The following is a 128,237-nucleotide window of genomic DNA, read 5'->3' on the forward strand; positions in this document are numbered from 1 at the left end:
ACTGAAGAAAAAAAACTGGACTGTCCTTTTATTTGAGATAACTTTATACAGCAATCCAGCATTCATTCAACAAGTGAAAATATTTATATAGATATTGCTGATACATGAGCTCAATGCTATGCGTAAAAGAATAGAGTGGCGTTATCAGTGCTGAATAAAGTGCCTCACATAGACCGTCACAGGCAAACTCACTTTGATCCTCTATGCAGGTTTGAGCTCAACATTTATTTTCTGTTTGACGTCACTTCCATGGCTTCATCTACACTCTAACGTTACAAACAGGTCTCAGATATGATAAGCTGATTTAAGACTTTATCTGAGAACAGTTTGTCAGTGTCACTCTTTGTGGAGCACTGATGTTTTTAGTTCTTCCACCAACCCGTAAATTTGTAGCATTTGATGTTTTGCTCTGTACACACTGTTACATTAACAGCCATATGCTGGACCATGTAGTCATGTGACTTTGATTAAACTGATGACTCAAACCAAGAGGAAGAAAAAAAAAAAAATGATGTCAAGCTTTATTGTGTCTATGAAGAAACCTCGAGTGCTCAGTAAAACCGCAAATATCATGAAACTCTCCAGCATGGACATAGAGCTCACACCTCACTGGTTAAAGTAGCACTGATGTGCCATTCATTCGATAACCATGCACTGACAACAACTATTAGAGACAACTCAGTGAGCAAAGTGATGCAATCGTTTCAAAATTAAAAATAATAGATTTCACAGTATTATCATTATTGTGGTAAATGTGAATAGTCAGTATATAAAGACAACCAGCCAGTGTATCAATATTGGGGGCACAGCAAAACACAACAAAAATGTTAATTGTGATATTAAAAAAGCGCACTGTCAGTATCACATGATATCATCAATAATTGTGAGCCTGACAGATTTTAACAAGCTGATAATACTCGGGAGTAGCACAAATATGTAAGTGAAATAACTACACAAAACCAAGATTAGGGAAATCTCATTGTGTTTTGTGCCTGGGGAAAAAAAAACGTATACATATCAGCCTATATATTGGGGTATCAGATTTTGTTATCAATATTGATATTGGTAATAAAAGTCCTAAAAATTGGTCGTCTCTGACCACTTCTATGCACTTGTAATTTTACTTTTTTGTGCTTTGTCTCGTCTCGTCTTTGATAAAGTTATAGAAAAGTGCCATTCATATTGACATTGCAGATTAAAACTTTATAATAGATATCACAAGATTATTAATGGTTAAAATCTGTTAAAGTATATCAGGAAAATCAGTAGATATATCAATATTTGGGGTCACGACAGCATCAGTGAATGGATGATAATTGGGATATTTAAAAACAAGATCTTAATATTTTATGAGCAATAACATTTGTTTAAAAGAATTGTAATTCATGTCTTTGTTTGCTGTTGTGTAGTTATGGGTTCTCACCACTTCCATGTACTTGTAATTTGAGTTTAATAGCCTCACTTTTAATAGCTAACAGTTTAATAGCTTACCAAAAATACAGCACGCACTAGATAAAGCTATAGAAGAATTTTGCTACCAGCATTGATGCAGGTTTTTTTTTTTTTTTCAATTTTCAATTTTCAAAGACATTTCCCCAAAAAGCACTTCAGTGTTTGGTTTATTGGAGCTTTGTGGACAGTTTCATAGATTTTTGAAGCAATATCAATCAGTACTTCACTAATTAAAATCAGTTTCCAGCCCTTTAAAAAAAAAAAAAAAGCTACTGATTTTTTTTTTCTTTTCACTGTAGGTGATTCATTTTTGTGTCATTCAGCATGTGCTGTCACTGGGGGAATCAGCCATTTAGGGATTTATTTATTTTTTTTTAATAATAGTGTTCAGCATATTATCAAATTAAAGAAAAAGAAAGCTCAACCCTTGTCTGAAAAATGTGTGTAAATCTTGGTTGTGTATGATTATTTTTCTTCAATAAAGGTTTATGTTGATTTTTTTTTTTTTTGTTGTGGTGCTGTTTTTAGTTTTCTCTGCAAACATTTTTCATGTACAGTGCCTTGTATGTTCAAGAAATTGAACTATATCCAAATATGTTTAGTTGGTTTATAATCACTTAAACTAGTGGCCTATAAGGAAGTGGAGGATGAGGCTCGGGGTGTTCATTTACATGCAGTCTGCATCTTCACAGATGTCACGAGTCCTCCACACTGTATGTTTAAGGTTAAAAGTTTTATCAAGATTGTGTAAGAAGATGGAAGTTCCCAGGTGAACGTGAAGATGGAAGTGCTGAAATCTCTTAGGCCTGTGTTCTTTCTAATGGCCAGCGGGGAAGGATGGAAATGGTTTAAACCATTTAACCCTTCAAGTCATTTTAGTTAAGGCCTCAGCAAACACTGGTGAGCTTTTGTCTTCCTGAATACAACGTGACACAGTATTCAGTTTTACTTTTAGCCATGTACATTTTGGACAAGGTGACTTACAAGTATTGTAAAATCAAAAAAAAGTCATTTGTTCACATTTTTGAAATGATACTTGACATCCTGACTTATCAATCGGGAAATATTAGTTACACTAAAAACATAGTGGGCTACAAATAGAAGTCAAAATACCATAATGAATGTTTTAGGACAAAAAACTGAAAGTTTTAGGTCACAGTTTAGGATTTTTAACTTCTTTTTCTTTTTTCCCAAAACAAAGCAGCCAAGAAGGGAGACGTATCAGAACACCAGGTACTGTTCAATGCCAGGCTAATAACGTCCAGTGAAAGCATGGTGGGTTAATACCAGCAGTTGTGGTGTGTCGCCTTGAGGCGACTGTTGTTGTGATTTGGCGCTATATAAATAAAATGGAATTGAATTAGAACAGTGTGCTGGTACATTAATTGATTCTTAGACCAGTTAATAGATACTGTATAACATACTATAGATCCATAGCAGTATCATGCAAGATGATCACCTCACTGTCCCATCTGCTCACTGTACAAGTTTTCCAATCTCATTTATACTAATTTTATACTGGCTAGGAGTTGGGAAGTAATTCTGATCATTTATGTAACATCTTATTATTTATTGTTGAAGTCAACTGAATAAGTCCACAGAGAGAAGTAAATGTCATCAAGCGCACAAGCCACCTGATTGCAGACTGTAAACAAAGAATCTGCTACAATGGATTTCATCGATCTCCTACCTGGAAAATCCAATTTTAGCCTCCGACTAATTGCATTTCTGCAGTGAAGCAAAGTAGTAGCATGATGCCATTGATTTTCCTCTAAGCAAAAAATGAATCCAAAAATTCAGAAGTCATTGATGAAAATCTGCTTCACCTGAGACTGTGATATGGTTAGTGTTTTTAAAAGTAAATTTAACTGTCTTTCAACAGTTTTGTTATTTTTTCAAAATGTCTTTTATTATAGACCTCTCTCTTGCCAGGTGTGAATGCCCTCCTCTTTAATGTTGTTACTAAAAATACTGGGTAGAAACACCCAGTATGTCAACTGCCCTTCCACACCCTTTTAGCTAGTTTTCCTTCCTCCTTACTGTTAGTTAACCCTGGCAATGTTAGAAGCAACGCTGGGACACTGCTCACACACGTCTGTCACAGAGATATTGCTGGATACAGATTAGTCAAGGTAAGTCCTTAGATTATTCAATTGGTTTCTTATCTCAACCACAAAATTAGTGTCTGAATTTATCATTTCATTTGAATTTATTTACATGTTTGTAATAAATTAGGAACAATATATGGAAATTTGGTTACAAGTGAAGGTTTTGGTATTTGTGTTGTGCTGTGAGCTGTTTTCACACAATCACATTTAGATACAAACTTGCAACAAATGGTTAATGTGGGAGATAAGAGCAGATAACAATGATTAACAGGAGTCTGAATAGAGCACAGGTGTCCATTGTGACTTAAGGGTCAGTGTTGTCACATCAAACAAAAATGTACTGTAAACAGTAACTGTCTATAGCAGTATTATGTCTCAGACATTTAAGCCCATTAGTGAGACTAATCTAAAGTGTCATTTTGTTTTGTTTTTTTAATAAATGTGACAAACTCTGACAGAGGAAGATTATCAGTAAGGATGACTAGCGCCTGTGTGAACTGCCTGAAATCTCTGGTGACAGCTCTGCACTTCCTCTGCTGGGTAGGTACGGTGGGGTAAGAGACCCACGCAGACTACACAAAACATGGGTTGTCTTGTAACTGTGCATTACCAGTTTCAGTCAGATGACATAGCACACTTACAGTATATATACACATTTATACATACACATTATGGTAAATAGTTATAGATAGATAGTAGTTGCCTACCTTGTCCAACTAAATGGGGGAGCGTTGTGTCAGGAAGGGCATTTGCAGTAAAATCTGTGCCACATCAACATGCATATCCATCTGCTGTGACCAGCCCTTGGGAAATAAGGGAGCAGCTTTAACTACCTTCTACTTGTAAATGTGGTGCCACAGTTCCTGAACACTGAGCATTCATTTGCAATTGTTATCAGTCAGCATCACCATTTCATTTCCACAGGCATGCACTTGATTACATTTGACCACAAGAGGGTGTTAAAGTACCATTTTACGCTCCGATCCAACTCTCAAAATTTCTACTTGTGATGGACATAGAGTGGTCCCTCGTTTATCGCGAAAGTTATGTTCTAAAAATAACCCGCGATGGGTGAAAGTATCTAACTTTATTTATTTATTTTTTTACAATTATTATAGATGTTTTATGGCTGTAAAACCCCTTACTACACACTTTATACACTTTTCTCCGGCAGGCTCGAACATTTCCACACTTTTCTCTATAGTAAAGCGCTATACAAATGCAGGCCATTTACCATTTACCATTTATGTGCAATGTTAATCTAAACAAAAACTAAACAAACAAAAAAAAAAGTAGAAGTAAAAATACATTTTTCTCGGCTATGCAAAGACATATAAATTAGTATACTGAATACAAGCAGCTTAAATTGTACAGTGTCAAATATCTCCTTAGCTACTTCCATAAATCAGTTGTTAGTCTTCTTATTCGTCTTTACAACATGTTCAGTGTTTTATGGTGGGTCTCGGGACCCTCTCCTAGAAAACTTTGGGCACCAAACACAGCATTTCATGTCTTGTAAATTTTTATGCACCATTTTGTTTAGTTTATAATGGAAATGACTTTCTGTATATAAAGCAAATCAAAAATAAGGCTCTAGGCAACAATTCATAAATAAATAGAAATAAATACAATGCTGTGAAAAGTGTATCATTATCCTAGTTGCACATATAGTGTTTACTTCATTCTAGATGTGTCAGTGTGTCACAAGTTGACGATTCTGTCTAACATCAGATGTCTGCTGTTTTTATTTGGGAGAGTAAATGTACGCAATTTCTCTGCTCACAAATTAAAATCTAAACTTTCTTGATTTTGGGTGTAAATTCAGTTTTAGTCCATATAGGCTAACCCACATAGACTCAAATTCAGAATAATAATGTGACGTGTCTCTTGTCCTATTTATGTGTGTTTTTGTGTTCGTTTGCTATGGTGAAGCTAAGCAATGCCTTTGTGGTGGCCTTTGGTGAATTCATGATGATACACTCCAGGTTTGCCTCTCTAGTCACCACCTTCTGGCCAATCTACCCTGCCAACACTCTGGTGGTCACTGGTACCATCGCCACCTGTGTGTGCTACTTGGGAGTGGTTGGAGGCATGAGGGAGAGCCGCTGCATGCTCATAAGCGTGAGTATGAAGCAGTGACTCAATTTCACCCAGAGATTTTTAATGAGTTACTATAAAATAATAATAAATTAGCATAACTATGCTTTTAATGAGCTTTGCATTTAGTTTGAATGAATGCAAATACAGTACACTGAAATTAGCTGAGAAGATGCAAATGTAGTCATGTGGTGTCCCATTTTCACCCACACAGTTTTATGTCCTGCTGTCCTTCCTAATATCTGTGGAGCTGGCCATGGCCTGTGTGTTTTTTGTCTACAACAGAGAGGTAGGACAGTCACTATCTACATGCATATGTGTATACATATAGCAGGTTATTTAAAGGTTTCTATTAGAAGTACACCAATCATTTTTTTCCAGTTGTGATACCAAAACCAGAAAAAAAGAATCCAAATCCAAATCCAATTTATTTATATAGCACATTTAAAAACAAAAGGTTTGTCCAAAGTGCTGTTCAGAAACAAAAGGGTAAAACACAAGATAAAACCACTGACACTCACATAAAAACATAATAAAACACATAAAAAAACATATCAACTCACGCCAGTCTGAACGCTATCGAAAAAAGGTGTGTTTTCAAAAGCGTTTTAAAAACAGGAAACGAAGATGCCTGTCTAATATTTAAAGGCAACGTATTCTAAAGTTTGGGGGCGATAATTGAAAAGACTCGTTCTCCTCTACGTTTGAGCCTTGATTTTGGGACAACCAACAGCAGCTGGTCAGCTGATCTGAGGGTCCGTGAAGGAATATAAGGCTGAAGTAAAGGTATGGGGGAGCGAGACCATTATGCATTTATAAACCAGGACTTTGAAATTAATTCTGTCATGAACAGGAAGCCAATGAAGAGAAGACAGGATAGGTGTTACATGTTCATGCCTGTGGGTACTTGTCAAGAGGCAGGCAGCAGCATTTTGAACGAGCTGAAGACGAGCAAGAGATCCTTGGCTGACTCCAACATAAAGTGCATTACAGTAGTCAAGCCGTGTTGAAATAAAGGAATGTATTACCTTCTCCATGTCACGTCTTGACAAAACTGGCTTCAGCTTTGCTATTTGCCTCAGCTGGAAAAAGCTTTTTTGCAACACCGAACTAATATGTTTGTTCAATCTAAAATCTGAGTCCATAATGACTCCCAAGTTTGTCACATGCTGCTTGATAAAAGACCCTAGCCAACCACAATTTACGAGCGGGTTGCATGAAATATTATTAGGTCTAAATACAATCACCTCCGTTTTACTCTCATTGAAACTCAAAAAGTTCAGAGCCATCCAAGTTTTGACATCTTCAAGGCAGTTCAAAAGGATTTGGATGGAGCCTCGGCCATTTGGTGCTAAAGGCAAATAAATTTGGCAGTCGTCAGCGTAGCAGTGAAAGGATATTTCGTGTTTTCTAAAAATAGACCCCAAAGGGAGCAGGTATAATGAAAAAAGAAGAGGGCCAAGGATTGAGCCCTGGGGCACCCCACAAGAAAGGGGGGCTGAAGTGGACTCAAAATTTTCAACTTTAACACTAAACGTTCTGCCACTCAAATATGAACGCAGCCAATCCAGTGCTGCACCTTTGATGCCAACCAGGTGTTCCAAACGAGAGATAAGAATATTGTGGTCAACAGTGTCAAACGCTGCAGTAAGATCTAAAAGCACAAGTATCATGGAACTTCCACAATCAGTAGCTAAAAAGATATCGTTAAAAACACGTAAAAGTGCTGTTTCAGTGGAGTGTAGATGTTTAAAACCAGACTGAAAAAGTTCCATGATACCATTAGCATCTAAAAACGTATTCAGTTGGGTAAAAACTATTTTTTCCAATAACTTTGAAAGGAATGGAAGTCTTGAAATAGGTCTAAAATTTGAGCAAACTAAAGGGTCAAGGCCAGGTTTTTTTTAATAAAGGGCTTACAATTGCATGTTTAAAACCATCAGGAACCACACTGGAAGTAATACTGCTATTTATAATAGCAAGGACTGAGGTTCCAATTGAAGGGGAAACCTCTGATTACTTTATGTGTAACACAATATTGGGTTTGATATTTTGACAAAATTTGTAGCATAAAATGTATCAAATAATGGCAACAGGACCATAATAAAGAAAATGTATGCACTTTATTCACCTTTATAAGCTGTCTAGCTTGTCTCATGCTGCTATCAACTTCACATGGCCTATTGAGTGGTTGGTTTTTGTCCCATGATGATTACCCCTCTAATGCCAAGTTACCATGATGCCCACATCCAGTGCTGAAGTCACAACTAGGTGTGAATTCTATTATGTTCAGTCTCATAAATGTCTTAGAGTGCTGTTACACTACGAGCCAGATTCAATCATTCACACACTTGTAAGCTCTTTTAAAAAAAAATCTATTTGGTACATATTTACATGCCAGTGAAGCATAAGGAGCAGTTTTGGGTTTGCAGACTGGAGAAGCCGTTGATAAAACCACCTGTGCTACATAATCTGAACCACCTATTCTACTTATGGTCACATAATGTTACCCTAAGTGGAACAAAAGCTTCCCGGCAAGTATTAAGAGAAACAAATGAAAGAAGCTGATAGGGTGACTTAGCCGTGTCAGCTCACTTCACCACATTTGTAGTTAAGCAAAAAGCACAATATACAAAAAGACAAGCTGTTAGCATTGCATTCATGACAAACTGCTGACCCTAAGTGCTGTTAGCTTCCTCCAGCTCTTCTGCTAGCAACCAGTCCACTGCTGCTACTTACAGTGTAGTAAACAGGACAACATGGAACTGGACTGAATTAAAGTCCTATCCAAAGCAAATATTGCCACAGGGTCTTCAGGTTTGGTCAAGTATTTTGCATAATTTATTTAAAAATAACTTTAATTTCAACAGCCACCAAAACATAAAAACTGTATGCTTAAAGTTGGAAATGGAAAAAAATAAAGTTTTAAGGTTTACTAATTCAAAACAAGGGTATACTTCTATTATCGTCTTTACTGTTGTGGAATGTTGTATACGTAGTTTCTATGTAGATGGACATATTAATTTAACCAAGGAGTTATGTTCATTCTCCAGACTTACAGCATATGTTCTCCCATTTTTTGACTTTTTTGATTGTTTGGTTTGATTTGGTTCTGGTATTTATCCTCACTTGTGCCTAAACAGAATTTTAAACTGTTTTTTTTTTTATGTCCAGTGGGCACCAGTATAATTTTGTTCTTTATCTTCCTTTCTGTCATGCAGATTGGCACCTACTTTGAGAAAGACCTGATGTACAGCTTGGAGATCTACAAGCTATCAGGTCCAGGAGAAAATCAGACACTGAAAGATGACTTTGATGCTGTCCAGTATCTGGTAAATGATAAGCTGCTTTCCTCTGTCAGATTAATCATGCATGTCCTGCCCCACCATTTAAAGCTAAACACTGAACCATCAAACTCAGAAACAGGCTCATTGGCTTTTACTGAAGTAGAAACTTGTAGCATTAAATGTAATACTATGAATTTTTATACAGCTTTTGTTTATATTGAGTCAAAGAATAAATATATGGAACTGGGTATAAACAGAATAAGTTCATTTTAATAAGTAATCATTTTATGCCTTTGCCTGCTCAGATAACAGAATCGTTCCCTTCACTGAAGCCGAGTGTTGTGTTTTGTACAGTTTAAGTGCTGTGGAGTCCACGGTGTGGCTGACTGGGGGGGAAACGTTCCAATATCCTGTTGTACTCTGGACCCTTGTAACGTCGCTGATCAGCCCAACTGGCAAGAGGTTAGTTTACATTATCAAACCATAAAACACTGTTTTTAAAAGACTTTATTTTTATTAGGGTGAACACACGTTTAACAAAGAACGTAGCAGAAAAAGGGATGTGTGAAAAGAGATTTTCAAAGTAGACAGAAGGACAGGTGAAATAGCAATTTAAGCAGTGGTTGTTCCAGAAAAAAAGGTAACACAGGACTTTCATGGGACGATAAAAACAATTTCCATTTTGAATATACAATAAGAATTTTGGAATGTTGCTTTCAGATAAATTACAGCATATTAATTCATCAATAACAATGCCAAACTTTAACCAATATAGTTTGTGTTTGTTTAAAGCTATATGCCAATTTCAGATCATCTCTCTGTAATGATAATGCTTAAACACATCTCACATGAATTTGACCAACATTCAGTTGTGGTACAAACTGAAAAAATCTACAGTCATTCATTTCATCTAATAAAATTGTTTTTATGATCTGGTTAATTTGGTTTCTCTTTAATGTTTCACTGATAATAATGTTTTAATTATGCCACAGGGTCTTTTAATCTTTATCTTTATTTAGAAGACTTTATCATTGTGGAGGAATTCCAGCACACTCTACTTTGTGTTAATGTTGCTGGTTGGCTCAAAATGCAATTGTGAAGAAATTCATGAAGTCATTACTTGTTCAGGTGAAAAAATGCTTGGCTTAACTGAGCTCTGACTCTGTCAGTCTGGCTAACATGTGGGAAAAAAAACTTAATTTCCTCAGTCAGTGATGAGTAAAATGTGCTAGCTTTGTGGGGAGTTTTTTTTTTTTCGTATAGAGAAATAAACTGGTTTCAGGGTAAATCATGTAAATTAGTGACACTCTATTTCCTTTGTAGCTTATGGGTTATTTGTTTTAAGGTGCACGTTTCTGAGTTATACCAGGGAATCGTGCATCTCAGAGGAGTTATAGTATCCAGGATCAAGCATAAATGATTAAATAGATATCAGTACACGTGTGTGGTATCAATTATCAATGTTGTGCCACAGTTTTCCATTTTGGACTCTGTGTTATGCGCTACCTACACCAGTAAGACTCAACAATAAAACCACTGACAGCATAAATGAATAAGATCAATTATTGTATGACAATGCATTGATCTGGTGGGAAACCTTGGCTCCTGACATTCATTAGAACACTTTGTCATGCACCGCTCATTTAAACATACAAAGCATTTTTCCCCTTTTTCTCTTCTTGTGCTTGAGGTATAATTGCATGTATGCTTAGTATCGTAATGTGTATGAGTAAAGGATAAACTTAAAAATGTTGCCTTTCAGGGTTGTGTTGGGAAACTGCAGGACTGGTTTGCCAGAAACTACCTAAGCACAGCGGCAGGAGTGGTCTCCATGTTTATCTTACAGGTACAGTTTCTCCTCATTACAGCTGCCAGTTAGGAATGCAGCAGGTGTTGTCCACTAGTGGAAACCTTAACATCCATCAGATCAGCGATTCCTGTAGAGTTAGGGTTGTTTTATTAATTAATTAATTTATTTATTTTTAGGGTAAACTCAAACTAATGCTGGTTAATGAGGCTAATGAGATTTTAACAGAATATTGTTAACTTTTTTCTCTGCTCTTCTTTGTTTACAGTTTCTTTGCATGTCTATCACCCTCCCTCTCTTTTGCTGCTTTGCTGTACATGGACAGGGTTACTGAAAAAGGTCCAGAGGAACTGTACCTGCAATTCACAGATACTTTCCACATGTCAAGATGATGCTTTTCCCTATTTCAGCTTTTTATTAATCTGTTCTGAACACCGAAAAGCCTGCTGTTATTTCCATCTGTCAAAAAGGGAGCCAGTTGATTATCCCCATTAAGGATGTCATATGAGGTGACAGATCATTAAATGTGATACGGAGACATGTAATTGGATAAAAAGTGATGACATGATTATGTTAGCACTATTCTAACCCTGTAGGATGTTAGAATAGTGCTAAGATATTTTCTCCCAGTGAGTGCTGGGTGTTCACCACTTCACTGTATGTTAGACTTGATCTGTATCTGTAACCTGGTGTGCTGTGGTAATAAAGAAATCACAGTTGTCTCAGTTTTAAGTTGTGAAGTGTTTTAATTTTTTGTGATTTCTTTGTTTAATCATGTTTATGTGTTTTCTGGTTTAGCTGATCCAGCTAAGTCATCCTGTGAATTTTCCAGTATTTCTTGAAAAGAGGGGCAGTTAAACTTGTATATGGTCCCTTGATGTGTTTAATAAAATAATATATATGCTGATTGTGATTTATGGTGGGGGTTTTTTTGTGTCCGTTTGTCTTATCAGCCAGTACACTTTCTAAGAGATGAGTCAGAATGCAAGCCCAACCCACAGATCTCTGGTATTTTTAGGATGTTCTTGTTTGGTAGGGCGCAACTATTGGCCCCAAATTATCTTAAAGACCTCATGGTACCATATCACCCCATTAGAGCACTTTGCTTTTAGACAGCTGGGTTACTTGTTCTTCCTAGAGTATGTAAGTATTTGCTCATAGGGGTCATATGATTGTTGGGGTTTTCACTGTTTTCTTTGCCGTAAGGTCTTTAACTTACAATACAAATCGACTTGAGGCAACTATTGTTGTAATTTGGCGCTATATAAATTACGTTGAATTCCCCGAGTTTCTTTTCTCATTACATCTGTCATACTCCACTAACAAAAAAACAACAACAATCAAACAAAACAAGAAAAACACTACAATACTCCAAAAACGTATTTGCGTACCTCCAGATTTTCTTTCTCTCTCTCTTTCGCTCTTTTGTAATTTATTCTTTTACATATTTGTCACCCCAAATTTTTTTTTTGTCTTTCTTTTTATGTTTTTTTTGTGCTGGCTTTGAAAAGGCGAGCAGCTTCAGCTTATTGACAGCAGCTTTTAACCCTGAAAACACCTAAATACAGCTTACAGTTAAACTGCTAAAGGTGACGTGGGAGTAGTTTCCTGCTACTTTCGGCTGCTCCCTTATCACAAGGGGTCACCAATGACAGCAGTGCCACATGTTTGATTTGGGGGATCCCCTTCCTGATGCAATCCCAAAGGCAAGTTGTCTTGTCTTGTTGCTGGAGTCTTGAAGAGTACCATCACAAAGTTTAAAAAAACAAAACAAAACCACTCATCACCCTTTAAGGGTCAGTATATAGGACCTTTAAAATATGATGATCATTTAGGGCATTATGTAGGATTAGGAAGAAGTAGGTATCTCTGAATTATGAACTGACACTACATAAAATGAAGAAATGTATTTCTAGATAGCGGTAGAGCAACGAGCATCAATCTGGATCACTGTGTCCGTCTTTTGACTTACATGGCAGGTATTAATGTAATGCGTGTGGCCATGTGGAAGCTTTGATAATGAAGCTGATGTTTATTTAAAAGCATCTCTGTGCTGGCAGAACCACACAGGATGCTTGCGACTGCGCTGAAGATTTATCAGTCTGGCACGGCGAGAAATGCATGTTAACAACATCCTCCTGTGGTGTGATATTTGTCCTGATTGATGTCTCCACCAATTTCTCCTGAGATGTTTTTATGATCGCTGTCTTCTTTCAGCTTCAGGCATCCTTTGAGTGTGTTGTTGTGGAGTGGCATATTTAATATCTAATAGGTTTGCTGCACTTCTCACTTATCTTTTTTAATTAGCTGGAACAAAGAAAGTTTGTATTTAAGAGAAATTGCATTTGTGACAATTGTGAGCTTCAAATTAAGTGTTCTATCATGTGTCGCACCACTATGTTCACTGGTTGGTTTTATAATGTGTGAACAAGATGGACTGATGAGAGCACAACGTCTGTTTGTTAAACAAGCTGAGGGAACAAATGCAGGTCAGGGACTGTGTTCAATGATTATAGACCAAGTTAAAGCACAGGATGAGCTGCATTCGCAGAAAGGTGTGGACCAAAATCAATCCCCCTTAGTGTACTTTGTCTTATTAGACAGCTCTATAGCAATACTTGTCTTAAGTACATGTTGGAAATATAGACTGTATATAAAGATGCACAAACACACTGTTAGTTCACCCACTGATTTCTAGACTGATCATTTTGAAACTTTAGTATTAGCATATTGGCAGCCCATGTTGAATGAGGAGTAACTTTGGAGTAGAGAGTGGTCAGATGACACTAGCATGGTTATCCATTTAGTTTCTCAGTCATCCAGGCCATGGTAGCCTTGCGTGCTTGGTTAGCAATTTGTATCCATAAGCTTTACAGGTACAGGTAACATAACTTGTCCCTTTGATACAATTATGACCAGCTGGGTTATTTTAACATGGGAGGTTATAGGGATGGACTTACTTTTAGAAACAACCTCAAGTATCCATGATAAGACCAAAATGAACCAAGCAAAACAAATTAGCATAATTAGCCACAATCAGGAAAAAAGTGCAGATAGGGAAACATAGACGTGATGGGAGTTTATGTGATTTATAACACATGCTTCTTTGGTGTTCTTTTTGGCGAGAAGATAAACACACTAAAATTATACGTTGTCAGTAAGTTTTTTAAAATTTATTAAATGGTTGAAGGTTCAAGTTAACATGGCGCCATAGACATTCCTGTGTTCAGTGGACCAGACAGACAAATGGTGCCACTCGCAGGTGAATAAAGTTTTTATATTATGATACTCCATAATTCACACTCTCTCATCTCAGGTCCCCGGAATCAGGAAAAGGAAGAAGACCTCGTTAGTGCGATAATCTCCATCAGCCTTCCTTGCACAGCACTTTGGGCCCACTGCAACACCCCTCTGCAGAGCCAGAGACCACACCCCTGCCACAGACCTCACAAGTTAACTCAGTGGTTCCCAAACTTTTTTGCCAGGCCCCCCTTTTTTACAAGAAAAATGTTCGCGCCCCCCCCCACAAACACATCCTCCAAACACACACACCCATATTTTGCTCCATTGCGGTTTATTTCACACCTCAAACATTTAGTAAATGATTAAGCAAATACAAGTAAACAGCAATAAATTACAGGTAGTAATAAAATATACTACTAACTCTTTTACGCTACGTCCACACCTACACGGGTATTTTTGAAAACGCAGCTGTTTCTATGCGTTTGGGCTTTTCGTCAACACATAAACGGCGTTGCGATTCACCAAAAACGGAGATTTAAAACTCCTTTTTTGCGTTTACGTGTGGACGAGGATTACAGAGTTCGTCACGCAACGTCAAAGGTATGTGCCTCTTTTCACGTCACGCTGTGCGCCACGTTATTGTTTACATGAGATGAATTGCAGAATGGCAGATAGAGACAAAATACTGTTAATCTGACTATCTGCAGGTTTTACACGCTTACACACACACGCAGTTACTGTCCCTCCATTTAGAAAGGCAGAGGCGTCACGGTGTAATTATTTTACGTGTAGTTGTTTTTTTTCCTGTGTAATAATATTCAACATTGCTGTCAATACATTTTTCAAAAAATGTCTCTCTGTGCAAAATGGGTTTAAACACAAACAGCTGTGGGATACTGTTTGTCCGTGATTTGAACCGGGGGAACAAATTACGGCAGGATCAGCCAGATATTATTTGTATCCCGCTGTAACTTTACTGCATAAAGAGCTAACATGTCCAAAATGTCAGGAGTAGTTAGTTATTACAAGAAGTGTTTGTGAACTAAAAATCAAGAATGTGGGATCCTGTTTGTCCGTGATTTGGAGAGCCCAGCGCTGCTCCCACGCAGGGAAACTAATTCTGCAGGGGAGACCTACCTTGGCACTTGTGCAGGTGAAGCCAAAGGGAAGATATGCTTCACCATATTTTCTAGTCTTTGGCTTGGAAGGAAGTTGGTTTGGAAACATATTTGGCAATGCTTCATCTCCTGCTTTGCGTTTATGTGGGAGCCCCGTCAAAAACCTGTCCACAGTGTCCAAGCGCTCTTTTTTTTTTTCTTTTCATACCGCGCCCCCCCAGCAATGGCTCTGCGCCCCCCCTAGGGGGCGGGCCCCACACTTTGGGAACCTCTGAGTTAACTGATAATCTGCCTTTCTATTTTCCGTTCATCCCACAGTTTCCGGAGCTGAGGGAGGAGGACGATGCATTCTATCTATCCTGCAAAGAAATCAAACAGAACAGGATTAAGAAAAGCAAGAGAGCTCTGAAGAGCATTGTAGCACACAGCAGGTATTGTTAAATAAAAAGGAAAGCAGCAGTATTTACAGGTGCCTGGAAACTCCTGCTGGGAAGGCCTCCACTGAAGTAGCTTACTGTATATACAGTAATACAGATTTAAAGTTGGTTACATCAACAAACAGGTACAATAGGAAATACTTTTATGCATTTGTAGAGAAGTTTTAAACTACAAAAAGTGCATTTTCATTTTGCTTTTGACAGAAAACCAGTGCAATGATAATAAAACTCTTACTCAACTTCAAAACTTAATTTTCTCCATTTGTTCAATCAAGTATACTTTTTATGTATGATTTTTACTTACTTTCACTTCAGCACTGTTACTTACACAGGGTACTTTCACTTGTATCTACTTGTAAAATATTCTGTTGGTTCTATTGTAAGGTATATACACATTTCTGCAAATACAAATTTTAAATAAGCTTCTATATGAATTTGCCCCAAAACACCACAAGGTGGGAGCATCAGAAAACAGCTCATGTTCAGCCACTTGAGGTAGATGAAGATGTATTACAGTGTTTCAGTGGGAGCAGCCTCGGAGCTGGGGGAGCTGGGGGAGCTGGGGGACACCAACAGACTGAATACACTGATTAAGAAGGTTGGCTCTGTGACTGGCTGCAGACTCGACACTTTTAAAGCTGTGATGTGGAGGAGGTCACTGAGCAAACTGTTACCCTTCATGGATAATTGTGACTATCCCATGCTTCACTTACTTGACATCCAGCAGGGCAGCGGATAAGGACAGACAAAAAATCCTTTATACCTCTTGCTGTCCCCCTCTGGCATGTTCTCTGTATTTAAAATTTTCATTGCCATTAAAAAAATACCCTATTTATCTATCATTCTATGAGACAGTGAGAGAGATGAGACAGAGAGTGATGAGATAAAAAAAAAAAAAACTGTATATATATGTATATTTAAAAATTCCCTGAATATAGAATAATAAATATAGTAAATGAAATGATGACTTGTTATGTCTACCCTTTAGGTAATTTGACATAAGGTGTCTAAAATAGTATAGCCAGTAGGCTTAATTAAAGTTACAGCTTCGCATTCAGAAATAAACCATTTAATCCAAAACCTGAAAACATATAAACCCTTGGTCCTGGGATTTCAAAGTTTTGACATTATCTTTTTGTCTCTCAGCTTGTTGGTTGGAGCTAAGCTGCATCTTTAAACCATAGAGGTGCAGGGTAAAGCTAAAACTGACGCTCTAACTTCTTGGACAGTGTGTGCCACACAGTGGCCATATTATTTGTCAGATAATACCATATAAAATGCTCTAACATGCACGAACAGCACACATCCTGTCAAGAAGTCTAGCTCAGTGACTCTAATTAGTGAAATAAAGCCAAGGAGACCGCTATCAGTTATAGCTTTAATTGACAGGTGTGCTGACAAACCTGTCAATTAAGGCATCCACTACTCAAACTTCAAGGCTTACCACTATCAAAATAGAGGAAATATATATAAAGAAAATTACCTGCACACAGACGTGTACAGTTGTTACTCTAGCCTCAGAGAGCAAAACAAATTTTAGTAAAACAGCTGTAAAGAGTGCAGTTTCACATTGGAGGAGCTGCAGTTCCTCATATTGTCTTCAAATGTCACCCCCAGTGCTTCCTGCTTGGAGTGGAAATTTGCGGGCTTCCCTAACCCTAGAAAAACATTCTATCTGTATGTAATGGCATAAAGGCATACAATATGTTAAATATCAACACTTCACCAAGTTCTTTTGATTCCTCAGAGGCATCTGATGGAAGACAAAACACTGCTCAGTAGACCGTTTAACACTTTATTACTCTTTCACATTACTTCTAGAAGGGAGATGCGTCCTGCATGACACGCTGCCGCGGATCTCAAAATGGTGGTGTGCCCCTAACAGTTTTATTACAAAGGCTCTCTCATTCTAGTCTAAACAATAGTGTCTCAGTAACTTTCCACTAGAGATGGTCCCCTCTTATCTGCATTTTCCCAGGCAAGCATGAGCAAGAGTCTGCAGCTTTCTACTCCCCAAGGACACATGGTCAAATGCCTTCAGGGCTGTGTCCACTTAATACTACACTATATAACTTTATAACACTTATTAATAAAAAGCATAGCATTATTGAGGCACTGCAAATTATTTAATCCGAACAAATATTAGACTTGTTCCATGTGCAAATTAGCATGCATATGCTTGGTTATTACGGAAAAGTGAGCAAAGAGCTTATTCAGACATGAGTTGTCTTAAATTGCTGTTAGATTACACACATTAATTGTGTCTACTTACAAATTATAGAATATTTCTTTTTCAGTTCAATTTTATTTATATAGCACCAATTCACAACAACAGCGGCCAATCAAATGACCTCCTATGAGCAAGCACTTGGTGACAATGGAAAGGATAAACTCTCTTTTAACAGGAAGAAACCTCCAGCAGAACCAGGCTCAGGGATTGGAGGTCACGTGCTGCAACCAGTTGGGGGTGAGTGGAGATTCCTTAAAAGATTAGCCTTCACTACACAAGTATCCAGATTCAGTAACTATATAGGTTATATGTATCACTGTAGGATCTCTACCTTACAATATAAAGTGCCTTAAGACGACTGCTCTTGTGATTTTTTATTGTATAAATAACATTTAATTTAATTTAATTTAAAAATGTTATAACTGTAATTTGATAGGTCATTTTTGCAGTGCATGCACAGTCACATGCAGTTTCACACATTAACTACAAGCAGCTATCCAGCACATTCAGTGTTAACACCCTTTTAACTACAGGATGACACAAGAAAGCCAGATATGTAGCACTGCAGCTATCCAGACAACACACACAACACACACCACCTCCCCTTAGGGAAATGAATGATATTCTATCTGGGCTAGTGGCCTGCATCATTCTGTTGGCAAACGGTGGTTTCACCTCCACCATCACACTCTTTCTCCTCCTCCAGGTTTCTCTGGGCTTCTGTGCCATCATATGTCATCTACAACGTAAAACAAAGCAGGTCACACAGGTAAGTAGGTCATCGCACAGCTGAAGTTGCGAATCCCTCCGGCTTCAGCACATGGCTATGTACTGCGCATGTTGCCACTCTGCCAACTGCTCCCGAAAGACATCAGACATGTGGAGACAAGGCACGTTTCTCTGCTGGAGACTCAGTGTGCCAAGTGACCTGCTCGTTTTCCACCCGCGTCAGCTCCTGTTTTAATTGAATAACAGGAATTCTATTTTTTCCTCTCTGTTTGTCTACTTTCTTTACAGCATAGTTTGTACTTGGTGGTAACAACAAACACATTCATTTTATATCTGTAAACTGTACTAGTTACATTTTCAACCTGGAGCAGAGAAATTTGGTCACAATAATAAAAAGAATAGTTTTCACCACAAATAACTGCATCCCTATGGTTATGCCGGGTTGCCAACTCTTTTAACTTTAATGCTTTTGGTGTCTGACACATTTAGTCTCAGAGCCACAGCATCCATCCATTGAAGTAGAGGGAGCCTCAACCAGGCCTGTGGTTTGATTCCGAGCTCTTTGCACATCGAAGATACTTGGCAAGAGACTGACCCCCTGAGTTACCACAATGTGGACATCACAGTGTGTGTACATGTGAATGCTTAATAAAAAGTGCTCAAAGTTTTGAATGTGTGTGTGAAAGAGATTTGAGTGCTCAGTTACAGTAGAAAAGGACTGTTTAGGTCCTGGTCCATATTCTCACAGTACTTAAGGAGTTCAAACAGCTTTTTTCAAAGAGATGAGTTTAGCGTCAGCAGCAAGGCCCGGTATAAGATGAGTAAGGATTATGTTGCACTGCTTTATGCAAAGCTACTCTAATAGAGTCCAAGATATGAAGGTATGCAAATGTGCAGAATGGGTTACCTTTTAAGAACAAGTCCCCCTTGCCTAAAGAAATATACTCATATATGGAGAGAGAGACAGACAATTTTTCCAACCTTTCCTTTTTGAGATTGCACACTAGTTGAGTCAGAATAATTATACACATGCACCTGCTGCAGGTCTTCTTTTCTCTACGGCCTGTAATTAAATCCTGCTGAACAAGACGAAACACTCTGTGGTGATGCCTCTATGGACTCACATGGTTCTTTTTCTTTATGGAGGTGTGTAGCCAGGGGTGAGAGTTAATAACATGATCTTAAGCACATGAACTAAATAAGGTTCCTGAGCACACACTTTGTTAACATATACACTGACCAGGACAGAGGAATAATCCACTGAGTTTAACAGATTAAACGTATTAATAGACTAGTACTGACTTCAACTGACATAACACCTAAATGTTTACCTCTTCTCTTTCCCCTTTTGTAATAACATTAGCATGTTTGAGCACTAGCTCAGAATAACAGTTGTATAGCATGGAGTCAGCTTTTTTCTTTCTTTCCAATATTTAAAATAAGATGTTCATAGAGCATTTTAAAAGCATTGTTTTTCTTAAGAAATACACCTACTGTGTAGTAAAAGGTTGTTTCTTGTACTGGTTGAGAATGTACTAGCTTATTCTATATTTATCTATTTTAGGATGCCATTAATGCTGATTAATAAATTGAATTTTCATTGATTTCTTTTTTTTATGCTCAATGTAGACACTGCAGATGACTAGCTAATGTTACCAGTAAAGAAAGACAGAAAAAAGAAAGAAAAATTTACATGTATTTGCATGACGATGCATTCAATCTCAGCATTTAACCATTTATCAAATTAGCCGTGGATTCATTAAATTAATTCCCATTTCATAATACGTTATAACAATTTCTATAATTTTTGATACGCCTAAAACGGATTGCTTGATTGAAGTTGTTTATTTGATCATATTTTTGGTTTAAAGTTCAGATTTTTGATAGTATCATTAAAAATTTAAAACTTAACTAACAGGTTCAGTACTAACTTGTAATAATATTTACGTTATTCACAAACTAAGCTTCGCATGATATCATTCTACTGTTTACTAATAGTCATTAAACATGAAGTACAGCTAAAGCTGATGGGAATGACAATTTGTTCATTACAATAATGAACTGTGAAGAAACTGTGTTATAGCTTGGAAATTAAGGTATTACTGTCACTTATGAACCTACCATATTCATAGATGCAAAGGTTATATATTTATGGTTATCATGGCTAATGCTTTGTTTACATGCTAAAGAGCTGCACACTAATGGTCTAAATCTATTTAGCTGAGGCTGTTAAAAATGTAGTTTATAAGGTTGTAACCAATTACTGTAAACTGGCACTGCAATTAATTTGCAATTAATGATTGCAAAAGATTAGATGTGAGAAAATGTTTTGTGTTGATAATTTACTGCTAGGTTTTGTTATGGAAATCCACTGAAAACCAGATCCAGTACTGTCAATTTCATAATTGTTATAGAGAATTCTTACCCTACATGAAGCTAAAACTCTAACAATGACCTTAAAAAAAAAGCAAAGATAATATACTGCAAATCAGCAGTGGAATATTAAGTTCTGCTCTTTGTACAGGTTCCAGCTGGACAGTCCTGTTGGGAATGGATGCTAATTTGGCAGGATTTGCATAGTAATAAGAAACTCAATCTCTAGACCCAGGGACAGTTTAGCCAACTTATCACTTGACTGACAGCTGGAGGGAAAACAAGTAAATAGCACAAACTGTCCTTTTGCTCTGTTTTGTGTCCCATGCTCTTGTGTGATGACTTTTGTTGTGCAGCTGAATGAGAGGAAATAATAAGGCTTTTTAAAAATCTGACAATATTTGGAACAGTGCTCAAGTTTCATATCCAGGGGAAATGATAAGAGAGATAAACTTGTTTCTACATGAATAAGCCTTCTACTATGTATAATTAACATGAACAGTAAGTCAGAATGGCTGGCAGATAGGCATTCTGTTTAAAGTTGACCCAAATGTTATCACTTAAACAATTTGGTATTGTATCCTCTGACAGCCAGAACTAAACTGGATTTATCATTTAAAAAACTTTTTCTTTTTTTGAGTCAGCGTGTATTTGGGGGTTCACAAGAAAGCCAAAACACACGAGTTTCATCAACCTTTGCTGGTGAGAGACAGCATGAATTATCTACCATGAATTAGATAATAATGGCTGGCCAGGGATGAGCTGAAGTTAGCATGGGTAGGCAGGACTTTAACTAGTGTATGCTAGGTACAAAGTATTTCAAATAACTTCTACAAGAAGGATCTTCAAAAGGATCTTAACACTTTGGAGTCTAAGTAACAACCACGATGAAAATCCCTAACCTTAACCCTAACTCTACCCCCAGGTAATCAAAATATGTCCTTTTTTTTCTAATAAGTTTTGACAATCAAGGAACAAAACAACAATCACTCTAACTGACACATGTCAAAACAATTTACATTTTTTTACAAAAATCTGTTGAGTACATCACTGCTGTCTGTATGCTGCTGCTAAATGGCCATCTCTGTATATCTGCAGACTTTCACATTGGTTGGTATCTATTATCTATAAATCTCTCCTTGGGCTGGTTCCCTCTTATCTGTGTGTTTATATGTGTAAAAGCTACCACCAGTATAGCCTTCGCTCTCACAATATTGAATGATTGTCCCGTGAACAGAATTGTGAAAAAATAAAACTCTTTAATACTCTGCACCTGTTTCCTGGAATGATCTACAGAAGGAAATGAAACTGTCTTCTTATAGTTCACTGGGATTTAGGGGTCGAGCCTCACCAGATGCAGAATGCATGGAATGGGTTTCTACCATAGAAGTTCAGTCCATCATGTTCTCCATAGACTGTTCTTGAGCCAATTTGAAGGCAACATGAAGTTTGCAGGTCTGTAGCGATTGACTGCAGAAACTTGGCGACCACTGCACACAGTGCTCCTCAGCACCTAGTGACCACGCTGACCCCTGCTCTATACTAAGCCACAGATGACATCATGTGTTTCAGTGCCCAGCCTCACCTATTCCTGTGTCAGAGCTGACCTCCCCTGTTCTGGTGTCTAAGGTGGCTCCACCTGTGCCTGTCACTGTGTTGTTCTCCCCTTTTCCTCTTCCATTCACCTGCCTCCCTGTCACATTGCCAGCCTCACAGTTTCTGTCACAGTGCTGGCCCCCTCGGCTCCTGTCATTCTGCCACTCCAAACATTTGAAAATGTAGGCCAGTATACCTGAGATAACACCTGGGTTAACCAAAGAAGTGTTTCTAAGACCAGAAGTTTTCTTTTGAAAATATGGCATCGGTGTCTTCTGCCTCTTTGGGTGCTCACAGACTACTTCCAGTATGTTGTGTGACCCAAAGAACAAGTCAGTTTAAATGTTGTTTCCATGTACAAGTACACATCTGTGTATGGCGCTTTTGTGAAATATAAAAAATCAATATGAAGGCCAAATTTGAAGATATGTGTGAGCCAAGATCTCGTGGCAGGTGTGGTTTCCATTTGTATGTGCTTGAGCTGTCTTTTTCATTTCATTCAGAGTAGCTTGTTTCCTTTGATAGTCTGAATCATATTTTCACTGACTAAAGGAAAGAAAAAAAAACAGCCTTTACAGGCACAGGTTGTTGAAACAACTTGTTGTTATTTCTCGGGTTTTTTTTGCTAATGCTGTGAGGGAAAAGAGATGAGAACATCTTTTCTAAATCATTGCTATAAATAGCAGGTGCAGAGATCTGTGTATGTCTATTTTGGTTCAGTGATGCTTGCATGCTGAGTTGAGAAGTTTGGGGATGGGGCTGGTGGGCCCTCTTGGTGTGAGTCATCGAGTAGTCAGACATCTAAAAAAAGCACACTGATCACAATCCTCATGTCTGGCGTCATCAAAGAGACCCAGTTTTCACAACAGGTGTAGAAAGGTCTGAAAGTTACTGCAGCAACACCTCGACTCACAAGTTCAATAGTATTGCTAAATTTTATAGAAAGGCCTCAGCGTGAAAGAGCTCGAGGCTGTGTGTGATGAATGACTGCAAACAGCTGTTAATTCTTATATCTGTCATAAACATATTCACAAAATCAGAACATAATGATTTTAATGTATGCTGGTGTGCTCTGTTCTGTCCATCTATTGAACCATCAGTAGGGGTTTTACCTTACAAAATAAAACGGACATGTGTGATTACAGTTGTTGTGATTTGGTTCTATATATAAAATATATATATAGATAAAGATAATATAAATAAAACTGATCTGAACTGATCTGAACTGAACTGAATCTCACTCTGGGCTTAATCCTTTGTCTCCTTTGTGTCACTTAGATTGATACATTAAATTAGTTCAAGAAGTAAAGTCCAAGGGGCAACCTCTGCAGCTGAAAACTTCAGCCAGAATTGGCAAAAACTGCAGTTCTTCAACAGGCTCTAAAAACGGCAACTTTAAAACCATATTTACAGCAGGGTTCAGCCTGGTTGTTTTCTCATGGTTGCTCCCATTAAGGCAGTCTTCTGTTTTCAGAGGCAGAGGTTAGTAAAGGTGGTGGCTCATCCATGGTTTAAAATTGTGGAATGTATGAATATTCTGTATAGGCTAAAACAAAAGAAATTCAGACTATGGACTGGGTGTTCATGACAAACAGGCTGGGTAGAGATGGCTTAAACGGTGAGTTCTCAAGCTAGTAGGTATGCCACCTCTTCACTATCCCACTTCTGGTTCCTATCCTGTTTTTACCTATGTTGCCTCTGTGTCTGGATGGCAATCAGGCAAGTCCTTAGCAGCTCCTCTGGAATAAGGGAAGTTGGAGGCAGGATGAAGCATTTAAAACCAATTGCTAGTATTTGTTCTTGGTTGTCTGTGGAATTTTGTTTTGATTGTAAAAAGAGGTAGAAGTTCAGAAGAAGTATGAAATTAAATACATGCCTCCATTTTTTCCCACATCCTCCTGAGGGATCCCATGATGTTCCCAGGACAAACCAACTACATAATCTTTCCATTAGATTCTAGATTCTAGAGCTGCTTCTAGGTGGGTGTGCCCATTAAACCTCCAGAGGGAGGCACATAGGAGACTGGGGTAGCTGTCTGAGCTCCCTTGTCTCCCCATCTCTGAAGCTGAGCACCAGCATTTTATCAATTGCTAGTCCTTCCTATCACATTGGCAGGTAGTTTTAAATAGCACTTAACAAAAAATAGCAAATTTTAAAAAGTAGTTAATAATAGTTTATATATGTGACAGGTTGAAGGACTACTGTTGAAGGACTACTGCATATAAAACTGTTCTATTAATACTAATTCATATCAGTTGATATAAGGACAAAAATAATGTAAATATGGTAAGAAAATGGTTAAGAGGTTATTATTTTTCATGTTATATTAATGGCTTTCATGTTACTTAAGAGAACTGATCGGCTAGTAAGCCTTTTCTGGGATCAATTAGCAGTGTCTCTATTCTCCACTAGGGGGCTTTCGCGCGTTCTCCTCGCTGCAATAAACGACTGCATGAGAAATGCAAGTCATAATCACTCTCGTGATTCTTTTCCCCCTGTTTTCAGGTAAAAGTGTTTAAAGATTGATATATTTTCAATTTGTACACTGTTAAGATATTTAAGAGGTAATCCTTCATTGGTTTGTAAGCTTTAGAAGCATTGTATTACAGTTTTGTGCACATATATGTCATGGTCCTGGGTCGAGCGACCCAGTGTTTGAGTTTATGTATCTTTTGTATTCATTTGTGCCTTAGATTAGTTCACCTAGTTTATTTCTAGATTGCAGTTTAGTCTTGTTCCTCAGTTGTTTATGTCATCTCCCCCTGTACTAAGTCTCCCTGGTTCATGCGTCATGTCTATGTTTAGTTCAGGTCATGTCTAGTCTCAATGTTTCCTGTTTTACTTTGAAAGTCTGTATTCAGTGTCAGTGTTTTTAGTTTCACCTCTCCTGTCCTGTCGTTAGGTTCATGTGTGTCAGCTGTGCTCCCATGTGTGGCCACTTCCCCTAATCATCCCTCATGTGTATTTAGTCTCAGTGTTTCATGCAGTCTGTGTCGCGTCGTCTGTGTTCCCACCCTCCATGCAGGGGCGGATCTAGAAGGGTGGCATGGGGTGGCAACTGCCACCCTAAAATGATCCCTTGCCACCCCAAGTGCCACCCCAGTTTTGCATATGACAGTGTTGTTTATTAAAATAAGATAGCATTAACAGTTTGAGCGTAGTTACAGTCAACAGTGAATATAAATGCTAAAACTGAATATATTGCATAGTGTTCCCCCCCTCTACCATTAACAAATGGTTCAGCCCATTGCAGGACCGGCTTTTTTCTTGTTATCAGTAGCAAGCGATGTTTATGATTGTGCCAGAGCACATTTTGAACAACACCATGGGAATTTCGGATTTTACACAGGTGGTTGGATGTTACACTGTGGAAATGGAAGGAAGGTGAGTGTTATTAAACCTCTGTGGTCCACGGACACGCTGCACCTGCAAATCACATGACTAACAAGCTGCAGCCACGCTGAGTCTCTATTTCAGCCCACATTGAAAGTTCGGACTTCAAAGTTTTTAAATTTTAATTACAGGCCAGTAAATCCAGAGTTATGATAATATATAATCATGCTTTTTCTAAATACTGTCGTCACATTTTTTATGTGTGTGTGTGTTTTAAGCGTTTTCTAAGGACAGCGAAAACAGTAAAGAAAAGAAGCCACCGCTTTCCTATCGGTGTAAAATGTACCATGTCAACCAATTTTTAAAAAGTCAACACGTGGGATTTGGTTGTTTAGGGAGAGGGGAGAGTTTTTAGAGTGACGGTAACGGCAGCGAGACAGAGCGAGCGAGTGAGAGAGAGAGAGAGAGCGAGAGAGTTTTTAGATGTGGGAGATTTGTGACGTTTAGTGTGGAGTGTACAGTTAGTGTGTTGTGTTGTCTTGTGTAGTTGTTCTGTTGTGTAGTCGTTTTTGTTTTGTGTGTCAGTGAGGGCACTAATGAATGTCACAAAGGCACATTTGCAACGTAAACACTGTCACTAAGCAGAAAACCAGCGGAGTGATACACCTGCTGTTGTCAGGCCTGCAGGTTAGTCCCAGTGCTGCTCTCCTCTGTCTTTTGGTGGACAAACTTTTTTTTACTGGCACACATCATTTGTGGGGCATCTTATTGCGACACCTGATTGTTCTCTCACTTTAGTTTTAGTAATATTTTTAAATGGTTGTACAAAATGAAAGAAACGGCAGGTGTATTGGCTGCATTTTAGATAAATAGTTGTATATGTTTACAAAATGTACAATTTATATTTGCATTTCAAGTTAAAAAATTTACTCAACATGCCTGTGGGTTTTTTTTTTATAGTAAAAAATACTACTAGGATTTTAAGTTCTTTGTGTGATTTCAGATCAGTAATACTAATGCAGTATGTCAGTGAAAAAACAACTAAATTCAGTTGAGCTGAAAAGAATGATCCCAAACAAGGCAAGAGGAAAAAAATAAAATGAAACAATTTGAGGGTGAAATACAAACGTAAACTCAAAAGGAGTCAAAAATGGGCAGTTGTAATTCAGACCTCAGTGGGTTAATCCAACAAATCATGAAAAATTAGGTTTAAATTTTGTTCATGACAGTGCAGATTTCTGACATTTTGTGATTGATTTCTAACAAAAACAGTGTGAAACTTAGACTTGTGTTTGTAAATGAACCGCCCCATGTTGTGTACCTTTCTGGGTTTTATACTTATTGGGCTACATATTTATTTATTATACAGGCTATACAGTACATAACATCAAAACTGTTTTATGTAACTAAAGTGTGTAATTATGTGGGCTACAGACAATAATTAAGTTATAGACTATATTTATATGAAAAACGTGTATACTTACTGCATTTGAATCATTTTAACCATATGTAACCACCTGCATATGTGTTTGGGAAAAAAAGGCTTTGATTTTGCCACCTCATTTGATTTCTTTGCCACCCTCATGCCACCCTAAAAACATTTCTCTAGATCCGCCCCTGCCTCCATGTTGTCACAGCCAGTCTCAGTATTCATAGTTATGGTTTCCTGTGTCTTCATAGTTTTTCCTAGTTTCACTTTCCCAGTTTAGTTACAGTTTAGTTTGTCACTGCGTTTATGCCTTGTTTGCACTCCTTGTCACCAGCCACAATAAAGGCTCGCTTTCAGTTAAGTTTACTCCAGTCTACTCTTGTGTGTTCGCACCTGGGTCCACCACACACACCACCGCACGGTCTGCCTCCTCAGATCGTGACAATATACATGGCGGTTTTGTTTTGAGCCTCATTTTTGTACTGTGTAATGGCCATTAAGATAACGGCAGGAGCTAAAAACGCCTCTATTGTCAGCCATTTTGTCAGGAAACCTGTTCTGGCATATATAGTAAGCACTTTAGTATTTTGGTTTATTATTTAGTGTTTTTCTTCCACCATGTGACATTAAGCAGTACAGAATGTGAAATGTTTCTGTTCATTTTCACTGCAATAAATGACTGCATGAGAGACGCAAGTCATAATCACTCTCGTGATTCTTTTCCCCCTGTTTTCAGGGGTGTAACATATACAGTTACATAAAAATAATTATTACAAATGGGAAAATAACATGTACCGTTCAACTACCTGTCACAGACCAGGCCATCAACCCACCCACCCCTTTAAGGGGAACAACAATGTGACAACACTCCCCATATCCCAATCTGATCCAGGATCTTTGAGACTTTCCAGTGAAAACGTTCCACTGAAGGCACATTCACAAAAGCCTCGACCATAGAACCAAAAGTCCCAGTTCCAGACTCTGCAGGATGCCCCTCAAAGTCCTAGGTCTATGCTCCAACTTGTCAGAGTTGTTTTGGTGGAAGAAGGGGGAGCTACACAATCTCAGGGGTGAGTGGTTTTCATGTTGTTGCTGACTGTATTATCTGCTTCACCATCTAGTTGCTATAAACCTTCATGGACTTGCGGTCCAGCTGCTTTTAAGCAAAAAGCTTATTACTTTCTGATCTTCTTGTGTACTTGAACAGTGACAGCAATAAATTGATCACAAAACTGGTAAGAAGTATGTGACTCTTCACAAAGACAGAGAGAGTGAGAAACTTTAACTACTGCCAAAAAAGAAGAAGTTCAAAATGCCCAATGATCTTGAAAGAACAAGTTCTAATAATTGATTTAATACTATATGACACAATCCGCAGGTGGGTGTTAAATATTAATCGGTTTATTAATCAGACTATTTAAATCACACATAATAGACAGCTAAGGTGAATAACTTTACATACAGGCTGGATCTGGATCTAAGAAATATGGAGAATGTTGGTTCAAGGATATGCCAGCCAAAGCATAAATTGCAACTCTTAACCTCTACGCCATTCTTGGCATGCTCTCAGCATTGCTAGACTAGTGATATATAAATGCATTAATACAGAACTTCCAAGGTTAGAATTTCCCTTTTAAATCAATGAAGGGCAAATAGATCTCTTGGCAAATAACATTACCGTAAGACTAAAGGCCGGTAATGATAAGAAACTGCTCTGCTACTTCAGTATCCAATATTGTCAGCTGCACTTTTTCAGTTGCACTTTTAACACTGGTCAGCAATACATCTTTAACATTTATATTCATAACTCAGGTGTTTGGGAAGACTGCAACACCAATTGGTCCTTGAATATTAATTTGTAATTTATTCATGTGTCACAAGAGTCTGCTCCCATACATATAAGTTGGACTGATGACACCAAAAAAAGGTTTTCAGCAAAACTGCTGGAACTGGAAAAGCCTGATTTAAAACAGCAATTCTTCCACAATCATATGTTGACCTGCAAATGACCTACTACACAAAACATTTGAAAATATGAAATGAGGTTAGAAAATACGACTTGGACACTGTGAACCTTTGCTATTTCTTTGTCTGCAACCCTGTAGTTTAACAAATCTGCTAAGTGCATTTCCTGCCTCATAAAACATTTATAAAACAGATTTTTAATACACTTTAATCTGACATCAGTGTTTTACACCATGCAGTCTTCTTATTAGCTAGCTTTGACATCAAATGTATGAATCTATGTTGGAATGTATTTCTATCTTTATACCATGGTCTTTAAATTTTGAGTGCAGTATGTCTTGTTTTTATGTTCACATATTGTAATGCTTTGCCTCAGAACATTGTCCTAGCAAATAAAGTTTCTGCATAATATTGGTCATTCATGTTCTTAACTGTTTGTCTTCTATCACATATCTTTGCACAGATACCTTCATTGCATCGTGTTACCTATATCTATCTGTCTGTCTGTCTGTCTGTCTGTCTGTCTGTCTATAAAACCATATGATTAGGACATTTTGTTCTTCTTTCTTGTTTTTATCAGAGGAACAGGTGAAATAGTTCCACATGTTCTCAGTATTACTATGGAGGTGCTATCTCATAGCTTGGAACAATGGGCTGCAAGACAGACTAATTACAATTACTGTGACACATATGAGTCCCATTTGACAAAGACAAGACCTAGTTTGATCTTTTCTGAATAAGACTCTTCATGTCAGCTTGAAAGGTCGAGTTTAATGGCTGAAAAATGTCTGCATAATCCAACCACAACGGTGGTTCTCAAAAAATTGCCAAATTACTCCAAAAAATGCAGCTGTATGTGGATCACACATTTGTTCACATATCTTTATTTGTCTTATTTTCTGAGCTAACCTAAATATTGTTGCCTTGACACAGATGGGAAATGGCCGTCTTATGCTGATGTCTGGAAACCAGTTTTACTCTCCAGGGCTCTGTGCTGTATGAATTAACCAATTTGCAACCAGTGACGGATGTGGGGTCTAATTTTACAAATTTTACAAACATATATATGTTTGTATATCATTACATCATTAATTAGTGTCAAACAAAAATACAACTGAGGCTGATGAGATTGTAAAAAGTATTTAGTAAAATGTATTTATTCAGGAACCAAAGTAATGGACTAAGAAAGAAAGCTGAAAGAATCAGCTAATGATTAAAAATGAAGCTATTTTACTCAAAATCACAAACATGGACCACAGGGTGGACCGTGAGGAAAATCTGGAGTATTTAAAAAGTCAGCAGAAACCAAATGTATTTTTTAGAAATCCATGGCAATCCTTTCACTTTTTGCTGAGATATTTGAGTGTGGGTCAAAAGTGATGGTTTGAAAGACTGACATAAATTGCCATCCCTGGAGTCAAGCAATAAAGCTACCGAAACTACTCTTTCTGCAAACAGCTCCGCTAGTTCAGTATCCTACTAAAAAGTAAAACTAATTTACATCTTTAATCATCTGTACATTTTTGTACATTATTGAACTCGGTAAACTATCTTTCTTTTAACTGCAGCAACACTCTAAATTTTGGTCAAACTGAGGGAGGCTGGGAGGCAACCTAATTTGCAAAGGTGATGCAAGAAAGAACGGTGGGATTTTGGAAAATGCTGCAAGATTAACAGATTAAAGGTTAACAACATTTTCTCCACTACACAGAAAGCAAAACACAGAGTCAGAGTGAAAGAGCACAAGTGCTTGAAATTCTTTTTCTATTCTGGTTCTCAGTGTTTCCATTTTCAGCTCTTTCACTCCAGATGTCCATGCTTTACATCTGTTTAATGAACCCTGGATTATTCAACCCACATATTGTACCAGCATAGAACCTTATAGCATATAGCATACAGTTATGGCTGGATCAGGTTACCCTGAATCCTCCCTTAATTGTGCTATAACAGGTGTAGGCTGCTGGGGGATTCCCATGATGTATTGAGTATTTCCTTTTCATTCACCTTTCTCACTCACTATGTGTTAATACACCTCTCTGCACCGAATCATACTTGTTATTAATCTCTGGCTCTCTTCCACAGCATGTCTTTTATCCTGTCTTTCTTCTCTCATCCCAACCGGTCGCAGAAGATGGCCCCGCCCCTCCCTGAGCCTGGTTCTGCCAGAGATTTCTTCCTGTTAAAAGGGAGTTTTTCCTTCCCACTGTCACCAAAGTGCTTGCTCATAGGGGGTCATATGACTGTTGGGTTTTACTCTGTATGTATTATTGTAGTGTCTACCTTACAATATAAAGCGTCTTGATGCTGTATAAATAAAATGGAATTGAATTGAATATAGACTAAGATGCTCATTATTGAATGGATTATATTTCATTACATTCGGTTTAGTTGGACGTGCTTTTACAATCTTTAGTACCAAAAACACTGTCAATTTTGTTAAGGTCTAGGGGCAGATCTAGAGAAGTTTTCTTTGGGTGGCATGAGGATGGCATAGAAATTAGATAGAGACATTATCGAGGAATTGAGAAAAGATTATATCATCCTTATTTCAAAAATAATAACAATAAAATTGATATGTATTTGTATTTTGAGTAACAAACAAACACATTAACCCAATCACATAAGCTTGATGGTGGCAAATCTCTCTTTACGCAATCCTGGGTATGTTTTAGTCTGCAAATGTTCTTGATTTGTTTACATTATCATAAGATTAATGGATAAAACTTGCTGATCAGGGCACCCCATATGGTGTAAAAATTTAGGTTTTTACTATAAAATTCTTCACAGTCCTAAATTCTGTGTAAATCAGTGGTATTATAAGGTGTTCCCTCCCACTGGTTAACATCCACATAAATGCAAATAATTCTGAGCACTGAATTTAGATCTAGATTTAGTGCTCTTCACCCATCTTATTCAGTGCCTTGGCAGTTACATTGCGATAATGAGGTCAAAGTGATTGAGCATTGCCTGAGATTAGCAAGAGACTCAAAATTTGATAAAACATCAGTTAAAAGTGGAGACTGACTGTTGCTGCACAGCAAGAAGTGCCTGTTGCATCCTTGCCTAGGGGAAACCACAGCGCTGTACATACAGTATGTGACTGCCGTACTCCTTCTCCAAGGAAGGACCAGTGCTACTGAGCACTGATGGGACTCCTCCCACAGTCAACATTTTTCTTAAACATGTTGATGGGACTTTTTCTTCCTATCGGGTGTCTTATTCACGTAATCTGTGTCACTGAGTTAGCACTCACCTTATAAGGAACACTGAAGACTGGAAACAAACAGGTAACAGAACTAGAACACAGTCTACTGGCTGACAATGGCTACTAGCTCATAAGCAGTGTGCAACCTTTTCCTAAGGGAACTCACATAGCTTGTAATATGCTAAGCATGGGCTGATCGGCAAGCCACTTCTCCTGCCACAACCACAGTGGTTTACATACAGTCAGCCTGAAAACCAGCTCAGCTGGACTAAAACCAAGTGACTCCTATGTGGTTTTACGAATGGCAGACTACAACAATGACAGCCCACTCTTTGGACTCTACACAATATTTTTGCAGCATGGATTTCGAAGCCTGATAAAAAAACCCTAGCACCCCCTGACTCTCTCAGTGATAGGCACCCTGTGCTTAATAGGAAGCACAGGGTGCCTATCACTGAGAGATCTGTTGATCTGTTCAACAGTGAAAACACATACACATTACATGTGTATGTGTCCAAGCGTGTGTCTGAAGCAGGCAATGAAAATAGCATCAGAATGCTGAGCTGTTCTCTAGCTATAGCACAAACACAAATTATCACTTGGTGTTACATCAAATTACACAAAATTACTTTTTATTTCTGTAGAACATTAGACCCGTTCAAGAATGTCCACCAAATCCCCAAGCTTATGAGCCTGGGCACACGTAACGATGCATGCCAGAAAAACTGAAGAAACATCAAGCGCAAACTCAGCATGAAGACTCACATCAGTGAGTGGTAAGAAACACTTTCCCTACAGCCAAATCATTACCAAGAATCAGGTCAACCTAGCAACAGGCAGCTGATCCCGCACTGTGCTAGAAAAAAACATAACTGCATGAAGTGGCAAATGCAAGACACTCATTTTTATTCCCCACACCATCAAATATGAGCCACAGCATGACTGGCTAGAAAAAAGCACTACATCATGTAGTTCCACATAATGTTTCACACCGGTATCTCTCAAAATAGTCATCAGAACTGAGTCCACCTCATTGTCAGACTGTGAAAAGAAACCCTGAAACACTTCATCTGTCTCTGTTTTATGTGACAGCAGAGTGACACTGAATTGGCCCTACATCAGACAGACATGGGACAGAGGAAGACTGGTAAAAAAATGATATATTTCGAGGTGAGTAGAGATATATATTGAGGTGAGGTGATTCTGGATGAGCTTTCAAGTGTAGCAGAGAAATGTGATGTTTTGGGTGTATTGGTGTCTCCAGTTGTCTTTGCAACTCATTAGATGAATAAAAATATGTGTTTCTGTTAAAACATGGGATTACATTACTTGTATTGGTTATCAAAGATGATAAGTCTTGCAATGGCAATGATGTGGACATTGCAAAACCTCTGTAGTTTACTTGAGGCATGAGAGGAGAGGGAGAGAGGAGCTGGTTTGGTGGCATGGCATTACAGTGCAGGTAAGAGACAAGAAATGACAACAGGAGAAAGGGGAAGAGACTTTTGACATTTACATCTCAATGACATTTGGGTCCACCACAGGGATATCCAATTATCCAAACTACACTAAACATGATCAGAGCTCACTAGTTGAGTAGCATCATCAGCTAGTCTGAGCATGTGCTGTGCTTTCACGTTCATGAATGGCTCCCCCACAATTGTTCTCATTCCTCTGCCTATCTTTCATCCTTTCCTCCAGTCCCATTCCGTACAGTGGCTGATAAATGGCAGCAAACTATTGGAGAAGTGGGAGCATCGGTAAGTCCTTGTCTCCAGTCAATCACAGAATCTTGGTTTAATTGTTTAAAGAGGTAGAGAAGTCAGAGGACAGGAACAGAGGAGGTGGGGTATATTTAAATAGGTGCTCATAATCTTCACCAAGTAGTTGACTCATGGAGATTGAATTAGACTGCATATCCTTGAGCATTTGTAAGCAGCCTGAATATAAAAGCATCTTTAATGTGCCCCACATTGCACTGGGAGAGGTGCTCACAGATGGCCTCTATAAAGCTTTGGCAACCAAAAATACAGTAACTCAGATTCAAAAAGTAAGCAAGACTGGGAAATCTATGACCATATTCATTCAGGAATAATCTGGAGTATATAGTGCAAAGTGGTTCCAGTGCTAACCCCCAGACTGGAACAGTAGCTTCCAAAACACAATATTAAGGTTAGGGTTAGGTTGAGGTTATCACCGGTAATAGCTTAAACTTCGCACACACTTAAAAAGCATGCCACATCTGAGGGTTCTTCTGCTATGTCAGGGCTTGCTGTATGCTTGCTGTATTCAGTATGAATAAACACAGAGATACCAGGCCCAGGCTGACAGGGTGGTGACTGCAAAGTAGCAAACAGAGTAACACTGAGACAACGGTTACTCATTCTAACTTATTGTATTTCATTGTTTAAGGCATTTGTGTGGCATATAAAGCAGCATGCCTACCAATTAGGGACAAATTAGGCTGATACAGTTGTAGTCAGGTTTATGTTACAGGCCTTCTGTGGGGTCTGTTTTTTTAACAGAAAAGCAGAGACAGGAGACATGAGTTGCGTTCGGTCTGCAGGCTCTTCCTCGTCTAAGGTCTTTTACATCAAAAAATGTTTTACAAAAAAAATTACAATTGTGACCATGCACTTGAAGGTTTAACGTTCACTAACAGAAATTCTTCCGATAGCTCCTCCTCTCACGCAAACATGCAACAATTACACTCCAGCTCTCTTAAAGCTGTCAGGAAGCGTTCTGGAAAACAGGCATCGGGAGTGTAGTCTAAGGAACTTGTAAAGAAAATGACTGGACTTCTTTAGTGTTATGAAGACATTTCACCCTTCAGCCAAGAGGCTTCTTCAGTTCTAAAACCAAATGGTGGAGAGTCACAGGTATTTAAACCCTATTGTGGGCTGTCCCGACCCATCCATTGATCATGTGCCTTATCACATGAAGCAAGGTGTGAAAAAAGGTATGGGTCATTACCACCAGAGGCTTTGGGTGAAACCACTGTCATCAAGGTTGCTAGTGTGTTTTTTTATTATATCATTCCAGACAATATGAGGCTGTAGAAACCAGATAGTGAACTCAGGTTGATGGTGTTTGTTGTAGAAGACGAAGGGCTTTATTGCTTCAGTTAAAATTCACATCCTCTCCAACTGTATTGCTGCAGTGTGCACACTTTCCACCTGAAATACTGCAGCTGCAGCATATGAAACCTGTCAAAGTGATTAGGATCTTCGCTTTGAACCAGGTCAGAGTGTTAAGGGTGGTGAGTTAGTGAACCCAGACGCGGACCTCTCGTTAAAGTTGAACAGTGTCTTTATTTACAGTGAAGCCAATCCACAGTTATCCACAGTGCAAAGTCCCTTCAGTGCTCCTCTCCCCGTCTCCCCTCGTGTGTCCACACAACTCTCGTGAATTAGTGACGTCTCTCCTTCCATCTCTCCGTCTCGTTCGTTTCCTGGGAAAAGGCAAAACAGACGCGATTAGCCTCCCTCCGCTATCAAACACTTGCACAAAGGGCTGGTCCGGACAGGCCTCACCTGGGATACATGAAAGACATTGTGAATTCTCATGGAACGGGGAAGAGACAAACGGACAGTCACAGGGTTCAATATGGCTTGGATGGAAAGGGGTCCGATAAAGCGTGGAGCAAGCTTTTTAGACTCGACCCTTAGAGGAACATGTTTCGCAGAAAGCCATACCTGTTGCCCGACCCAGTATCCGGGGGCCGGAACGTGGCGGCGATCCGCTAGTCTCTTGTTCTGCTCGGCGGTCCTCATCAGGGCGGTTCGGGTGGCGCGCCATGCCTGTTGGCAGCGCCGCATGTGGTGCTGGACTGAAGGAACCGACAATTCCCCTTCCATCACAGAGAGAAGCAGGGGCTGGTACCCCAGGGAGGCCTCAAACGGGGAAACTCCAGTAGCCGCTGATGTGCTAGCATTATGGGCATATTCGACCCAAGACAGTTGATCGCTCCACGATGACTGGTTGGAAGAGACTACACAACATAGCATCGTTTCGAGTTCTTGATTAGCTCGTTCCGTTTGCCCATTAGTTTGAGGGTGGAAGCCGGACGATAAGCTGACCTGGGCCCCCAGTTCCTTACAAAACTCCTTCCATACTCGGGACGTGAACTGGGGACCCCGATTGGACACAATATCTTGGGGAACCCCATGGAGACGGAACACCTGCTGTGTCAGAATCTTGGCAGTTTCCAGGGCTGAAGGGAGTTTAGGCAGAGCAATGAAATGAACAGCCATCCTGACCATAAGCCGATCGATTATGGTCAGGATGACTGTGTTACCTGAGGAGGGGGGAAGACCGGTAACGAAGTCCAGTGCAATATGAGACCACGGGCGGCTGGGTACAGGCAATGGACGAAGGAGACCAGCAGGAGGTGAACTGGAGACCTTGTTTCGGGCACAAACGGGGCAAGCTGCCATGTACTCCTGAGCGTCCTTCCCTAGAGTTGGCCACCAAAACAAACGTTGCAAAAAGGCAATAGTGTGGTTTTTACCTGGGTGGCAGGCGAACTTGGCCGTATGGACCCAGTGAAGGACCTTACTTCGGACCGCCGTGGGAACAAACATCCTCCCCTCGGGCCCTGTGCCTGGATCAGGTTCTGACCGCTGAGCGTCCTTGATGATCCTCTCTATCTCCCAGGTCAGAGCCCCCACAAAGCACGAGAAAGGCAGAATGGGTTTCTCCTTCGCTTCTGGGTCGAGATCCGGGGCGAATTAGCATGATAAAGCATCCGCTTTGAGATTGCGGGAGCCAGGTCTGTAAGAGATGGTTAAGTTAAACCGTGTGAAAAATAGAGCCCACCTGGCCTGCCGCCGTTCAGTCTTTTGGCTGCTTGGAGGTAGGCTAAGTTCTTGTGGTCTGTCCAGATTACCACCGGATGCTCGCTGCCTTCGAGCCAATGCTGCCACTCTTCAAGAGCCAACTTAGGCTACGTTCACACTGCAGGCGAAAGCGCATCAAATCCGATTTTTTTGACCCTATGCGACCCATATCCGATCATGGTATGACAGTGTGAACGGCACAAATCCGATATTTTCAAATCCGATCTGGGTCACTTTCATATGTGGTACTGAATCCGATACATATCCGATGTTTTAGAAAGCGACTGCTGTTTGAACGGTCATGTCGCATTAAATCCGTCTTTTACGTCACTGACACAAGACAGAAGCCAATTATCAGCGCCGGAAAAGACATCACGAACGCTTCCTGGCCATCCAGTGTAGATGTCAGTTAAACTGTTGGGAAGACAACGTTGGAGAAACGTGAACATTTTATTTGTACTGTATAATCTGCAGATTCTGACAGAAATCTGCAACTATCCTTTGAAGCACCGATCCTCTAAAACAGCAATAAGGATAATTATTAGGTTATCTACATTATTATGTAAATAACAAAATAACTTAAAGCAAAAATTGGGAAACGTAAAGTCTGAAGTCTTTATATTAAGGGCCATCAGTCAAACAATATTGTTTGCTCTGGGTCTAAACAGAGCGCGTTGTGTGTGACGTCTTCTTTTGCGCATGTGGGCCGCTTTGAGCATTCACACTAGAGCGCGTTTGCTGTCGCATTTTATTTGTAGTGTGAACAAGCAGACAAAAAAATCGGATTTGATCAAAAAATCGGAATTGAGCATTAAGACCTGCAGTGTGAACGTAGCCTTAATGGCGAGGAGCTCCCGGTCTCCAACGTCGTAATTGCTCTCTGCAGGAGATAAGCGACGAGAGAAAAAGGCACATGGGTGTAACTTTGTGTTTACCCGTTGGGATAGGATTGCCCCCACACCTGCGTCTGAAGCATCTACCTCCACAAAAAACGGTTGACTGAGGTCTGCCTGCACCAACACCGGAGCTGAGGAAAAAAGGTGCTTGAGTCTCTCAAAAGCTTGTTCAGCGCCGGGAGACCACTGGAACAGCTGTTTAGGAGAGGTTAGTTTGGTGAGGGGCAGGGCGACCTGACTGAAATTGCGGATAAACCGTCGATAGAAACTGGCAAATCCCAGAAACTTCTGCAGCTGCTTACGGTTCTTGGGTTCAGGCCATTCCACCACTGCCTTCACTTTTGCTGGGTCTGCCCGCAACCGTCCCTCCTCGATGATGAACCCCAGAAAGGAGATTGTCTGCATGTGAAACTCACACTTTTCTGCCTTTACAAATAGCCGGTTCTCCAACAGGCGTTGCAACACCATTCTCACGTGCTTGACATGTTCAGCTGGGCTCCGAGAAAACACGAGGATGTCGTCTAGATAAACGAAAACACAGTGATTAATGAAGTCCCGTAAAACATCATTTATCATGGCTTGGAAAACCGCTGGAGCATTTGTGAGCCCGAATGGCATCACCAAATACTCAAAGTGCCCAAGGTGCGTGTTGAACGCCGTCTTCCACTCATCCCCCTGGCGGATTCGGACCAGATGATAAGCACTGCGGAGGTCAAGTTTCGAAAAGATGGTTGCTCCCTGAAGGAGTTCAAAAGCAGAGGTGAGTAAAGGAAGCGGGTATTTGTTCTTAACGGTTATCTTGTTTAGACCTCGGAAGTCAATGCAGGGGCGGAGTGTCTTGTCTTTCTTCTCAACGAAGAAGAAACCTGCCGCAAGAGGAGAGGTGGACGATTATCCCGGCCGCCAGTGATTCTGTTATGTAGCTCTCCATTACCTCTCGCTCTGGTTTCGAGATACTGTACAGACGACTTGTGGGCAAGGGAGCGCCGGATAGCAAGTCTATCCCACAATCGTATGGATGATGGGGGGGAAGAGACTGGGCCTTTTCCTTACTGAACACTTGGGCTAAGGTCGTGATATTCGGCTGGAACTGTAGTCAAATCGGGGGCAGCGTCTGGTGAAGACGTCTGGCTAGCCAGGCGCGGACCTCTCGTTAAAGTTGAACAGTGTCTTTATTTACAGTGAAGCCAATCCACAGTTATCCACAGTGCAAAGTCCCTTCAGTGCTCCTCTCCCCGTCTCCCCTCGTGTGTCCACACAACTCTCGTGAATTAGTGACGTCTCTCCTTCCATCTCTCCGTCTCGTTCGTTTCCTGGGAAAAGGCAAAACAGACGCGATTAGCCTCCCTCCGCTATCAAACACTTGCACAAAGGGCTGGTCCGGACAGGCCTCACCTGGGATACATGAAAGACATTGTGAATTCTCATGGAACGGGGAAGAGACAAACGGACAGTCACAGGGTTCAATATGGCTTGGATGGAAAGGGGTCCGATAAAGCGTGGAGCAAGCTTTTTAGACTCGACCCTTAGAGGAACATGTTTCGCAGAAAGCCATACCTGTTGCCCGACCCAGTATCCGGGGGCCGGAACGTGGCGGTGATCCGCTAGTCTCTTGTTCTGCTCGGCGGTCCTCATCAGGGCGGTTCGGGTGGCGCGCCATGCCTGTTGGCAGCGCCGCATGTGGTGCTGGACTGAAGGAACCGACAATTCCCCTTCCATCACAGAGAGAAGCAGGGGCTGGTACCCCAGGGAGGCCTCAAACGGGGAAACTCCAGTAGCCGCTGATGTGCTAGCATTATGGGCATATTCGACCCAAGACAGTTGATCGCTCCATGATGACTGGTTGGAAGAGACTACACAACATAGCATCGTTTTGAGTTCTTGATTAGCTCGTTCCGTGAATTAGTGACGTCTCTCCTTCCATCTCTCTGTCTCGTTCGTTTCCTGGGAAAAGGCAAAACAGACGCGATTAGCCTCCCTCCGCTATCAAACACTTGCTTTACACTCGCTGAGCTCGAGTCACTACCAGGCTTGGTGGAATACTCCAGTGCTGTCTGTCACTCAGCCACACCATTAAATAGCTCTGCCAGCGATGGTAGATGATTGGCAGCAGCTGGTGGGACAGCTCAGAGTGGCAGCACTTCCGGGTCAGAGATCTCCCGTTGCTACGCAACCGCGTAACAACCGCAGCGGAGCCGGAGAGAGAAACAGAGCGAGAGAGAGGAGAACAAACACACACATACACACAGGTCGCCGGTCGGGGCACCGTCAGACCTGACACAGAGGGCTGAAGTCCCAGGCCTCTGCTGCCTGGCTTACACTTGCTCCAAGCCTTAATTCAGTGGAGATGAATTGATATCAATTCTAAAGTCAAAAGAAAGTTAAGTTAGAGGTTTCTATGCCAGTCTGTAAAAAATATCATTTACAGCATGACATGTCCACACTTGTATTCTACAAATATGTCCTGACAGAACACCACTGGAACACTGCATAACTTAACCGATGACCTTAACATGATCCCCTGAATGTAGCACAAACTGCCTTGGTTTTGTTGGTATTACAGTGGAGCCCGATGTACTTTTCAGTTGCAGCTGGGTAAAGAAGTAAGGACGGGAAGCATAAGACAGTTGACAGAACACTGGCTTTATTTGCATTTATTGTACATCGAGTTATTGTGACAATGTTATTTTAAAATGAATACTAACATGAACTGGCATTGCTGAAGTAATTTCTGCACACAACTGCACTTATGAAGCCATTGATGCATTAAAGATATGTTCACAAAGCCTTAAGCATTAAACACAAAACAGTGTTTTCTAATCACTTCTTGGTCGAAGCTTGAGAGGGCGTGCAAAGTAAATGGACGGAGTGCTTTCCTTGAGGACTCAAATCACTTTATACTACAAACTTCACTCATGTACAAAAGGATTTTCCCCCCATTTGCATTTGACAGTTCACAATCTTGTCCAAGTAATAGTAGTAGCAGTATTGGAGCAACCAGGGATTGAACTGCCAGAGGCTCAATCTGTCCTGCTCTACCTGAGCCACAAGCATCAGGTGTGCCAATTCTGCAAATCTAGGTGCAGAAAGTTTGTTGTGTACTGAGTAAAGGACAAGTGTATTGTGATTTGTCAGTTTTTTGCAAAGAAATTTACAACAAAAAGGAAAGCTATAATTTGTTATCCAAGTTTTTCCTTTTCACAAAGTATTCATATATTAAGGTCCAGTAGATACCCAATATCCATCTTTCCATCCATCCATCTATCTGCAGGTTTTATATGATCATGCCTTGAATAAAGACATTTCACTTTTCGTTTTTGCGAAATATTTTTTTTAAGGGTTGAGAGTGTTTGGGATTTTTATCCCATCCACTGAGCATCTCAAACAAATTTAATTTAAATCCACAAAGTGCACCTATTCAAATATTTATATATCTTACCTCTTTTTTTGTACTGTTCATATTTCATGCTTCCACAATTCCCTCAAAATAAGTGTTTATAGTGAATTTGAACTACACATCTATTTAGAATGTATAAATAGTCTATCTGAGATTAGCAAATGGATGTTTAACACTGAATACATTTTTCAGAGAGCTCGAGTAGCGTATTTTGTAGGTTAACCCGTTTTTAAAAGAAAATTACCATTTCCTGTTTTGCCTAAGACATGAAATAAATATATTTCATGATTTTGGATGGCATGGTGATTACCACAGTGATTAGCATCACTACCTGGCCGGGGCCTTTCAGTGTGTTCTCCCTGTGTTTGCGTGGGTTCTTTCCGGGTACTCCAGCTTCCTCCCACAGTCCAAAGACATCCAGTTTATTCAGTGCAATTCAATTCCATTTTATTTATATAGCGCCATATTACAACAACAGTACCCACAAGGTGCTTTATATTGTAAAGTAGACCCTACAATAATACAAACAGAGAAAAACCCAACAATCATGTGACCCCTATGAGCAAGCACATTGGCGACAGTGGGAAGGAAAAACTCCCTTTTTTAACAGGAAGAATTCTCCAGCAGAACCAGGCTCAGGGAGGGGAGGCCATGACCAATTGGGGGTGAGTGAATGAAGACAGGACAAAGACATGCTGTGGAGGAGAGCCAGAGATTAATAATAACTAATAATTAACTGGAGAGTGTGTAAAAAGGTGACTGAAGAAGAAATACTTGATGCATCATGGGATTCCCCCAGCAGGCTACGCCTATTGATGCACAACTAAGGGCGATTCAGGGTCACCTGTAGCGAAACGTAGAATCCAAACTGGAAGCTGGTTTCACAGAAGAGGGGCCTGAAACTGAAGATTCTCCCTCCCATTCTACTTTTAAATACTCTAGGAACAACACGTAAGCCTGAAGGACAAATCCCTGTCAAAATTGACTCCAAGGTTCTAAGATTTTCAGGGCTGAGTACAACAATATCTAGTGAGGTTGATTAATTTGTAACTCTAAATTGCCCGTAGATATGAATGTTAGAGTGAATTGTTTTACTGTCTCTATGTGTTAGCGCTGTGACAGACTGGCGACCTGTCCAGGCTCCAGTTAACCGTGACCCTGACAAGGATAAGTGGAAGAGAATGGATGGATGGATGGATTTTTTCATTTCAATATTCCAACGAAAGTTAAAAAGGGAAGAACATTCTGTAACTGCTGAGATTTATGTGTCCATGTATAACCATAACAACTATTAACTACTATCCTCAGAAAAACAAAAATCCTTGTAGCTACAATCTCTAATAATCAAGATTAATTAAAGATGAATTAACAGTTAAAACACAAAAATCATAGTAGAAGCAAATTCTAGTTCAAACCTTGGGATGGTCTCCCTGTGTTCTTCCTCCCACAGTCTAAAGACATGAGTGTTACATTAAATGGGGATTCTAAATTGCATGTGAAAATGAGATATGAGTGTTTTATCTGTCAATCTGTTTTAATCTCAGTTAGCTGTAAATAAATGTTTTCTAGTTTCTGTTTTTCTAGTTTCTTTTTATTAGATTGTTTAGTTACTTTAGAGGTGCAGATCCCTTGTTTCTCTCAAAGCATGCTCCAACCTCTTTATGACCTGTGTTCCCATGATGCACCATGCACGATCACTCCTGTTTCACTGTTTCAAAGACCAACAGGTGCCTATCCCTGCAGGAAGCTGGAAAAATATGGTGGGACAGACAGATTTTGTGACAGTGTTTAGATCCACCTTGAACTCTGTCCCAAAACAATACACAGAGGCAAGACATGTACATTTTCAAGATTCTCTAAAACCACAGTTGTTATTTTGTTTGAACGCCACCGGTGGATATAAATCCATCTGAACAGATAGGAGTCAAATTTGACTTGGAGCAGCTGCATAGTACAAAGATTTATAATGCCTGTACAACAGATATTTTTTTTATTTTGCGGGACTTTAGGAAAAGACATTAAATTTAAGGGTAATAGAATGACATTTCAGGTGACCCAAATAACAGTTGAGGGTTAAAAGACACAAATCTCATGTGAACAACAAGAATTTAGGGGCTAGGTCTGTTTTTTTTTTAAGCACTTAAAGCATTCTCACCAGGGAAAGAAGATCAGACACAACTGCTTCTGAGGCAGCTTCCATTGTTTTATTGATGATGGCACAGAGAGCACAGCAGCAAAATAAATTGTGATTCATATGCACATCCTTTGCTTGGATATGTTCAGGGAAAGTCCCTCCAGTATCCCTGAGCAAGTCGTCATTCTGCACCTCAGCAGTGAGCCAAAGTACCCAAAAAGCTCTGATTAGGCACAAAAACTGTGCTGAGTATTTTACCTACTGAAAGGTGATTGAAGACAGAGAGCTCTTTAAACACCAAGTGGCACTGAGGTATGAAAAAGGAAAAAACAGTCATTTATATTTGGTGGCAGGGCTCTATTCTAAGACCTCCCTGATCTTTCACATGTGACGCAAAAAACAAAGCAATGACAACAGATATGACACTAATTTAGTGAACGGGCACAATTTGAACTCAAAGTGTTTTAAATACTATGTCTCAATCACCCATTCACACACACACAAACATTGGGTGAATGTATTTCTAACAACTTAGGATTCAGTATGTGGCCCGAGGATACTTTGAAATGCAGACTGGAGCAGCCTTCCAATTAGCAGATTACCTGCTCTACCTCCTGAGCCACATCCACCCATGTGCCCACTGCAAAGTGTTTGCCGATACGCAGCAAAGGTTGGTGGCTACACCTGCTTTAATAACATGCCTTGCATGAAATAACCAACTGGATATGCAGAAGGGTCTGCCACTGGCTCATCCACTTTAATTGCTCTACAAGACTGTGCTATCAAATATTAGAATATATCCCCCTTAATCCTGTGAGATCGAAGTGATCACTTCTATGACCTTAACCCCTGTGCTATCACAATAGCATAGTGACGCCATTGTTTAACATGGGCCTGATCAGAAAACCTTACAGCCTAATATTTGCACTTCACCATGTCCCCTACTTTGTATGAATAATGTGCACTTTGTGCTTATATTTAATCATTCATTTTTAATTCTTAAATGTTTCCTATACAGCTGTTTGTTGATATGAATTGGAAAGCAAAAATAATTGCTTTCTAATTATTTCTAATTAGTAGATTGCCTGCAGTGGATAACTGATGCTTATATTCCAGGACAAACAGTCTAATAGCTTTTAAATGAAGCAGCAGATCATAAGTAATTTCCAGACAGACAATATTGAGCTAAAAGTATAGATCTATTAAACATGATGATTCATTTCTTATTCACTGCGGCACTGATCAATCAAAACTCTCTGAATTCTCTTGCTGGACTGAATTTGTTTTAGTGTGGAATTTTATGCAGATTTATCGCCCACATGGTACTCAGAGGTCATATGAAGACAGTGATCAAACCTGGCTTCAGGCTGCCGATTTCCCCCCTCAACTAAGGCTCCCAGGTAAGATTGCAGTGTTTAATGTCCCAAGACCCCCATAAAACCTCTCCTAGTCACTTGTAGAATTGCAGATGAGGATCTGCCAGCTGACACTCAGCAGACCTTCAGGGAGGTTCACCCTCAGGTAAGAGAATGCCTCTGGTTATGTTTTTTTCCTTCCCCTGTGCCTGTCAGTCTGCTTCAGATGTCCTCCCCTTATTACTCGACGTGCACGTCGGTGATACAGACAACATCAGTGCAGCTGATCAGACATGCCGTGCTGCTTTTCAACCTGAAAAGTGTACTCCACAGTTAATCATAATTGCCTCTCCTTATCATCACACCAGACAAAAAACAGCACCTACTTGTGTTAAAAGGTTTTAAATGACTGCAGGTTTCCTGCTGGCTTTGAGTGCATTGATGGTTCCTACTGGTCTAAAGGTGTGCTTCATGTAGTTCAGCTTCTGCAAACTCTAGTATTTCAGATTCACAGACAGAAGCCTCCAGTGACCTTGTGTGACTGTTGCCTGGGTTTTGTAGATGGGTGTGTGAGGCAAAGATCAGCAGGAAAATCATTGGTTGCTTAAAAATTCATACAGTCAATTTGTTAAAGCGCTCTTCTCACCACTCTGCTCACCACTGCCATATCAGCTTCACGTACTGCAGGAGGATATGAAAGTGAGAAAAACAAAGAAGAGGGAGGAAGGCAGGATAACGAGGGACAAGGAAAGGGTGCAGTAAAGGATAAGGGGACCGAAGGTTCTGTCCACTCACACGCACACATCCATACAGCAAAAAAGGTGATATGACAGTGCTTTATGAAATTTGGGCTTGCTATTTCCTCTTCCTGATGCTCTCCACTGAGCTCATTAAGATGAAAAAAAGCATGGATAATTCAGTGATGTATTTAGTCTTCAAGCCAAACCAAACAGCACTCCTAAAGCTGTGCATCCAAGCTACTTTGAAGTCTGGTCACACTGCTCGGTTTGTATACTCATCAGTCAGTATTATCTGTCACTTCACTTTGTAGGTCTGGGAGTTTGGGTGATCTGTCTGACAGATGACAGCACTTTACTCAAACAAATCATGCCATTTATATTCACAGCTGCTGTCAAGGTAATCCAAACTCTTGACTTGCATACAAGATGTTTCTAGCATTGGACTACCTGAGTTTCCACTTTAAAACACTTTACAGTTGCAGGAATTTATAGATCGTGACTTTAGGCACCAAAGAAGTGCTTGTGTGTGTGTGTGTGTGTGTGTGTGTGTGTGTGTGTGTGTGTGTGTGTGTGTGTGTGTGTGTGTGTGTGTGTGTGTGTGTGTGTGTGTGTGTGTGTGTGTGTGTGTAGTGTAGTGATCTGCTAAAAGGCCTGGACAAGCTCAGTAAGAAGCTTGACATTCAAAGTAGAGAAATTTGTAGAGATCACACTAAGATACCACTGGATCTATGCATGTAAGCTTTGCTAACCAGTAAGTGTCACGTTTTGTTGTGCTGTTATGTTATGTAGTTGTGTTAGCGCATTAAGCATTTGTGTATATTTAACCCCGTATTTCTCAGAAGAAAGGGAAAAAATTTGCAAAAATTATTCAAGGTTAAGATTGAATAAGGTTCAGCATAAACCATTGTGGAATCAGTGGTGTTGGCAACGAGCAACGAGCAGCAACATGAAGCTGAAAATGTGCCTTTCTGCAAATTGTTACATAGACACTAACTTTAAAAGCAGTGCATTTTTTTAAAAGATCCAAAAATAAAAGCCTGTGATTTTTTGGCAAACAATCTAAATAGCTGTTGTAGCATTTCAGCTGAGAAAAAAGTTCATTAAGCAAAAAAGCTGATACTGTTCATGTGGACATAAAGTGTTCAGTGGGAGAAATGTTTCGTCACTCATACAGGGGACTTCTTCAGTCTCAGTTGACTGCAGGTTTCTCCAACATTATAAACAGAAGGATATGTTCAGGGAAACCACTGACACCACTGACAATAAACTGATTCAGAGATGGTCTTTCCCTTTTCACATAAATGCCCTTCTTGACTCTCTGCTCAAACCAGCGTTCCTCCCTGTCCATGACGTCTACATCCTCATCATCCACAGAGTGTCTACTGTAGGTGTAAAAAGACGTAACAAGCTGTGCCTGTGTTGCTAATAAATGACTTCATCACATCTGCTGTTTGTGACCCACTAGTTTGTGCTGCTCCTGATAGAGTGTGTGTTGGCCATTATTGGTCATTATGCATTAGTCAGTATCTGCGTTCACAAATTAGGTCACTTTCCCAACCCATCCACAATTGTGGCCTCACATTATTGGACCGGCCACTTAGTTTCAGAATTGTATTTTAATCTGGACAGGAAGAACCTGAGACAGTTGGAAACAATGATGCAGACTCACATTCACTTCCTGATTAAGTAGCAAGCGAGTAGTATTGATTCTTTATAGCACTTTTCACTGACAGGAGTTACAAAGCGCCCTACAAGAGAAAAAAAAAGAAAATGAAGAAGACAGGAGATGCTCGTATACCTTAGATCACTTTATCCTTCTTGTGTGAGTAGGTTGCTTTATTTGCTTTTGACCTGAGTCACAAGTCTAGTTTTGCACTACTGCCAGAACTGCCTTATGCTCATGTGTAAGGGTCCCATTATAACCACCCCATAGTTGGCTTTGCACTTGACATCATCACACAGCCATATCTATCAATGCTCACCATTGAGGCACAGGTTCCCACTGCAGTATTCTGCTGAACAATCGTCACACAGACAAAACTTCCACATCAGCACAGGTATTGGAGGAGAAGTCAATAAAACTAAAAGCAAAGAGGTTTTTATTACATTTTGTTCAAGTCTGATGTTTTCAAACTGTTGCAACATCTCCTCCTGTACAATCTGTGAACCTCTGAGCTTCTGGACTGATATATCATTATACTGATATATAATCTGGCTTTGGTAGCAGCAGCACAAAGCACCAGGTTACAAAAATCAAAAGGTGCATGACCAGCAGAAACAGCAGCTTGCGACAGCAGGTATATTGTCAGTTTGATGTCCATTTTGTTGTACGGTGCACTGGACACTGTATAACAGGGCCTTCATAGTTCCAGCTCGTCATCCCTTCAAGCCTTACTTTCTGCCACTCCTGTCCTTCTGCTGCTGTATTGCCTAGTAACCCACCAAGCCCTTTTACAATTGTCACTGTTAGCAGTGGCATGCTGTGATTTTAACAAAAAGGCAAGAAGAGACAATAACAAACAAATGATCAGTTTATAATTTCAGTGGTAGGTTTATTTGACCAGTGAGAGACAGAACAGTAACCAAAAAAATCCAGAAAAATGCATTTCAAAAAAGTTATAAATCCCTTTGCATTTCATGAATGAAATACGTATTTGATCCCTTTGCAAAACGTGCTTTAGTACTCGGTCTTGGACATGTCTTGTAGTTGGCCACAGGTTTTGCATACATCTCAGGGGAGATTTTGTCCCACTCCTCTTTGCAGATCCTCTCCAAGTCATTAATGTTTCGTGGCTGATGTTCAAACCTTCAGCTCCCTCCAAGGATTTTTTATGGGATTATGGTCTGGAGACTGACTAGGCCACTCCAAGACTTTAATATGCTCCTTCTTAAGCCTATCATTTGTTGTGTTTTGGATAATTGTCATGCTGGTATGCACTATCTGAGGGAAGGAGGTTCTCACCCAAGATCTGACGGTACATGGCCCCATCCATCCTCTCTTTGATGCGGTACAGTTGTCCTTTCCACTTGGCAGAAAAACACCACCAAAGCATAATGTTTCCTTCCCCATGGTTGACGATAGGGAAGGTGTTCTTGAAATCATAGGCTGCATCACTGAGATGTTCAGTGGCAAACTTCAAACAGGCCTGTGTATGTGCTTTCTTGAGGAGGGGGACCTCGCGGGAACTGCAGGATTTCAGTGTTCCACGGCATAGTGTGTTACTAACTGTTTTCTAGGTAACTATGGTCCCAGCTGCTTTGAGATCAGTGACAAGTTCCTCCCGAGTAGTTGGTTCTACACCATTTTTGTTATCATTGAAACTCCACAAGGTGAGATCTTGGGTGGAGTTTGGCAGTTATTTTATGGTTCTTCCATTTGCGAATAATCGCACCAACTGTTGTCACCTTCTCACCCAGCTGCTTGGTAATGGTCTTGCAACCCATTCCAGCCTTGTGTAGGTCCACAATCTTGTCACTGTCATCCTTGGAAAGCTCTTTAGTTGTGGTCATAGTGCAGAGTTTGGAATCTGGATTGTTTCCATAGACAGCTGTCTTTTATACAGGTAACGAGCTGAGGAGGCTCCCAATGTCAGCTTGGCACCTGTATAAAACACACCTGGGAGCCAGAAATCTTGCTGGGGATCAAATACTTATTTTGTTCATGAAAATGCGAATTCATTTATAAATTTTGTGCGCATAAATGCATTTTTCTGGATGTTTTGGTTGTTGTTCTGTCTCTCACTGTTCAGATAAACCTACTGACAGTGACTGTCAGGAACATGAAATTATAGATTATTGTTTTCATCACTATTTTACAAACTTCTGCATAACCAAGGTGGTCCAAAAGACGTTGTTCCAGAAGTCTTGTGTTTTGTTTTATGCAAGTTGCAACTACAGATAAAAAGCTTTCCCTTAGCACCCCTTCCAATCAACCCATATTTGTTCAATTTTTAAAATTTATATTATGAATTGACATATTTCCTTCAAGACAAGAATGAGAGTCCTAGATGCCTACATTACACTTATCCTCATGTATGGAACAAAGCGTAGACAATAAACAAGAAAGCTGTAGACACCATCAACGCAGCGGAGTTGTTATTCTTCAGAAAGAACATCTGAGAGAGACAACCGAGATTCTTGACCGCATTATGAGAGGGGTTCCGGAATATAACGTTATATCTGGAGAAATAAAAGGGAAAAGAGGCAGAGGCAAAAGGAGAAAAACCATCATTGACAGAAAAAAGGCTGATTGAAGAAAACACCAAATGAGTTGTTGCGCTGTGTGACAGAAAGGGCATTTCAGAGTGCCATGATCCCCAATGCCATTCAGTAAGGCGCTTAAGAAGAAGAAGAAGATGACTGTCATGAACTTTGACATTTAACATGCCAACTGAGGTCTAGACATAGCTCTTGGGTTTTGTGATTATTTATATTTCCTTTTGTCTTAAAAAAAAAACCAAAAAAACAACTTTTGAGTAACTGTTACAGTGTTCCTGGAATTATTGCAACTTTGTGTGTCGTGCCCACACATTTAATTAGCAGTGACATTCAGTTTTTTTTCCCCACTTATATCAAAATCAGGGGCTCATGAATCCCTGCCCAAGCACTCAGGGTGATAATCCTAAGTGTTAGAGTTGAGCCCCAGAGTATCCACACTCCAAGTGGACAGAAATCTGAAAGGTCATGAGCGTTATGTTACATATCTTACATGCTTTCATAAACAGAATGATTTAATATTGAATATTGACGCTGAATTGATTTTGTTTTCCCGGTGAGCAAAACATATTCTGCAAGACTCCCAGGTCAATAGATACCTCAGTGGTAGTGGAAATTGATTTTCTTCTGTTTTTCTGTTCTGCTGTTGTCTACTGTTAATCTAATCTAATCACCATCAGCAGCTTTTGATTATTTGCTTGGAGGTACCATCCAGTTGGTTAAATCTTCAGCTATTGCAATGTCCCAATGCAGCCTAGCCATCATATGAATGAGCAGAAAGTAAAATTAGTTGAGTCATTTTAAAATACAAAATGCGATAATAAAGCACAGTTGTGGATAGCCCTTATCACAGAGTGCAGACTTAACACAAACCATGTTAATTTAAAACATTCATATTTCTTAATTGCATGTAGACTGGGCTGTTCCTCAGAAGTAGGGCAGTCAGTGCTGCCAGCAAAGGCCAGAGGAGATATATAGAGAGAACTTTCTATGTATTTTCAAGTCGCAGAGAAACCTCATTTTGACTTTTATAGCAATGCATACTTCATTTTTGCTTCATTCTTTTGTGTATTTGCATATGTTCATTTACAAGGAACAAGCAAGAAAGTAGATAAAAAGAAAACAAGGGGCAAACTGCAACTGTTTATCAGATTACAATCATTGAACTGATACATTTGTGGCTCTAATGACTAATGACTCTGATCATCTCTATCTCTGATTAATTAGCAGGAAAGTTTCATCAACAATTATAATTTAAATTCCAATGACTTGGTGATCCCATAACTTTTTCTTCATTAGACCTAAATTTTGGTTACTCTGATTCTTTGTACTATTGATTTTTTTACACCAAAGATCAATTCACATCAACAAACAGAAAAATAAACAAACAAAAAAAAACAGAATGATGGGAAGAGAAAAGCATGGATCTGAAACAAACATGGTGGAGGCAATGTTGTTGCATTGGTATGTTGAATGCCGTCACAAGTGTATGACTTCTAATAGATATATCTGGGTGAACTGTGAAGTGCACAGGGCTATACTCAGCAAAGCTTCAGCTTCAGCTTAGATTCAGCAAAATGCTCCAAAACTATGTGGACAGAAATTCACAGTTAAAGGAATAATGAGCCAAAGTACACTGCAAAAGCAACCCGAGGGTTTGTCAAGGCAAAGAAATGAGATATTCTTCAATGACCAATTCAGTCACTTTATCTTCACCCAACAGATCGTGCTTTTCAGTTTCTGCCTTCAGTTTTTCCTTCAGTGAGCACCACAAACAAGCAGCAAGTAAAGGCTGCTGCAATAACGACCTAACAGATAATTTGAAAGTAGGAAATGTAGCATATGCTGATGTTGCATGGGTTTGCAGCCACTGCCAGCAAAGAATCTTCATCCAAGTATTAAAAACAATGCTTATTTTAAATTATGTTAGTTTGTCCAATTGTTTTTGTACCTCTGGAAATGCAGGACTGTGTATAAAAATGGCTGTAAAGCCACTTTTATTAAAATTGAACATCTGCACTTAAATCATTGACTTAAAATAGTGCATGAAAGCTAAATTGCAAAAATCATGTCATTGTCCAAATACTTAAGGACATAGATAACTGTATTATCCTTTCATCAGTTGGAACATTTTCTCAACTGCCATTCCAATTCAGGGTCACTGAGGGGCTGAAGTCTATCCCAGCTGAAATGTGGGGTACATCCTGAACAGGTCACAGAACTCAGAGCAAAATTAACAGTAACAGATATGTGTCATCTTTATATGCTGCAAGGGCATTCAAACCTGTGGCAACGAGTACATTTGTTTTCCAACTGAACTAGCTGATAAAGATTTGACTTAAAGGCTTTGCTAATGAAAAATAGGACATTACCACCCTTGCAGTAGCAAAGTTTCTTGTACATTCTGTGTGTTCTAGTTGAGTGACTCACACTCATTTAATGTTTGCAGACTTCCAAACAAACACCAAATAAAAGCGGAGTTTTGGTGTTTGACAGATTACTAACCGTCTTTTGAGGATCAGTACTAACAAGTGACCCAATAAACCACAGACACTTGGAACTGCTACAGTTCAGACTGGGCCACATCCCACATAATGTACTAATGCAGTCTCCATTCTCAGATGCTTTTGCTTGTTAAGAGAACTGCTGTTTGGAGGAATGGACACTTTGTACTGGAATAACTTTCACCAGTAACATTTATCAGAGTGAACAATAATTCCTAATAGCAGAAAAATGTGCATGGGAAATGGGATCAAAGTACAGCACACATATAAAACATTATAAATGCACCCTCCCGCCCTCCCCCAACCTCAACCAGTGACACAGTGTGCTGTCACACCAACCCAAATGTTACCAAATGTCATTATTTTTATGTAAAAGCTTTGCCACATCTCACTGATATGCCACCTCAGACAGAGAATTTAAAAAAGCCCCACTCACGATGAAATCACGAACTGTTGGAAACAAAGTAAAACACAAGAAGTATCTTGTGTGATATTACTGTTTGCGCCTGTCTGTCCCCACAGTCTCTGAATACCACACACGTTGTTTGCAGATAATAAGCGGCGTGATTACTTGTGGACTCGAGTGTCCACACCTCTTTTCATCTCACATACACCCGTGTAATGAAGCAGCGTGTTCTCCTCCTCTCGCTGCTGCCCACCCCGCACCTGTCCGAGCTGTGCGGCAGCCACGAGGGCTGCTCTTCCTTTTATGGTCTGGCTTCCTTTGTGGACGCGTTAGTTGGATGAGGAGAGCAGAGCAGAGCGCGGTGGTCCACATTCCCCGCATCTTCCAGCTGCGCTCCTGCGCTTTACGCAGAGTCTGCGGCTCCTCTGGAACACTCAGCTTTCTCTTCCTAAACACCGAGATGAACATGAGATGATTGCGCTAGTGGGCCGTGCGCACTGATGCTTCTCATTTTGCCGTTTCCTCGCGGTTTTTTCCTCTCCTGTCTGCATCCTTCGCCGACCAATCTGTGGAATGGTCTGCGTTTTCTCCCCTGGGTTGTTTCCACTTCAGCATGGGAACTGCGGTGTCCAAAAGGAAGAATCTGAGGAGTGATGCGATTTCTTCCGTGGCCGCAAAAGTTAGGTGAGTGCGCCCGAGGTAGCGAGGGATGTGAAGCGGAGGTCTGAGCGCTCTGAAGCCGACGGAGCAGAGAGGAGAAGACTCTGACAGCCGTAGAACTGATAGTTTGCAGATGACTGCACGCGATTTCCTTAAACTAGTTTAAAGGGATAAGGTTCACATGTGAATAATTACTGTAATTTTATATATTTATAATATATTAATGGATACACATAAATTAGGATATATTTTATGGTGTAAAAACAGCTCCTCCACTCTCTCTGGGCTGTTTTAGAGCTTTTAATTGCTACTTTAATTTTGCTTCTCTTCTTCTTGTTGTTATTATTATTATCTTTATTATTACAATTAATAATTTTTTTTTTTTACTTTTTATGTCTCTTTTAGGTAAGTTGTGACAAAATGTACCAATCTCTTTTTGTTTGCATTGTATAGTGTACTTATATTTCTAAAGTCTTGCATAAGCTTCTTTGCTTTTTGATTCATGCGTGCAACCTTATGCTTAGCAGAAGTAGTGAATACAAAAGAATCAAATCAGTTCGGGGTTTTTTCAGTTTTTTTTACCATTATTATTATATATATGTTTATTTTTATGCTTTTATGTTTGATGTCTGATGTAAGCCAAACTTTAATTTCAGGGCATTTGGGTTAATTTAATTGTGCCAGAAGCCTGTTGACAGATTGATGACCTGTCCAGGGTGTATTCAATTCAATTCAATTCAATTTTATTTATATAGCGCCAAATCACAACAAAAGTCGCCTCAAGGCGCTTTGTGTACTCTGATATGTCCTCTAATTCTGACTCTAACACAGGTCATTAACACACTGGCATTAAATGATACACACACGGTATAGCTGTGACATGTGAAAAGCTTTATTTATCCTCTTAACATCTACTAGCTCACTGGGGACCTATTTATGGAGGTTAGGAAAGTGGAAATCTTTCTGTGACTCACCACATTTCAGTTCACCAACTTAAAATGGTTTAAGGGTCAACAGTTGCAGCATGTTATTCAGGGGCCCCTAAACTGTGTGTTGCACACAGGAAAAAGAACAGAAATCAAACCCCAAATGGGTCTATTTAAAAAAAGGCTGGCCTCAGATCAAAGGTGGTTAGGCTTAGGTGTATAAACCAAGCATTTGGGGTTAGATTGGCCAGGCCCTCTGAGATCTAAGTCATCATCATCAAAACCCCCTAACCATAACTGTAACCCTGTGATTAGAATATGTATTTTCTGGTTTTATTAAATAATTCCAAAGTCTTGGCAAACAGATAACAAAAAAATAAAATAAAATAATTATCCTAATCAATACACATCAAAATCTACTCATTATATAGACTGTAGGGTTTTTGGTAGGATAAGCACCTGTGATTTAGACCACCATGTTAGAGTTACAGTTTGACCCTCTTTAGGGTAAAACAAATTCACTTTAAAGAGATCAAAGAGGAAAAAAAGAAACAATTGTAAAACAATTAAGTTAAACAATTGTTCTTAGCAATCAGGGGCAATAAAACAAAGTCATTCTGACACACATTAATAATTATTAGCATTTCCCCCCCAAACTGTCCTTTAGCCCAAAACATGTGGTCAGGGTCATAAATTACACTTCCCAGGGCATATAATCTCCTCAAGCCTTTGAGATGCCACCTGGGAGTCTTGAACAGTGACATGTAATTACGTTATATATTTTACACTGAACAGTTAAATGATTGAACTAATGAAGAAAGTGATATTTACATTAATTAATGTTAAAAATGATGACTTGCCACCTTTGCAAAAAGAAAAAAAAACTATGAAGGAATAAAGCTTTTGTCATTTTTTCATGTATAATTTCTGTACAAATGAGAATACTATTGAAATGTACGTGTAAGTATTACTTCAGGATTTTGCTTTTGTTGCTAGATGGAGTGTGCACTTTTTTTTTTCTTAGGGACCCACTCGGTTCATCTCACTCGGCTTGTGAGTAATTCTGATGACTTTTAGCTTTGAGTCATAACATTAAGGTCACGTCATGGGTGTCAGATCAGTGCGTTCTCAGTCTGAAGGACACAGGATGACTGTGCCTTATGGTAGGAGATTTTGTTCGTGTAACCCTCTGATTAATTTCAGACACCACGGTCGAATCAAGCACTTCATCTCTCAGTGACCTATGCGTGTATGTGCTTTTCTTTTTTAAGTGATCATCCAAAGCATGTTTGAACTGCAGCAAAGGCAACATATTACCTTTCCATCTACTTCCACAGTCACCTCCATGCTCACTTTTGCACACATTGTCCAATTCTGTTTGTCCTTGTCTTCCTTTTTCTATTTGTATGTTTATCTCCTTCCTTGCCGCCTCGCTCACTTTTTCACACCTCACGCTTTAACTCTCCATAAATCATGCTGATCGCAGCCGGTAGCTCAAGACCGTGCATGCGGACCACAGCCAAGGCTTGAACAGTATACGCTATACGTCCTCTCTGTCAGCGATCGTGAGCAGCACTCCAGTTGATGGGGAGTTTAATGGCACTCTGAGAACAATAGCACTTCCCCCTGAATCCCAACTGAGCCGGATTAGTAATGTCTCCAGTCTGCCAGATGATCTGAGTTTATCTGTTGTGCAGTGAATGAGCAGGGCAAAGCCATTTCACCTTTTCTACTTCCCTATCTTTGTCTTTGTGTGACTGTGAATAGCAAAAGCAAGGAGATTGTTCTAGAAGCATGTCTAATAGGCCCCTCTTCTTCTCTCTGACCTTAAAACATCTGCCTCTGTGTAATGTCACTCTGTCTCTTATTTCACTGTTCTGAGTTATACGGGCCAGGTTGAGTAGGAACAGTTTTTAACTTTGTCATCTGAAACTGACATTCACATCGCCTGTTTTCACAGTGATTCTTATTAATCACCAAATGAACTAGAATAGAATGGATGGCTAAAAGCTCGGTGGTTTATGAGCTGCTTTTCACCCCGTGAAGAGGGATGAAATCTAATTCTGAAATTAGGGAAACTGTGAACAAAGACCCATGATTCGTGTTCAAAGTGTGGGGCCTTAAAGTTAAAAGAAAATCCACATCGACTAAATTAATCTCACATTTTCGGTCATTTTACATTCATATACATTCATTCAGATGAATGTCATTGATGTGTGATGTCATTAACATTGAATCACCTCAAAGAAGAAGTCAGCTGATCTGAAGTCAGCGAGCTCCCTGTCCTGAGAAATCTGGGCTTATCATTTTGTTTGTTTTCCTTTCCTGTCGTTTGCTCACTCTTGGTTGGAATGAATCAGAACCGCCAAACAGGTTGACGAGCACCTGTGTGCTGTTTACTGACAACACCTTGCCGGATTTTTGGGGATATTCCTGATGATATTCAGTTTGGAGGATCTCAGCCTGTTGACAACACAAGACATTGTTTTATGGTTTATGAGGATCAGTCCTGCTGTTGTCATTATTCATGACTGCACTAAATATTGTCATTAACCAGAAATTAAACCATGGAACTAATTATTTCCAGTACATGCAGCCATGTTCCAGAATGCATCATACTTGTTTTGGCTGCATGTGTGGCCACTTGCTGGCAGAGCTGGGCTCATCGGGAAATAGGGAAGGAGAGTTTCCATGCATAGAAATGCAGGAAAGAGAAAACAGACATGCATTCGAAAATTGGCTGATTCTGAGTGGACAGTCTCTTTTGCATTTTACTTGTCTCTTGCAGTGTAATGCTGGCGTCTCTGCACTGGCTCTTTTTTAATATGCTCAACAGATGTGCACAAAAAGAAAGGTTAAAAAAGTCAATGAAAGTCTTCTAGGCTTTAGGCTTGCTGTCTTTTACTATGCATTTAATTGTGTGTTTTAATGACCACTTTTTAAGCGAAGTTAGAGGAAAATTAGTTGTCCTTTCTGCACCCTATGCCTGAAGCACTTTAGTAATAGGCCAAACTGTCTCCCTGCCCTGTTTATGACAAACCTTTGTGGAGGAGTACGCCAAAACCAACCCGTCTGCTTTGATCAGCCACTCGATAGGAAAGATTACAAGCACTTTAAAACTAATGTTGTCTTTAATATTTCAAGAATGTCTGAGTCACTACTAAAGGAATTGCACAGCACAACACTTTTCAGGCCTTAATAGTTTCCACTTTGGTGAAACTGTGATTTCATGGGCTCTTTCCCACAAGGCTCTGTGACCAGCAGCCACCCTGTACTCATTGCTGCACAAATTAGCTCTAGCCACGGTCCAGTGTGGACGTTAGCTATAAAACATCTGGGCCCCTCTCTAAAGCATAAACCTGTCACTGGAGGAAAACCATATATGAAACTTCCAAGGTCAAATATAACAGAGTTTTTAAACCAACAGTGTTAATAGAGTCTGTTTAGAATTCTTAATACTGGTGTGGTGTGTTTGAGTGTATTACATAGGTCATTGTTATATTTTAAATCATATGCAGAGAGGCGAGTGTTTCAGGTCATAGCAGATGTGTGGATGTAGCAACACAGACTCACCTTTTCAGGAGAGTCCACATATTTTGAAAGCTGTTCACAGCTTTGGGAAGTCTTTTTTGAAAGCGTCATTTGAAATTGTTTGTCATCATAACGCACACTAGGCCCCAGGCACCCTGTTTAGGATTAGTGTTACTGGTCTGGCTTGGGTAATGTTTTCTTACCTCCACCAAGGAGGTTATTCTTTCTGTCTATAAATATGATAGGTTTAAAAGCTTTGAATAAATCCTGATAAAACACTGTAGTGTTTGGAGTGGGGTCATGTTAATAATCCATTCAAATTTGGCTTACACCCACCACGGTCTTAAAGGTCAACTCAAAGATTTATTGGTCGGAAATTGACAGAAAGCCTATAACTTGAATATTATTCTTACGACTGTGGCGTGTATTGTTGACATAGGTATAAAGATTTTAAATATCATGTTACATCTGACCTCTCCTTTAAGGTCAATAGATTGATCTGAAGGTCAAAGTGACAATAACGCGGCATAGAGCTACTGTCATTGTTTGTATTGGCAACATATAGACACATAGGGAATCATATCTGGGCATTGTAAATATCACATTACTTTGGACTTCAGACCTCGTCTTCAACGTCAAATAAGGGCCAACTTTCATAAAATTTAATTTACCATTTGTTCACAAGTGCTCAATTTGTTGTTGTCTGGACACAGCATACATCCATACAATGGTCAAGCTCATCCCATAATTTTGTGAGCATGCCTGGTGTTACTGCTGTTGTTGTGTTACCTACTGCCAACCATGTGACACTCACGAATCCGGTCTCTGTATCAGTCTGTGTTTCACTCGTTTCTGGTAAAATAAACACTGCTCAGAGACACAGTCAGATTGCCTCTTGGTTCGAACATGTTATGGTGCTATTGCACTGGAGTTTTTTTCCAGTCTTATTTTTTTATGATGTATTACCTGGTAATCTTCCTTTTGTCACCCTCTTTCAGCTTCAGTTTCAGTGGCAGCAAGCCTCAGAGCATGATACTTTTTTAATGATTATTACTTTTTGATTTTATTGTGTCTCTCACAGTTGGGAAATGACAGAAAATGTTGGTTGAAGAATGATAAAGAATGATACGCAATAGAGTTGGATGCAAAAAGGCTGAAGATTTAGGCCAACCATGGACACCTTAACATTATTTTAGGTATTGTGGTCATGATTGTTATCCTCACTGAGTAAAGTTATGTGCATAATGAGTCACTTTCCTCTGGTTTAAGTCCAGTGGGCCATTTTGTTTGAAGATGACAGAGCTGTCCCTGTCAGACCTTCAATCAACTAGGGGCTCACAAAACATAGAAATTAGAGCTCAAGTCTTACGAGACCCCCGGTTGGTCTCATAACAGTAAGCCTTGCATTAAAGAAAGGCCAACAGTTCAACCTAGTTTTCTGCTCTCAGTATAACCCAGTTGAGCTTTTGTGGGAGATACATGCACCTTTGTCTGGTTTTTGCTCAGGTGAAGCCTGTCTGCCTGCCTGCTGTCCTTACAGGTCCTCAAGAGGTGTTGACAGGATAGTTGTTTCTGAGGACAGCGAGTCAGTCAGAGAGAGCGACTCGACATTCCATTAGTACCAACATGCTGTTGATGTCTTGTCCTCAGAAGGAATTCTCATTAAGGGAATAGAGGTCCAGCTGTAACCAAATGTTAGGTGTTTGAGTTCCTTTATCACTCCGCAGTTGCCATGACTAGATATTGAACTTGAACCAGGAAATGATTAAAAACAGAGCAGTGAACATTAATAAAAAATGTTCTCATATTGAGATTAAATTTAGACAATTATAGCACACTAAAGTCAGGGATATTTAAATTACTTTGTTTGGGGATGCTTAAGGCTTGTATGTTTCATTCAAGTTTTCTAGACTGATAATTACAATCCTGCCACACTGTGTCATAATCATGCTGTTGGTCAAATAAGTGACAGGAAATAATATGCCTGTTTTCAAGAGAGGAAAAAAACTCTGGGATAGGTTATGGGTGATTGCTACTCACACTCTGTGTTGTAAATGGTCATTAAGTCTTCAATAACCTTTGCTGACCTTCATCAGCTAGAAGGAATTGGAATATCAGTGAATCAGAGCCATACTCCACCCCACTCCACACTCTCCTGTTAATGGCTACTGAGCTATAATTGACCTTTTCATGAGAATCTAATTAAACAAAGCAGCAGAGGTCAAACAGAAATGCATTATGAGCAGATGATGCAGGCTTCTTCAGTTTACTTCAGCACCAAGAATGTGAAACTATCCATAGTTTGTATTAGAATGTTTGTGAATTGTGTTTGGGGGTTTGGGGAGTATCTTGAAAATCAAGTTGGTGACAAGGCTGGGGAGAACGGGATGGAAAGTGAGTTTTGAAAGCCTCAAAACTCATAACCTGGCCAATCTCCAGAGAAATATATTATGGTCATTTAGTGCTTAAGGGCAATAAACCTCTTACCTGGTGCCCCTTTAATGAAAAACCAATAACTGCCCAGTAAGTCCTTGGAGCAACAGAAAAAAATTTCACCCCATGTGAACCTGAGACTGCTCTGGTTAAGCCTAGCATCCTGCCTTGTGTCTCTTTAGATTTTACACTTTACAATTTGTTTTTTTCATGCCCTATTGTAAATCTCCTGGGAGATAGGGTAATTGCCTGACTCCTGGCCTTTGGAGTGCAGCAGAGCAAATGTCTCCTAATGAAGTCATCTGCCATTACCAGCCAGCCTTCACAGTGTGTGCTTTGCACAGACATGAGGCAAACACGGACACAGAGAAGTAACAGTGAATACAGGTCAAACTGGTGTTGTATAAATTTAAAGTAGTGCCCACACTCTGCACCACTACTTTGTTTTGTTTTTTTCTCTGCTATCAATTTGAATAATCATTTAATTCATTTCCTTAATAAATTCATAAATCAATTCAATTTTAATTATATAGCGCCAAATCACAACATTAGTCGCCTCTAGGTGCTTTATATTGTAAGGTAGACCCTACATTAATACATACAAAGAAAAACCCAACAATCATATGACCCCCTATGAGCAAGAACTGCTGTTTAATAGAGGAGAATATGGAATCAATAACAATAAAACTTAAAAAGATGAATTTCCTCACAAAAATAAAGTCAGTAAACTAAACTCCCATTCACACATGAAGAAATTCCCTCGTTCATATGACTTTGTAGGTGATGTGAGGGCATTCGATGGCCTAGTTTCCTAGGCAACCCTTAAATCTATTTACCACCCTGTCATATGTCAATCAACTGTATCTTTTGTTCTTATTGGTAGGTATTTCAATTGACCACTTTAAAACTGGGAAAAGTTTAACTACCCATTTCACATTCCAAGTTTCCCATAGTTCCTGAATGTCACTGACATTTTACAATGTTGCTGCTAATTGCTTCTTGTGTCAAAATCCTTACATCAAAACTGAACCAGTCTAGTTTTTTTTCTTACCTACCCATCTCCAGTTAGAGCTATGGTAGGGTTTGCATGCATGTTACATTCACTCCCATTTTATAGAATAAGTGCCTCTTCAAAACAAGTCTTTGATGAGAAAAAACTGAAAACCTTACACTGTTAGACTTTTCATCTCCACTTTACGGTAACATACTGGCGTCACTGTTGCCAGCGTCATACCGTGACGCCGTATTACGGTAGCTTACCGTTCTGCAGGATGATACCGTTTTTTGCTGTTGTGGTATAATGCTCTTGGACAAATTATGGTAACGCACCGTAGCTTTTTTTACGGTATCTCACTGGCGACAGTGACGCCAGTGAGATACCGTTATGTCGTTATGTCGTAAATTACGTCAACAAAGTAACATTATACTGTGATTAAGAAATTGGTATACTACCGTTTATTCACGGTATGTCACTGTAAGCCCGCTACAAGGTAATAAACTGCAATATATTTACCAGTAACTTACCGTTGTCACGCATCATCAGTACCAAAAATATTCATCTCTGCTAGAGGATACCGTGTTCCTACAGGCGGTCATTTACTGTTTAACACGTCGTAATTTACCGTAATTTAAGGAAACAGTAACATACTGTAAGAGACTGGAGAGTTAAAAAAAATTGTATTGTATTAAAAAAAAAAGGTACCATTTATTTATTTATATTTATATAAAAACATATATATACCCACTAAAGATCGATTGATCGAGATAGATAGATAGATACACACACACACACACACACACACACACACACACAAAATAATTCATGTGCTTCACACCACTTTTTATTTCTGTTCTGATTTTTCGCTGATGACATACACATTTCTAAAATCAAAAACTGAAAAGAACTGAAAACATATTTTGATTGAGGAAGCACTTGTTGTTACTAAACCATGTAATCCATTATTTTCTCAGATGGTTGTACAAACAATAACAATATTATGTCATATCCATATCATGGCAGACAACATATGCTCAAGTGTTGGGTTTTCTTAGTTATATTTTGTAGGGTCTTAAACCTACAATGTGAAGTGCCTTGGCATTCATTTTGTTGGCACCATACAAATAAACTGAATTGTAATGAATATAATATCAAGCCCCACACTTCTGCCTCTATACACACTTTGTCCAAAATACTGGCTCACACCACCAAATCAATGCACAAAGCCAGGTCCACAAGGACATGGGTGAGCGTGTGTGGTGTGAAGGAACTTGACTGACCTGCACTGAACCCTGATCTTGCTTTGTGGACTGAGTTCATTGATTTGTAGGGTGAGCCAATACATGTGACAATTAAAGTGTAAGTAGCTGAAATAATTTTTAACAAACGGGTAAAAGAAGGAAAAAAAAAATCAAAACTGTTGCACTCAAAAAAACCTATTGGACAGAGACAGCGTCTTGCAAGATGGCGAGAGAGCTTGTCTTCATTGATGTTCGTCTTGTGTAAATGTCCAGAAAGCATGGGCCATGGATCATCTGTGGAGACACAGGTAACAACACATTGGTCACTTAAATTATACAAGAAATTCACTAAAAATGGCAAAAACAGTTACCTAATTTGAAGTTCTCCACTCAAATTCAGTAAGCCACTGGAGGAAAGTTGTGACATGACGGTTAATGTGAACAACCTTTCGCTTCACAGTGGTCCCAGTCTTTCTGCTTGTCCCAACCTTGGAGGTACATTTTGTTCCCTCTTCAGGGTTTATCCTTACAAAAAACCTTAAAGCATGCCACAATAAATAGTAACATACAGTAACATTGAGTTGTGATTTGAAATAGTTACTTAGGGATAATTTATTCATCATCTATCACTATTAGCTAACTGTTCAAACATACCTCTGAATTAGTTCCAATGTTGCACATGCTGACTCCTGGTATTCCAGGTTCAATACATAGAATGAACCAAAGAAGACTGACATCGCATCAGCAAAGATATTCTCTTTGTCCAGCTCAACAATTACACGCCCCTCTGCACTCACCATCCAGCAGGTGGCGGTCATTGAACTTTGTCCTTAAATGTATAGGGGCAACATGTTGTCATTATGCAACATAAAATAATTTCAATACTTCACTTCTTCACACTGTCTAGATCAGTGGTTCCCAAACTTTTTTTTGCCAGGCCCCCTTTGTTTTACAAGAAAATGTTCGTGCCCCCCCGCACCCCCCCGCACAAACGCATCCTCCAAACACACACACCCATATTTTGTTTACAAACTCCATTGCGGGTTTATTTCACACCTCAAACATTTAGTAAACAATTAAGCAAATACAAGTAAACGGCAATAAATTACAGCTTGTACAAGCACACCTGAAAACACTGACCAGCTAACAGCTTTAAGCATTTGGGCGCAACCTCGGTAGTTCACCGATTCACCTGTTGCAAACGTCCAACTTTCTATCAAGTCTCATAAATCCATCGGCAACTATTACCTAACTAGTCTTTTGAGTCTCCACATTCATAGATATTGACATTTTGTCTTAGCATTTGAATGAAAATAACCTGGCAGGGTAGCTTAAAAGTCAAAACCAACAGTAATAAGAACGCATTTCTGACTTCTCTCGAATAAGTGAAAAAACACTTACCTTCAGACTGATTAGCTGGTGTCAATCCAACTTTAATGTTTCCCATGTCAGTCCGTTTTAGGGAAAAAGTGTCAAGTTTAGTTGTTTCATTTACTTTTGAGATAATCCCTCATGGACGAGCAATTTGGAGTCTAGCAGAGTTGTCACGAATAGTATACGATCTTCAGACATAATCCAATCAACCGTGCATTTAACCTGACTGAACTCCATCCAGTTACCTCTGACTACTTCTAAGTTGCACATGTTAACGGTCCGAATTGTCCCTGTTGTTCTTCCACCATCTCATCATCACTGTGTGCTGCAGCGAACTGGATCTGTGGCACAGAATAGTTGATGGTCATGTTGTTCTCCTGCTTTGCAGCTTTGTTTGAGTTTGAATTGCGTCTTAAACGTGCAAAACTAAGAAAAGCAGATCAATATTTTCTTCTTCTTGTTATTTAATGGTGGTTGGCAACCAGCGAAAGGAGCATTAGCCGCCTCGATCAATATCTTCTATCCGCCATTGTTGTTTTGAAAGTGTGCGCCATACGTCACGTTGTACGTCAGGTAAAGGTGTGGTCTCGACTAATGCGCTCCCATTGAGATGTGTAACCAGTGCTACACACACCTGTCGCATAACACGCTTTAAAAACGTAACATTCGCTTTAAAAACACAACCCAACGCGCTAAACATGAACAAACAAAAACACCCGTGTTACATTATCACGTATATCCAGGACATCTCTTCTGAACCAAGATGAAGTGGTGCTACAAGGAGAGTGCATTTTATAGCAGTCTGGCCTGCCACAAAATGCACCGCTAAAAATACAGTTTCTGCTTGTCCCAGAATTTATTAAATTTGAGAGTGAAGTTGTAGGACTGATGCTGGTTAGTGGTGTAGGTTTCATGGATGTGACACCTGAACTTAATGACCACCAGAGCATATTTCGAGACTTCTGGTTAGTTCACTGTAGTTGGGCAGAGGTGTCTTAAAAATACCACCTTATACAGAAAAAATGAAGTTCCAGTATAAAAAAGAATAAGAAGAGAAAAAAGCTACACCCTGCTAAATGAAGTAACTTTTAAACATTACTCTAAATGTAACATATAGAAAGGAAATCAGTCTAAGTATCGTTACCTACATTGGCCCCGTTTTAGTATATAGAAGTATACTTGAAATGAACTTTTGGATGTACTCTTTTTTCACTATAACTGTACTAGCATAATGTCCTTTCCAGTCTATAAGAGTATACTTAAAATATACTCTACTCTAACACAATACTAAACTTACAAGTATACTATTGATTTACTTTTTAGTTTATATTTGAGTTACTTCTGGTTGAAACATAGTAATTAAAATCCAGTTGAAACATATTTTCACATGTAACTAATCACTCCATTCCCCAGACAGTCAGATAATAGTTCCAACTATCAGAAGGCTTCCTTTGCAGAGAACTACACTCATAGTTCACGTACCAGAATTATATTGCAAACAGGTGAGAAAATGATTTGAGAGTTGAGGTTTATTAACTATTAACCCTTTTCACTCACGGTTTAAACATTTTTTTTTTTTTATCCCACTTACTCTGTTCAGAAGGTAAAAGACATTACACAAGAATTTGTGACAAATTCTTGTTTAAAACATCAATTATTTGTTTCATAGTTATTTTAATTTTACAGTTAAAGCACTGCAATGCTTGCTGGGTATTTTGTTGTACTTCTTAGTATACTTCAGTTATACTTCAAATGCTTCAAATAGTGTAGCTGCAATTTACTCAAGTTAAAAATGATGCTGTATATTGTAGTTTACATGTGATACTACTCTCACAATGAATTGCATTTTATAGTAATACACTCTGAATGAGGATTTAGGTAATTACTCTATAGATCTACAGTAGAAAACAACAGAAATCCCGATGGTGTAATAGTATAATCTCAGTAACATCACCAATTGTTACATTTGCTGTATTTTACAGCTGTTTCCATGAGTACGGTGAGTTACCGTAAAAATAATGTAATCTCATGGAATTTTCCCACAATTACTTGCAAATTACAGTACTAAACTGCAAACATCCTTTAGAGTTTTTTACTGTTGATTTTGCAGTACTAAGCTATGGAAATTACTGCAAAGGCTAACAGTGTAGATTTATAGCACTCCATTCAAAACTTAACATCTTTTATTTTCTTAAAACTTTACTATTTCACGTGTGGCTGAATCAAACCCATCCCTAACACTAGACCTGGTGCATGTTAATAGGTTAAACCAAGTAGTTAGTCAGCAACATTGGCTCAAGTTTGTAACTCACCTTGTGTGATGGTTTCAGTCAATGTTACCTCTAATTTTTCATGTGTCTGAGCGAACACACAAACTCCCTGAGCGATCCCTTGGACCACTGTGAGCGACATCAGACGTGTGCACTGTGGTCACGCCAGCATCTAATCCATCCAAGTTACATGGTTTATTAAAATAATCAAATTACAGCATTTACATTTATGTTAGACTACTTTTAATTAAATGCTTTAGCCCACTTACAATGAAAATGTAAAAAAATCTAGTCATTGACCTGTGCAGTATGTTAATATTATTGGAAGTAAAAATAACTTGAACTCCAATTTTGAAAACACAACTTTTATATATATATATATATATATATATATATATATAAAGCTCTGACTTGTATTATGAGTCTGTGGTCTGGGAGAGAGTCCTGTAACTCTCTGTCTGCAAAATACAGTATATAATGACCAATGTTGAGCAATTAATTATATAGTTACTTCTTCAAAAAAGTAACTCAGTTTGGCAAACAACAAAGTTTTTTGCAGTTATTTATTTTTTTTAAATGCAGCCAATGCGTTGTTAAACAAACATTTCAAACTATTTACAGAACAATCAGCTGTTCTGCATCAAATTTGATGCCACACAAATTATTTGTGCCACTCCAAAAAATAATTTCTGTCCACTATGAGATAAAGGAGAACAACAGCCTGATACCTGCAGGCCTGACAACAGGAGATGTATCACTCCTGTAACACCTGTAACATTCAGCAGTCGCGTCATTGTTCTGACACACCAACAAAACTATTGACTACACTACACACTAACAAGATTTGCGCTAAACGTCTCAAATCTCTCACGTCTCAAAACACCGCCGTCACTCCTAAAACTTCCCCCCGTTTCTTAACAACTAGATGCCACGTTGCCATATCATTTTTTGATTGGTCGACATGGTACTTTTTTCGACCAATAGGAAAGGGTGGGGGGGGTTTTTGGTTTTGTTTTTGCTCACAGGCGGAGAGTGCTTTCGAGCCTTTTCCTTATAAAACGCCGTTTTTACCGTTTCTTCCCGCAGTAAATATAAACAACGATAGTATTCAGGAAGAAAACCAAACATTGCATATATTTTTTATCATAACTCTGGTTTTACGTGGCCTATCAACACAATTTAAAAACTGGTATAAAGTCCACACTTTTTCCGTCAATTCTTCCGTCTGTCCTGCTCACATCTCCAATGGTTGCACACGTTGTCATTAACTTTGCTTCCCTCCACATCAGCCACGCTGCTTTAGCTAAAACACCGGTGTCGGCACATAACAACACAGTCATAGCCTGTCAACAACGTTGATTAGCTGTGTATATACAAATGTGAATGCATTATTGGCTGGACTGTGGGATAAGGTCGTTCTAATCCCATACGGGAGCAGCCAGTCACTTACTGACTGACACTGCAAAACAGAATTGTTGAAGTTTTAATTTTAATTTCAGTTCAGGTTAGTTTTTTTTTTTTTTTTTTTTTGTGCGCAACGCAGATTTCCTGTGCGCAGAGACCGTGCCAGCAGTGCGCAATTGCGCACGTGCGCAGCTTAGAGGGAACATTGGTTTCAGTTACAGCCATAGCTGGACTGGCCATTGGCCATACCGGGCATTTGCCCGGTGGGCCGCTGGCGATTTTTTGTTTTTATGGGCCGATGGATTTTTTTTTTTTTTTTTAGAAGGTGTATATATAATGAAAGGTGTTGGATTGCCCAATTGGTCATGATCGACTCTGGGCTGGACCAATTACAGTCGAGGAGACCGGATGCACCCTCCCCCTTGTTTAGCACTCTTATAGACGAACTAAAGAAAATGGAGAACAAAAAAAGGAAAGGAGGTGTTTATGAAAATATCACTAAATCTGTCATTTATTAATTTTGATATTAATTAATGATCATGTCTCACCTCTAGTGTTCTTGGTCTTAATTTAGGTTTTTCCTATAGCGATTGACAGATCACGTGACTTTCGCGCATTGCATGCCGGGAACTCGAGGCAAAACAATCCAAGTACCGCATCAAATGCAAGCATTTGCAGCACCGCATAAAACGTTCATTCTCCGGTTCCAATACCTTCTTGGTTTTTCTTTGCCGCACAAAAAAGAAATGTACAAAACTAAGGAGAACAATGCCGGTCCATTACAAAGACAGACTCGACGAAAAGGCAAAGAAAAGATACGAGGAAAAAAATCAAAGGAGTGAAAGTGTCAGACCCTTAAGAGCACACAGAGTGGACAAAAGATGTTAGCGTGCTGCCCAACTTTCACCACGCTCAGATTTATAATTATACGGTTCTTGGAGTGAGTGCATACACTCATGAAGTTTTAGTAACTTCAGGTCACTGCAACAAGCCCGGGTACAGTTTACCAAGGGATGGGTACAGGACCTTGAAATGCACCCTGTAGAAACGACCATCGTACAAACAAAGGTAAGTTTACCAGTCTCACAAAAATCGTCTTCATAAATACACAATCGTTAACCGTTTATTAATATAACCTTTGAGCTCAACGGTAATTAATTAGTAGTGGAAATAATTTCTGGTATGCATTACAGAAATGTAGCAGTGACAATAATATTGTATGTTGTAATCGCACTGGGCAATTAGTGATACAAAAAAACTGTTTTATCCTGTGAATAAAAGTATATGTTTTTGTCAATGTACCGTGGTAATAACAGAAGCGAAACGCAATATTGTGTCAGGACAATTCACTATTTATGCACATTAAACAAAGGAGCATAGCGCGACAATTTCTGTTCAGCGCCACACTTGCTTGTAACCTATATCACCAATTATGTTATGAAAAATGATGTATTAACTACTACAAAACACTGACCTTTGTGGGAATGCTTGGAGCAGACTAACATGTGAGCAGGAGTGTTCTGAGACGTTATATTTGGTATATCCAGACCATCCGTCGGCTTTTACTTGAAACATGGCTTAAACAATTTCTCTTCAACGACGTAATCCGATAAAAAACGATCTCTTTACCCGTCGGCTTCCCCTGTCTGTCATGCGACCGGCTATTGCAGTTAATAATACAACAGCTTCTTGCCATTTTGGGGGTTTCTTTTTATCGCTGTGTAACTGAGTTCAATTGAAAGCCTGCGTGCGCTAGTACCTCTTGCCTCAAGTTCCCAGAATCCTTTGCGGTTTTACCCCTGAATGACGTCACATTTTCAATCCCTATCCTGGTGGGCCGGTCTCTAGTCAAAATGCCCGGGCCGATTTTTTGTCCCAGTCCAGCCCTGGTTACAGCCACACATATTGGGTAATATCAAACATCACAGTGCTACAATACATTTATACATAACACTACACTTACATTTTTCTTTCTTTAAATAAAGGATTTAATTTACAGGGTAATAAAGAATTGGTTTTGGTTTATTTACTCATACATTCACATAATACTGTATTCTAAAATAAGTGCGGACATGTTAGTTTACACTGTTATGTATGTATGATTTAATCTTTCCTTGTTTTCTGAGTTACATCAGTGGCAGCTGCTCCCAGTCCCTTGGTTGATGAGCTAAGACAGGGGTCTGCAACCTTTTACACCCAAAGAGCCACTTGGACCCGGTTTCCACGCAAAAGAAAACTCTGGGAGCCGCAAATACTTTTTGACATCTAAAATGAAGATAACACTGTATATATTGTTTTTTATCTTTGTGCTTTGTGTGAACAACTAAGGTGTGCTGCTTATGAAATCCATGAAGTGCTACAGAGAAAATTACATTTTATTTACGTAATTAACACATTTTGAACTCTTAAAGAAATATAACAAAAGGAAAGACACCCAACTGAACTAAAATGATCCATGTAGCAAACAAAAACTGTTGTCAGCCGCCTCCCTTATATCGCCTTTGGGCTGTTGGAGCCTTGACCTGACTCTTAAAAAATAATTGGAAAAAAGCACTATGCTGCTGAAAAATGAAAAATAGATATTTGCAAAATTCTGCCTAAATATGTATTTTACCTGGTTAATGCGTGCGGCGGGGTGTGGTTTGCAGCGCCGCTGCAGGGGAGTGGGACGCACCTGAGCGACACCCACAATCACACCTCGCCGCCTTTACGTCTGCGCTATCTGTGCTGTTGTGTTGTTGGTGGTGTATGTCGGGCTGTGAGCTGAAAAGCTACAGCCGGCTGTATGCGTACAGCAACAGTGTGTGAAAAGTGCTCAATAAAGAGATGCTCAAAAGCGTGTTCATGGAAACATCGTCGGGTCTGCCGTGATTTGTTTACAATGGGACTTCTGCTCCTGAACCTCGGCGCACAGAGTCCACAAATCGGGGCTATACGAAGTCAGTTTACTCACAGTGTTTGTCTTTAACATAGTTCACGGTGGAGAACAGCTGCTGACATAATGTGGATCCGAAGATCCGTAATTGGCATATCTGGGGTTGAAAGTCTCGATAAATGCGCGGCGTTTCGGGGGTATACCGGCTTTCATGAGTGTGACTCTTATTTTGAGCGATGAAAAATAATAGAATATAATTTTATTTTTATATTTCAAAAGCACAACAATCTTCCAATTTAGAACTACGAGTTAAAAAGAACTAACATAAATAAAATACACTTCAGCTAAATACTTCTAATTTATTTGCCCAAACCACGCGGAGCCGCAGTATAAGGACTAAAGAGCCGCATGCGGCTCCGGAGCCGCGGGTTGCCGACCCCCGAGCTAAGAGGTGGAAATGGGCGGAGCAAGCCTATATAGCGACCTGCAAAATGGGTCATACCATAGCTCTGGATCTTTGGGGGTGGGTGGGGGGTGGAATTTGTTATGTTAGTTTAAGTTAGGTGTTTGTGTGTTTTACCCCTTTTTGTGCTTTTGTGGGCTGATCAGCCACTATTTAAGTTTCCACTTTGTCTCATTTAGATATGACACTTTGTTTGAGTTAGTAGTATTTTTTGTTGTCAGCTTTTGAGTAGAGTACTCTTACTTTGACCTCTTTTATGGGCCTAAGATTTAGATTTTTCTAAATAATTTAACCAAGTCTGTTTCTGGGTTAAAATAAAACTTTGTTTTTTGGACTTTAGCCTGTGCCTGACTTTCCTTCACTGCTCGGCCCATCACACCATAGGAGTAGCATCCTTTCCAGAGTACATGCAAACTTTTCCCAAAAGGTTGATTCTGTTCATCTGGTTGTAGCCTTTTCAGTGGGAAAGCCACTGACCATGATGCTTGAGCATGCATCAAGATATTTGCAACTTTTGTTTTCAACCTTTTCAAGTAGATCACTGAATGAACTGTAAGTTTCTTAAGACAAAATTATTTTTCACTTGTATTACAGGAGTGTACTATTGCTGTTCTGTAGTGATGAGATGCACTGAGGTAGAATAACTGAATTATTACGTTTTCTAAACTAAAACTGTTAAAGAGGCCAAAGAAGAGTTTTGATCAATGAGGCTGTGCTAACCTTGTCATCTGTTGAACATGTTGCAGCACCATCAGATAACCCAGTGAAGCCTCCTGCTGCCTAAAACAGCATCATACACTCATCTAATCATTTTAACCTCTGTGAGGATGAAAACTTTGCTGTTGTGGAGTTAAGGCATTCTGCCAGAAATCTAATTCTTTTCCCTGTTACGACTTTTCAACAAGGTCCCAGCAGGACAGCAACGTGAAAACATGTTCAAGTGTGCCAACCGTCATCATTTTTATTTATTTAATGGACCGCATAGCTGAAGAATACGAAAGAGAAGAGGAGAGGTAGGAAAAGTGATATAAAACTAAAAAAGGGCAAAAAGAATAGAGCAGAAAAAAAGGACAAGCAATGAAAATAGTACTAAGAAGGCTGGGAGATATCTTTTCTTTATTCTATTATCTTGACTATTAATGGTCTTGTTTGTGAATTTCACCATCCTCCTATTTGATGCAAACATTTCCCCAGGCGTCTGTAAGCTTTGCTATTTTTCATATGCAAAGTCCTCCAATTCCTCCACAAAGAAGGAGGCCTAGCATATGACCAAATTCTAATATCAACTCCTTTCCAGATCATCTGTCTCCCGGCTGTCCCCTACCCCCACTTCCTTTTTTAATAGTCTTTCTTTACATATTACGCTTCTGTTCTTCATTACACTTCCCACCCTCATCCCAACTTTCTATTTTGGTTTTATAAACACATTTCCAGCTTGTTGGCTCTTTTCAGGCCACAGTGAGAGGATTAATACTATGATGTATAATTCACAAGCTAAAAATCTCTGACACGTTATTATAACTGTTGTTTCAGAGACCTCTGGAGTTATAAAAAACATCTATTGCCAAGATAAAGCTTCTCTGGTAATCACTTTGGCCTGAGGGGTGTGTGCTAATGTAATACATTAGTGTGTTTCTTTGTCTGAATCGTCCTTATTAACACCCGACTATAGAAAGACAGATTCTAAAGATATGGCTTAAATTCAGCTAAAAACATTAATTTTGACACCAGTTAAACTCTCCATAAAATGTTAATTAAAAGATTATTATAGTTTAATAATAAATGTGTAAATGTTGATATGGATATTAGCAGCCATAATATAAGATATTGTCTGTAAACCACTAGCTTCACCAGTTTTCATTGTCCAGTGATGTTTCAAAAATCTTTTCATGTATGTTGTAAGCCTTGAACAAAGCGCATGTGGTGAATCGTGACATAAAAGATTTGAGTTGGTTAAAAAAAAGGAAAATCAAAAACTGGCAAACTTACAAATTTGTGTACAGACTTCTATTTTTTAATGGTGAAAGAACAACTTGATGCATTCTCAATCTGTTCATCTGGACGTAGCGTTTGGTGGGAGAAACGTTTCGTCACTCATCCAAGTGACTTCTTCAGTCTCAGCTGACTGCAGGTTTCCCCAACCTTATGAACAGTACATTTGCATAATGACTGAAACCAGCCCACTGAAGGAACAATGGGCTGTGAGGTCAGTTCCTTAATCATAATTATGCACATTCCCATGACCATTGATCAACAATCACTGACCAAAACCCACTGATCAAAGAACACTGATCAATGGCCATGAGTACCATTCACAGAGAGTTGGGGAATGGCTGCAATCACAGCATTGTAAGATGGCGAAAGATGTACCCTTAGGCCCCCTCCTCGATTCAGAGATGGTCTTTCCCTTTTCACGTAAATGGCCTCCTTGACTCCGCGCTCAAACCAGCGTTCTTCCCTGTCCAGGATGTGTACATCCTCATCATTGAAAGAGTGTCCACTGGCCTGTAGGTGTAAATAGACTGCAGAGTCCTGGCCTGACGAGGTAGCTCTTCTGTGTTGTGCCATCCGCTTCGCTAGAGGTTGTTTGGTTTCCCCGATGTATAAATCCTGGCAATCCTCCTGGCACTTAACAGCGTACACTATGTTACTCTGTTTGTGTCGGGGACCCGATCCTTGGGTGGACCAGTTTTTGGCGCAGCGTGTTTTGGGGTTTAAAAGCCACAGAGACCCGGTGTTTAGAAAAAATGCGTCTCAACTCTTCCGATACTCCTGACACATATGGGATCACTACAGGTTTTCGCCTGGGCAGCGATTGTCCTTCTCTCCTGGATCGGCTGGAGCTTTCTTTAGGTGTCTTTCCAGCTTTGACAAAAGTCCAGCTGGGATAACCACATTTACTCAGGGCCTTCTTGATGTGTTGTTCTTCTGCCTCCCTGGCCACTTTGCATAATTATGATTAAGGAACTGACCTCACAGCCCATTGTTCCTTCAGTGGGCTGGTTTCAGTCATTATGCAAATGTACTGTTTATAAGGTTTGGGGAAACCTGCAGTCAGCTGAGACTGAAGAAGTCACTTGGATGAGTGACGAAACGTTTCTCCCACCAAACGCTACGTCCAGATGAACAGATTCAACTTTTGGAGGTGAAAGAACAACTTATCCCAGAATGCCTTGCAAATCCCAGACTTCACCACAAACTTGCATTCCCAAAGTCATCTGATGTTTGTGGGAATGTTTGCGTAAACCTTAATGTGGTAGGAGTTGTCAGGTTTATATTGTGGATTGTCATTAATCTTAGAAATATATAACCATATATTCTTAGAGGTGTATAATCGATTGCATAATGATAGAGGTCTGATCCTTAGTAGTCTGCAAAGACTCTGTGTGCCTCCCAGAGCACTCTGAGATACACACACATCTTGGGGTCATGAGAGAAGTCGTGCCTTCTTTTATTGTTTTATGGTATGGTAAACACATCTATGTCTGTTTTAGTATAAGTGCCTTTTGTTTAAATGAACTGTTGGACTTCCAGGCCAGCAGAGTCGTTCACAGGGTCACATCTTGACCACACACACACACACACACACACACACACACACACACACACACACACAGACAAGGTACTCTTGGTTCACATGTATGCCTGTGTAAAATGTCATATGTTAATGAACCTATGCATATTCATGTAACCAAAATAAAAGGAGCGCTACAGGGAAACTGGCTGAGAGTCTGACAGAGGTCAAGTGGGCGGAACGACACTCGGCTCCAGTCGGGTCTCCCTTGTGCACGAGTAACACAAAGAACTTTGGTGACTTGCGTCTTGCTTTTGCTGTTGTAGTAGAATTGTCTCGTTCCAGCGAGGGGTTGTGCTAGACAGACCCATCAGGAGTGACCAATCAAAGCCCTTGCTGTTTCACGTGGTAGAGTAGTTCTTTTCAATGAGTAAAATCTTTTTTGTTGTTGTTGATACAGACACCTAAAGACTTGTGGTTTCTACAAGAGTGCATACCATTGTTTTTTCAGTTTGGGTGGTTCCAATATTATCACTCATAGCAAAATCCATATAGCAAATATAAATGGGATTTTTACTTCTTACTCATGGAACCTCTGTGGAGTCTACTTGCTGGTTAACTTCTAAATTATTAAATTCAGTTGAGTTCAGTTTTATTTATATAGTGCCAAATTTCAACAACAGTTGCCTCGAGGCGCTTTATATAGTAAGGGAAAGATCCTAAAATAATACAGAGAAAACCCCAACAATCATATGACCCCTTATGGCAGTCCATTATTATCATTTTAAATTATATTTAATAAAATTTACTAAATAGCTAACATAGTTAGCTAACAAAATTTCTCACCTAACTATGTGTCAATGATTCACAGCTTTTTGGTGAAGTGGTTTATATTCCAACATAGGCCATTAAAAGTAAAAGTAAATGATATTTCATGATATTTCATGACTTCAACGAACTGTTCCTTCTCTCTTTGACCTTTGACCTTGACTTTGTAATGCGTGAATATGCATGTGATTCCTGTGGGAAACACTGCAGTACAATTTTCTTGATCAGTATAATCATGACAGTGAATTCTAATTGTTTATACCAATCTCAGTTTGAATGAACTTCTGTGCACTGCTGACAGACGGTGCTGACCTTTGAGAGCCACACAGCTAAAAATGGAGGGAGCAATTATAAGTTATTAACTGTGGCTACTTTTCCTTTTATTTTCTATTTGAATATGTACTATTTCAAAACTATGTGGCTTTCACAGTTAGCTTAACAAATTAACAAAGTGGGTAAAGTGCTCAGAGAGGTTTATCTGCTCTCTAACTTTAAATTTGAAAATTAGCCTTAGTGTGAAGTGTCAGCCAATGCATGGGGCCAGTGTGATAGCTCAAACGAATGGATGTGATACCTAACAGAAAGCTGTCATCGCTTCATTTTTTAGCCCTAGAGGTTGCTACATGTACCACATCTGCTTGAAGAAGACATTTCACAAAGATGCACTGTCTGCACACTGTCTGAAGATAATTTCAAATTGTAGTTAATGACCAAAAAAATAAAAGAAGGTAGATTCTGACAAAGATGCGGAGCCACATGTTTAAAGCACCTAGCTTAACCTTATACATTAATACTTTATCAACCACTGTCAAAACGGATGATTCCGTAAAAGCTAATGATATTAACTACAATCAGCTGTGCTTCTAAAATTCCTGCATGTGTTAGCTTGGGGCACTCTGCTAGTTTGTCCTCTGTAAACCCTGCTGTGTTTTGATATCCTCCTTCTCTCAGCACAGCATATGGAATTTTTATTGGGGGAGTGGACACAGTCAAGCAGATAGATCACAGATGATTGCATTTTCTTCCTCATGCCATCCTTTGCCTCCTCCTACTTCTCTATATCAGCCAGGGTAGGAGGGAGTTTTCACGAGGAGTGCTCCACGTGCCGCCTCATATTTAATTACTCAGGCATATAGGCTAAAGCAGCACAACAATTCCATTTCACTGCAGCCCCCTGAGATTTTATCCCTGTGTACAAGGCATGTTGCATGTGTGTGTGTTGCGTACCCTATTTATTTCTCTGCCTGCTGTTCCACATGGAGACTCTGAGCATGGGAGACCTGGTGTGTGTATCTGTGTTTGCAGATGGCAGGAATGCCAGGTCGGCGTGAGTGGGAGGAGAGTGATTACAGGCTGTGTTGCTTCTTTATAGGTGTGTTTGGGGGTAGCCTATATCTTTTATAAGATTGTTATCATATGTATTTGTATGTGGGTGTTTTACATTATAGAACAACTGCTGATCTTACTGTGCCTGTTATATGCAACAATTAAGAGTCTCACTTCCTTGCAGGATATTATGATTGAAATATATAGCTGAAGTGAAGGCTTTTTCTTCTTCTTCTTTTTAAATTGAGCATAGCAATAGCTCAGATAGGCCGTGAAGTCTAGCTCAGTTGCAATATTAGCAGATCAAGTTATCTTTGTTCAAGCATGCATCACCTGATGCCTCAGTTGATTGTCTTCTATCCAGCTGGCAAATCTCTAATGTGTGAACTCACACAATACAGAGCATCTGCAAACCACACTGCAACCCACCTCCACCCCAGTGCCTCCTTCCTGTATTTGACATAATCAATGTAGGATTTGTTGTTGTATTGTTTTATTGTGGAAAGATACAGACCTCTGCCTGAATCTTTCCTCTTTTTTCATCTTCTAAATATATATAATTTATATCCAAAAAATATAACATTATAATCTGTAATTTCACAGTCAAAACAAATTTTTGGTAGGAAAACATATGCTTCATGATGAAACGTATGTATCCATCATATCATTTTTGTTTAAAAAGACAAATGATGTTGCTTTACATTTGTAAAGCACAAATAGTGAAAAAATATGCAAAGCTGAAAATAAAGGTGCTGTATTCTTTTTTTTTTAATATTATATTATTTTAGAATACTTTGATGAACCCACTCCTTCCTGCCGTGTTAGACTAAATCAGTCCTTTAGGTTGTCTTCATTGAGTGCTCTGTTCTGTGATGGGTTTTGCTCTTCATGGCTTTTTACGGTCCATTATTGCACACAGAAGGGTGGGAAAGTTTCAGAACAGAGTTATACCACCGTATATAAATTACTGTAGGTGGAACTGGCAATCTTCTCTTGGCAATAGAGTTGTTAACCCTTGTGTATTTTCAGTTTAAACTATGAATAATTGTGTGACTTATCCTCAAACAAGGGAATTTCAGGCCAACCAGGCCAATACCAACCATACAGTGAAGCATTGTGCTGGTGTACTGTGGAGACGTTTTTTGACTGCAGGAACTGGAGCTGAATGCAAGCAATGTACAGAGACATCCTTGATGATAATCTGCAGAGCAAAAAAAGGACGACGACCCGAAACACACAGACAAGATAACAAAGTAGTGGTTTCGGGAACACTCTGTCAATGTCCTTGAGTCGCTTCAGCCAGACCCAGAGTTGAACCCAACTGAACATCTATGGAGAGATCTGAAAATGGCTGTGCACTGACCCTCCCCATCCAAGCTGATGAAGCTTGAGAGGTTCTGCAAAGAAGAATGGGAGAAACTGCCCGAAAATGGATGTGCCTAGTTTGTAGCATCATACAGAAAGGCTTGAGGCTGTAATTGCTGTCAAAGGTACTTCGATAAAGTACTGAGCAAAGACTGTGAATACTTCTGTACATTAGCATTCATATTACACATTTCAACCCACTAGTTTATCGTCATTATGGGGTTTTGTGTGTAGATTTTGAAATGAAAAATGAATGTAATCATTTTTTGAATAAGGCTGTAACATGGCAAAATGTGTGACATGATGCATTGAATATCCTTGTGTACAATACACCTTCACACAGAAAGTATGCTGGCAAGATGGTGGCTCAGTGGTTTGCACAGCAAAAGACACCTGAGGTTGAACACTGGCTAAGACCCTTTCTATGTGAGGTTTACATGTTGTCCCTATGCTTGCACAGATTTCCTTGAGGATTCGTGATCTCTCCCAACATTAAAAAAAAACCATGCCGTATAAAGGTGTCCTTGACCGTAGAGTTGGTCCCTGGGTCCTGCATGTTTTCCACAGCTAATTCTTAGGATGTGTTAAATACAGAGAGTGAATTTCCCTGAAGGGATTAATAAAGGATAACATAATTGATACAGCACAAAGGTTGACTGACCCCATTATTTGCTAGAATAAGAGTTTCTTTTCTTTTCTTTTTTAATTAGCAAGGCATGAAGGCCTTTTGAATCATAGATATGGTTAGTGAGCTAATTGCACTTAATCAAGACTGTTTCTCATTTCAGAGGTAGTACATTGAACTGCTGTGACTTTTTTTCTTCTGCAGACCCACTCACACTCAGCTATATATTTATTGTATACCGTGCCAGTTTCTCAATGTTCCTGCCACATGGATGTTTTTATACCATACACATGATTGTATTTATTTCCTGTTTTTCTGGGTGGCAAAAGCAACAACACCGTCCTCTGTGTAGGGCAGGGGAGAAGGATAAGCTTTGTCATGAAAGAAAACTAGAGTAAATTTATGAATTTGTATGTCTTTAAATTGTTATATATTTCACTTATTTTCATGGAAAATAATCATAATTAAATAAAAAGTGAACGTCATGTGTGAGAAAAATACTAAAGTAGCTACTTACATGAATCAATCATATTGATATATGAGACATATTGAGCCACTGACCACTGAAAGTATATGAAAGCACTTAGAGTGGTTATTAAAATTGGAAAATCTTCATATAAATTCCAGTTCATTTCCATTTCCATATTTTAGTAAGCTATAAAAATATGTAATAGAAAGCTTTCATATTTTTCCTTCCAGACTCTAGCCAAGATCAGCCTGTAACTGTGTTGAGTGATGGCAGATAGCGAGTATGGATTCAGGACATTAACGACTCCTCTCACAGAGTGCTGTGGTGGTGTAACCTACTTGCAGTGAAGAGGGCCTTAGAGAGAAAAAGCTCAGACAGGCTGTTTAGGTGGAGAGAATCCTGTGAAATGTTTGTGAGTCACTTTGCTATGTTTGACAGCAACAGTTGTGTAAAATAGCTCAGAGGTCTGAAGTCTTGCACTTGTGTCTCTACAGAGCAGCCAGAGCATTTGGAGAATACCTGTCCAATACCAATCCAGAGAACCGCAACGGAGCAGGTAGGTGGCACACTTAGTAGTCCTACACCAATACTATATCAGTAGTATAGCAATATAGTATTTAGTGGCAAATATCAGTTTCTCCGGCTTGACACGCATTTCCTCCTCCAAAAAATGCCTTAAAATATTTCTGTGTGATATATTGACCTGTGACATGTTGGGTAATCGGTTATTAAAATATTTTAAAATTGCTGATGTTTATGTAATATACGCTCAGCTTCAGGGTGCAGTCACACCACAACAGCAATGTTCCACAACCATAAGTATTTGATCACCCTAAAATCAGCTGCAGCGAACTATACTCTGTCACCCGGTAAGTGTTGGACATATTATGAATGAATTGGAAAATGGGCAAGTGTAAGGCTCTCAACAATTTTGACAGGGCCAACCTGTGAGAGCAGGGTGACTGGTTCTGAAAATCTCCAAAACAGTACATATTGTGGGTGGTTCCCAGAATGCAGTGGTTAGAGCTTACCAAAAGTGGCTGCAGACCATGTGGACAAATTCAAGGCATCAGTGTTCCTTGATGGCAGTGGCTTCTTGAAGGACATGGTATGGTATGGTATGGTATGGTATGGTATGGTATGGTATGGTATGGTATGGTATGGTAGGGTATAAGAGACTTGAGCACCTACTGCAGATTGCTCTATCCTGTTGCTTGATCCTGTTGTGAATCCTGATACCACAGGACACCTTCAGAGGTCTTCTAAGGTCCATACCTCAACCATTCTAAGCAGGTTATTTTAATGTTGTAGATTAATGGTATATCTGCAGTTATTCTGCAATATTTGCAAGTTCTTCCCCCCTGCTGTTGGCAAGTGCTGCTCATAGAGGATTATCTTATTGTAGGGTTTTTACTTTAACATGTAAAGCACTTTGAGATGACTGTTTTTGTGAACTGATTATCAAAAAACAAAACTGAATTGGAATTTTAATTGAGGATTGATATTTTCAGTAGTAATTTATATTTGTTAGCATGGCTGTCTTCTGGGACCTCTATGCTCTTTTGTGTGCAAACATGTGGAATACATAAAGCAGCAGCAAACATGACAATGGAGCTGGGGCTGAAGTTAGGTGCAAAGTGGCCTGCAGATACGCAGCATCTGTGGGCATGCTAAAACGGCATTAGTAGTGTGCTTGCCAATTGGGTGTCTGGAAGGGTATCAAGTGAGCTATCAGATGATGTGGGCAGGCACTGAGACCAGCTTACCTGCTGGGATTGTGGATGAGCCTCACTTAGTAACCTACTCAGTCTAATTCTATGCTCAGTTTAATTATATCCTGGAAAAGCTGTTGTGACTAACTATCACTTCCCTTTCCCCTATCTTTGCAATATCGCTTTCCTATGTATGATTTCAACTTTATAAAAGGGAATCTTACAAATCTGTTTGCTTTCCGCTCAGTTTTTCTTCAGTATAACCTAGCACTATGCCCATACTTGTTTATCCACAGGACACACACAATGAAAAGCTAGCATGAGATTACACTTGCTTTCAACCCTGCAGCATTGCAACCATTTATACTGTGAGAAGAACTATCCATCCTTCATGATCCTGCAGGACAACTGGGCTTCTTGGATTGTACCGGCTCATCCATTTCCAAATCTTTCATCTTTCCGCCTTTGTTTTTTTCCATCACTATGCCACCTCTCTATTTTCCTCATGTCCTCACAAAAGCTCTGCAGATAGTAAATGTTTACCACTCTGCTGCCAGAGCTACAAATCCCAAAGAGACACAAGCAAGCTCCCTGTTAACTCTATTTACATACAAAGCATTTATCTGATGTCCATTTATAAAAGCTATATAGAAAACAGACAACATGATTTATCTCTCACTTGCTTTGTTTTCTTGTTAATTTTGCTTCATTCTTTTTCTCTTTATCTCCAGATCATCTACTGTCTGACACTTTCTCTGGCCAGGACTCTCCAGACGTCAGTCACTTGCATAACAACAATCTGCCACCACAGAGCCGTTGTTTACCCATAGCTAAACCCACCCAGTCCAGCCAGTCTAATCCCAGCGCTAACCCACAGTCTCAATCTCAAGTCAACACTCTCCAGGCTCAAGCATCACTTGGCCCCTCCAAACGGCGACTCTCTGCTGAACGCAGTCTTTCCATAGAGGAACCACCTGCTTCCAGGGGCTCACAGGGGCCTGTTGCTTTGAAGCCAGCCAGGGTGTACACAATCACCAGGGAAGGCGGGATGACCCTCGGGGGCCGTGGCAGTGAGGAGAGCCTGGAGCTGGAGGTGCTGAAGGGCTCCCGGGAGCAGCCTCTCTCACAGAGCACTTCTGCTGCCAGTCATGGACTATCCTGCACCAGCCAACCAACCGCCTCAGCTGCCCGTGGCAGCCATCACCGTAGCAGCCATCACCGCAGCAACCAACATCATGCCCAGCAGCATCACGGAGGCCCAATGTCATCATCGCAGCCGCTGCAGAGCTCGGGTAGCGCTGGCAACATTCGTGATTGGGGAATGAGGAGAGGTGGGTCGCGGGATGACTACACCCCAGACTGCGTTGCCTGCATTCGGGCTCCATGCCAAAGTCAGCGCTCCCTGGACCTAGATACCTCACCACGAGATGGAGGGAAGCAACGCAAAAAACTGGAGAGAATGTACAGTGAGGACAGAGCATCTACAGATGACAGGGGTATAAAACGAAATGTGAAGGTTTAAACGAATAAACAAATTGAGCCTGAATTTAAACACTTTCTCACCATATTTTTATTCACCTCCACTGCTATTTGTAAGGCCTGTGTTTGAATGTAATGCTCACTGACACACACCTTCCTTTTTATATTTGTGTTTGCAGAGGACAATCCTAACAGCTGGTTCCCCAAAGAGAATATGTTCAGCTTTCAGACAGCCACCACCACCATGCAGGCGTGAGTATGGCATGGAAATCCACCTTTACTCCCACTCTGTGCATCACAGCATCTCGCTGCCATGTTGGCAGGATACGGCCCAGTCTTTTCCTTCCAAGAGACAAATGTAACATTCTAATACAACGTCTTAATGAGCTTTCACACATTTCTGCTTGTTGGTTTTATTAAGCCACTTTGACATTTTTTTTAGAAATAAGCAGTTGCGCATAGAAAGACTGGATGTTTTAGATCCGTACTGGTAAAAGCACACGTCAGTCATTTTAATAACATGGTCCAACAAGTGTCCCAGTAAACAATACCAGTTGAATGGAATGCACCTGTTTTCAGTGTTGTGCATAGCACATGTTCCTCTAAACTCAGCAGCCAAGAATCTTTGAATTCAACACATTTAGAAAGCTGGAAATGTGTTGGTCTAGATCGTGTACATGCCTTAACCAAGACACACATACACGCGCACACACAACTCCGTTCCAGTCTCGGTGACAGGTTAATTATCACCTATCACCCTGACCTTATAATTATGACTCTCAAACAGACAAAGCTCACCCACCATGATCTTTTTTTCCCTTCTTCTCTCCCACACTCCCTCTTTGCTATCCATATGTCTCACCTTCCTTTTCCCATCTGTTTCCGACTGCCTGTGTCCGTATTAGGGTCAGACTGATATATGGGTCTGACTCTCGCTTTTGATTTAAATGGCAGGCTGAATGATGGATATATCGCAGTTTAGATGATTACACATTAAACTAAGTGTTTGTTTATGGCCAGTCCTTGAGAACCAACTGATGAGATAAGAATTACATACATGTACATTTCATCAGTCATCATCTCCTCTTCCTCACTTCTTTCAATGTGCATGTCATATTTGAATGCCAGTCCTTGCTCACTTATTTATAGGTAGGATTCTTCCATTTCGTCTCTCCTGAAATTGAGAACTGGAACATAAATCTCACTCCAAAATTTGGGTATGTAGAGTATTTGGCTGGCTCTATTGCTAACTTCTGTTTCATTTTTGTCTCCTCTTCTTCCTCTCCACACTGTGTGGCGGCCTTCCAAACCACGACTGTAGAATATCGTGAGTAAATCTTTCAAACGCCCCCACTGTTCTTCCTTGTTGCTTTTTCTTTTTTTCTTGCTATGCCAGTTAGGTAACATGCATTGAACTCTGTTCCTCATGTGGCTTTGTGCTAGTCAGTCTACTGTGTCCTTATTCCCCCAACCTCAGTGTCTGCTGGATGGGATGTCAATATGTGGATGTAAACTTAAAGGCAAGGAAGGTTCTGTACAGTAGGAATGAAAAGTAGGTCATTCAATGCATTATTTAAATAGCAACAATTCTTTGTTGAAATGAACTCCTTTGATATTTTTCTGATAAAGACAGTGTAGCAGTGGTGACTTGACTACCAAAGTTATGTCTGAAAACTAAAACCATGAACTCAAAGCTGTTTTCTTGTGCGTAAAGTCTAAAGATAAGTCTTAGTAATGCTGTTTGACCCTCTGAGGTCTGAGTCGTACAGCAGCCCTGAAAGGTGAAATACACAGCAACTTAAGAAAACAACGGCAAATAGAAAAAAGCTGAATAAAACACAAAAGAAAAAGGAAAAACACAACATAAGATCACAAAAAACAGCTCACAAAAGACAGCAGAGGCTTTTTTGGGGAGACAATCCGATAGAAAACTTGCAGAGATAAGTTAGCTATAGCTAGCTAGCTATAAGCAGTGAACAGCTAATAGCAAACATGTTTTTACAGTGTTTTATAAATCATGTGATTGAAACACACATCACCTGCCTCTTTTGTCCCTTACAACACCAATGAAACCTTTGTTTCATTCTTATAATGTCTCAGTGCAATCCTTTGCACATTTTGCTTCCTGTCCCTTCCATAGCTATACTGTCACATTAAGATCTCTACGAAAACACTTTGGTTGTTTTATAAGATTTTATTTTTTTCTACTTATGTTTTTTAGTATTTCTATTCTATTGTGTTTTATTCAACTGTTTGTGTTTTTTGTGCATTTCCAGCATTTTTGTTTGTCCTGGTGTTTTGTTGCGGTAAGGGCCACAATAGAGTTGTTATAGGCGACAACCCCAACCCAAGTCCTAAATCTAAGAGAACAAAGATTATTAATTATTATTCTTAACAACTACTATTAATTATTCTAACTGACACAAATTTAAAACAATCACATTTCTTTCACCTTTGATTGCTTGGAGCTCAGAGGGTTAATCTCATGTACCAAATCAAACACATAGTCTGACTCAGTGAAACTAAACTGTATTTTAGTAGGCTGTCAGCTTTTAAATATTGTGATGATGGTTTCACAGTAAGAACCAGACTATAATGTGTTTTAAAGAGGTTAAGGTGAGAACAGTTCAGTGACCCAGCTTGGGGCTTCAAAAATGGGAATTCAAAAACAAGAAGGTTTGGTGGCAACGTCCAGCTAGTTAGTCTAAGAGTGGGCATTTAATTTTCCCAAGGGGTCACAATTAGGACCTAATTGTAACATCTACTATTACAATTAGCGGTTTATAAAGGGATAACATTTCCAATAAATTTAATCTGTAGCAGAATTGGGCTGAATATTCAGCCCTCCATAGCAGTCCCAGTTTCTCATTTCCCTATGGGAAAATTATTTTCCCGGCCCCAGCAGTCTATGGTCACATCACTATTTTCTGCAAAAACAGTTTTCTCAGTTTTTTCAGTATCTCACACTATTACTTACATACAGGGGATGTGACTGTGAATCACTTATCCTTAAAGGAATTTAATAAAGAGGCATGAGCGTTTTCATACATTATGTGTTTGAACAAGCAGTAATCTAAACTTCAATGTGACCATTCAATGACCAGGTGATAATTTTAGCCTTTTTTTAAAAAATAAGGTTGATCACACATGTGATATCCACTCTTGCTGGTGTCAAAATTAGACTGTATGGCTTTATTGTAAAGAAAGAGTCTTTAAGGCTTCATCTTTTGATTGCTAAACATTCCATCTATTAAGGTAAACTGGGAACTCCTATAAAACTTACTGGACTCGGTTGATCTAATTCTGGAAAAAACATTTTTTCCAGGTTTGTTGGTAGACTTTTAAGGTAACAATGCGTCATATGAGACATCATGACATCATCTAGTTACCCAGATCACACACCTTTTCAAATTTCTGCTAGCTCTAATTTTCAACTACCAATCTAGCTGTCAGCAGACATAAAGCCGCCCCCAGTACTGCTTGAGTTCTTTAGTATTATAACTTATCTTCTCATATTTAACTCTCTAAGGTCTATGTCATCATCATCAGCCAATAACCCTAACCTTAACTCAGAATATGTAGGTCACTTTTGCCTTTAGTGTTTTCACCTTTGATGGCTTAGACTTCACAGGCTTAAGCTTATGTAAACCACTGTTTGAAACTATAAAACTGCATGTGCCTACTGCCAATGATAGCATAAAATCTGTTTTCCTTCTTCTCTCTCTGCTGGCTGCTTGATTAAATTTGGCAGAAAATTTACAGGATTGCTGTACAATAGAGCACAATAGAGGAAGTAGGCTGTCAGCTTTTAAATATTCTGGTGATAGCAGATGGTGGAAGGAGGGACAGGCTGAAGGAAACATCTCTTCCAACCTGTTTGTTTTTGCAGTGAGAAGGAACAGAACGTGAGTGAATTCACGAGGGGAAAAAATTATGCAATAGCAATGCACAGAGCTTTTGGATAATAATCAGACTCCAGTGAATTCAGCCTCATGTTTTGTCATCCCAGGGCTCATCAGCTGTCTGCCTGCCTGTCTGTCTGTTGGTGAAAACCAGACCGTAGGACCGGACTTTGTTTTTGACATACGCTGTCACAGATGATTCTCATTATGTCTGACGCCCTGTCAGAACCATTACTGTCCCTACTGGGAAAGGCACCCCGGTGTTGGCATACTGTTACACACTTGGCAGAATGGTTAATAATGTGTTGCAAAAATTTCAGTGCAGAAATATTTCTCAGTACATCAAAATGTGAAACAAAGGATGTCACATGTCAGCACTGGTCTGATAATTCATTTCCGAAGTTTAACTGGGTTCTCTTTCAACCTCCTACAAGTAAGGGAACACAATGAGTTTCTATACTATCAGGAAGTAGCTAGTCTTTCCTAGCTGTGCCAGAAGACAGCCAGGGCAACAAGTTCTAAAAGTCTTGATTAGGCCTGACCTTTTTGAGACCTCCCCAAAATAATAAGACTCCACCAACCAAAGAGAAAAACCCAGTACATCCCATAATGGCTGTTGAAGCTGCACAAAAAAGAATTTAACATTCATATTTAAATGAATATAAAGTCGTGTTTTGTTCCCTCAGTGTCTTTTCCTACGTTGTGGTTGTAGTTTGTGAGTGTGTGTGCGTGGGTGTACATGCGATTATCCTCAATGTCCTCTGCCTTTGGTGGATTAGATGTCCCTGTGCTGCTAACTTTAACTACTCACCATAGCTAACTAAACCCTCACTAACCCTAGTGGACTTCAAACCCCTCACCTTTGACACCTTTAGTGTTTTCCCATCCCACCCTAACTAAACTTTATGCCCGAACCCAACTAGACCCTATGGGCTTTAGTCTAGGTAGTTTCCTTTTGTTACGGTGTGGCATTTTAGTTAGCTTTGTTTATAACAAACATTAAATTAAAAGCTACATTCATTTCTAAGCTGACCAGATATAGCAAGTAATAATGGAGTTTTTTACCCCTTGGGTCAGATTGGGTTCAGACAAAAAAATCCTTGGTTGCTGTCAGGCGCAGCTAAAACGTAAACCTACATTTCCAAACAAAACAACTTAATGCTTTGACGTCCCGGCAGGGCTTTCCGAGGCATTGCTGAGAGAAAGAGACGGAAAAGAGAGCAGGAGGCAGCCACCATGATGGAGAGGTACCGTGCCCTGTCCTGTCCTGTGTGGTGCTGTTATAGTTACCCTATTACCTAACAAAGAAAACAACTTCTTGACAAGAAATGCCTTCAGCCTTTTATCCGATTTTTAAATCATTTTTTTCGTAGTCTTTCTAACTTCTATTTATATTCCAAGTGTTCTAGACCAGGGCAACTCTGGGCACTCGTGCTGGCACGCGATGGGTTAACTGATGGCAGAACACACAGAGAATTAATCTGAGAAGGTGCATTAAAAAACAAATATCTACGACCAATGCACATCACAAATTAGCTCCACAGACACATCAGTTGCGCTGTTTCTTAATGATTGCACCTTGGCTAACAACCCCACCCACCGGGTTCAACTTGTAATTGGCTAAAAATCACTTTGCCTACCGGCAAGAGGAATGTTGCTAACTAGTCAGTCCTGTGAAATATGGCCTTGAAGCGAGCGAAAAAAGATAATTCCCGTTCTTTTATGACGATTTGGCCAGAAGACTGGGGTTTTGTGCAACAGAAAGATAGTGCTGTATGTTTGATCCCCAGATAACAGAACTGGCAAATGCAAAGCAGGGTCGGGGATCATATTAACATGTATATCCCTGTATTAACAAGCATGTCTTATTGACCCAGTTTATTTTTTCTTATCATTGTTGTGAGGAGGCCATAAATAGCATTTGCATTTTCTGTTGTAGTTTCTTTCGTGTTCTTGTTATGGATAAAAAGTGTTTTTAGAAAATAGCTGATCTGCTCTTTGCCAACATTTGTGTATCAGTTGCTATGCAGCGTTATTAAATTTATTGTTAATACAATGGTTATTATGGCACATTGACTTCACTGGACATGATTTGAACTATGGTGCATGTATTCTATGATAGAAAAATTGCATTGAAAAGTTTTTTGGTATGACCACACAATTTTCATTTACCAGCTGTCCTAATTGCACAACTCGTGAGTTCATTCAGTTCCACACGATGAAATGAACTTTTTTTTTTGACAAACTGGAGGACAACTACCCTCTATTGCAAAGTCACATTTACAAAGGAACATGATCGGACTTCTATGGCGTGACCTAAAAATCTCTGAAAATAGTTCAGAGTTGCAAGAGAAGATGACCTTGATGTGAGATCAGCCACGTAAAAAGAAAATATCTCCTAGTAATGACAAACGTCTAATCTTACTTTCTGTATTGATGTTCCTGTTTCTCTAATCTAGACCCTCTGAATCTTGATAGGGCGATGTTTAACCATAGACTATGTCTAACCAGTGCACAGTAAACCCAGCACAAACCCAAGTGTTTTTCTTGTTACCATGTTCTGCTCCGACTGTTTGCTGGTGAACATTCGCTTTGTGTATTTTGACTCTCTGCACGAGGAACTCGCCGTGCCTTCCACTCCCTACCTACGGGGCAATCACAAGTCTCGTAAAAGCATTCTGCGGCGCACATGTTTGTGTGTGTGTGTCGTGAATCGTGGAAGCTGTGGGTGGCAGGTTTAATAAATGTTCCTCACTGAACACTGAAGTGTAAAAACGGGTCTGTCAATACACTGCTGCAGCTCTGCACTCTGTGGCTGGCAGTCAAAGCCAATGAATCGATCAATATTTGGCAACGGGCCTCACATCCACCAAGGCTGAGACATTCCATATGCTATGAGCTTGTGTGTGTGTGTGTGTGTGTGTGTGTGCGTGCGTGCGTGCGTGCGTGCGTGCGTGGTACATCTCAGTTAGTTTCAAAAATTAAATTATACATGGTTGAATGATAATTTTGCAAAGTGTTTTGTAAGGTCACAGCAGGAAAGCGAAGGTTAGGGGCGATATATTTGCAGAAATATGAATTCACACATATACATACTGGCAGGAATTTGACTTTATTGTCTTGGTGTGCGGGTGGTAGATTTAAAAAGCTAGTTGTCACACAGTATGAAAATACAACTCTGACTGACGGATGGGTCCCCCTCTCCTCTGAGTCATCTCTCTATTTTAGGCTCTGCCTTCACCATTCCTGCAATCAACACTGACATGTCAGGGGTGTTTTTGGATTGCCTCCAACTGTGCTCTGGATTCAAATACCTTTAAATGATGCGTGTAGGGATGTGAGCCTTGCATTTAGCTTTTGCACTTTTGCTATTTGCTATTTAGCCATGATGAAACTAGAATATTATGTTGGTAGTTGCTTTTGTTGCTATCTTAGCCCTGCATCAGATTGGTGACCTGTCCAGGGTGTACCCAGCGTTGTGCAATGCCACTAAAAACAGATACTATATGGGACGGACTAGCATTAATAGAGGTGGGGCTTATTATAAATAATTAGCTATAGGGTTGCGACCCATTCTCATCAGTTTCAGTGAACCTTATCACAGTACCATGTGCCTCAGCTACATAGAGCAGAAGAGTCCACACACTGATTTATCCGTTTATCCTGTTTTTGATGTGATTTTTGCAGAAAGCTAGATAGGTAACCTTAGCTACCCAACAGCGAGGAAGACAAAATAGACACATAGAACAAAATAGAATCTATGGCTTAACCTCTAGGAATAGAAGCAAACCAGTGCTGTTGCCTAAACTTAACCATATTCTAAAAAGATAACTTAGTGGTTTTGTAAGCATAAAGGCCTTTAACCACTGAGCACATTGCAGAAAATTTAAAAGATTCACAATAATTAAGATATGATTGAAAAAGTTCTTCTCACAAAATGCACTACAAAAAATATATATATATAAAAATACTGGTGGCCACCAATGCTCACCCTCTGCCTGGTATGAATATGAAAATTCTAGGTGACTTCCTTCTTGAGTTATACCATTCGTAAGATTTTCACAAAACTTGACCTCTAAGCTTGACCTCGAGGTGGAGGTGACTGTGATTTGAACTTGCTGTCAATGTGCTGTATATGTCGCATTATTGGAGTCAAAAATGGAGTCAACATCAAGCGATTATGAGAATGTTGTAATGTTTCTAAACAAGTGAAGGAAGAAACAGAGATTCTGGGTTCATCCAGTTCTCACGAGAACAGAGCAGCAGGGAGAATTTCATGGAATTCGGAAAACTTTTGTTCATATTTCATTATGTCAGTGGGACAGTTTGATCCCATCTGATTTACATTGAATTTATCTCAATTTTTAATTTCTTTTCATAAAAAAGAAATTGCTTGTGTGAATGAGACATGTTGTATAAAGCACTTTGAGTGTTCAGGTAGAGTAGAAAAGCCCTATATAAAGAGCCAGTCCTTTTACATTATAAAATATACTGTTAAACGCCCGGTCCTCTATCCCCGATTAACATCAACTTTTTTGTTTTGGGGGATTTTTTTTTGTTAAATGATTTTCTATTTGAGTGGCTAAAACAGCCACTCAAAAAATTCTATAATTCTATAAAATGACAATTGGTGACAATTCTATAAAATTCTATAAAATGGTGACAATTCTATAATTCTATAAGGTGACAATTCTATAAAATGTTTCGATGTTAAGCACCCCACTTCCTAACCCTAGATGGAGTTCAGTCCATATGCACAAAACACCCACTGGATATTTAGATGTGATAACTGGTAATTTATCAGTAGCCTGACCCTAATCAAGATGCTGCATCATCTTCTGTTCTATTCTTCTCTATCTATGTTTTTAAGTTTGAAGCATTTTCTCTCTCATTTATTTTATATTCTTGATATGCTTCGTCTCCTTCTTTTTTTTCTCTAAATTGATAGAAATTTTCGCAAGCACCTTCGGATGGTGGGCAGCCGCAGGATGAAGGCCCAGAGTAAGTCTTTGTGTTTGTTTCTGCTGGCATGTGTGTGCATTGTCAATACATTACCATGCATTCATGTTCTCGATTGTGTACCATGACATCTCAGTGGATGTTCATTTAATCTTTTTCATGCTTTATGCACGTAGCATCAGTAGTGTGCACATGTGTATATATTTTGTCAGAGTACACTAATTATTCTTTAAACTCCTAATTGATGGTAATTTTATCGCTATGCGGTGTTTAGACGGTCTTTGTATTTGTTCATTATTGTGAAATTTGTGCCATTTGTATGATATTGATTGTGCACTATATTGAACTGAAAGGCAATTTCTGTTTAACAAGACAGAATCCCAGCTAGTTTATGTGTGGTGTTTGTTTAGCTGTGCAATTCTGTGCATGTGCTATTTTTGAAATATCTGATATGTTTTTTGTTTTTTTTTATGTGTGAAGTATTTCCTCTAAATATATTCAACTATTCACATTGTTATTTAACGTTAAGGGGAAAAAGCCTCCTTGGTTTGAACTCCCACCAGGCTAGTCTCAAGACTCAAAGATTTTATACATTTTATTACAAATGATTTAAATATCTACGAAATACAAACATAAAGCAAAACAAAACAAAATACAGCTGTAAAGCTTCAATAATTTAAAGATACTTGTGTTTTGGGTATGTTCATAGAAAATCTGTGAAATCCATCCATTGACCAGACTTGGGTGATATGGGGTGATAAATAAATGCTAAAAAACAGTTAATCATCGTTTTGTACCAGATGAAGGTCAGTTATAGACTGAAACAGCACGATTCAGTGAAATGGTGTTAAGTGAGAAAGTGTGTGGTGGAGGTTGTGTTTCTTTTGAACTCTTTTCTTCCTTCTACACATCTGTCAGGTGTGCAAAGAGTCTGAACTAGTTAAAAATACTGATAAAACAATCAATATGTATTAAAGTGTATATAACAATGCCTATAAATTAAAAGTGCATTAATGCAATTTCGTTTAAACAGCTTTTTCCATTTTAATTGCTTTTTTATCTTGGAATCATTAAGACAACAGAAAAACTGAAAAATGATCAACCATTTCCTAATACAATGTAAACTCTTACTGTTCTGTTAATATGAAGCAACATGACCCGATATACAATAGGGACAATGGAATCGACTGATTCACAAGCTAGGTCAATAAGACAGAGCTCTTGAGTACTGGGCTTGATTATCCTTTGGAGACTGTATATATGTGTGCGTGTGAGTCACTCTCTTCCTCCCCCCAACTTCATCAGCCTTCGTCGATCGTCGAGCCAAGAGCTTCAGCCGCTCGTGGAGTGACCCCACCCCCGTCAAGCCTGAGTCACTGCATGAATCCAGAGACAGTGAGTCCATCCTCTCTTAGATACTCACAAGCGAACACACGGTATACAATATATACCTTAGGATTTTCTTAAACTTGCCTTCTTACACATGTATGTATAAAAACCTACAGGTAAGCACACAGACAACTGCACTCAAGCATAATAAAGCTGCACACACATTAAAACCACAACAAACACAGACTGACAGATGCCCTGTCATGCAAACATGCTGTCTCTTATTATTTTATATTGCCATTTTTAAAGTATGCTTTATTCTGTGTACCACTACTCAACTATCGCCATCCATCCGCACAGCTCTACTCATCCTTCGGCCTGTCGTCCATCTGCCTGTTGTTTTGTGTTGTATCTGTCTGTATCTGGCTGGGCAGATAAGGAGCCTGTTATTGTGTCGTTTTGTGTCATGTGCCGTTTGATTTTAACTCCTCCATTTCTCCCCTCTGTGCTGGGAAAAGAAAATAACAGGTGCAACGTTTTCAAATGGAGCACCCCGCTCTACTAATCTTGTTTGTGTATTATCCTTTCATCTCGCCCTTTGTTCTTATGTGCGAACCAGGTGGCGAGCTTCAGACCTCCTCAGGGACGCTGGATGAAGGGCTGGACGAGGATGCTGACTGGGAGGAGGAGAAGGATATGGAAAGAGTGGCCTGTGACGGAGAAGACTTTATCCCTCCCAAAATCATGGTGAAGTTCCTGGCAATTAAATTAACATATAGATTAATGAAGTTTTAATATATGTGCAATCAAAGTCTCTCTGCATGCTTTTCTTCTCTCCATAGCTGATATCTTCCAAGGTCCCAAAGGCTGAATATGTTCCCAACATCATTCGTAGGGACGACCCCTCCATCATCCCCATCCTTTATGTGAGTATCTGATAGTGAGTTTCCACTACATATAGATTTTGATTGACTGGTAGATTTTTATTTGGTTGTGTTTCTTGATGAGATGCCACAGGAACTGATGGATAAGTGTCAAGATTCACTTTTTTGAGTCTGTCCCTGGCAGGTTGTTGGGTTTTTAAAGCAAGCTAGCCAACATAAATTTGGCTGAAATACAAATCGTTGGAGCCTTTAAATAAGTGTTTCAACTTCTCTGTGCAATCTGTGCTGAGAGTGGTCTGTTTAGTAAAACCATCTCATCGTTTTCGAATACACTGCATGGAACACTGACATCTGTTAGTACCATTAGATAAAGTCAGGTGACGACATTACTAGAATTCTGTGGGTACCTTGAAAATCTGTATTAAATTTCATACAAATCCATTTGTGGATAAAACATTTTAGTCAATTTAGAAACTTTAATGATTTTTTTTAACTTCCAGTTGCTTCTAGTTTGTCAGTTACAAGCAAAGACCAAATGGAAGCTCAGTAAATGATTCGTTCAGTCAAGTGCTCAGAGTTCATTTTTGTTCGAGTGTAGAAAAGCACCGTCAATCATCCACTTGAAGTGACATGTCTCCTCAGCAAAATACAGACTCATCACAGCCTGGCTTTGAGGTTCTGCTAAGTGGCACCATGTTGATTGTCTGCTCAGATGAAAATATAAAGGCAATCTTTTGCTGTGTACCAGCTGGCATTTTCCAGTAAAGAGAAAAATACAACGGAAAGTGCAGCGTTCTTTCAACTACTGCCAAAATACAAAATTCTTTTTTTTTGGTTCTAAATGACAGTTCATTATAGAACCGTAGTTTCCCGACCTTTATAGCAACACTAAAGAGTCCATTTGGTTTTCTGTTATCTCGGTGACTGCTGGTCAGATTGCTGTGGAATTTTCCATGAAAATTTATGTTCCTATCAGGGTAAATTTCAATATGTTGGCTTTTCCTTTTTTAGCAATATCAAGTCATAATTTTATTTTGTCCACTATTCTGGTTTATTACCTTATTTATTACGTTATCCATAAGCCCCAAATGACTAGAGCTAATTAGCAAATATTCATATGCCACCACACTAAAATAAGACCATGAATTCTCCTGACTAAACCATTAGATTCTATTAGAGAGAGATTAGATGAATTTTAAAATATTAAACAATATAGGTACTGTATTAAATATTGATGTGAGTTACCATTTAGCCTATCCTCAAACTACATGACAGTTAACTAAACGGAAGCGAGGAAGACAGTGAGACATGCATTGCTCTTGTGCTGTAAGAAAATAAAAGCACAAATGTGAGCATCGAAACTGTCCTTTTAACAACTAACAAATTGGAAACTAATTATACTGTTTTTATATTAAAGTTCCTTTCTTTTTACAGCCAGCAGTGTCAACCTTACAAAAAGATTTCCAGTTGTATCAAAATCTTTAGGAAATCGCCTCCTCAGCTGCCTTGCTCTTTGACTTCGGGAAACCCTTTTCTGATGAGTTCATTGACTCAATAACTAGTTGTGAGTAATAATAAATACAACATTAAGTTTATCTTGTGAACTGTGGTCCCTCTAAGAATCAGAAAGGACGACTATGCAGCGTATGTTCATTTGCTAACAACAACGCAGTCAAACCCAACTCATGGTCATCATATCTGGCTTCAACACATATATAGTTTTAAAACTCGTGTAACGGAAATTAATGTGGCCACTGTCTTTTTTTTTTTTTTCTCCTGGCATTTAACACTAACAATACAGAACATATCCAAACTAGCAAACCAAAGAGGGAGACTGGGGACACTGAGTCCAAATGGACCATGTTCATCACCACCATTGCTGAAACTGGTGCACTGAGCTGCAGCTCCAAGCTGCCTGTCGCAGTGGTAACTCCTAAACCAGATGGTGGTCACCGCAGGTGAAGGAGCCTTCATGCTGAAGAAGGAGTCCCTTGCTTTAAAGTCCTAAGCTTTGTTATCCTGTGCAACATTGGAGGCAGCCAATAAGTACTGACAGGCCACCTGGCTCGGGCAGCAAAAACTGCTGTGGGAGGTGCTTCAGGAGTACGGTGTGTCTGGCCTGTATCTGGTGCATTGCTACAAGCCATTCAGTCCTTATACAGCTGTTGCATAGCTTGGTCTGCTTAGCTGGCAACAGGTTGAACTCATTCCTGGTGGTGTTGGACTTCACCAGGGTTGCCCTGTGTCATCTATTCTGTTTTTAGGGATAGAATTGCTACAAGCCAAGTGGCGGAAGGCTTCCATTTGGGTGGTCTCAGAATGTCAAAGCTGCTTTTTACAGATGATGAGGTTTGGTTGGCTTCATCAGGTGGTGGCCTCCAGCTCAGATTGGAGCATTTTGAGTGTAAAGCGACAGGAATGTGAATCAGCACCTCCAATTTTGAGGCCATGCTCCTTAGCCGGAAAAGGGTGGAGAGTCCACTCTGGGTACCGGTCCATTGTAATGAAGAGAGAGCTAAGCATAAAAGTGAAGCTCTTGGTTTACCAGTCAATCCACGTACCTACCCTCACCTATCGTCACAACATTTGGGTAGTGACCAAAAAAATGAGATCGCGGATACAAGTGGCGGAAATACGCTTTCTCTGAAGGGTGGCTAGCCTCTCCCTTAGAGATAGGGTGAGGGGTGGTTCGGCCAACCGCTAGGGGCTCAGAGTAGAGCCGTTACTCCTCCACATTGAAAGGAGCCAGCTGAGATGGTTCGGGGATCTGACAAAGGGTGTCTCCTGGGTGCCTCTGGGTGAGATGTTCTGGGCATGTCCCACCGGGAGGAGGCCCCGGGGCAGACCCAGGCCACCTGGAGAGATTATATCTCTCGGCTATCCTGGGAACCCCTTTGTCTTCCCCCAGACAAGCTGTAGTAGGTGGCTAGGGAGAGGGAGGCCTGGTCTTCTCTGCTTAGGCTTCTGGCCCTGCAACCTGGCCAGTGGGTGGATAGATATTAGCAAAGATGTTGCCAGCACAACTTAGCAGGTTCACAGCTAACTAATCAGAAACAAATCTCACTCAGTGGTTTGAAAAGATATACATGACTGCATTTTGGTTAGCCTAAAATATCATCATTAACTTATATTATTGTGTACTGTAAGTTTGATCTGTATTTTTCTCATTAACAGCTTATTATCCTCCAGTTTTACTGTTTGGTGGGGTCCTTACCTGAGGAACTTCTGTACTGATGTACAGAATAGAGACTATTTAGTGTAAAAGTGTATCATGCTGTAATCTATTAGAGTCAGCACTCAGAAAAAGCTTGTTGTTCTTTTAGATTCAGTTTTTGAATGAATAATTTTGTTGTTCCATTGTTTGTTGTTTTATTTAAAGGACCATGAACATGCCACATTTGATGACATTCTGGGTGAGTGCAATACTTGTTTGTTTTTTTAATTTTAGAACTCAAGTGAAAATTACTCTGCGTAAATGTGGACAGGATGAGGGTGGAATAAGTTTCATCTTGCTGGAGTGCACAGATGACTCATTGTTTTTCCACTCCTCTATGTGTGTGTGTGTGTGTGTGTGTGTGTGTGTGTGTGTGTGTGTGTGTGTGTCTCAAGGGACAGCCAATTTGTGTGTGTCACCATTATGGCTGAGTGAGAAAAGTGACACCTCTCTTTCTCTCTCACCCAGAGGAGATCGAGAAGAAGCTGACTGCCTACAGAAAAGGCTGTAAAATCTGGAACATGCTCATTTTCTGCCAGGTGAGTGAAAACGAAGACAGAGTTTGAAAATATTTTGACATCATTGTGTCACATGTCCCTTTAAAATAGCATTCTATTAAGTCGCAATAGTCCTCTAACCACTAATTAGAAACTGATTGATACATGATGTCACTGAATGAGATTATAAGTGTCTGTATTCTTTTCATCACATCAATAATTGGTGGCTATATAGTACTGTGCCAAAGTCTTGAGCCATCCCTTATGTCTATATATTTTGCATGAAGCATGAGAAATAGGTGAAGTGATTTATTGAAACATGTACAAACATATATGGAAAAACGCGCAAAAAACAGTTTATACAATTCTAATGAAAGTCAGTATTATGTATGAGTGCCTTTATTCTTCAACGCAGCCTGAATTCTCTTAGACAAGTTTTCTTGTCATTTTTAACAGCAGTTTTCATTATTATTTTCCAGGTCTCTTAAAGGACCTTCAAAGAATACTCAGACATTCAAATCTGGATGTCTGGAATCCATAGCTGATTGTGTTCTACTTTGTGTTTTTCTGTCCAGACATGTTTTTACTGCACATAATTAAGCCTTTTAAGATATTTTTTGGTATCAGAATTCCAAGAAGATTTTCAGACGCAGGTAATACTAGGAAGCTGAGGGATAGCACCACAGTCTGCCACTTGTTCTTTTGTCCCCCACTTGTCCATTTTTTATTTTATTTTTTTGCTTGTTTTTTAAGGACATTGAACACTATAGTGAGATATTCAATGTTTTTATGTCTTTGTATTGTTGTTGAAACATTACTATTTTATGTCAGTCCGACCTGTGGTATCTTTGACATTTTTCATAGAATTATCTAAAGAAACAAATGTGTTTTTGCAAAAAGGCTGCTAACTTTGAATAATCTTCAGAAAACCTGGAGAGCCTTTCCTCTAGAACAATTTAAAAAGCCAGTTTGCTTTGAAGCTAAATATGAAGGAGTGAGGGGCTGTTCAAGACATTTTCACAGTTTTGTGTATGCGATGGAATAACCCCATCAGTTTCCAAGTCTACAGCGTACGGTACGAAGTTGTCTATCATAACACAGACACCTTTCTTCAGGGAGGTCCAGGACATTTATACCTGCTGAAGAATAAAGTGGCAACCTTTGCAAAGGTGGAGAAAGAAGAAGATATGATCCAGTAAGTATCGCCTGAGGGAAGGATTTATGGTTCTTTTGTAAAGTACGGGTGAAGCAACAAACTTTAGTTTATGAAAAGAATTGTGACATAACTGTTAAAAAAAAAAGAACAAATGGAAAAAAAAGCAGCACGGTGGCACGGTGGTTAGCACTGTTGCCGCACAGCAAGAAGGTCCTGAGTTCAATTCCACCATCAGGCCGGGGTCTTTCTGTGTGGAGTTTGCATGTTCTCCCCGTGTTTGCATGGGTTCTCTCCGGGTACTCCGGCTTCCTCCCACCGTCCAAAGACATGCAGCTTGTGGGGATAGGTTAATTGGATAATCCAAATTGCCACTAGGTGTAAATGTGCGAGTGAATGTGAGTGCGAATGGTTGTCCGTCCCTGTGTGTTAGCCCTGCGACAGACTGGCGACCTGTCCAGGGCGTACCCCACCTCTCGCCCTATGACAGCTGGGATAGGCTCCAGCGCCCCCCGCGACCCTGAAAAGGATAAGCGGAAGCGAATGGATGGATGGATGGATGGATGGAAAAAAAAGAGACAGAATTCACTCCAGTGCATTAATATTAATTTTCCATTCGTAGCAAAAGAGTAAAGTTGTAGGTTATAACTTATGACATAGGTCATAAGTCACGTGTTTATTGTTCGTCTTACACATAACATAACATAAAGTATTTTTTTACATTTTTTACATGATTTAATGTAAATGGGTTCTGCTCCTCTCATCGTGAATATAGTTAATACAGCTGTGGAAATGTCTGTGTCAGCTTAGTTCAGTACAGGCTGATTCACTTAGAGGGATGCTCATAGTCAAGACTGCAGTCCTTACGGTGGTCTGAAAATATTTGAAATTTGAACTTGAAAGAAAATAATCTGATTTGCATCTGCTGCTACAAACTTAATCATTAGTTGGAATATCGAACCATCAAGAGGCCTGGGACCAGAAAATATTGGAACAGACATCAATAAAAATAAAATATATAAAGTGGATTAGAGTTATTCCAGGCCACATGCATTTTGCATTAATAGTGGTTTAATGAATCAAATTAACTTTTCATTCTCACATTTCTTTTTAATTTGCCCACAAACACACCAGTATGTTTTCATGTGTGAGCTGAGATTCTGCATGTAGTCCTGATCCCTATTAGGCTTTGAAGGTTTTTTTGTTTTTGTTTTGCTTTGTTGCAGTTACAAGATAACAAGGCAGGCAAATACAACTGAAACAGGAACAAACACTTTGTCCTAAGATTGAGTATTTTAGCTATCTGTTATCTAACTTTTAAATATATAAGACTGTTATTTAAATATATGATGACTGTTTTTCATGTAAACCCACTTTGAAAACCTTAACCTTAGGCAGGCACCTCAACTTCTTGCTTCTTTGTTTTAGCAGGGTCCTTCAGCTTTGCAGTAATCTGTTTTAGATAGTATTATGCAAAAGAAATTTTGAGTAGTCTTAATGTGCATCACCACAGTTGACTACTGTGGAGGTCACTGTCTTTAAAGGTATGGGGTGTGATAGGGTGTAATACATGCATTCTTGAGTGCACTCGTAGTTCTTAAGCTTTTAACTTAACCTTAAAACCACCCAAGTGGGTGGAATCCCAATTTGGTGACATTGTCATTAACATTGTACTACCAAAATACGGTACCTAAAGCACCATAATATTTGTTCTTTATAAGGGAAGTCTTGTTTGAGCCTGTGTTATGCTGAGAGCTGATCAGCTTACTGATTACAGGTTTCTAACATAGGCCTGGTCAGTGTTGCTCACTGTTGACAGACCATAAGTATCGCATCTGCATTATAATAGAAAAAAATCACTATAGGCTATTGAAAGCAAAAAAGATTCACTTCTTAATCAGCAAGCTAATCTGTTTAAACACTGGCAATAAATAGTATTTTATTGTAACCTTAACCCTCACCTATGCTGATTGTCGTCACCTCTCACCTCTCCTGTGTGACCAGGTTCTGGCGGCGGCTCAGCAGGCTGATGAGCAAGCTGAACCCAGAGCCCAACCTCATCCACATTATGGGCTGCTATGTGCTGGGAAGTGCTAATGGAGAAAAGGTAGCTGTCTTTGCTTTCAAGGTTCAAGGTTCAAGGTTCTTTATTTGTCACATGCATAGTTATACAAGTATAACATACAGTGAAATGTAACCTGACACGCTCCTCGACTTGTGCAAAAATGGGGGGAGGTAGAGGAAGGACATTATATATATAATATATATATATAATGTATAATGTATCCTTGAGAACAAGTAAGAATCCCATAATCCACCGACTCAGTGCAAAAGTGGACAAAAACTGTCTGCATGCATTTGCAGCATGCTTAGTTGATATCACAGATATGCACGCACACGCACTCCCAGCCAGATACTGTCTATAGGCACATGCAGAGAAATTATTTTTTTGTTTTTTTGCTTCTTGATATCACAGCTTCTCACAATGTCTAATGAGGTCACTGCAGGAAAGCTTTTGCACATGCACGGCAAAATAATGAACAAGAAAATAGGAATTTTAGATGCAAAGGGATAAATTTCGACTTTACCATCACCCCCCAGCTCGCTGATCCAGATCTCATGCTACTACACAGCATAAATGTGAAACTGTGAAGGGAGTGGAACCAAGTAACTGCAGAAATGATAAACCTTATTATGGTGGCATATTTATAATGTTAGAAATATCAAGTGCATTAAGACAATACACATATTGACAGATGATGCATGATGATATTTTGTACATTATGCAAAAAAAAAGTTCAACAGAATGGGCCTTTTTACTTCAGCTTTATCATAACTTAATTAAAAACTAAATGACAGCTTTATAACAATGACTCTGTGACACTGATGTTATTGCATATGACATTTGAGGGAGGTTACAGCTTCTCTATCTCTCCCCTGAGATATTTTGTATAGCATGCAGCTATTTTTTGACTCTTCAGTAAAATCATGAGTGACAAATGAGCCACTTGATTATGGTACTTCAACATTTCTTTTGTAAATCTGTTTCCATTTCACTGTGTCACACAGCCAAGAGGTTGAAAACCATACAGCTTTTTTAATTTAATGTCACACTTGTATTATTCTCTAACAACGAGAAAAAACACTGAGAAGTATCTACTCCTTTGTGCAAGGAGGATAATGATGAGCTACAAAGTGACCTCCAGCATGCTACTGGTGTGAAGGCCTCTGACCAAACAGTCAGAAACAGACTTTATGAGGGTGGTCTGAGGATCCAACATCCTTTAGTGAGTCCTGTTCTCACTGCTTGGCACCATGGAGCCAGATTGTCATAGAATACCAGAATGGTCCACCACTAGCACCCTGTTCTTCTCACAATAAGGCAGGTTCACCCTGAGCACATGTGAAAGTGAGGAGGAGCCGGGAGAACGTTATGCTGCTAATGACATCATTCAGCATGACCGATTTGGTAGTGGGTCAGTGACGGCCTGTAGAGGCATATCCACAGAGGGATGCACAGATCTCTGCAGGCAACAGCGCCAGCTGCCATTAGGTATCAGATCATACCTAATGGCAGGCAGGACTCATTGTCAGACCCTGCTGTAGTACAGTGGGTCCTGGGTTCCTCCTGGTACATGACTGCCCGGCCTCATGTGGCAATAGTATGCAAGCAGTTCCTGGAGGATGAAGGAATTAATTCCACTGACTGACTCCCATGCTTTTGTTTCTGTCCATCCAATGCTGTCAGGTTGCACTTTAGACTGTTCACGAGCTCAGTGATGCTCCACATCTGGATGGAGATCCCCCAGGACACAAAATGGGGGCCCTACAAACTACCATTTTGAGTTGCTGCAATGAAATGCAAGCAATTTTTCACTTTGAATTTTGGGGCGTCTTTGAGTTCAGCACTCTGTAGGTTGATCATTTTATTTTCTATCGAGCGACGTGGCATCCTTTCAACCCTAACACATTTCCCAGTCCATATCGGTGTAGCAATCCAGCATGATGTTTTCCCCTTTGAGATTTGATGTGTTTTCTAAGTATCAACAGTGTCAACATTTTGAGCCTAATAGTTCTGAATCATAAAGTGAATCCATCGTGAGTGGAGTTCTGTGAGCCTGCGGCCATTAATCTCTATCCCGCTCTTGATTTATTTTAGGGAAATCACAACAACATGTTAGCGCTAATTGGAAAGTAATGCATAATGCTTCAAAATGCAGCTTGTAGCATATTTATTGGAATCATTGTTTCATTGTGTGTTGGATCTGTACCTTCTAGAACACCCAGCAGCGTACTATAATACTCCCTCTGACATTTGGCTTCTCGTTCACGGTGATTCAGTTCAAAGACAAAGAGGGTGGGCTTGGCGTGCGGTGGCAAGGAAGGGCTTATTCGCCGCATTTAACAATTTTCCCCCTGCTGCTGCCTGTGTGTGCTCCTACAGGCTCAGCTGGAGAGCCACTATTAATAGACTGACTGACGGAGCTGAGCTGAGAAGATGCTCCACCCCACTCATCAGTCCTTATAGCTCTACTATTCTGTTATCAGCCATCTTATTTAAGGGTTTCCAAAGCCAATCCGTAGAGATCATATTAATTCTCCTTCTTCAGGAAGATTTTAAAGAGTTAGATTTTACTTGAATTTCTGTTTTCATGTTACTTAACAGTTTACAAACCAGACACAATGTCAGACAAATTATGTCATCACTTTACGACAGCATACTTTAACTTAGAATTATAGAAAGAAAGCCCATCAGTTATGGCAAGTACATACCTGGTAAGTGATAGGACAGCAAACAATAGTGTGCCAAAGAAGACATTATTTTTACTAATGGGTGACCACAGTGGATCGATCTGCATGACAGAGTTTGGCCTTCATGACACAATCATCCCATTAATCCAGGTCTGGGTGTAGTACTAAGAATATTGTTAGATTTGTATTGTTTATTGTCATTTATGCTTAGAAATATTTACTCATATATGCTTAGAAGTATATAATCATTTGTAGATTGAAAAGAATGTCTCATCCTAGGAGGTCTGTAACAACTCTGTGTAGTATGAAGAGGGGAGTGCGTTCACTCCTCTTCAGAGTGTTCTGGCATAGATCACACACCTCCTAGGAGAGGTCGTATCTTCTCTTGCTGATATATGGTATAGCAAACACACGTATATCTGGTTAAGTATAAGAGCCTTTTGTTTAGATGGACCGTTAGACTCCTGGCACCAGCTTTGGGGAGTCTTCACAGGTTCACACACACACACACACACACACACACACACACACACACACACACACACACACACACACATACTTACACAACGCACAGGCAAGGTACTCTTTGTGTGTATGTATACGTCATATGTTAATGAACCTATGCATATTCATGTAACCACAATAAAAGAGCAGTGTTACGGGGGAGCGGACGAGAGCAACTGGGGTCAAGCGAAGGAACGGCGTTTGTCCGGTTCTCTCCCGTGCACGAGAAACATGAAGAACTTTGCCTACTTCGTGTCTTGCTTGCTGTCTAATTACATTGTCTTCAACGTTCCAGCGAATAGGTTCAAGCTACAAGCCTATCAAATATACTAGGATAGGTTTGTGTCTCCTCCCAGTCTCAATTTGGGGATCCTTCATGTGTAAAGCAAATGAGTTAACCACTAAACCAGGATGCCACTGCATGAGCAATAGTACATGAAATCGCTTTTTCTTTTTTTTTTCTTTTTTTGGCAACATAAGCCTGACCCACATAGTATTCATATTTTTTTTTTTATTTTGGCTTATCAGTTCAACTGATACTGATCTGACCTCGCCAAGCATTAATATGAAACGAGTTTATAGTGATGACAGGTTGCCAAAACAGGCCTAACCCAGTGAGGTATAGACTCAACTGAAACACAACAAAAATTTGCTACATTTCCAAAAAAAAACCTGTTTTACCTCCATCCATCCGTCCATCCATCCATGTTCTTACGCTTATTCGGGGCCAGGTCGCCGGTGCAGCAGCCCAAGCAGAGAAGCCCAGACCTTCCTCTCCCTGGCCACCTCCTCCAGCTTGTCCGAGGGAACATCAAGGCGTTCCCAGGCCAGCCGAGAGATATAATCTCTCTAGCGTGTCCTGGGTCTGCCCCAGGGCCTCCTCCTGGTGGGACATGCCCGGAACACCTCACTCAGGAGGTGCCCAGGAGGGATCCTTGTCAGATGCCTGAACCACCTCAACAGACTCCTTTTGATGTGGAGGAGCAGCAGCTCTACTCTGAGCCCCTCTCAGATGACTGAACTTCTCACTCTATCTCTAAGGGAGAGGCCAGCCACCCTTCGGAGGAAATTTCCACCACTTGTGTCTGCGATCTCATTCTTTCGGTCACTACCCACAGCTCATGACCATAGGTGAGGGCAGGGACATAGATCGACCGGTAAATTCGCTTTACACTACATCCGCATCACTGCAGCCAGATCTGTCGATCTCCCGCTCCCTTCTCCTGTCACTCGTGAAGAAGACCCCAAGATACTTAAACTCCTCAACTTGGGGCAAGAACTTGTCCCTGACCCGGAGTGGGCACTTCATCCGTTCCCGGCTGAGGACCATGGCATGGCCTGTTTTACCTGTTTTCCAAAATAGGGTTCCAGTTAGGGTTAATCAATCTCAATAAAAACGGGATTTTTAGGACCACCAATACTACGTAACAGCTGTTTTGTCACAAACCTTATATTTTTAAAACTTTAAATTAGCCCAACTATGTTAAACAAACAAAAAAAACACATATTTACAAGTGGTGGAGTGGTTCTTACATAACAAGTTTCTACTGGAGCACTCAAACGCACTTCAACATACAGACTGAAATAGCCAGGGCTCGACCCACCAACCTTCCCATTGGTAGATCACGTGCTCTTAATCGTGATCTATGCTTCTTTTGTAGCAGCATGCTAGGTTGACATATTAAGATATAATTTACTGTTAAGTCATATCTTGGTTTTGTTTTTATCACCATCGGATGTTCTGAAACCATATGGTGTTCCTAAATTTAAAATGTAGCACTCGAGCTGATGTGCTCCATATAACTCATGGGCTCACTAAGATCACATCTATATATATTCTATAATTTTGATTTCCCCTCATGTCAACTAATTTAAACATTTTATTCATACAGTTTTTGTTTTGCGTGATCAGTATCTAATTTTCATTATGTTCATTAACACATATCTTGTGTCACTGTCTTTTGTAGCAAATGGAACAATAATCCTGACATGACTTAATATGGACAATCTTTCAGCTACACCTGTATTTTAATTTGGTTATCCACTCCTTACGCATGGAGTAAGGTGTAGAAGAGAGGAGGGGGTCTGGCTGTGTTTTGATTGATCGATGGTGTAATTCTAAGCGCTTAACTGTAAAAGGGACGCTCTGAAGTAAGGACATTTAGCTGCTAGTTGTTAGCATGAGGCCATATTATCTACCGTGGGAGTTTACACATGTTACTGTAATAGTGTATGTCCTCTTCAGTTATCCAAACTGTTACCAGCAGATTTCAAACACAGTATCCTCAGGCCCTTTTTCTGATCTCTGGGGATTTTAATCATCTCTCCCTGTCCTCCACTCTGCCCACCTTTACCCAATATGTTACCTGCCAAACCAGAGACAATAAAACACTAGACTTATTGTATGCCAACATCAGCTCATCACCTCTCCCTCCTCTGGGGCAATCACAACCTGGTTCATCTCCACCCTGTGTATAAACCCTTTTGTACACAGAGAATCAGCTGTGTTACACACAGCGAAGAGTCTGAGGAGACTGAAGCTCTGAGGTACTGCTTCAGTTCCACTGCGTGGGAAGAGCTCTGTGCTCACATCAGGGAGGATATTGACAGCATAACAGACTAAATCACACTGTGCCCCTCTTGAAGTTACGGTGTTTCTCCAATAACAAGCCCTGAATTAACCCTGAAATCAATGCTCCCCTCAACTAGAAGAAGAGAGACTTTAGATTAGGAAATAAAGAGGAGCTGGGACCTGTACTGAAGGAGCTGAGAAGATGGACGACCAACTTCAGTAGAGCAACATCAATGTGGTTTGGAAGACGCTGAAAATAATTTCAAGTCACAAACCAAACTCCCAGGCTCTAGGAGATTTAGGGTGGGTGAATGATCTGAAGAACTGGTTCAGATAATTCACCCACCCACAGACACTTACCCCTCCGGCCCAATCATTTCTGCTGCAAACCTCCCATCTTCAACGAGTGCCTGCTTTTCTTCCCATGACTATACACCTCTCAGCCATCACCCAGCTCCTCTGCTTTAGAATACTCCATCACATAGCCCACCTCCCCCACCACCATCCTGTCCCTTTCAACACAGGTGGGGAACGAGCAGAAAAATATCAAGGTGCTGTGCAGACCAACTGTATGGTACATGTTCACATGTTCAACATGAGCCTGAATTTGGGGAAAGTACCACAGCTGTGGATGACCTCCTGTGTAGTACCAGTGCTGAAGACCACACAGCCAAAGGACCTCAGCAGCTATAGGCCAGTAGCACTCACCTCGCATCTGATGAAGACCCTCGAGGGGCTGGTCCTCAAACATCTTGGTCCCCTGGTGAGGTCTTTGTTGAGTCTGGAGTGGATGATGCTATATCATCTACCGCCTGCATGAAGCTCTGACCCACCTGGAGATGCCTGGAAGCACTGTGAAGATAATGTTCTTTAATTTCTCCAGTGCTTTTAACATCATCCAGCCTGGACTTCTGAGGGACAAGCTAGAGCTGTCAGGAGTGGACCTCCATCTGTCACAGTAGATACTGGACTACCTCACTGGCCGCCCACACTATGTGAGGTCACAAGGCTGGTCTGCAGTATGGGGGTCCTGCAGGGAACTGTGCTGGCATCGTTACTGTTCACCTTCTACACTGCAGACTTCTCCTTTAACTATCCAGGCTGCCATCTACACTACAAAATCCTCTGATGATTCTGCCATAGTTGGCCTCATTACAGGTGAGAACGACTCAGAGTGCAGACAGTGGATTCAGGACTTTGTGGACTGGTGCCAGCGGAACCATTTCCTGATCAATACAGGGAAAACCAAGGAGCTGGCAATGGATTTGCGCAGGTGCAGACCCACCACACCAACACCAGTGAACAGTGCCCTTACGTACTGTACAGTCTCTTATTTCTTTTGTATGAATCTGTCACTTTGCTGCTGCAACATTTGAATTTCCCAAAATGAGGGACAATAAGGGATATTTCTATTATATTTTCTATTCTATTCTTTCTACTTGCACAAAGTATGTGATTCAACCAGTATGTGAGCTACTTGTGCTTGTGCTGTTGTTGGTCCTTCAGCCTTGCTGGGGAGAAGAGCAAAGTTATAACATACAAAGAGGTGAAGTGAAACCAAGTGGTAAAAAACAATGAAAAGTGTTCACTGCAACCTCTGGCACTGTGTTTCATGCTTTGTTTTTGAAGTTCTCTGTGAACTCTGCTGTTCACCAGGAGTGGGATACCTTCCTTCCCAATTCGACAGACACATAGGTCCTCTACTGCTAATGTGTATGCAGAGAGACACATTTGCTGAACCATAAATTACATTTCAGTCTGCACCATTTCTCAGATCTGCTCCTTTGGCCTGAAGCTCACCTAATTTGGCTGCTCTGCTCTGGGTTTCACTCCTTTATTTGTTTGCATTAGTACTCCACACTCTTGACTCTCAGACTTTCAGAATTTCTGTACAGCTACAGCATCATCATTGCTCTCTAATCAGTATACATTACTACCAGACAGAACTATTTTATGGACTTATTTATCTTATAGTAATTAAGACTATAAGCAAGATTTAACAATGTCGTACAAGCAAATTATTTAGTCATGGGCTGTTTAGCATTTCCTGTTTACCAAACATGCATGTCTCTGGACTGTGGAAAGAAGCAAGAGTACTTGGATTAAAACCAAAGACACTTCACAGAGAAACATCCCAGCCAACCACAGGATTTGAACCAGTAAACTTCTTGTTGTAAGACACTGCTTCACCATCCCAAAACAGTGTCTCGAGAATTTTTTCAATGTATTTTCTTTTTGCTGGTCTAAAGAAACAAAACTAAACAAACAAAATTGTAATATTGAAGTATCAAGCGGTGCCAGAATCAAGATGCACAAAGCCACATCTACAGATATGATACAGCAGATGTGTCTGTCTTTCATCCAACAGAAATCTTTGTGCACACTACTCGACTTGAGAGTAAACATATGCTGCCCCATTTCAGGGCCTGTCATCTATCAAATCCCACTATGAAAGTTTTTCAGGGGCTTCTCAGTTACTGCCAGCAGAAGCTGCTTCATTCTCCAAAATAAACTCAAACAGCAAATGTCTTTGAGGGTTGGGGGAGGTAGTGAAAATCCTGTGGTGAATTCACTCTGGACAAGTCTTATTTAGGTTGGTAGCACAGGGTTTGCCAGCGACACCTTTGTAGGCCACAGCCTCTGAAGACTGTCACAACTGAAACAGGACATAGCTGGGTATAGATCCTGTGGGAGATACGGTGGTAGAATAGTTTGAATAGTTTTATATATATATATATATATATATATATACATAGGTAGATAGATATATAAGTGAAACAGTCAAGTCATTTTTTACAACATTTAGTAAAATATTTGTAACTTTTCATATTTAAATCTAAATGTTAAATGTTAAATCTAAATATTATATTTAAATCTAAATGTTAAATGTTAATTGTACGGATCAACGGAAATACCAAAATAAGAGCTTTACGAAAACCTCCGGTGCAAAAGTGTGTCGGTAGTGGTCAGATGGACGACCAACTGCCGACCAATATGACAACATGCACAATATTTTAGAGCATCTAGAAGCTTTCATACTGAAAATCAACGACTTTCCAGAGGTGCCCACTGTGTTCCTTGTGGCTTTGTCCTAAACATACTTGCTTGGTCTTTAGATTCTTTTTGTCTTTTTTGTTAGTACTTAGCTGCATCTTTGATTGTATTCATAGTAGGCACAGGTTATTGCCATTTTAGTAAGGAGAGATCATTAATAATCTATCTGCTCATCAGACTCCAATGAAACTACACAGCAGAGCTGAGTCCAACAATAGTAAGAAGTAGGGCATGACCCACTGATGTTGACTTGGATAAGAATCTCTGTCTGGCTAGGTTGAGGTTGAAATTGACACGAGGTGGGTCACATAAATGAGAGTCTAGAAGGTAAAATGACACAAGCACTGAGATGTAAAGCGAGCAGAGACCAACTCGAGAAAATGACTGGGACTGAGTGATGATGACTGTATTGAGTTTGACAGCGTGGGAGAGCAGAAGTGTTGTGAAGAACAGAATGGCAGAATTAGTGATTACAGATCTTTCCTATAACCTTACACATGAGCTTTGTTTTATCACACACATCATGGTGATGCATTAAAAATTGAAAACAAGCACATTATACTTGAGTAGTGCTTATTTAAGCTGCACAGTACTTCAGTTAATTGACTCAAAAGGAAGAAAATGGTAACTAATAAAAAAATTCAAAATACATAATTTTTTAAAAAATATATAAACAAATTAATTTGATAACTGCCTATGTAGGTTCTCGGTCATTCAGGTCATAGTAATCTTAGGAGCCTGGAAAGAAAAATCATCTGGACGTTTCCCCTCTCATCCAAGAAGCTTCTATAGTTTTAAAACCAATTGATGGCGAGTCCCAGGTATTTAAGTCCTACTGGGAGTTTTCCCTTATCAGGGTTGTTGACCCACTATTGATCATTTACCTCATCACATGAGCCAAGGTATGAAAAAGGGTGTGGGTCACTATCAGCAGAGGTTTGGGGTGAAACCATTGTGAGACCTTGCCCCACCCTACAGTATCATGTGACTTAACTGAGATCAACTGACGCAGGATGTGAGTGGGCGCTAAGGTGTGGGCCCATGGGAATGGATCTCATAACTGGATTCTAGCTGGCAGACACCCCCTCTGTTCAAACATGGTCATTCACAGTGGACATAGATGGCTTCTTTCACTCCTCTTTCAAACCATCTGTCTTCACTGTCCAAAATGTGACATTGGCATCCTGGGAAGACTGACCTTTGTCCTTTTAGATGCAGGTGTACAGCTGAGTTTTGTCCTGTCGAGGTGGCTCTTCTATGTTGTGTCACGCATTTATCAAGTGGCTGTTTGGTTTCTATATGTGAGGTTCACTATATGTAAATACGTTAAATGACATCACCTTCACATCTGTTCAGTAAATGATTATTTAGAACCAAAAGGTCTGGCTCAGCATTCAAAAGCAGCTACAGTGAGTTTAGGTGGGTTTGTCTTTCACTACAGCTATTGTGCTGCAAGTGGCACATTGACCTTTTTCGCATACACCCGGCTGAACAGAAGTGCTGCAGGGCCTGCTCCAGCTCTCTGCACACAGTGCTATCTACCGCATTACCACTGCTTTGTTTGTTTTCATCTCACAGTGCTGGTGGCATTTGGAACAGAGCGTTCTCTCTGTCTCTAACTCTTTCTCCTTTCTTTCCTGCAGCTTATTCAGACTCTGAAGAGGTTGATGAGACCCACCTCCGTTGAATTTAAGTCTCCACTAGAGCTGTCGGCACAGGGTGAGAGTAAAACACGCTCATCTGTAAACGGTTTCATTTAAGCTCTGGTAATAACTTTTTGCTGCAGATAATGCACCGATTCGACCTATGATGCAGAACCATAACGTGCACACATACTAAAAAACACATGTACAGTGCTTGTATTGATTTAATGCTACCATCCTCAGTGGTACTCTTTCTGAATGTTAATAGTGGGTATTAATCAATGCCAGGAAGCTGCTTAGCTATACAGAAAGCTCGTTAGGGAATATGAGCAAACACAGACTTGTGAACTCTTCTGAGCTTTTAACAGATACCTCATCAATCATTTCCCTGACATCTATTGATGCCACGCTAATTATTTTCCTATTAAAACATAATTATCCCAGCTGTGTTTTTTCCCATCCTCCGCTGACCCACCACACTCTGCTCCATCACCACGTTTGTCTCTTTTTCTCCACATACATAGAAAATGCAGCAGTGTGATAAAGCATGAAGCACTTTGTGTCAAAAGAAAAAAAAATGACGAGATAATCCAGTAAGCCAGAGATCATCTCATGAACCTGATGACAGTCAGAAAATGAAACTTGGCCTCCACGTTGGAGTTTATTATACACATTTTAAGGTCAACGTATGCAGTGTAGATTGCATTCTGCATATTGAATAGTTGGCTAAGTGCACATATATTGCTTTGAGCACAGTGAAGCACTCATGTTTTCTAGGTCATTGATGAAAAAATATGAATTCCATGAGGGGAGCAATTTTATCCTCTGAGAAAAGAACGTCTTATCCGTTTTACCTTCAAGAGGTCAACAGCAACTAGAGGCAACTGACGACTCAAAAAAAGGAAGAGAAGAAGAAAACCAACCTGCGGCATCATGTTCTTTACAATAGCTGCCTATTAAGCTCCACTTTTTGTGACTAGTAGACAGTCTATAGTTAGCTTTGGTCCTTGTTATGCCATTTGTTTGTTTATTGCAACCAGTTGTTTTATGTAATATATTGATCTCCCTCTGTTTCTCATAAAAAAGGACCTCATTGCCCTCAATGAAGCAGCTTTCACTTTCTATGAGCCATCTAGTGTTGGGGGTAGAGTTTGGGTTCGTGTCCAACCCTTTTATATATAATTTTCACCTATAATTTGGATTACACAAATAATAAGGCTTATAACAAAAAGACTGTAATGTAAAGGCAATGTATCGATCTTTCAATGAAAGGTAACATCTAGTTTCTGAAAAACTGCTTTTTAGCATGTGATTAAATCAAAACCCAACCCTAAAGCTACTCCTAACCTTAAACTGTTTGCTAGTGACCTGGTGGATGTTAAATATGAATGCATTCTCTTTAACTTCAAAGCACTGTTCAACTGAAAGAAAAATCAAAGTATTCAACCACATAGTCAGACCTGCAAGCAGCCAATCCAGTTCTGTGACTTACCTCCAAGTGCAGATAAGTGAATTCAACATGCTGAGTGCACTAGGGCTGCGTGACATATCAAAGGCTCATTTAAATTTTTGATTTTGCACCATGTAAAAAATGCCTCCTCCTCATCAGCGCTTCATCTCTCTAACAATAACAGCAGCAACAGCAGTGAGAGTCACGACATCAGCCTGAGCTGCTGTTGTTAGCTTTGCCAGTCAAACACACATACACACTCCCAACAGCTGCTGAGAACCACGAAACAGGACCAAAAATGTTTCTTCAGTGATGTGGAAACTCTTCGGTTTTACAAAGTCTGACATCAAACACAAACTTATCCTGTGGAAAGTTGTTAAACCTCAGTTTGAACTAAAAGTGGCAGCACAACATATCTGTTCCAACATCTAACACTACAGTACCAGTGAAATGACAGTAACGTGTCTCGTACCTTTTCATTTCCCCTCTGGTCTGATTTTTTTTTTTACATTTTCTAAATAATAATTTATATTTTTTCTAAATAGACTTGAAACCAATGTTTTCGTGAGCATTAAAATAGTCTTTCAACTCCATTTGGTTGGAACAGTGGCAGATTATACCACCACACACAGCCGATGGCCCCAACTCTGACCCATATTTTGCTTCTTCCATAATCACAGTGTTGTCAGCTAATTACAAGGCGTGTCCGTTGTTCATACGTTCACATTCATTAGGCATGTTTTCATCTACCTTTATGTGCACAACACTGTGTGGATAATCTGAGCCTAAGATGAATCACCTTTTTGAACAAATTTATGAAAAAAAACATTCATCCTATTATGAAAATTTATGTTAAACTGGCGGTGGCACTCCGTTGCAAAGTGAGTTGCAGATGCAATGCAGCCATGTGCAGGTTAAATCTCACCAAGAAATTTAGACTGGGATTAGATTCTGACTGGATGAACCATCAGCTGATGTGTGCTTATGTTGAGAGTTGCCTGGATTGCTGCTAAATATCTAGACCTACAAATACTAACATCCAATTTCAGTCATCATAAATTTCACTAATTTCATGTAGGTCTTTCTCTGACCTGTCAAGGCATGGATACAGGACTTCTGTAGGGGTTCTGTGGTATCTGGCACTGGGACTTTGGTAGCAGATGCTCTGCATCCTGGGGGTTGCATGTTGAGGCTTGTTCTGGCACATTCTATAGATGCCTGATTGGTTTGGGATGTGGGGAGTTTGCCATGCTCCTTGGACCTTCTAAACCTTTGAAAATGTCTAAATAGTTTTTCATCAACTCTCTGGGTGAAGAGGGGAAGTTAGCTACTGCTAGGGTGTATCTGATATGCCCATTGGTGTTGTTTCTGCATCATCATAATAATGTTGGTCCAGGATCAACATTGCAATTGATCAGTCATGTTGTTTGCAATATGGGGAAAAACAACGCATGCCTTGTTTATGTGAAACTCTCTTCTGGAACACATTTCAGGTGTTTCTTCATTCATTTATACAGTATAGTAAATATGTTATCAAGTTAGGTTCACTGTTAGCCAAATTTAGATTGCTCATGGTGTTTGCTAGTGACAGTTTTTAATAGGATTAGCTAATTTCATTCCTAATGCTAACTAAATGTTCAGGCCACGCCATTGGTCAGTTGCATTGTTGATCCTGGACCAAAATTATTATGATGACGGGGACATTAGATTGTGCGCTGTCCCTCAAGCCTTTGTTGGCATTCAAAAGGTGGAGGGTGGGGGTGGTGACTCAGTCTGCAGTAGTGTTTAGGTGGATGGTATGCTTCAAAGAAACATAGCTTCAATCACACCAATAAAGATGAGACTGAGCCAAATATTGAAAGCTGAAAGCACACAACCCATATATTTTCTAAAGATACAAACACAATGTAACTCATCCTCAGTTATACAGTGTGGAATTACTGTCACACAAGCCTAAACATTGTCTTATATTCAGGCCAGTATGGCCAAGGTAAATGTGAGTCAGGTAAAACCACACAGCAAATGATGCCTCCAAAACATTTTTAAGAGTTAAGAGTAATTTGCTGTTTACACACTCTCCATTTTCTAAGCGTGTTTAATCTCTCTTTGGATGGATGCCAACAGCTGCACAGGTCAGGCAGATAAACTGAAACACCTGAACACAAATGCACTCTTTGTGATGTGCTCATTATTTGAGGTGAATGACCTGCAGTGTGCACAAAAACACTTATGTGGTCCCCAGAGTAACAAATAATGTAGCAGGCAAAGGATGATGTAACATGCCTGAATTGTTGGGGTGATGTTGGATGAGTTCAGGTGATTTTGCCAGTATAGTGTGTGTGTGAGTGCATGTGTTTCTAACCAAGGCTTCTTTTTGTTTTCCTCTGGCTGCAGGCAAAGAGATGATCGAGATGTATTTTGACTTCCGCTTGTTTCGCCTGTGGAAAAGCCGCCAGCACTCCAAGCTACTGGACTACGACGACCTCTTGTGACACCACCCAGTGTTCTGTTGGCTTGTCGGCCAGTTATTGCGAGTCTGAGCCTACCTTTGTACGGTGTCAAGGCATTTGGTTAAAGTGGAGGGGCTCCTCTCCTCTCCGGAGAGGTTCCTAGACCGGCTCTGTGTGCGCAGCTGGAAGCTGGAGCAGCAGTGGAGGCAGCAGCAGTTGGGTGTGTTTTTTAAGCCCTTCTGAAGCGACAGGGTGTGGCCCTGTAGATTCAGCCGGAGGGGGGCTTTTTCTCCTGCACCTATTTTCACTTTCTGCCTCTGCCTAACCCTAGAAAAGAGAAAGAAGGGGGACAAGAGTGAGTTGGAGAAGCAAGTGACTCATCATCCTAGCCTAAATGTGTCAGAAACGCCAACTACACTTAGATTTCTGAGTACAGAGAGGCTATTAGATACAAGAGTGACAGTAGAGAACAGAAAGATCTCCCTCTGTCTGAGATTTGAGGATGTTTTTTTCTTGCCCCGCCTTTAGCCAACCTATCTGCTCTTGTTAGGAGGCTTATAAGGATGGATTTACAATTTATTTACAAAGGAATTAGAGCTTATATGTAAATAAACAAGTGCTTGCTAGAGCATTAGAGAATACATTTTCAGCATCTCTCTCCATGCTGTCATGTGATAATCTAGACATGTGATTAGTCTTATTAAGAATTAGAGTTGTCTATTTACTGCAGTCTTTTTTTAAACCTTCATATAAATGTAATAGTATTTCTTACAGACTGTTGTAATAACTCAGGTCAAATTCTTTTGTTTTCTACTAAGAATTGTACTCACCTGTACAACATACTGTAGATCAGAATCAAAGGCCTTCATACTCCACACAGAGTCATCTTCAGTGGAACATCAGGGATGAGCGGAGCTTTTCTCCATTTTCATCTCGCCTTTTGAGTCAGCTGTAGCCAAACAGACAGATGCATCCATGCATGTTTTTCATAACATTACAGCATTATGTTTTAGCCCACTGAGCCACTGCTAGCTGATTTTTCTTGAGCTATTGGTTCGTGGGCTCAAATCCTTTTGCAGTGTTTGTATTGCACATGTGCATTCAAACCCTTCTTGCATAGCTAGCCTTTAAAGAGTTTTCAGTTGGAGGCTGACATCAGACTCTTTACAGTGAGTCTAAGTTATATAGTGCATATTTAGTTCATTCCAACAGTTTTTTACATTTTTGGAGAACTTTCATTCTTTGTTTAGCTTGGACATCCAGTGGAGTGGTAGAGGCGATGCTATCCTTTGACTTATTTTTGTTTCCCCTCACCACCAGCTTGTTGTTTCCATCTCAATATACTCTTAATCTTAATCATATAACAGCAACAATGTGTCCCAAACGCTGTCTTTTCCATGCTTATTTCTAGCATTACAGTCTACTGTAAAATGTTTTGCTGTAGCAAGATTTTAAAGATGCACTGGTTTGATTTTGTATTTTGCTGCCCTACAGTTGGGGCGTTTAAGTCAGACTGTCAAATGGTTCAAGCTGAAGCAGCAGAGGCTGCGATAGCTTCATCTTCATTCTACTGATTGTTCCATTCACAAGAGCCTACATTTCCCACAATGCAACATGACTGCTTTTTTTTTCTGTAGTTCCTCCTGGAATGACAAATGTCTGAATTACTGAACTTAAACTTTGTGTGACACAAAGTTGTATGGTACTTTTTTTCTTTTCTTTCTTTCAAAAAATGTGTCATACAAGCTGAATGACATCATCTTTAGGAATATTTAGCTCCACCCAGGGGCTTAGTGTTGTGTAGATCCACAAATACAATAATGCCATATAGCTGATCATTGCACACTTACTTAAATAATAATTAAAGTTTTGGGGGACTGTGCTGTTTAGAAATACATGTACTGGTACTGAATATGAGTATTGAATATGAGTAAAAATGGACAGGATGAGTGATATTTACATTGTTTCATCTCAAGCTTGTGCTGACGTGGTCATGTCCTCTGTTATATAATCACTTTTTCCTCCCTGCTGCACCCTCAGACCTAAGCACTCAGCACAAGCTGAGAAAAAGCGCTTTGTTTCTTGTTTCTTCGGTGCAGTTTGCTCGCAGAATGAAATTTAGTGTTTGGATTTGGGATGAGTCGTGCTATTTTTAAAGTAACACAAGGTGTGTTGTTCATGATATGTTTACTAGTGTCTTATACTGTGTCTTGTCTGCATTGTAAACATAGTTCACTGCTTATTTTTCCACAAATTCCAAGCTTTGTTGCAGCTTCTTGGGCCATCCATGTCAGCTGACCTGGAATTAGTTTTCATGAAGCAGTCTTGATAGGTACAAAATTACAAAAGCCCTCTGAAATCTATTTTATTTACTACATTTAACTACCAAACAGCTTAAAATTTGCCCCTCCTATTTATCTGTTATTGCGAGAGTTTTTGTGTTCATGGGACTGAAATCTCAAATTTAGAATAGTGGGTCATAATTATCAGTGGTATTATATAAGCTGCTGAGATAAGGTCTCTGACATGTTTGACTGAATGCAGTCTTCTTCCACATATACCTGTTACCATGACATTTGCTGTGATTGCTGTCTCAAATCACATACTTCTATATTTACACTCATTAATTTGAGTTCGACATTGTGTTCACAATATCAAGTTCTGCTCCACAAAGTGCTGCTTGAGTACCTAGAAATGTGGAACATTTCTCAACTCAAGGGTCACTGTTAGCTAGCAGACAGACTGATAGCTAACTGGTAGTCCTTCCATAACAGAATTTTTTTATTTATTTTTTTTAAGGGTAGATTTTTTTTCTTCAGGCACTGAAACTAGCTTTGTTAAATTGTTTTGCATATTGCAAATGCCATTAATGGTGAGTGCATAACTGGTCAGCTTTGATTTGAAACAAGCCTACGTGGTAAATCCATTTACATACATAAAGTGTACATAAAGCACTAAATGAAAAAGTATTTGAATTGAGACACACTCAATCAGGGATACAATGCTGCTACATACTCTTTTATTCCACAAAGCATGTATCACCCGATCTCTGTCACAAGCTGTGTGATAATTTGGTGTAATCAAAGGAAAAACGAAGACCTTGCTAGTTCCATGGCTGCTCCTGGTTTGCACCGTTAAGTCATGCAGCATACTGTCTCACATGGCATCTGGGTCTTCGAATTACCTCAAATGGAGAGAGAAACAGGGATTTATTTGTTAGGGAATATTTAATGATATTTTCTCTACTGCTACTTTTTTAATTTTCATAAATGTTATGCTCAGTAGAAAATATTGTACATTTTCACTTCATGTCAGTTAGTTTGTGTTTTCTTTTTTTGTTTGGTGTTGATGGATTATGTGTAAGGACTTCATTATACTTTCCATGTGAGTGAGTCTATTAGGTTCAGGTAGAGCTGGGCGATAAAACGATAACGATATGTATTGCGAAATAACTTTTTCTCGATAGAAAAATTAAACTATTGCGATAGGCCTCATCTCTCTTGTCCTCTTAAAAAAAAAAGAACAGCCAATCCAAATTAAGTAGCGCAGAGCCGAACCAATCACAGCCGCAGAGTCACGTCACGTGACTTGTTACGTACAGCACAAGCGCCAAGGCGCACATGTGTATTTGTTTTTGCAGCCGTGCAGCCCGGGTAATGAAGGAAATGAGTTTGCCGACTAGAGAAAAATCAACCGAGAGCGTGAGCGAAGGTTACCGAAGAAAAAACAGATGATGGCTCCAATGCCGGAGAGCTTGTCGAACGGAAGGGCCATAGAAGTTCCGTAGTGTGAAGGTATTTCAGCTGTTTCAAGTCTGACAAAAAACAGAGTAGCGCGCACTGTAAATTGTGCCGAAAGCAAGTCTGGAAATACAATAAAGCGGTGCATGCTCAATCTCTGACTGAAAGCGCTAATTCGTCATTTGGCTTTTGTCAGACTAAAGTAACTGTTAAAACTGTTTGAAAAGCTAAGCAATACAACAAGGAGAGATTGAGAATTTCCTTTTAGTTCTCAGTTTATTTGATATTGACAAAAGTTAGTCAATTTTGTCTGTTCTTCTGTAAAACAACCTAAGATTTATTTTTAGAATTAATATTTTGTTTCTAAGTGGAATTGACAATTTAGTAGTCTGTTTGTTTGTTCTATTTTGAAACTTAAACGCTTTAGCGGCTGCCTTTTGTGTAGTTTGCAATATTTGCCTTTATTTATCTGAAACTGAAGTCTCATGTTCCTTAAGTACATCTACCCTGTTGAACTTATTATGGGAAATAAATATTTAAATCAAAACAAGCTGCTGATTATTTCACATTTTACTTGTGAGCAACGGCACATTTAAATCTTACAAATGTAGTTATTTGGCTTATATCGTGATATATATCGTTATCGCCTGAAATGAAAAAAACATATCGTGATATGAAAAAATCTTATATCGCCCAGCTCTAGGTTCAGGTTAGGTCTAAATGTTTTTGTCATGAGACAGTGAGCCAGTCTATGCAGATGTCTGCATGCCTGGCTCTTTATTGACTGTGGACACTGGAGATTTTATATTACTGGACAACAACCAGGTGGCAGACTTCAAGCGACCATAGTGCAACCATATAACAACCACCTGGTTATTGGCAACCCATCTAGGGCGGAGCTTAGCGGTAGGGTTTGCGTTAATGTCCACCCTGTTTGATAGAATTTTCTTATTTGGAATATTCAAATGGAAAAGCTTTAAACAGAAAAAAATGTGCCTAAAACAATACCCAACCCTAAACCACCCCCAGGTGTGTCAGCGAAGATATGATGTTTATTAAGAGGTCAGTTTTAAGTGACCTCTAGTTTGAGTGCTGGCCTTAACTGCAACTTTTTAGAAGCAGTGCCAGTTGTTAACATTAATGCACAATATTGAGTGCTGAGTGTGTTAGTGCTGTGGAAATGTACATTATGCTAAACTGGTCATCTGTTCTAGAACAGGTAATCCCTCTCCTCCTTTGTTATTCAATCAGCCTTTCATTGTGTTTGCTGATCAAACTGCCAACTGTTACTTCAAACAGGAGGCGGCTGTTCAGTATTTAAATTGTAGTAGTATTCTACAGCTGTTGTGTACAGTCTGGCTAGTTTTGCCTGTTCACCGTGTTTACATCAGTGTCAAAGTTAGTTGAGGTTGGTGTAAGTTAGTGTAACTCTCAGGCATTCATACAACTTTCAATGTTTCTTTTCCCTTTGTTCAGGCTTTATGAGCGCTTTGGACTTATCATGTGAGGTCGTGCCTGTCCTTTGTGCCCAGTGATCTCTTTGCTTAAAGGTGGTTCTGATCTTAAAAATCGTTGTACATTCATGACTTTCCTTCATGATGATATGTATTCGTTTAAAGATCAAATACTTTCCCAGTTTGTATTCTGTAGCAGTAATCTGTGTAAGAATATTTCTGTATTGGTATTTCAATTTGTGTATTTGTATGTACAAGAGCATTGCTGGAGGTATTGTACGAGACTGTGATATCTTTGGATTTTAATGACTGTCTTACAATTCTGTGGACAGAAACAGACACTGCAGTGCGTGCAGTGTGCTCGCTGCTCGGCTCCCTTATATTCTGCAGCAGTTTAGCGCAGCCCCAGTTCTGCTCATACAACACTCTTCTTTCTCCTCTGCTGCAAGTTTAAGTAAAGGCCAAACCTCAGAGCCTAATTACACACCTCTCTTCGACACTTGTTACCACATCTTAAGTCGAGGTGTTTAATTGTGCTCTTATACTCAAAACTGGCACAAGTTTGATGGATTTCTAATGAGTTTTCTAATAACAAAGAAAACAGAGACTGTACTGGAGATTCATTATCTGCTGTCAAGCCCACAACATTTTCCCTGTGGCTCTGATCAGATAAAACACTTAGCTCTCCTGCTGAAACATAACGCATTAGTGGTAACATGAAGGAAAAGCCCAACCAGGTTAAAACAACTGGCAGACTTTGTAGACTGGAGCAGTTTTGAGTCACACTGAAGCATTTCATTCCCATGGCAAAGTCAGGTAATGTGGGACATCAGACATAAGAGATCAGATCTTTGAATACTACCAAACAGAATTTTACAATGCTGCTACAAAAATCTTTCACATGAAACAATTAGGTGGATTGATTTGAACTTACTAGGATGGGATGAGCAAAGATTTTTTTTAAAAGATAATTGTTCCCCGAACTTGCACTGTAAGCTTTGGCACCTTAACTACAGAAGACTGAAAGGGAAAAATGATAGTTATAGTATATTATATAATTTTGAGAAATATTTGCTTTGAGGAGAATTGTTTTAAGAACCAGAGTGACTCTTCCATGCATTAAGTAAATTGGGTCAAAAAGGTTAGACTACAATAGCCGTAAAACCACGAGTTATTCTACTGCTTGCCAGAATGGCAGGTTAGATATTTCTGGCACTTTTAGTGCAGTGACTACATATCAGCCACAGTTATCTTGAACTGGCCATTGTTACATACACAGACTGCACTAACTCCAGTATCACAGAATCACACAATGAAAGTCAATAATTATGCTTTGTGATTGGAGTAGTAATTGCCTTTAATTTTTTTATGAAATGAAGGCATAATCAATTTTCTTTCTCAATTGTCTCAGTAGCCGCCCCATTCAGAAACAAAGCATACATTATTTCATTAACAATGTTATTGATCAGCAATATTGACCAGTGTAGCTTTAAGATAAAAAGTAAACACCTGTACATATTGGCAGTGGAGAAAGCAGAAAACGTCATATGTTTTTTTAAAGGAGTCGAGCAGCGACTGCCTTGGCAAACTTCGGTGTGGGAAGCTTTGACAAAACTCGGGCAGTAAAACATGACTCATATCTGGGATGTTAAGCCTCTTCTAATGAGGTCAGGTATTCATATACGTGCAGATGTATTTCAGGGGGAAATGACCACACGCAGTTTGACTTGTCGTGATGGTTCACCGAAGCAGCCATTTCCATTTCTTGAGAGGATAATTACATAAATCAAGAGCTTGAGCTTTGCCTCCTCTTATGTTATTTTCCACGTGAAACTGTGTGTCATATTGACAATAGCAAAGATCGCTCAAATTATTATTAAGCATTGTTGTGCCCTCCCTGCTGCTTTGTTCCAGTTTCAGTGAAGATTTCCAAGGCTCAGTTGGGAATGAGTGTGATGAGGATGATGAATTGACGCTGCTTTGATTGCCCTGACATCTCCAGTTGGGCTGTGATTGTATTTCTGGAAGTTTTGAAAATAATATGTCTATGTAATGTCTGTGTCATTTTGGATCAACTTCTAAATCATTTAACTGAGCATTACATTTTGGAATAGATTTTTTAGTCCAACACAGTAGAGTGTGAGATTTATAAATGTTACAGTAAGCTTCATCCATGTGTATGGATAGAGAAAATCTTAAAGGTATGATAGCAATTAACATTACTGCATATAGTGATTTTGATACTAGCATAAGTTAAAACTATTATCTGGGTAGCTTTCCTGAGCTTTGGGGTTTCTTCCTTAGAATAGACATTAGAGAATGCTGCTTATTTAAAGGGCAATGTGTTGTATCTGAACTAATAGCGAGGAAATGTTTTTGCATTGCACAATGTTGGTAATAACCTGTGAGAAAAAGTATTGTTTCTACATCATTTCCTCCCCCAAGTAAACTATAGTTAAACACAGCTTGTGTCTTTGTCTTCTCATTGATTCAGTGGTGTCATTTTGGCCCGCAGGAAGTTTTACCTAGTTTACATTTAGTGTCGCTTCATAAGTAAAAAGATCCTCTCATGCTAAAAAATGGCTTGTGATACCACAGTGCACTTTGGGATAAAAGTCTCCATCTTATTAAACCTTCTCTTTGTGTGCAGAATGCATTAAATTTTCTTCTGAGCATTCATACAGTGAAATAGTCACAATAACATATTTAGCATAAAACTGTGCAAACATGCATCAGTGTTGCTAAGGCTCTGTAAGGCAGAAATAAATGCAAAATCTAATATAGCAGCACAGTCACAATGATGCACTAACAAAGAACTTCTAACTACTCAAGAACTTGCACTTTCTGGACCTCCAGTTTCACTGTGGGTACTCACAAGTTAGTTCCAAATGAATGGGGACCTATGGAGTTGAAGCATAAAAATGTTCATTTTGTGGGGTAAATGGATAGCCATCAAATTCTGGTTCTCAGAGGATAAACTCGAAATACTTCAATAACACTTTAACATTCATCACACTTTGTCTTGTCATTTTCCATTTATGGTGTGGAAAATGTTTGCGTTACTATATGCTGTGTTCCCATGGTGATATTCAAATCAGACATTGGTTGTTTTAAGAGGTTAAAAAGCCAGAAGCAGAGTTTATCAATGATAAATATTAGTGTACATACAAAAAGACTTGGAATAATGATGCATATGATAATGTTTCCTTTTAAAGGCAAAAATACCCAATCACATTTGTCAAGACTGATATTGATGTAAAATTAAATATTACATAAATGAAAAATAAAATCTGTACAGTTATCCTAGTTCTCCAGAATCAAACAGAAATGATATACACCAGAGATTTTTGCAGTGCATAATATAGAAGCATCCTAGAGTACAAATATGCATATGCTGCTCCGCTGTGAGTAACAAATATAATTACTGTGTTAACAGATGGAAGTAGCATATGTTTAGAGGCTGCAGTGATGCATTGTAAGCTGCAGCTACAAATTTTCCAGATGGAACCGCCATTGAAAGCACATAAGAACTCATAACTAGCTGTGTGGCAGACTAAGGTAACATGTTAAATGTGCAGGGCAATCAAAAGCACTTCGCTGTACATTATTATGAACACACATCACAAATTCAGTACTACCCTACACAGTAACACAGGGGCACTGCAGCTAGCACATGTTGGCAGCCTTACAGCAACCACCATGTATGAATAATAGAAGAAAGGATGGAGAGGACCAGACTACAGAAGCACAAGAACAGGGTTAGTGCTCAACACTCAGGGGGGTCAAATTGCAGAAGTGTACGTGTGTACCATACCATACTCTACTCACGAGCAATTTAATATAGACTTGTTAAACTGCTCGTTAACACAAACATCTAATCAGTCAGTCTATGGCACCACCTGCTTATCTTAGGCATATAAACATGGTTGAGATGTTCTGCTGAATTTCTGCTGCAGTATTCTTTTGAAGAATAGGTGTTGCCACTCAGACACTACCTCCACATCAGTGCTGTGTTGTATTTTTTTCCAGGATATCTCTTCTTTTCAAACTGTTGCAACATCTCCCTTTGTATAATCTGTGAATCTGTGAGCATCTGTACTACTGACATGTCTTTATAAAAGCATTACAGCTGTACATAATTGTGTCTTCAACCCACAATGTGCCACTGGTGGTGGGTATACTGGGGCCCTTCAGTTCTGCTTTGATATTCAGATAGCAGGATCAGAATTTTGCATGACCAACATGAAAGCATGGACCCTTTAGACTGAGCCTCTTACTACGAATTACTTGCTAAAACACCAACTTGCTAAAACACTACATGAGTATTATTCCTGAGCATGCCCTTCCTTTTATGACCACAGAGTGTCCAATTAATAGCTGCCTGTCACTAAGCTCAAAACCTCTCAAACTAGTTTCTTGAACATGACAATAAGTCCACTGTATTTAAATGGCCTACACAGACACAAGATTTCAATCCAACAGAGCATCTTTGGGATTTAGTGGAACAGGGCAGTTGTATCATGGATGTGTAGTTGGCAAATATGCAGAAATTGTGATGCTATCATGTCAGCTTTTGGTTTTCACTTGTCACAAGGGATCACCACAGCACATAGCTCTGCATGTTTGATTTGGCCAGATGCCTTTCCTGATGCAGTCCCAAAGAATATTTTGTCTAGCTGAAATTGAACCAGCAACCCTTTCTTTACCAATCTAAGATGACAATATGGAAAAAAAAAACTCTGAGGAATATTTCCAGGACCTTGTTGAATCTGTGCCACAAAGAATTAAGGCAGGTCCGGAGGCAAAAACGTTACAGTTTACTACAAGCCAATGCTTTAATTTACTACAACCCAGTACTGTCTACTGCTACTTCGGTTTTCATATTTATCAAACATTCAGATCATAACTGATCTCATAGCAGTGAAAGCTAAACGAGGGACCTCCTTCATTTAGATTAGCAGAGTTGATGCCTTGCAGCATTGTAGTTTATTGCCCCTCCCTTTCACTCCTCTTCAAGGTGGTCACAGAGCAGATTTTATTGATTATAAAAAGGGTGATGTTGTTTCTCAAGGAGATCCTTTATAGTCTGGATGATGTAGTCATGCATTACGAGATCCTATTAAGTGGGGAGATATTTCAAAAGTCTGGTTTAACTTTTCTTCAAAGAATATTTAAAGTTTAGACTCTGGGCTTGAGGCTGACAATCTTGGAAAATCAACAAAAATAATAATAAATATTCAGTTTCTAGTCATGCAAATGCATATAAATGTATAATGTAATTACTGAAGCATATATAATCATGTGATTTGTCATATGACTAGGGATGGGAACTGCAATTGTGATTTAATTATCAATATCACCTATCGCTTCGATTCTGTCACGTCTAACGTAGCATGTGTAACGTGGATGTGGACCCAAAAGCAGGCACACAGAGATGGGGGGGGTGAAGAAACAGCAAGCCTTTATTGTTGGCTGCATTGACACAATGAACAAAAGGCAACAGGAGGAACTGAGAAAAACTAACAAAACATAAAGTGGGAAAAGCTAAACCTGTGGGACATGTGGAACATAGGAAGGAAACAAAAAACCTGAAACGGAGGACGAGGAACGAGAGACTTGGGAACACCTGGGAAGTAACTCAGAGGAAACACGGAGGATGACAAGCAAACGATCCGACAAGGAAATGAGGTAATGAAGAAAATAGGAAACAGGAGGGGAACACAGATGAGACTAATCGGACATGACGAGACGGGGAGGAGAGAAAAACTGAAAGCACTAACACAGGACACGGACTGGCAAAGTAAAACCAGAAATAAGTGAACATAGAGACAAGGATGACTTGAGGTAACACAAGGGAGGCAGAGTAACAAAACCTAAAGACTAGAAATCACCAAAACACTGAAGAATGACTAAAGGAGCTAGAAATACAAAACTAAAGCATGAAAACTAAATCACAGAATTCAAATAACAACAACACAGAAAACTGGTTCTCAAGGCCCAGGACCATGACAGATTTCTTATTGAGTCTCCTATTGATTGGGTTCTCGTTGGCTCTGGGTTGAGAGTCACCACTACTGCTAAGCAGCATATCAAAGACATTGCATTTGTGCAAATTAATTGCACGCTGTGTGGTCAAATGTCTGTAGATGCTGGGGGCATTTCCCCTGTTTGTAATGATCAGTGTTGGTGCCATTACTGAAATGTATTATGTAATGTATAGTTTGTGTGTGTGTCATCTTTCTGTCTATAAACATGATAGCCTGGAAAGTTTGGAAATCAGGGTGTAGAGTGGGGTCATGTTAACAATCCATTACAATTTGGCTCACATCCACCAAGGTCTTCAGGGTCAACTTAATGATTTATTGGTCTAAAATTGACAAGAAGCCTTATAACTTAGAAACATGATACTCGGTGTGGTGTGTGCATCTATAGAACATTAAGGAGCTACCATATAAAGATTATATTTTTCATCACATCACATTTGACCTCTGACCTCTCCTTTGATGTCAATTGATGTAAAAATGATCTCAAGTTCAGATGTTATGTAGAACTATTTGAAACTATGTCTTACAGCCGCTGTTTGTATTCACTGCATAGAGACATACAGGGATATAAGGATTCTAAATATCATGTTACTTAAATGTCAGTCTTTCATAAAATGTCTTAAAACTATGCTTAAAATGCTACTGCCTTTGTTTATGTTGGCAACATTTAGGAAATAATACTGGTGAAACTAAATAGTGTTCAGAGATTGAGCTGCCTTGGCAGAGGTTTGGAGAGGCCAATGCAGTGCTTAACCTCCCAGAACCCAGCCTGAGACATCCAGAGGAGCTCTGGAGAAAGCTAGAAAGAAACACATAATCAAAACTGATAGAGTACAAGGACTGACTTTTGAGCAATCCCAGATGAGAAAAAAGTGGAAGAAGACACACACTGTCAGGGCAAGTTTTTAAAAAGATTGACATCTTTGTTAAAGATACTGATTCACACTACCAGTTAAAATGGCTGAGGAGGGAGAACGTGTTCACGAATTCTGAAACTGAAAAGAAGTTTAAAAATGTCCCTATAATTAACTAAGTCAGTGGTGTGTAGTGTAGGATGTAACCAGAAGACTGACAGCAGAGAAAAGGAAATGGGTTATGACTGACAGGAGCTCTTTAGGAAGACTTTAGCTGGAATTATGTCAACATGCCATATTGATGGATGTATATGAGTAACTATATCCTGGAGATCTCTTGTGGAAATCAGGTTAAACACAGGGAGCAGAACAGGGCAGAACTCAGTCAGACTGAAAAGCTCCAGGGCTGACATTTTATTTGAGCCCCCTGATCTCGCTAAAAAGAATTTCTACATGTATTAGAGTTAACACAAGCGTTGGCTAGAACTCCAGACAGAGCATGATCCAAGGAATGACTGAATTATTGACAACAGTATAAACAAAAACCTTTGGTTATGGCCTTTCTTCATTTTTAATAAAATGCCATGTGAGTGTAGTTATCGTCTTTCTAATGTAAAGATAGTAAATATGGAGGTTTGTCTTTTGTCTGTGTCTTGTTACCTTTCGATTTGAATAGAATCACCAGTTCAAGTGAATGGCCTGATAACAAATGCTAATTTTAAGATTGTGCTAGGGTTAGCATTAGCCAATGATTTGACTGTATTGCAACTCTCAGACCTAGTCTCTTCAGAAATGTGTACCCTGCTAAAGGCAATTGGATCACAGGTGTGATACCTTAAATATTTACAGAAAAAGATTCTGGACCTCATCAATCTCTAAAAGCTATTTACCACCCTGCTCATGATCTCAGGTTAAAACATTACTTAAAGACTACATAAATGAATACATGGCTCTCACTGAGCTGCTTCAGCCCTATGGCATCTCTGCACTGTCAGCTCGCCACCTGAATGTGCAGCAGTAGCACTTTACATCACTCGACTCTGGGGAGAAGGGAAGGAAACAAAGTGAAATTTTTAAAAACAGCTGAACCTGTGCACCTGCTTGTCTGTTAATTCTCTGCTGTGTACGTGGTTACTGCTTCTTTTTGTAACAGATAAAATGGTTTAGATATCTGACTCATCTTATTTCAACATTTCCCTGATTCAGCTCTTGTTGCATCTATTTTTAAAAGACCCAAGGAAATGGATTTTCTGGTGTTGTGTATATGTACTGAAGTTATCAAAAACTATATGAATCAGATGTTTGTAAACTATGTAGAGAAAAAAGTCCTCAGGTGTATCTATAAGGTGTAACTGAAGAATGCTCTCTGGCTTTTGTGATTGCACTTCTCATTTGA

General features: G+C 39.7%; 3 protein-coding genes and 1 long non-coding RNA gene across 6 annotated transcripts in view; all 4 read left to right on the top strand.

The window, feature by feature from the left end:
* Window positions 1-1,953, top strand: part of LOC116316350 (VIP36-like protein) — a 10,667-nt gene extending 8,714 nt beyond the window's left edge. The window contains exon 8 of the mRNA XM_031734903.2: window positions 1-1,953. This exon is cut by the window's left edge and continues 2,299 nt beyond it. The gene's annotated coding sequence lies outside the window, so the exon portion shown is untranslated.
* A 1,418-nt stretch (window positions 1,954-3,371) lies between these two features.
* Window positions 3,372-11,476, top strand: LOC116316362 (leukocyte surface antigen CD53-like). The gene is made up of 8 exons (XM_031734920.2): window positions 3,372-3,584; window positions 4,019-4,100; window positions 5,493-5,681; window positions 5,872-5,946; window positions 8,879-8,989; window positions 9,299-9,406; window positions 10,707-10,790; window positions 11,020-11,476. The coding sequence occupies exons 2-8, from the start codon at window positions 4,038-4,040 to the stop codon at window positions 11,083-11,085; spliced, it is 696 nt and encodes a 231-aa protein (XP_031590780.1). The 5' UTR covers window positions 3,372-3,584; window positions 4,019-4,037; the 3' UTR covers window positions 11,086-11,476.
* Window positions 11,477-25,803: 14,327 nt separating this feature from the next.
* LOC120443136 lies at window positions 25,804-31,345 on the top strand. Its single transcript, XR_005615172.1, has 3 exons — window positions 25,804-25,861; window positions 28,055-28,309; window positions 31,287-31,345. It is a non-coding gene; the product is annotated as an uncharacterized LOC120443136 (long non-coding RNA).
* Window positions 31,346-52,874: 21,529 nt separating this feature from the next.
* On the top strand, window positions 52,875-118,259 carry LOC116316365 (NMDA receptor synaptonuclear signaling and neuronal migration factor-like). Of its 3 annotated transcripts, XM_039621137.1 has the most exons (16): window positions 52,875-53,578; window positions 79,690-79,751; window positions 81,639-82,403; window positions 82,566-82,638; window positions 83,708-83,713; window positions 87,467-87,535; window positions 91,237-91,289; window positions 92,553-92,642; window positions 93,196-93,323; window positions 93,419-93,502; window positions 96,840-96,873; window positions 97,143-97,213; window positions 98,287-98,366; window positions 100,329-100,431; window positions 110,850-110,925; window positions 114,694-118,259. In XM_039621137.1, the coding sequence occupies exons 1-16, from the start codon at window positions 53,508-53,510 to the stop codon at window positions 114,789-114,791; spliced, it is 1,863 nt and encodes a 620-aa protein (XP_039477071.1). In that variant the 5' UTR covers window positions 52,875-53,507; the 3' UTR covers window positions 114,792-118,259. The 3 variants fall into 3 exon arrangements, with proteins under 3 accessions (XP_039477071.1, XP_031590783.1, XP_039477072.1); XM_031734923.2 differs by lacking the exon at window positions 87,467-87,535; XM_039621138.1 differs by lacking the exons at window positions 83,708-83,713; window positions 87,467-87,535.
* Window positions 118,260-128,237: the final 9,978 nt, after the last annotated feature.

The sequence above is a fragment of the Oreochromis aureus genome, linkage group 12 (genome assembly GCF_013358895.1).
Source record: "Oreochromis aureus strain Israel breed Guangdong linkage group 12, ZZ_aureus, whole genome shotgun sequence".
Lineage (NCBI taxonomy): Eukaryota > Metazoa > Chordata > Actinopteri > Cichliformes > Cichlidae > Oreochromis > Oreochromis aureus.

Bases quoted from the DNA above. Each gene is read 5' to 3' on its own strand.
- LOC116316362 (XM_031734920.2), top strand. From the start codon at position 4,038: ATGACTAGCGCCTGTGTGAACTGCCTGAAATCTCTGGTGACAGCTCTG. The intron at 4,101-5,492 runs GTAGGTACGGTG...GCTATGGTGAAG, and splicing joins CTCTGCACTTCCTCTGCTGG to CTAAGCAATGCCTTTGTGGT. The intron at 5,682-5,871 runs GTGAGTATGAAG...TCACCCACACAG, and splicing joins GCCGCTGCATGCTCATAAGC to TTTTATGTCCTGCTGTCCTT.
- LOC116316365 (XM_039621137.1), top strand. From the start codon at position 53,508: ATGGGAACTGCGGTGTCCAAAAGGAAGAATCTGAGGAGTGATGCGATT. The intron at 87,536-91,236 runs GTACCGTGCCCT...CTAAATTGATAG, and splicing joins GCAGCCACCATGATGGAGAG to AAATTTTCGCAAGCACCTTC. The intron at 91,290-92,552 runs GTAAGTCTTTGT...CAACTTCATCAG, and splicing joins CCGCAGGATGAAGGCCCAGA to CCTTCGTCGATCGTCGAGCC.